The sequence below is a fragment of the Neopelma chrysocephalum genome, unplaced genomic scaffold (assembly GCF_003984885.1).
Source record: "Neopelma chrysocephalum unplaced genomic scaffold, ASM398488v2 Primary Assembly neopelma1_65c, whole genome shotgun sequence".
Taxonomy (NCBI): domain Eukaryota; kingdom Metazoa; phylum Chordata; class Aves; order Passeriformes; family Pipridae; genus Neopelma; species Neopelma chrysocephalum.
This window is the reverse complement of record NW_020897724.1, coordinates 2127220-2243585: the sequence shown is the minus strand read 5'-3', so window position 1 is coordinate 2243585 and position 116366 is coordinate 2127220. Positions and strand designations below refer to the sequence as shown.

Here is a 116366-nt window from a genome sequence, read left to right as displayed (position 1 = left end):
ACCAAGGCTGACAGAGCTCAAGGAGTGTTCAGATGATACCCTCAGGCACATGGTGTGACTCTTGGGGCTGTCCTGTGCAGGGCCAGGAGTTGAACTCGATGATCCCTCTGGGTCCCTTCCAACTCAGAGTATTCTATGATTCTGTGATAAAGATTTCTCCTGCTTTTTTTTTTCTTGAATTGCAGGTAAATTATGCAGCAGAGTTAGGGAAGTGAAACAAGACAACTGAATCTCAGGATAGGCGTAAGGATTTCACAATAATGGGGGGAAATGGTCTGGTCAGCTAAGCACAAAGTGGAGGGTCGAGGAAGATCTGATAAATTGCAGCCATGTGTAGATCTGACTAGCTGTTAACATTAAATAAACCTGCAAAATAATAACCTCCTAGTATTTTCTAAATGATCTAATTGAACCAGACTGTATCTGTTGAGTAACTACAGAAGTTACTGAGGTGAACATTCCAAGAACATTAATTGGAAAGTAGCTTTGTGCAAGACTTGCTATTGGAGCAAAGCAATACCTAATTTGTCAGAAAAAAAAAAGTAGAGCTGTTCTTAGTAGGGTTCTAACTGTAAGGGAGGAAAGGTGTATTTTAATGACTAATAATGTTACTGTCTTCATATTTGGCCTTGGTAGTGTTAAAACAACACTTTGAAGTGTGCTAGTAAGTATAGTAGACTTGCAATTTGTAATTTGGTGGGATGGGTCACCATAGCCTAAAATATTGAAATATTTGCAGAGACCTTTCACTCCCCAAGATGATACAAACTCTTTGAGAGCTATCATGAGGTACAATTATTAAATAATTATGTGCATACCTGGAGCTGACCTCTACTTCATTTACTGTATCAACATCCACTTCTGCTCACAAGCAATATATTAACAGTAACTCAAACAGAACCAGCTCTGACTCGGAAGCAGCTCCCGGAACTGCACTGACAGAAACCTTCAGCATCTTCCTGACTGCCAGATTATTCATCTCAGCTACTGTATCAGCTCCTCTTGCACCTCTCAGTGCAGTTCTGACAGCAAATCTGATGGTTTGAATTTAGTAATTCTGTAATGTTGCTGTATTGTCTGAGCCATTGCATTTTTGTTCTCACTGTAGGGATTATCTGTTTTCCTTAAAAAATCTATTAGATAATCCCACAGGAGACTATCACTGTACTATGCAAATGGTTTTAATAAATTCCCTAGAAAGCTATATCAAATTATGCTGTGTGATTATTCAAGGTATTTTATGGGTCATCATTGTCTTTTAGAGCAAATTAAGAGCTAGAAAGAATCCTTGGTCCCTAGAGGAGTCATTGGTCAAACCAAGAATTCCTTCATTTTGTGTTTACTAGAAAAGAATTCTTCCTCGTTTTAAAATAAGTACATCCGAGTGAAACCTCATTAGAAGTTTCCCATGTTTTCTAGGATTTCACAGAACAGACTGTCTTATTTTCAACACTTTTTCTGAGTTCTGGTTTAGCTACAAATTATTTGAACATCGGGAAAATTAGCAACACCCTAAAGGTGATGTGAGTTCTCAAATACTGCTTCAACAGCACCAAAGGTGAAGATGGTTACGCTGAATTTAAGAATTGTGCTTTGATTTTCAGGTTTGTACACAGGAAAACCTTGACCATTTATAAAATATATTAAGATTTCACTTAATTGCTGACAGAAATATATGGCATAAAATAGTTAAAAATATACCACTTGCTGCTGTGCACTTGCCATTACCTTGCAGGCAATCAATCCTCTCCCCAGACAAATAACAGCCTCTGTATGGTAGAGCACTTATCAGTGCCAAAGGCTTGATAGGAATAACTAAGAAATGCCTCTCATTCTCTGCTTCAACAATGAATAGAACCTCCTCTAAGATTAATATGCTGTTTTATGCACACAACTACCAAGAAGTCAGCTGATTTCTCCTTCTCTTTAGAGCACCACCCAGAATCTTGCAGGGTATGGCACCAGAGACTCTCCCTGTAAATTGCCCAAGGACATTGTGAATAACTTGACAGTTTAAGTGTCTCAGTGGTGTTTACAGTTGAGTATTCTGTTCCTCTGAATATGGGAAAATATTGTAAATCCAGTAATAACTCTTACCTCACTTTCATTAGATACATTTAAAGGGTTTGTTGGAGGTTCAGTAAAATGTTTACATTTTGAGGAGATAAGATAAATCAGAGAAGGTACTAAACAGACAACTTTCTAACAGCATCACTTCCTAATTAATTTGTAAAATACGATTTTCTGCTTTGGCCCAGAACAAACTCCTGTGGATTTTTTTGGCTGTACATACCTGAATTGCTGTAACTGGCAACTCTGTCTTATCAGGGGAGAAGCCACAGCATACACTTAACAGATCAGGACAGTGTCTCTTAGCTGGGTGATATGTAGCTATCAAGTTCTGCCATTAGTAAGAAATGGGTAACTGAAAGATATGTTATAGTTGAAGAGGTTTGGGTCCTAAATATAAACAGGGATTAAAAAAAAACAAAGCCTGTATTAAACCTTCATTTAGTTAAGCCTAAAAAGGTGGAAAATAATTTTTGAGTGTCTGAAAAAGGGAGTATAAATACCCATTATTGCACAGTAACTGGGTTTCATTCTAAAAAGTGCAGCAGTAGCTGTATTCCTTTCAGTTAGGAAAAAACCCCAAAGAAACATCACATATATTTATTAAATACCTTATTTTGTCTTCTATGTTTACTGTGTGGTTTTAGGCCTTATTTTAACCCATGTTGTAGGAATCTCTAGTGCAGTTACCCAGGAATCAAAAATCTTTAAAATTATTAATGAGTTTACTTCAGCAACTTTTTCTCTTCAGGCTGTGCAGTGGTCACTTAGAAACAGCCAAAACAAAGGCATAGCAAGGCAAAGTCATCAGCTCTCTGCCAGCCTGGGCTGCATTGCTTCCCAGCATTTGGATGCAGAATTCTTGGTGTGTTTATATCTCTCTTGTTATGTTCAAAGCTTTATTCATTCTCAGCTGCAGTTCTTGGTACCTGTTACTTTGGCAAATAATCTCTTCTTCCTCAAGTTTGGGAACTGTTTCGGCACCTGGAAGAAGTTTGTTTTAAGTAACGTCCCAGATCCACTGCAGTAGGTGGGGCTTATCCCTGTACTCCGGGATCCATTTCCCGGAATAGCAGCGATTTCATAGAAGAGGTGCTTGGAGTCCCTCCCTTCCTTTGTCATATAAATTTAAAATGCCTTTGCACTCTCACAAAAGTATCCAACACCTCTCCTGCCTTAGGCCAGTCCTGTATAGACTCGCTGAGGAAAAAAAAAAATAATAATAATCTTGACCTGTTAAATAAAAGACTCTAAGGGTTATTGAACAGCTGAGAAACTTAGTACAACAGCTGATAAGAAAAACTGAGTACTGTTGCTTCTACTGCTTTATCTGCAAAAATACAAGTTAATAAATAATAAAAGTTGAAGTCGCTTATAAAAGCTGTAAGCTGCTTATTCATTAGCTTTATTTCTTGTATTCTTTTTTTTTCCTCCCCCAGCTGCTGATAATACCCACATAGCCTTGTTCAGCTTTCTGAGATGCTTGTTGGACAGTTCTTCAACCACTTTCACTGGCAATTTCTACTTCATCTTTTGTTGTGGAGGCTGTGGCTAAGCAGCTTTGGCTATACTTGCTTACATTTGTTTTCCTTATTTATTCTAAATTGCTGTGTCTGTGAGGGGGTGGTAAAGGCAATAATTTTATCAGAAAAAAAAAGAAAAATACAGACAAAACACGAGGTAAGAAAGGGTTCCTAATCTGAGGATGCAATGAAATGAAAAACCTGTACCCACCATTCTTAAGTCTTTTGACTTGCAAATTTTTTGTTGAAGCAGCCTGTGGTTCCTACTTCTATAGCATTATTGTTTAATAGTATCTTTCCTTATTTTGTTAATACTTACTTTTCTAGTTCACCAAATATCTTCAGCTCTCTAACATTCCTTGTACTCAGTCACAGAGAACTTGAAAGGATATCTGAGGAATTAAAATTCACCAGATCCACACTATTTCTGTAGGTTTGAATCAGATAAAGAAGAAGAGGTGCTCAGGATTGGTCTTTAGATCACTAGATCCCCCATATAAGCCACAGGGACATTAAGTGCCTTGGAATGGGGTCTGACACATCCTTACAAGATCAACCAGGTGCTACGGGAGATAACTCCCTCTGTAAGGAGCACACAGCCCTGAACCTCTCCTGGAGGAAGGGACTCAACCTCTTCTGGGAAAAATGAAAGCAAGGTTCATGTCTGTGGCCTCTGAGCCCCTTTTACAACTGGGTCTGTGACTGAGAAGAGACCACAATTCCCTCTGTGGCCTGACAGGTAACAAGCCTCAACCTCCCAGCTTAGAAGAGGAGGGAGCTCCAGGCTGTACTGGATGTGTCCACAGCTGAAAGCTGTTCTGCCTGACTCCCCAGCTGGAGGGTGAAGCATTTGTCTCTCCTGTGAATGGGCCTGAGTTCATGAGCCACACATTTAAAATCTATAAATAATCACCAATTAAAAATGCTGAAATAAACCTTGGAAGAAGGGCAAGAACCCAAACCTGTTTGTTTCTCAGGGAATGCACTGACTGTCTTTCATCCTTCCTGCAGAAGGGTGTGAGAGTTCTTCTCCATGGCAGAGCAGACCAGGGACCACAGTGCAGGACTGCAGGAACATGGACCTGAAGCTCCTGGAAAAGAAGGTGGTGTGGCCTTGCCTGTGATCCCACAGTCACTGTGTGCAGTTACAAGAACAGCAGCACAGCTACCGGAGTGGAAGTCACAGTAAGTGATGGTTTGTTCAACTGACTTAATGCAGAGCTACTGTGTCTGATGTGGATTTTGATAGCTTTTGTAATCTGGTGCATGCTTTAGTTGACAAAGATCAGAAATGCTCCAGGGAAGCCCCTAAAATATGTGGTTTCTTCAACTGTCGGTTTAGTATTTTTGCCTCAATCTGAAACTTGCCACAGTCTGTGGTTTTACATGCATCCTTTTCTTTGTTTAGCTTGGGTTTGCATTTGCATTCCATTTTATTCTGCAAGAATAAAATTCTTCCTCTATTTTATTTCAGTGTGAGGGAAATTACGGGGGTTTTATGTCACATGCTCCAAAGTACCGGTGTGCTGGACTAGTTATATGAGTTCCAGTGGTGGTGACAGAGAAGATACAAATTTCTTGTATTTCCATCTTTTTTTTTTTCAATTATTCTTAGCTATAGATAAATTATAAGTTTGTTTGTAGCAAGATGAATACTGTTGTGCACTGTCTGTCCCAAAGCTACTGCTAAGAGATCTGTGTGTTTGTGATGCTCACAGACTTCTTGAAAACCAAGGGAGGGCATAAGAGGTTTTCTCACCTCTTCCTCTGTGTGTAGGCCAGGCAGCAGCCAACTTTTAGTGGAAATGCTTCACACTCCATCCTTGGCTTCCTGATGAAATACCTTGTGCTAATAAAAATAGTGTAATAAGAGAACAGCATGCTTATAAATCAGCAGTGCTTTGGCTAAGTATCACTAAATCAGCACTTTTGGGTGGTGGGGTGGGTTGTTTGGTTTGGGGTTTTTTGTTTGGTTTGTTTTGATTCTTTACTGGAAGGTTCTGGTATGTGCCAAAGCACCATCATTCTAGTGTCGGTGAAAGTAATGAATCACTGGTATTCAGGTGAGGAAGAAAGTGGTGGAATTCATAGTTTGAACATGGGCCTATCAACACAAAGGCAACATGGAAAATGTTTCACAGAATCACAGAATATTCTATGTTGGAAAAGACTCATGAGGATCATCCAGTCCAACTCCTGGCCCTGCACAGGACACTCCAACAATCCCACCATGAGCCTGAGAGCCTTGTCCAAACACTTCTTGAGCTCTGTCAGCCTTGGGGCCGTGACCACTGCTCTGAGGAGCCTGTTCAGTGCCCAACCACCCTCTGGGGGAAGATCCTTTTCCTGAGATCCAACCTAAACCTCCCCTGACACAACTTCAGACCCTTCTCTTGGTTGACGCTTTGCCTGATGCCCCCCAGGACATGGTTGACCCTTCTTGGCTGATACCTTGCTGCTAAAAACAGCTTCATGTCTTTGTCTTCGTACCTCTGCCTAATTCCCTACAGAGAGCTTAGTAGTAGCTGTGCCCTCTTGGCACAGCAGTGAAACCTGGGCTGCACCAGCTGTGCTGACAAATTGATGTTACCTTGCTACCATTATTTATGTTACTAAGCTAGAAAAGTGAGGCCAATGAGTTTTTAAACACTAATATTTTAGAGAAACAGAAGAATTTTATTCAATGTTTATGGCAGACTGGCAGCAAACTTGTAAATCTCAGACTAATAAAAATAGAAACCAAGGTCATTTCTGCAGGAATGCCTTTTGAAGTTAGTCAGGATTCTGCAAAACAGTCATTGCAGCCTTATCTTGGGAGTTCTGCCAAGAGTCCTTGTGGCCTGTAAATTCTGCATTCTTTGTGGTACCTCCTTCTCCCCAAGCTTTGTTAACCTCCCCCTAAGTCTGAGATCATTGAAGTATATCAAGTCCTAAACCTTAAGAAGGCAATTCTACCAACAAGGAATTTACCTTTCTGACACCTGAACATCACTTTGACAAGTAATGTCCAATACTGTATTTTAGAAAGAAAAAAGATTAGACCCCTCTCTAAATTGCAGCCCAAGGTCCTTCCATAAGTTTTACAGGTCTATACCAATATTCCACTAAGTATTCTTTTACTCTCTTTTTAAAGTCCCTTGGTTTTGTAAAAGTAATTCTGAATGCTATAATTTAAGCTGGGGTTCTGTTGTTCTACAAGGGTGGCCACTGTTAGAATTGCCCCAGAGCTACCCCTCTTCTCCAACATAAACAGTAATCCTCTGGTGTGTCAGACTAAGAAGTTTACTCCCTCAGACTAAGTTTACTCCCTCAGAATGTGTCTGCATTTTTATCTCTCCTGCTGCCCACCAAAAACCTCAAGTCTTGAATTCAGCCTCAAAAGTCATTAAATACTTCCCCTGTTTAAATCTGCAGCAGTTTCATGCAGGCAGTGCAATTTTGTTGCTTATAGACATCTGGAATTTCAAATGGAAAGCATTTCTACCACATATGATGGAGAAACATCAGAGATTTTCCCACGTGAGTTGCCATCATGTGCCATGAACAAGGGCTTCTCAGACTGTCAGTGGCTGCTATGCCAGTTGAGAAAAACTGCCCCTATTGTGGTCTCTTAAATCTACTTTGTGTGTCTGGATCTGCAAGAGGTGGCAAAGAACAACTTTTATTATGGCCCAGCTATAAAAATGGGTGTTTGGTAGTCACCCTGAAGGGGTAAATGTCTTTGTAGCTGCTGGTGCATTATATTCAGCTCTCTTCTCTTCCTTATCTAGTCTCCAGTTATGTACTTTGCACTGTGTATGCCACAAGGCATTCTCAAAATGCAATTAACAAAAGTAAATCTTTAACAAAGCAAAAAAGAAAAATAAAGCTAATTTACCAGAAATGTATTTCCTCTTGGCTCATTATCTGTCATTTTTTGAGGCTTGAAACACAGAGGTTTAAACAACAGAGGGGAACCACAGTGCCAAAGTACAGGTTTACCTTTTCTTCTAGATCCCTGATTGTTATAGCAGAACCTACAACCTTGAAATAAACACTGGGGCAAAATTTCTAGGCCTGGCTTACAGGTGGGATCTTTAAACTCCAGTGTGCTACATGGCTGCCTAAACAAACCTGAGGCTGAGTATGGGAGATGTATTCAAATATAATCTAAATATTTTCTCTTTATTTGCTACTAGATTTTACTGCCTTGAAAATTGCCACGATTTCCTTTCATCATCAGATACATTTGAAAGTGGAGCAGTAATTCCACCCAGGAAGAAACAATGCACTGGGAAGAACTTGCTAAATCTTTATAAAAATTTTAAGTAACCTACTGCAGATTCTCGTTCGGATCCAAAATACCTTTGCAGAATGAGAAGAATTTGGTTTTTCTTCCAAACACTTGTTTATGGTCAATATTGGGAAGTGCAACACTGGAAAAAGAAGTTCTCTCATTATCCAACAGCACAATTTTAACTTGCAGTGCAGGTGGGAACAGGGTTTGCTGTAACTGTGTAAGTGGCAACTGAGAAGAGCAGATTAATTTTCCTTATGGAGAAGTAAATCCCTTGGATATGTATTCTAATCTTCCTTTGAATCAGAATTTGCCTTTTAAAGGCATTTTCCTTTGAAGTTGCTGCCTACATCGATTCAAAACAGAAGAAACAGTTTTGTTGAAGTATGAGTAGAAATATGGTCCAATTCATTTAGGAGAGCATTGCTCCTGGGCTATTACATGAAAAAGACTGTTTCTCTTAGTTTTATCAGCATAAAACTACACTGAATAAGATGCCTTCAGTTTTACTTTGCCATCTTGTGGAGCAGAAGAAATGCTGAAGGCAGCTAAGGGTTTCCCTTCCAGAAAGTTGGGAATCACTTGCAGTGACAACAAATCTGAATGAATTTACCACAGCCTGGGGAAGAGGGAAGTTTCAGCTTCTTCTGCCATCACCGAGCTCTTGAATGGGTTCAACAGATTTAAAAACAAACAAACAAACAAGCAAAAAGCCAAAAGTATTGTCTCCATTATTTGGCCAGGGAAGTTTTCAGAAACCTTTCTCAGCAGCATCAGTCACATTCAAGACCCCTCTAGGCACCAGCTGTCCTGACTAAGTCTCCTTCTTGATGGGAGGTGCAGAGTTCAAGCCACATGAGAAACTCTGTATTAAGAGAAGAAACTCAATTGAAACTGTAATCCTTGGCCAGTCCCTGCAACTCATTGAGCTGCTGCACCTTAGTTATACAAAGCTCAGAGCTCCAGGGCAAAAGTGTGGTTGGCTGTGAGGGGATATACTGATGTGAGAATGACAGACTTCTTGTGGAGAAAGAACTCCCCTCCACGGGATAGTTCCAAGGGAGCAAATAGCCTGTGATACATCATCATGACTGCCACTTAAATATGAGAAAAGATTTTCTGCAAGTGTTTCACACCTTAAGCAGTGTCCATTTGCGAATGTGCCCAGGTGGTGTTCACCAGGAGCAGGAGATTAGAGACTTTTCAACCCAAATACGGTATGATTTCTTCTCTTATGTCTAGAGTGGAGACAGATCAAAAGTGGGATGGCCTTTGCATGGGTGTTAAGATATAAAGATTTCAACTTGGCTCCTGTTTTTCTCTTCCCAGAAGTTTTAAGAATTCCTGAGGAGTTTTCCAACAAGGTCTGCAAGATCATAATCTGGGAGGAAGCCTAGTTCCTATACAGCTGCCCCTGGCTTTTGCTAAGCTACAGGCAAACATACCAAGCAACAATGTGCTAAAAGTACTCTGCCTTTGACCTCAAAACTGATTATCTTGTAGCTAAGACCAAAATAAGAGAAAGGGGACTAGAGTGGCTTAAGCTTTGAAAACTTGATTCAAGTACTTTTGCTGCTACGGTCCTAATCTTAAATCAAATGTGATTTCTATTTCTGCTTTTGGTTTTGCATTTGTAGAAAGAAAAAAAATTTCTTACTGTCTTGACAGCAGATAAAATCTACTAAGGCTTATGTCATACCCAGATGCCATGAACTGAAGGACATAACTGGCCTACATTGGTACACTTTCAGCTGCCTCACTGTCCCTGGGAAAAGCAGTGAAATCAATTGCTGACATTTTACTAATATTATTTGGATTCCAAAATCAGCTGTAGACCTTTGGCCAGCATCATATTTACTTAGAAGTGAGACTTCCCCTCGATGCAGAGAAATCAAAAGCACAACTTCTGCTTTTCAACTCACTTTCCTCTTTAAAATGTATCATAGCACAAACAGTGTGTGTGAAAAAGAGAACTAAGTCAGGCCATAGATTTTTACTATTTGTTGCTTTTTATGCTGCTATTGCTTGGCACTTTCCATTGCTAAGGCAGGTCTTTTCTTTTGGATCTTGAGAGAACACTACCATGACAATCCCTAGAAGAGACACAGCTGTTATGAAACATCCCTCTTACCTATGAAAGCTGTGTGTGAGGTAGAGAGAATCCATAGAACAGGAAGGGAAGCTGAGCAGCAAAGCAAAGTAATGAACTGCTGATGCCTGTATATTTATGCAGGCTTGAGACATTATAATCAGAAAGTAGGGAAATTTGTTTTCGTAGACTTGAAGGTCTATTTAACTTGCTCAAGCAACAGTACCTCAAAGCTATTCAGCCTGGATAGAAGGAATCCCAAACAAAAATTCTGCTAGGGAAACAAATTTATGGCCAGAGAGGCCAAAGCCAGCAGCTGACTGGAAAACCAGAGCTCAAATATAGACCCAACAGCTCAGCCAACATGAAAGGAATTTTCAAGAAAGCACAGTTCCTTGATCATAACACAGTATGGAAATCTATAGGGACTTTGCAGCAATGCCCATGAGCAGGAGAGAACACTGCCCTCAGTGAATATGTAAGGACCAACCCATCCCCAGACTTTGTTACGCTTTGCAAAGCAGAACTGCAGGAATTTGTTTTGGATAAATCTCTGAATGAAGACTTTGGTTACCAGTGTTGTGCCTTCCATCATGAATGCACATTTACATGGGATTTCCTCATTAATTCCACCAGGGTTTGCAGCTCTCAGTGGAAACCTTTTAATGTATATTATGAACGTGACTTCCTGTAGGAAAGGAAAGCTGTGATATTACGGAAGATGATTTGAACATAAATGATCTGCCTTTTAGATTGCAGGGGTGTCTTACCTGCATGAATTGCTGCTCGTCATACCTGCAGCTTCCTCAGAAGGTAATTTTCTCAAGTGAGGTTAGGAACTCAGAAGGTTCAGAATTTCCAGTCTAGTGGGTACAAAGACAGATTATGGCCTCAAATATTTGTGGTCACTCAGAATCTCACAGAACTTTGGACAAGACTTCTCAGAAGGCTGACAGAGCAAGACCCAAAGACATAGATAAAAATACAAGAGGAAATGCTAAGGATACAAACTAAGATAGTTCATAAGAGGGCAAAATACTGACCTGGAAGATTCTAGCTCTGTTATTATGTGCATTCAAATTAATGACAAAAATTCTTTTTTTAAATGTAGAATACTATAGACAGTGGCCTAGTGCCACTTATACTGGGAGTATATACAGTCTGCTTTCTTCTTCTGATAAAATCCCTGATGTGCTTGAAGAGGTGTCTGCTTCTTCCCTTTTTTGTAATGTAGCACTTAAAATCTCCATTCAAAGATCTTGAAGATCTGAAGCATTAGTCTTCATACATCACATGCTCAACTATGGTCACTGTTCTTTAGATTTTACAGGTTCAAAGACATTAATTTACTAGGAAATTACTCAAATTTTATCAGGGACTTCAGCTTCCTTTGAAGCAAATTCTCTTCTGGATTTCTTGTTGAAATTTGGTCATTTGTCAGCCTTAAGTTCAATCATTGCTTCACTGTGAAGAAGCTTTGCAAATAAAACTTGAGTCAGGAACAGATTGATATAAGAAGGTTTCTCTTTATCTACAGATGTTTACAGTTTCTAGAAAAAAAAGTCCCAGATTTCTCTCTCCAGTAAAGTGCATTATTGACATCTGTTTAGCAGTGCTTCCAGTACTACTGAATATGTTCTGCCTCCTCTTTTTGCAGTAGGGCAGTCTCTCAGCAGACATTGAAGCTGATGAAAGAGGCTGATGGTTCTCTGAAAAGCTTCGGCACTTCTCAGCTGTCTCACACCCTCCTGTTTTCCAGTCTGCTTTTCCCTCTGTCTGTAAGACCACTTTCATAGAGTATTCCACTAGATGAACTATTATTTCCTCAAGCCATTCCTTTCTGCTGTTTCCAAGCAGCTTATGAGTGTTGTACAAGAAGTGGACAACCAGTCTTTGCTGCAGTCATGAACTGGAATCACAGCTGAGTAAACAGCTGAACTCCTGTTCCCCAGACTTTTGCTCTTGAAGTACAGAGGTTGCCTCCTGGGACTTCTGTCTCAGAAGCTGGTAAAAAAATCTGCCTTCAGGGCTGGTGAAGGAGATTGTCACTTGAGGGGTTGTGCTGCACAGCAGAATAGGGCTAAAAAATAACCCTCTTAAATTTTGTATGATTGTTTTATTGTCTCCAATCAAAACAGAGCACTAAAATACGGAACTTGTATTTGTGCATTATTTCCTACTCTGAGTGCTGTTATTCTGAGATGCTGCTTTTCTTCTAATGTGCACAGAGGAATTCCAGCACAGCCTGGATGTTTGGAGAGGCTGGTGTTTTGCACCACAGTTGGGCTCCATGTCTGTAAATACAGGGAACAGATCAGCTGTTCCTAGGGAGGAAACAGTTTTGTCCCTTCTCAGTGAGCACTTTCCCATGGAATCTGGTGGATCCCCTCTGCAAAGAGAAAAGGTTTACACAGGTCAGCAGCTGCTTTGCTCCCAGGAGCTGCTGCCTTGTGCAGAAACAAGTTGTTTTCAAGCAGCTGATCAAAATCTTGCCTTACTAAAGCAGGAAATCCTGGATGTCATTGTGTTTATCGGATCCTACTTCCCTCCTTTTCCCCTGGTGGAACTTTTCTTTAAAGCTATAGCCAATGGAATAATACTACAAACAGTATTTACTCACTTCAGAATATAGTCTCTTTTGTAACTAATTTCTAATTTGTATCAGTCTATGCAAGACAAAAGCAAGCAGATAAACTTGCAGAGCCACACAGAAGCAGCTACAGTCATCGTGATGGGAATGCTCATGAATGAACTTGGTTTTCAAAAGTTGTTTGTCTTACAGCAGGTAGGCACTGGCAGGGTAAGTGATGATTAGATGAATAATCATCTGTCGGATGCTGCTACGAGCAAACCGTGAACACCACGTGCAAGCCAGGCAAGATTTATGAGCTCCTGTTTCACAGAACATCCTACTTGTCATTTTAGACCAATGGCAAGAGACTCATGCTTGAGATACCAAACCAATTTTATACTGGTAGAGTCTGTGAACACGTGAAAGACACACTTTCACTTCTGTTACCCCAAGTGGAGCTGCAAGGTAAGTGCTTTGCTCTTCCTGATAACCAGCATGACTTTGGGACAGATTTAACCTGGAATGAAAAAGGAGAAGAAGAATTTTGGGGAGCAATGGAAATTGTCACTATCGGCTCTCACCCATTTACGAATTCCAACCAGATAATTCAGTCTGTTCCTAACTGGCGACAAGAGCAAGATCTTAGCGGTGGCAGTGACCAGTGAAGGTAACAGTGCTTGTGGTACTGGGGTTGCTAGAAGGGAGGTTCCTCTTAATTTTCCTCCTTGGAATTCCCCCTCTGAGTGTTCTGGTTTGCTTATTTCCTCCTTTCTGCTGTCACTTTCAATTTGCCCTGGGCAGGGCAGGCAGCTCTCCTCATTTTTTGGTACCGAATACAGAGGGAAAGAGCAGGAACTGTGCAATTTCCTAAGGTTAGTTTTTCCCTAACCCTTGAATGCATGCTTTTCCCATGGTAAATTCATCTTAGCTTACCTTTTGTAGGTATTGGTAACTGTAGTGTGTCGGTATCCGGACTTATGTTGCTTGGAATATTAGTAGGATGATGTCTGAATGCAGGTGAAATTTTGGATAGGGTTTTTGTGATTTTATTTTGTGCCTAGCCCTGTTACTTGCTCTAAAGGTTGCTGTAGTTTGTTTCAGACTTTGATAAGGACATTTTTTGGTTTATAAATGTTGCACCTATAGAAAGTGAAACTGAAAATCACTGAAAGAAACTGGCTCGTTTCCATCTTTTCCACAAATCTGGAAAAACAACCTCGAGCTTTACTTTCCCATTTCGGTGGGCTGGAATTCTGTCTTGAAGAAAATCACTGAGTTAAAATGTAGGCAAGGTGTCTGCAGTGATGCTTTACTTCATCTTGCTGCTGGGATGGAAGAGCTGGGCAATACTGGATAAGGCAAATTCTGCTCTAAATCACAACTCTGACACCTGCAGGTCAGTGTGTCATTGGTTTGCCTCAACTTGTCTGTCTCCAGCACCAGATGAGTAACATCTCTCTGTTGTGTTGATCACGGTACAGCTAAGCTCATTGAAAGGCAAAAACTCCTCTTTTCTTATCATTTATACTTTTTCTACCTTCTTTAAACTCATCTCTAAGGGAGACAAAGGCAAATGTGGCAGGATATGGATCAGCCGTTTTTCAGCATCATCTCTGTTCTTCTTTCATTTTAGACTATAAAGTTTGTGGAAAGCAACACTATTCCATTGGAAAGATAAATACTCTCAACAAAAGTAGTATCTCTTGTTCAGCTGGGTAATACAAAAGGAAAATTTAAACTGCCTTTCAGCTGTATAAGCTTTTCATAGATCAGAAATAGAAAGTAAAACCTTTAAAGCTAAATATAAGTTGAGCTCCATTACTTGCAGTTTACAAATAATCGGGCCATTTCTGAAAGGAAAATCTCTGTGGTGCCTGTGGAGCAGAGGAATTGCCAGGGATATATTTGGGGAGAGAAAAAGGAGACAGGTGATGGTAACATGGAGGGGATCTCTCCCTTCCTCAATGCTGGCTTGACCATCTTCCAGGAAACTGTCTCAAAACATTGCCTGGGGTGAAAGCCAGGAAACACTCCTGCCTTCAGGTGAGTGTGTTGTGCACCAGGACACAACCTTTGGGGGGTGCAGAAGAGAGAAAACTTTCCAAAGTTGTTGAAAAAAAAAAAAGCTTTAAAATTGTGACCAATGATACTGAGCTTTTCAATCAAAGCACTTCTAAATCAAAGTACCAATGTCTCACTGAACTCCTTATTTACAGTTTGATAGAACCTGCTTTTTGTCAGCTTGCTTCACCCAGGTTCATGTGTAGCACTTCATGGGTCTGGAGTGTTGCAGGAAAATAACATTTCTTCAGTATCTTTGTGTTTGATTTTTCAGCCTCCTGTCTTCACAGCAGTCTCATTCTCTAATTTTGTTGTAATCTAGACTTGGAATGTTGTGAAAGACTTCGATGTTATGTCATCCTCTTGTTGAAAAATGTGTGATATGAATGGCACTACTACTCTTTTCTATGAATTATCCTCAGCTTCCTAAACTGGTACAAAAATTAAATTGCAGGGGGATTTCCTCTGTTCCTAAAATTACTTTACAACTTTTCATTTTCTTAACCTCTATACTCAAGTGGGAGATTATTTTACTACCTGTCAGTTCACATGTCAGCAGAGGTTTGGGAAGGAAACCTCCTAACAAACCTCAAATCTCTTCTCCTTCTCCTTATTATTGGAGTAAATGTTACATTTTTGCCTTTATAATTCTTCTTTCCTCTCTTAAAGTAATTTGATTTAGTTAGTAGCAGACCCCATTGCCTGGAGTCTTTAACATGTTGATAATTTAAAATATGGTTAAATGAAATTATTAGGGCAAAATGATAAATCACAACAGCCTCCCTTACCTTTAGAAATCTAAAATGCCCCTTCTAACTTTTATGTGTGATTTAAGTGATTCCCTCATTTACTGGATTATTCATCCTGGTACAGTGATATTCACTATTTCTTTTGCTACTTTTCCAGCATGTTTAAATCATATGATAACACTTGGACTATGAAAGAGCATGAAAAAAGCAATTTGAATCTCAAAAGTGAACCATATAATCTTGCCAAATATGCAGAACATAGAGCTAAACCCAAAGCATCCTGAGAGGAAGCTTGGCTGTGCCAGGTGTCCCTGGGTCACTGCAGAGGTGACACAGAGGGGACACAGGTCTGCTCCGCGCAGCCGGAGCATGTCGGTTGCTGGAGAAAGGAGGTGTTATTTAAACATTTATAGAAAAATATTTGCTCTAACTAGTGTCCAAACCACAAAGGGTTGAACTTTCTGAATGGCATGGAAATATATTTGGAAGTACATCCTGCCTTGCCCCCGCCCAACTCATGCCCTTTGTGCGTGGAAGCCTCGCAGGAGCCCCTGGGCACTGCAGGGCCCTGCAGGTTCTGCCCTTCCCCTCTGAGGGCTCCAGCCCTCACAGCCCCAGCACAGAATCTTTATTCTTTACATTTTTCAGTCCTCTGGCATGGAACTGTGCTAAACACCCGTTTTGGCAACACTGGGTCCCATGGGACCCCAAAGGGAGTGTAATATCAGTAAACTAAGTTAAAATCATATCTGGAACAACAGAGGAAGTGCTGAGCAGTACTGAGCTCATTAATCCTCAGGCCCAGACAGGGGGCTGTTGGGATGCTGTGAGAAAAAAGGGGAAGCTCTGGAGAAAGGAGTTGCTGTGGTAAACAAGCTTGGTAAAGGTCTGGTTTCATTTTGTATGCTTCAGTTACAACACGCAGCAAAACACTTGCTGTCCCTGAGGTGGAATTCTCCTTGCCTGTGGCTCTCTCAGTGTAGAAATTTCCACTTTCAAAAAACTTGCTACTTTACTCCTGCACCCTTGGACAGAGTGCTTTCCGTGGTGGCACCATGATTTTAATGCAGCAAAGTACAGCTGCTGTTCAAAATATGTTGGTTCAGCTCCAGAAAGAAATCCCAGCATCCCAAATCCAGTGCAGTCTATAGAGAGAGAGCTGTGTAAAGATTCGTGTCAAAACCAAAACAAGGAAGAAAAGATACCAGAGTAAACTGAGGGCCATTCAGACTTGTGAAGAAAAAAAAAAAAAAAGGCAAGCAATCAAGTTTTTCATTCTTGAAAGAGTGTCAGTCTTGATTCTTGTTAAGGTAGAAGGGTCTGTGTCTCTCGCTCCTGTGCACCTGGGTTGTAGCATCTTGCATGTTCTAATTTTCAGCTCTCTAGCCAGACTTGGCACTGGCAAGACTTCCCCTTGTTTGCTTCCTGACTTCTTGACTGTTTTAGATTAAACATTTCACATTACTCCTGTATTTATCCACAGAGAAATGCCATTGAAAGAAAACTTCAAAATTAGATAAACTCTAATGACTATAAATTAATTAAAGCCTAGTATTTCCACGAGGATTAAGTAGGCCTATTTCGTCTCTTTCCATAGGATGTGCCTTTTTCTTTGTCTGCTGTAATCAAGCAGTTTGCTAATCACTGAACTTGGAGTGATACATTCATCTGTCTTGCATTCCCCTTGCACCTTCTGCCCAATTACTTCTCTAACCCCAAAATTATCTTGACTCAGAGGTAATTCTTCAACAGGTTTACTCACACAGTCCAATGTAACTTGGCGTTCTGAAAGGCCCTGTTCAGATTTTATGTTAATTCAACAAAAGGAAAGGGCAAAGCAAAGTGTTGCAACAAACTGAAAAAATTAATCTGGTGTGTTTATAACCTCATTCTTGGTTCTCATGCAGGTTTCTCAACTTCTGCTTTCCATTTATAGCATGCCAGGCAATAATATCAAATTTTTGTAATCTTGGTAGCCTAGTGAGGCCACAAAACATGAAAAAGGAGAACTACCTTAGTGCAGGTTATTCCTGCTCTTTGAACCTCACTGAGTTCACCCTTTTTTGAAGTTTTAGCTCTCAATTCTGGTGTTTTCTGCAGTATTTTTCTGGTGTTTTCAGAAGTATTCATTCCCAAGCTGTTCAGAGGGACAACCTCATGGAGCGGTAAGAAGAATGAGGATTAGTTTATAAAAAAAAGCAGCATGTGGTAGTGGATGACTGGGTCTGCTCTGCCTTCTCCCATCACAGCTGCAGTATTAGCTGTTTTTCTCCATGTTGCAGGTCAGCTTCATGGTACAGCTCTGTGTTTGCACACCTCAGGAAAGGAGACAAGTGCAACCAGGCATGGTAGTGGAATTCTGCTAAGGGCAGATTATCTGAGAGGCATTTGTTAGATATTCTTCATTGCAAAATATGGTGCTTGACACCAAGCTGAAACTTTTCATGGTTGTGATGTATGGATACCTATTTTAGCAGGATATGGTCTGGAAATTCTGCTGGTTGTTTCATGCTGGCATCTCAGTATTACAGTGGAGTAAATCATTTAGATTGCCAGCCCAGCTGGCATTCACATCAGTGTAAACACCGAAGAGCCAATATTTGGATTTGAAATAGTCTGATAAAGATGATGAATAACCAACATGTAGTGTTATTCTACACCTCTGGAATATCCAGAAGGAATGTTTGAACTTCTTTAAAACCTGCTGCAGTAACTGGAAGCAAATAGAAGAGATTTAAAATGTGGAGTTAAAAATAAGCTTTATCAAGAAATGTAGCTGCAGCAGTCTAAGCAGCTCTCACATACGGGGTGACTGGAGCAGGGATCACCTTAGGTCAGTCAGATTTGTCTGGGTATTGTCTGACACTCCACTTGGAAGGCCATAACAACTCCCAGCTCAGGAGTAGGTTTGTGCATGACTTTGGGACTAGAAAGAGAATTGATTAAAAAATAAATGTGATAGATTCCAAAATGTCAGAGAGTGCCATGTGTCCAGAAATTAATTCCCAAGGTGACCATGCCATTCTGTATCCAATCAACCATATTGTTTGGGAAAGAATTGTAGAAAATAAGTGTCTTCTCTTTACTGTTCCTTCTTGTGCTGTGGGGATGTCTCCTAGTGCCACCTCCAGGGCTTAGGAACTGAGTGTAGCATCCCAGCCAGAAGCTGCTTCCCCTGAGACAAAATTGTCCTGACAGTAAAGAATGGGCTTCTTCTTCCACCATCTTCTCTGCAGTCTTCTAATTTCCCCAACACCTGCTGGATCTGCGCTTGCTCCATTTATATCCTGATAAGATACAGGAGTTGCCACTTATTCAATACTTGGCATTTTTGGTCCAGGTGGTCAGACTGCAGCATCCCAGTGCCCTGACTGCAGTGAAAGATGGGTGAGTCTCACTGCAAGCTGTGGCTGGGTCTGTAAGTTTAAAGGTCTCAGGGTTATAACTCAATGCAGGTCTAAGCAGTAGCAGTTCCCCAGAAGATCTCAGTGTCTTGCCCACAGAAAGCCACAGTGCAGGGGTTGTGGTTTGGGTTGGCAGAAGCTGTGATTTTGTCAGAGCTAACGGTTTGGAATTTGATTTCAGCCAGCAAGAGACAAACCATGGATTTTGTGCCTGAGAATGGCTACCTTGATTTATTGCACAGTGACATCGACCCACTGCAGCTGTGTGCTCTCTTTGATCCTAAGCCATCTGGAGATGGAGAAGGTGACTTCACTACAGGTTAGTAAAACACTAAAAAATGCTTGGTTAGTTTAGTGCTCATGCTGTAAGTTATTGCCATCTCCTCTCAGACACAAAGCCATCTGATGGCACTTTATCTTGGTGACAGGGCTAAATTCAACAGGCACTTGCTGTTATGATATGGTAACTTGGTCTGCATCTGTATATGCAATAGTGACTGCTTCCAGAAACTGTTGTGTTTTTAAACTGTACATATTTACAGCATCCTGCTCAGTCAGTCTAACAAAACATACTGTACTGGAATCATCTCTGTGATTGATTATTTCCCAGGCTGAGCTGTTCTCTTTCAACTTGACTGTTAATAACAGCTGCAGGATTGTTTCTTCACCCCATGGCCTCACTTGCTCAGTGACTGAAAGTAGGATGAATTAGGGATCAAGGACTGACTCTTGTGCTATCAGAGATGTTTCACTTATTTGAATACTTTTGAGCCTTAGCAGTGTCTGAGGTGATGTAGGTAAATCAAACATCATCAGGACACGACACCAGTTATAGGAAGCTTAACATCTCTGCTGGGAGGGTCTTAGCACAGTCCCAGGCATGGGTTTGACCCTGGCCAACTAGAAGCTTCACAGGCAATTTGCAGTACATGGACACAGCATTGTTCTGAACAGGGAATTTCGATGGCACCACCATATCCTGCAGCAGAAGGTTTAATAGTGTTCATGAGTCTGGGCTTTAATGTCACAGAATGGATTTAGGAACTATTTTATTTACTAGAAGAGATGAGGTCTCAGAGTTTATCAAAAGAAAAGTGCTGATTTCCAGGTGACTGTGAATTACTGAGAGTTCAGTTCTGTTCCTCCTTAGCCAACTTACAATGCAGAGCCAAAGCCTTATGCTGAAGCAATGAATCTGCCTGTTCCGCATGTCATGCTATCTGGGTTTTTTGCTCCTTAGTTATGGTATTCATTAAGCAAATGCATATTCTTATTTAGATCTTGAAGTTGATGCCAGCAACTATGAACAGTTAAATAATATGGATTTCATGAGTACGATGGAAAATGGTGAAAATGGAGATGGGTCGTGTCTCTGTTCCAACACCACAGATGCTTATGCTAAAATGGGTATGGAAGTAATTTTGGGTGTTAAATCGTTATTTTACAATCACTTGCTGTAGCTGTTCCTTACAAATTCTATTTTCACTCTGAAGCAGTGGCACATACTCAAATGGTCTGTCCCTCATGCATGGTAGATCTAACCAGAGTACCTAAACCTGTGCATTGTGGGGAAACAGATGAACAGTAGCTTGTGGCTGTTGGGGGAAAATCTCTCTATTAATGTCATCTTCTGCTTAATACTTCCTGTCTCAACTTCTCCTTTCTTGTGATCTTTATTTCCTGAACAACAATTTACAAGAAAAACTTATTTTAACTCTTCAATTTTACTTAAACTGCAGATTTCTGTTAATAAGGGTAAGCTCACAAGAGTTTTACCAAGGAATTTATGATGCCATTGCTGTGTTCCTCTTTTTTTCTTTCCCATGTTGCCAGCTGAATTAGTAGAATATGTGCTCAAGGATCATCAGGAGAAGCAGGTGGAAGACATTTTTGGTAAGATTTATATGACAAAGACTGATTTTCTCCATAATAATGTTCTGGCTAACATGTGCTTCATGCTCACAGTTCAAACACTGGTAAAGTTTTATATATATGTGGTGTCTTCTTTCCACTTGTGAACAGTGTCCAAGGATTTTCTTGAAAAAACAAGGATTTTCTGCATTTTTGAAGGCTTTTCTCAAACATGGTAGATTTGTCTCTGACCAAGTTGCTGATGACATCACTATGGCTGTAACATGTTCACAACTTAACTGTCCAGTGCTGTAAATGCCCCCAAGTAGCATCACATTTACTCTGAGCACAACAGGGATGATATACATGAGTTGCCAGAAGACTTAACATGTTTATAAATGCAGCTCACACACACTTATTTCCATCCAGGATGCACGGAGCTGCCTCAGGGAGCAGGTCAAGTTTTACTTCTCACCCAGATCAATGCAATAATGCTACAATATACATATAATAAATTGTTCCTTCATTAAGTGCTTGACCAGAGACACTTGCTTGGCTTCTGGGACAAAATCATTGCTTAGGTAGAAGCAAAAATGCAGCTGTTTACTATTTCGGAATCTGTATATTAATGTGTGGCTGTTGAGAAATCCATAGAATCAGAAAGATTCACACAATACCTGTACATCCTGTTTTATGTTTGAGCAAAATAATTTGAACTAATTTACCAAAGGTCAGTCCTTCCCTAGAATAATTCTGGCTACAGTAAACTCACATGACTTTTCAAATGATTTATACTGCTCCCTGGTGTGTCTAGAATTTGGGGGATTTTGCACCTAATAACAATATTTATATTGGTTTTAGAAAAAAAAACCCAAGATACAGTATTAATACTTATGTATTTGCCAGTAGAAGAATGGTATGGATAACTTCACAGTTCTTGCAACACAAAGTATAAAATCATTTCAGAACCCTTTACTCTGTCTCCTAAAGGATCTAATCCCTTTTGTACATAAATTGAGTAATTTTACCTGTACTGAGATCACATGTGACATGGCTGTGATGTTTGATCCTTTGCTCATCACTAGAGCATTGAGAAGTATTTATGTTTTATTAGCCACTGAATTTATGGCAGCAGATTAATAGTTTGCAGTTCAGAAGCTAACACATGGTAAGAAAATCTGCATTCAGAGTTCTGTGGGCTTTCTAAATCATATGGATCTGGATACATGTTTTATTGCATGATTTGGTTTTTATCTTTTATTTGGAGCCTATTCCATCTTTGCTGCCTGTTGGTGCGTTTCTCTAGCTTTTACTTCTTTCTGTAATTTGTCTAGGAGAAAAAAGGTTGACATTTGACCATATTTCATATTTTTAGCAGGGAACCTCAATTTGGATGAAATGGCTGCTGAAAACACTGAGAAATTTCCTGACATAAAGAAGCAGAAGTGTCATAAACGAAGTAAGTGAAGAACATTAAGAATTTGGAAGGCTGTAGTGTTTGAATTCTAAACTTTCATGGTTTTAGCACAGCCCCAATGCACTTCTCATGCAGTTCTTCACTCATTCAACCAGATGTGTTTCCTCTGCCCCTGCTCGTGGTGCGTGGGCAGGAACTGAAAACAGCTCTTCCAAGCACAGGATTTACAATTCACAGAATTTGTTGCCCTGTGACATGACATTAAGCATGATCTATTTCTTCACATTTTTATCATCCATGTGACAGTGTTAACTTCTTTTTCATTGTATCTATAGCTTAGCAAGTATTGGCTGAAAAATTCCCTCTTTAATAGCGAGGACAACAGCAAAAATCTTTGAGTGTCACAAAAATCTGCAGCCTAATTAAAACTTCACAGTCAGACTGAAATAATAGTATGAGGCTTTTCACATTCTTGTTTATGCACTGGAGCTGCACAGTTCTGAAAGAGCTGAGTTGAAACTCATAACACCCCCTTCTGTTTAAAGGGTTAAAAGTTTCCATGGGGTAAACTTAAAATTACCAAACTGGTTCAATTTTTGTCACTTATTCTCACCTTTCTTTCTTTCAGCCTTCTTAGGCTCTGCAGAGAATTGGTTTGATGCTTCAGAACCAAAATACAGAAAAATTGGTAAGTAAGAATAGGAGAAGGTTATGGAACATATATTTTCTCGTGTTCCAAAGTGTTTTTCTGGAAATCCTCAGAATATTGTCAGCCTCTCTACCTTCCTTGATCCATTAAAGGTGCTGAGGAAGGAATATATACATAAGACAGTATAAGTACTGGGTACAAAAAATCTAATGGACAAAAAGATTGGCTACTTGACAAAATCAGGAATTTATTTACCCTGTCATGAATGAGTGTCACAGAGTGATCCTGCAAAGGTAAGTGCATCACCTCTTCAGAAGGGTACAGTAAAGAGGATAATGTGTGCTGAAGTTCAGAGTGGCAAGCAAAGGATGAGATTCTTTCAAAGGAATTGGATAAAAGTAAAGCTTGTTTGCCCAACTGTTTTGATAGCTGTAGCAGTACCTGTTCTCATCTGATCATAGCAATGCAACAGTCTCTGGGTAGGAAATTACAGGGGAATTTATCCCACTGATTTAAGCATGAGCTGAAAAACACTTTTTAAAATCTGGTTTTATACCTCCGTAGAAATGAAAGATTCTTTAACAAAATAATACATCAGTTCCTGATAGGCAAAGTGAACACATCCCACCCTAAAAGATTTGCATTGCAGACACAGTGCAATTTATAGTGGCACAAAACCCACTTAGGTCTGTAGCTCTAGATGAAAACATCAGACCACAGAAAGTGATGAAATATAGACTTACTTTTTGCTGCTAGACAGGAGAGGGAAGGAAAAAGCAAAAAAACTCTGAGAATAAGGATGTGGCACACCCAAGGAAACTAGCAGAATAATTCAAATTAACAAGTGTGTCTTACTTGATTTGTAAGAAACTTTCCATAAGCAGATGAAATTGTTCAATGCAAGAGTCTCTCTCCCCATTTGTCCCATTCTTGGAAGAAAAAAGAGTGCTGTGGGGAAGATGCATCTTTTAAAATTCAGGTGTTTGTGACTGTTCTTTGGGAAACCTCTTAGACTTGTCCTCACAAGCACTGTAGTGTCTCAGTAGAGAGTCAAGGTCCTCAGTTTACTGCACTTGGATCTCTCTGCTCTTATGCAATATTGAGATAACAAAGTGTGTTTGGGAAATTATCACAGCTAATGTCAGACCTTGCTATGTCTAATCTGTCAGCTGTCTATGTGTAAGATCATTTACGTATAGATACATCTGGAGATGTCTAGAAATAAGACAGGCCAGGAATGATGAAGAAAAAGAAAATTTAAAGGGTGAACTACTCAGAAGAAAAACAGATCCACTACAGAATTTAAAAAACACATTCTAGGCTTTGAGAGCTGGGTATATTCCAGAAGGCTATCGTGAATTGTTCTTACTGACTGGTGATTTATGATATCTGTTGACATCTCTTCTCTGGTCCCTTTAACTTCCAGCAATGAGATAACTTTCTCCTTTCATTTTGCTTTTTTATTTTGAAGTGGAAGTGCCTGCAGTGGCTGCAGAGAATGGCAGTTTCTTAGCTCTGCCTTTCAACAGCCTGCCAGTGAGCTGCACCTCACTGACTAACCAGCACTTGTCCTTTTCTGTTCCTGCTGCCTATGGGTTGGAAAGTTTCCTAATTCCTGGTACGTACACACAGCTACAGGTGTGCACCTGTACAGAGGTTCATTTATACAAGGGGAAACTCTCTTCTAAATCTTGACCCTGAACAATGGCAGGAAAACCAAGTATGGCAGCTGTCTCAATCAAACACTTAAACGTGTGGCACTCACTGAAAGAATGAAAACATTCAAGGGAATTAAAGGGCATTGCTGCCAATGAAATGGAAGGAATCCTTCTTTTAATTGATGAAGTGCAGGTTATAAGAGAACAGTTATTTACTCTATGCTAATCTAAGTAATTCTCTACTTGTTTTAAGAATAGAAGTCACAGAACTTCCATTAATAAACTCTGATTTAGTTCCAATTACTTTTTCACTCGGAGGTTTGTAAAGGATTGAGGGATAATTACATTTGCAGTAGTAGAGCAAAATCTAGGTTGTAATTGAGCTCATAAAAGCTGAGTAGCAATGGGCTGTGCAGCCACCTGGCCTTGGTCATGCTGTGTAGCAGAGGGTGCTCACAGTACACTGTGAAAAGCTAGTGACCAGGACACAGTTCAACACCTTTCACTGTTAAATCTATGCTGGAAAGGAACCAAAACAGTGTATAAGTTGGAAGTCTTGAAGTATGTGATGCTAGCTAAAGCAGCATAAAGCATCAGAGGAAATTCTGTCACACCTACAGAAACTCAGAGCTATGGGTGATTAAATTGCAAGCATTGAATCATCAGAAAAATTACCCAGAGTGGGTTGGGAGGGGGGATGCTGGCTGGCTGCTAGTACAACCTGCATGATGTTCACTTAGGTGGGATGTAGTGCAAAGGATGGTAAAATAATTGCACATACTATTTTCATGTCTTCTCTCTTCTGGATCACTGTCTATATGTTGATAGACTTTGCCTTAAGCACTTTTCCTTGTATTAATAGAATTTCTTTTTAGACTGTTGAAAACCAGTGGTCACTAAAAGCTGGGTAATCTCTTGTATTTCACTTTTAAGAGTGTTTTTTCTAATGGGTTCTATGGACCTCTTGTGATCCTAAGAATTCTCCACAATAAATATTTGCCTAGAAGCTGTATAAAGAATAAGTAACTTTTAGAAAGCTTTTTTTCTCTTAGAAACCTTTAGAAACCAGGAGTTTTAAAAACAGAATAGTAATTATTCTGCACTCATTTCAGGATCTTCAGAACCTTGGACTGCAGGGCTTCTACCTGTCAGTGTGAAAGGGAGCCAGGACAATCCAGGCTTTGCAGATCCTCCTCAGCAGTTACTTAACTTTGTTCTTGAAAATGGCATATCTGATTTTATAATATATCCAGGTAAGAGCAATAGCCGTTTGTCCACATAAATAGGCATAAAGTACTGAAAAATCAATGCTGCTAGCAAAGTACTAAGTTCAGTTACTGATAGCTGTGATATGCTAAAAGCTATTATCTGTTTCTTACCAGTGTTTACTTCTTCCATGGAAACTTTCATATCCCCAGATTTTCCAGTTAATTCATTTGGTAAGTAGAAAATTGATTTTTATATGTGTACAGCACTTTTAACGGATAGAGGGGCCATATTTCTTCTACTCAAAGCCAATTCTCCTCTCCAGGCTCTACTCATATTGATCTTATTGAGGAAACTAAAAATTGATGGCATTACCTTTTCTGTATTGATCATTGTCTGCTTAATCTAATCCAAAATAAAGTGCAGATAAGGGGTTGTAGAGCTACAGGTTCAACTGTATTTTAGCAGCCTCTGTGTTTGCTGTGAGGCTCCAGTTTCTGGAGTAAGTCTTGTCTGGTTAAGACAATGCTCAGTGCTGGAAGCCAGACTGCACCCAGCTCACATGGAAGCCTCAAAACCCAAACTGTGAGGACTTATTTAACTGAACAATACAGAAGCCTAATGTACAGAAAGGCTTATAAAGAAGTCAGAGCCTTGGTCAGGATATAACAGTCCGACCTACGGCATCAAACTTTCCTGAGACACTTTTTCCAGCCCTCGGAGCGGGGTTGGAAGCCGGAGTTTGATGTCCGTGTTCAGCTGCTGGTCCCTGCAGCTGCAGCAGCCCAGTGCAGGGGTTCTGTTGCCCTCTGGTGGCTTCCACCACCGCAAAAGCATAAAGTGCGGAATAAGAGGCAAACATCTCTAGGTTTGGGGCAGTCTTTGTAAATTATATGTACTGCCTATGTGAATACACAATGCTGATAATTCCAACTGATTTACAGCAGCACAACATATGCATGTTACAAGCCTCAGAATTCCAAATGCAGCAGAAAAATTAGCACAGAACATTCCAAGCCAGTGTCTTTTCCTTTTTGAAAAATTATTCACTCCTGACTGATTTGACCGGTTTCTCATCTAAATGTCTCATTACAGCTTTTTGGGTTTTCCATTCTGTTTTCTAATTTAATAAAATGAATAGTAAACCAAAACCAGACAGTTGCCTGAAAACGACCCTTCTTTATGTAATATTTTAGATTGATTTTTCTTCTACAGGGAGGAGAGCTATCTTTGTATCAAATGTATTCTTTCACTGAAGTAAGGACTTGCTTATTAGAAGTCTGTGGTGCTTCCCTGCTAGAAACAACTCTGAACTCAAACCATTCCAAAGGCATGCAGAGTAGGAATTAATTTTCAGATCTCTGAAACTCTAAGATTTGTATTTTTTTAAACCACATTCTACATCAAGATGATGATATAGTATGAAATGCATTTGTTCAAACTTAGGGAGATTAACCTGTTTTGACTTGGGGGATTTTTTGCAGATCTCTGCTGCATGTAGTTCCAAGACTAAGAGGTTGGGTTTGTTACAGTCTCTATCAATTTAAATTCTGTCTTGCATTTGCAAAGCTTTGCCTACCAAGAGTTTTGCAAAAACTGATAGTCTGTCATTACCAGCCTGTAGAAAATATGGTCTCTCTGAAAAACTCCCAATTTCATTGTGTAAAGCAGACACTGCTCATCTGACCCATGTGCAAAAGTTTGAAAGCAAACAGGCAAAATGAAAGAAAATAGGACAGCAACAGGACTTTGCCAGCAAAAGTAATGGGTAAATTCTGTTACCAATAGTCACTTCACTGTGACTTTCATCCTCAGTGCTTGGTTACAAGGTGTAGAATAACCAAAGGAAGCAATTGCTTTTGAAGACATAGAGAAGCACTGTGTGTGAATGTGAATTTATTCAAAACACTGACATTTAAAAGAACTCTGGATGTCACCTTGCAATGATAGATCTGCTTCATGCCACCGTCAGCTTGTTTGGTGCCACACTGTCTGCAACTGCTCATCAGCTGAATCCTACCTGTGTGAGGACTTCTTCCCTTTTCCTTGTAAAGTAAACCAAATATCTCTTCCTCTGGATATATGTTGCAATGAACTTAAAAATTTGCATCAGTCGTATTGTTAAAATTAGTAAGACTAACTCAATTACTATCTTGGTGTCTTCTTCAAGTATATGGTTTTGTTCCTCCAGATGTAGAAAGGTTTGAAGAAGTTCAAGATTCCATAATTCCTCCTGAAGACGATTTCAAAACACGAGGTGAGTTTAGAACTCTTGAACTTAAACCTTCCAGTATTTCTTGGAAAGAGACTCTGTGCCTCTTTTCATACAGAAAAGCTACTTGTTGTAGGAATCATCATTCCACAATTTGTGGAGCTCTTCTGAGGGTCTGGGCACAATTCCTGTTTTCATGATGTTAGACTTGACTACCTTTATATATCTAGATAGTTTTAGATAGTTGTAGTACCTATTTAGCAGGTCAGTGTGCTTAGCTTGTTTTATTATCTGTGTAGATAGCTCCAAAATTATTCAGCTCATAGTTTTAAAAGTGTTTGTTGTGCCTGCACTTCTAACCTGCGGCTGCATAGGATAAATTCAGACCTATGGGCTTCAGGGAGATGGATGTATTTTCACCATATTACCATAGTACTTAAAGAACTATGAAATGATGTTGTAATTTATGGACTGGTGTCTTCAGTTTGTGTGTGCTTTTCTATTTCTCTAGAGCTGGTGGAAACTTTCTGCACTTCACTTAAGGATTATTTCCGAGACATGTGCAAGTTTGTGACCCTGGAGCGTGAGGTAGCGCTGGATCACCTGTTTATTGATGGGACACTTGTTCAAAGCCAAACTGAAACCAGGACTGGGAGGAATAGTGCAAAAACAACAGAAAACCAGCTGGTGACTTGCAGTCTGCACGAGAAGGAAAAGACAGCCATCGACAGAAGCCAAATATTTCAAATCCCAAAACGTAAAGGCTTAGAGACCAAAGTGATTTTGGTGCTGGGAAAAGCAGGAATGGGCAAAAGCATTCTTGTTCAAAAGATCTGCCAGGACTGGTCCAATGGAGAGTTTTCTGAGTTTGAATTTGTGTTTTGGTTTGACTGTGAACAAATAAGCTTGCCTGAGAAGCGATACAGCCTGAAGGAACTGCTTCTTGAATTTTTTGTAAAACCTCAGGAGGGAAGCAAAGAGATATTTGAGTATATATTGCAAAATCCTGCTAAAGTCCTTCTGGTTTTTGATGGTTTTAAAGGATTGCATGACCATGAGAATTCTCCTCGTTGCTCAGCCAGCGAGCCTGACGAAGATCTGTACAGTATAAAGGAGCTGCTTTCAGGACTCATCCAAAGAAAAATACTCAATGGTTGTACCTTATTATTTACAGCAAGACCAAAAGACAAGGTGTACTACTACGTGTCCAAAGTGGATAAGACTATTGAAATAGTAGGATTTTCCCCTGAGCAGAGAGAACTGTACATAACCAAATACTTTGAAGGATTACCCCACTGTGACAGTGCACTGAAATTAGTCAAAGACCATGAGTACTTGTTCAGTCATTGTTACAGCCCTGGTATGTGTAGATTTGTTTGTTTTCTTTGTGATGTGGTACTTGAAATGGGAGAGGAAAGCCTTCCTTCAACTCTTTCTGCAGTCTTCCTGAAATTTTTTCAGCAGAAGATAATACCTGTGCAAACAGATGTTACAACCACACAAAATCAAGAGAATCTTGCTACCCTAGCCCATATAGCCTGGTGTCTTGGAGAAAAGCACCAAAGTGCCATGAAAAGTGATCTTTTTCCTTCTAAAGAAGTTAAAGAGTTTGCTCTGAAATATGGATTTTTCCTGCCATTCGCATTCCCCACACATTCAGATAGTGAAGAAGAGGAATTTGGGAGCACATTCTCTGATTTTGTCATTCAGAACTTCTTGTGTGCACTTCACCTTTCATTAGCAGAAGAGCTCAAGGATAAAAGTGTAATAAAGTACCTGTCTTTTCCATCCAAAAGGAAAAAACCCTATCACTGGTTAGATTTCGTGCCTCGATTTTTGGCTGGATTGTTGTTTCTCCAGGATGACCCTTACTTCTGCTCCCTTTCAAATCAGGATGAAATACAACCAGTGAAGAAGAAGAATAAACTCTTGAAATACATTAGAAGGCTGCAGATTAATGATCTCTGTCCAGAGAGGCTGTTGGAGCTTTTACGCTGTGTTTATGAAACGCAAAGCAGTTACCTCCTGCAGCACGTGGCCCTAAGACTCAAGTCAGACTTGTCTTTTCTGAACATAGTCCTTACCCCACCCGACGTCCATGTACTGCACTCTATTTTAAAAAGGTCAAGAAAGGAGTTTTCCTTGGATTTGAGAAACAGCAGCATTGACATGCAAGGGCTCAAAGACTTGGTGAGCCTAAAGAACGTGGCGTCGTTCAGGTTGGTCACTCTCTGTACGTAGTTCATAGCACTGTCTCTAGATGACATCTTCATGCAATGACAGCTGTCACATCTGTTGGTTTTGTATGTTTTGTCACCTCACAGGGCCTCCCTCAATGACACTGTCAGGCTCTGGAAGTCTTTAGAACAGTCAAAAGACTACGAGCTGCTGAAAGCATCAGCAGAGAAATTTGTTCTTGATCCCTTTAAGGCAAAGACAATGAAGGACATCCGTGACCTCTCCGACCTTGTAGAGATCCAAGAGAAGATGGTGAATTGGTAGGCTCAGTTATGATCAGAAATCCTGTTGTGCTAGCAATTTCAGAAAATGGGGTTTCACTGACAACACAGTTCTCTGAACAACAGTTGCTGGACAACAGAGTTCTCTGCTTCTCCAAAGGAGAAGTAACTCAGGCAGTGCAAGCTCTTGTATCACGTCAGGGTGTTCTTCTACCCTGGTGTGAGGTGGCTGTTGTGGCAGGGAGGAGCAATGACAGCACCACACCGAATATTCTTCAAAACTGCCAATAAAAAGGCCAGCTGTCATTTTTTCTTCAGATTTCTTTTCAATCTTCAAGTGGGCCATCTTTCAATTGCTTTCAGCTGCATAACTTGGGTTGATTCTTTCCCCTGGGCCATAAATGAAAGCCTGTTTTGCACTAGTCACATATGGCCTGAGTCAGTCTTTTAGCCCAGGAGGTGAAAGCTTGGGTCTATAAACCCTGGGTTTCATCCCTGCTCATACTGGGGCTAGGGGACTGGTTGCATTTAAAAGCACACAGAAATAAAGGTTTTGGTTTGTTTTTTAAATGATGACTCCCATTTAAAGATGTGCAGAGTATTTTGATTAAAATATATACAAAATAATTTCATGTCTTACAGAAAATAGTTGATAAAGAAAAATGTATTTTTAAGTTTTATTGGAAAAAGAGCAAATAACTGCACTATGAAAGGCAATTATCAGATTGAAATTACTCAATTGAAGAAAGGTTGGAGCGGAAGTTATTCTGAAGTTTCCTGGTTCCTCAGCTAATGCAGCAATTGTTTATTTCCTGTAAAAATTTACTAACAAATTATTTTAAAGCACTGTTTTTGTTGCTCAAATATTTATCATACCCTGGTTCTACTGTGATTTATTTAGTGAGCAAGATGCATCTGATTCCACCAGCTATGAAATTCCTGCCATCAAAAACCTCAGAAAACTCGAATTTGCGTAAGTGTTGTACCTCTCTGCTGATTGATAGGATTACATTGAAGAAGGAGAAGTCATGGATATTGGCTGCACTCCTTGCACTGATGTATAGTTAGTTTATGGTAAAGCATTAAGAAAACTTATTTTGCTTTTCTTAACTAGATTTATTAAATTATGGCCAAAACTCAGAAAGCATCATTTCTGGCTCCTGCAGTGATACAGATCAAGAAGGTTCTATCAATTTTGTTCAATTTTACTACAAGTTAGCTCCTTACCAACAGGTGTAGATCTTGTGCCATGGGGTATAAAATGTCTTGATCGTGATCCAGCTACCTGGGGAATATTTTTTCCCCCAGAAATGCTCAACTTTTCTATCTAGGTCTCCTGATGTAATTTTCTACCCTGACAGAGCTTGGGCCATGAGAGAATTATGTCAGAGAATGCCTCCCAAATAAATTATTTAGCACCCTTTTCCTAGAAGAAGGAAGGTTGACTTGGAAACACTTACTTTGAAATAAGTGTTCAGTAACATTTCTTTTTTCCCCACAAACTTCAAGCAGCCTCCAAGGCTGTTCTATTGCTTAAAATATCTTGCCATAGGCTGTGAATTAGTTTGGGCAGAAATTGCAGCAGTGCAATGGAGAACTCTCAGCAGGTCTTCATCTGTTTCCTGCTCTTCAGATCTAACCCAACCTAGCACTGCTATGCTTGGCCTCACTTCTGATTTTATGCTGCTTTCTCTTCTCCTTTCCTCTTCTTATTTACTTTTATTTAAATTTTGTCTAAAATTCTAATCCTTTTAATTAAACTTGTTCTGATACCAAAGAAACTCCAAATCAGAGGTTGGGATCTGAGGGACAAATGTTGCAAGCATGGATATCAAAGTGCAATTTATGCTTTAAGATGCAGTAAAAGGTTGATTTTTAGTTAGTCTGAATTGCCAACAGTTGAGGCAAAAAATATTTTTTTTAAATCTCAGTTATCAAGATTGTACTTGAAATTAAAAACCTGAGAAAGATAGAGAAAGAACAGAAATACAGGAATCTAAAAAAAGTGAGATGAATTTTGCAAAGAGGAACAAAAAAAGTGGCAAATGCAGGTACCACTGATTCTGTGATTTCTAAGGGCCTTAGCCTTGTGTGCTCCTCATCTGGAGGCTTCACAGCAGAATTCCTTGCTGCAGGTGGTAGGGAATAATTGCTTCTGAGGAGTGTAAACAGCTGGGGGCTGCAGGGAAAGAACTTAAGGATTCCTAAACTTTGCTGTTTGTGAGCATGTGAAAAAACTGCTGCATATCTGTATTTTCTTCCAGGCTGGGTCCAGCGTGTGGCCCTCAGGGATTGCTAAAACTCGTGAAAATTCTTGCAGCATTTCCATCACTTCAGCATTTAGAGTGAGTTCTGCTAAACATCAACTTTGCCACCATTGCTCCTCAGCAGCCCTTGATGATGGGGGAGCTCTTGTACCCGAGAAAGATTTTTTCTTTGCCAACAAGACTCCTTGCTTTGATGAACAAACTGAACAGCAGAAACATCCTGAGACTATAACAGCAGATGAAAAGCTCTTCAGCCTCCCTTGGGACACTTGGTGGTTGTTCATTCAGTACTCTCAGTCACTTCCCTGGGTGTTCCTTGGCTTGTGGGAAAAGTTTAGTCCAGACCCACTGGGTGCTCCCCTTTTCCTGCCACAGCACTGATCAACACTGCCTGAGGGTCACTTATTTCTTCCTTGAAGCTCCAGAACGTGCCCTTGTCCATGAAAAACCAACTGCCTCTTAATTTTAAGTTTCTTTACACTGAAACAATTGTACCAACAATAGCCAATACTCTGCCATGGTGTCTGGGGGAAGATTGCTGGGGTTTGAGAGGGCCTTTGGCCTCACTGGCTCAGCCCATTGGCCATTTGTCTGTACTGGAGCCGACCTTTTCATGATATTTTGGGAAAACAATAAAGCTTTAAGACTGAAATTAGTCCAATATATCCCAGCATTACCTGTCAGATTAGAAGGGGATCCAGTATCTAAAATTGTGACTAGATATGAAGAAAAACTTAATTTCTAATACTCCCACTCTGGAGAAGGATCTGTTTAGGCAGGGATTTACAGCCTCTGCTGGATTTTGTCAGTTCTGTATTTCTGTGTGCACAAGAAATCTCATTTCAGCTTAGCTGGAGCACAGCTATTTCATAACCATTTTAATAATCTTGCATATCAAAGGAAATGGGTCAAGCCATTCAACTAGTAAAAAAAAAATTGTTAGGCTGTAAATTCGGGCAGCAGAAAGCTGCTTATTAGAGAAGCTGTAATTTGTGTGATGCTTCATGCTGATTGAGGCTACTGCAGAGAAGGAGCTTTTCAAGATAGATAGAGTGGTCTCTGAGGTGAATAAACCACAGAAATTTAGATTAAAAGGGGAGCTAATTCTCTTTTTGTTGTCACCCAGCCTTGACGCTCTGAGTGAAAATGGCATAGGAGATGAAGGAGCAAAGAGTCTATCTGAAGTCTTTCCAACCCTGACATCTCTGGAAACATTAAAGTAAGTCCAAGTGTAACAGTTCTGGGAAATTTTGAAAAGAAATAAATTAAACCCAGAGCCTTAAGGGACTGTGTGTTAACAATTACGGGCACAACTACTCCATTGGCATGGAAGACCAAATGAGTCTATGGGGATAACTAATCTGTATATTCATTAGAGAAATAGGATAATCCTATGGCAATTCCTCACTGCCCTTCAAGGGCTGTATTTTGTCTTTTTCTCCTCCTTTGGTCTAAACAGACTGCCCAAATTATATTTTAAAAAATGAAAATTAATTTTCCCCACATTGGAATAAATTAGAATAAACGTGCTCAACTAACACAGTGATCTCACTTACTGTAGTTTATCACAGAATAAAATAACAGACATGGGTGCGGAGAAACTCGCGACAGCTCTTCCTTCCTTGTCTTCCTTAAAAACACTAAGGTAAGTGGTGTATCCTGTCCAGTTGTTTTATACAACATACCCTGCTGTCTCTGTCAGAAATTACTGAACATGGAACAAACATATACACTGTGCAGCACCCAAGCTTTTGACTTCATTCTTGCATAAAGTCTTTGGAAAGAAGAGGAGCAAAATTCTGACCCAGTGCAGACATATAGAAGGATATCTCGGGAATATGAAGTTGTGTTTTAAACTTTAAATGCAAATAAGCACAAACTGAAAGCTAAAATGCTCTAAAAGTATTTGAAAACCCTTGATCTAATATATAGTCTGTTTACATTATCCATTATTCAGTTTTGACTATACTGGTTTGGTTTTCTACAGCTTGTACAATAACAACATTAGTGATTTTGGAGCAGAAAATCTGGCGAAAGTTCTTCCTGCAATGACATCTTTAAGAGTGCTAGAGTGAGTATGAAACCTTTTGAAATAGCCCAGGAAAGCTTACTTCCTTGGAGACTGAAAATTCAAATGTCCCATGCTTGGCTTTAGAAGAGACAGAAATTGAGGAAGAAAACTTCAGGGAAATTTCACAGGGAAAATGTGCTCATGCAGAGTCCAAACAGTCAGTGACTAGAGAAGATTAAGGAGTAGTTTACCATAAAAGCAAAAATATTGCTGTTCAGATGGGGAGAATAGGGTCATGGGGAGTTGGAGAAGGACCTCAGGTACATAGAAAAAGGAATCCCTCAGATGAACTAACATAGTTAAGGTCCTGTTTGACCTTTTGAGTACATTATTACGGGGTTTTTGAATTAAGAATCTATTTTGGTTTTTTTTTCTTTCTTTCCCCATCTGCAGGTTAGCCTATACAGTATTTTTGATTTTGAATTGAATGTTGGATTGCACCACTACATGATGTGATCTGGATTAACAAAGTTGTTTTTATTCCTCAGTGTTCAGTACAACAAAATAACCGGTGTGGGAGCCCAGCAGTTGACCAACAGCCTACGAAAATGTCCCCACATAAAGAACTTGGTGTAAGTCTCTTGATAGGCTGTTTGCTGCACCTTCATTCTGTAAAACTGGGGTAGAAATCATGCTAAAGCTGTGTTCTGTATTTGTGAGATTGATGAGTCACAAAAAGAGACATCACCAAAACACAAAAGCAGCCACAGTGATGTTAAAAAGTTGTCTCTGGTTTCAGCTGAATTACTTCCCAATGGTCCCAGGCAAGTTTGTCCTGCCTTAAGCACAGTTTACATTAAGCCTCCCTTTGTTAATCTTCTACTCTCCGATAGACCTCAAACTACTCTGTGCTGCAGGACTTGTGTTTGGAGGATAAACAATGAGCAACCACCACTACAGGTTAAATAGACTGAAGTTGCCAATACACATTCAGAGGGAGTTTGATGGAAAATTAAAGAACACTTACAGAAAGAGGACTGTAGTGTGTCCTGTAACCAGACTCAGCAAGGTTATGGAGAACTGAGCTGCTTTTTTCTAAATCAAGATGCATTTTCCTTTGTTCCACAGCTTAAATACTTTTATAGCATGATAGTCAAAGGGAAAGGCAACTTTAAAAAAAAGCAAAACAAAACAAAACACAAACAACAGCAACAACAACAAAGCCACAAACATAACAAACACACCAAAAACACCATGAAGCAAATTACACTTCTTAAAATCTCTTTCCTTTCTGAATTTGCCCTTGCAGGATGTGGAATCCCGCCATTCCCCATGGAATTCTTGAATACCTTCAGCAGCTGGACTCTAGGATCAGTGTGTAGATTCAGAGGATCCCACAAAGGTAATAGAAACAGAAACATGGACAAGGACAGAGACGCTGCCCTAGAGTGGCACAGATCAGTGTCACATCAAGGTCCCTTTTACCCCACTCACCTTGCATCCCCCATCTCCCTGGCACCTGCACTAGCAGACTGCAAGTGCTACACTAAGAACAGTGGACTTCTCCCAGACCTCCCAGTTCAGCCCAGTTCAGTGACTGGCAGCTGCCTTGCTTACCCTCTCTTTTCTGTTGCGAAAAACTAAAGCTCTGTGTACTTCTCATGTTTAATAGATGAGTTCTGCGCTCTGCAGAGATTGTTTCGTGTTGATTTTCAGGAAGTCTTTTCAGTTTTCTTGTGTTTAATACAAATCCTCAACAGCTGCTTGTCTCACTATGAAACTGCACCTAGATTGTACTCAGAGCAAACCACTTGTTTCCACATTCCTTGTTCTCAGTCTCATAGTGTGGTTTAGCCACTGGCAGTCACTTCATTGATTCTGCCAACACAGTTTCGAAGATCCCTGAAATAATTGCATTGTTAATAATTGAATGAGTTTGCCAATGATCACCGGGATCTGACTGCCTTGATGCTCCTGGACTGAAGGAGCTGCAGCTGGCATGGGATGTTAGGGATTTGTGCAGGATTTCTGTTCCCAGCTTTCTGCCATATGCTTCCTCTTGCTCTTAAAAAAAATTTCTCAGGATGCATCAGTGAAATGATCCCAGTGAAGAATGACATGCCAGGGTCCAGCCAGATACCAGATGCCCTTCAGTTTTCTTTCAGATGGCAAGAAAACACATCACCATGAGATCACCAGCTGCATGAGCTGTGCTTTGAAAGGGCTGGCAATGGTTGCAGTGGCCAGTGGCTCCCTAAACTGTGCTGTGAGCTGAGCTCTTGCCTGACTTCTGCTCTCAGTGCACTAATCACCAGATGTAGACTGGGCTGTATATATGGCACTGACCAGGCTGCAGGTTGTGGAAGACTCAGGTGCCACAGCAGCTTCACAGGCTGGCTTTATACAGCAGCAGTGAAAAGTTGTTGTGGTCCTTAATAGCCTACAGTCAACTGACTCTTTGTCCTGTTGGATGACTGTACCTACTCGGGAAAGAAGGCATTAGGGATATGATCACTGTGAGGAGACTCTGCATTAGCACTGAGGAGAAGTAATGGCAGTGAGTCTGGGTCCTGTCTCCCAACCTTGAGACATGCAGCACCTACCAGTCACTGCTGTCTGTTTACAGAGCTCATCAAATATCTGATTTTGGTAACCTTAATGGTGCTTAGGCTGGGGGGTGTATATCTAATATTCTGTTTTCATCATTTCACAGGTATCATAAAGAAGAGGGGAAGGTGTCCTCTGTGCTTTCCTATCTTTTTGCTGCTTTAGGAATCGGTGGCAGATTTTCATGTTGCAAAAAAGGTCACATTTAAGTTTCTAAGTGATGCTTAAATTAGGTGAATTATAAAGTTCGAATTTTCAAAGGTCATTTAAAATGCTATTCAAAGACCCAGTCGTATTCCTACTGAAGTGATGAAGAGTTAAGCAACATCAAGTTTCATAGATGAAAAGAACATCTGGATATTGTGATCACCATTAAAGGAGACCAGGAACCACCAGGATGTTGACAGTGTAAAATTCCACCACTGATTCACCAAAGAGCAGCCTGAGAGCTGCTGAATCTGCAACACCTGAAGCAGTGATAGATCAAATCTGATTGTTTCAAGGTGCTAGTGGTAACTGATCAACTTTGGTCTGATGATTTTGGACTTTCAAAGCCCAGTGTTACAGATTCCACCTGTGTGTATGGGCTGATTTGAAGCATTAAGATAAGGAGCATAAAAAAGAATGATCAGTCCTAGAAAACGTGATATTGGAAGATTATCCACGAGAATCTAGAAGCAGTTCTTTTCTTGATGCTAATCATCAGTGCTGTCTTAAGGTATAGAAAGATATTTTCTATCACTTGTTTGTTACAGAATCCTTAAAAAAAACTGGGGGAAAAAGAAAGAATAAGAAGAAAGGAATTAAAACTGAAAAACTACTCAGGATTTTTCTGACATCACAAAAATCCAAATACATACAAATACCTTCAGTTTATTGCACAAAAATCCTCAAAGTGACAATCTTTGATGGTTTTTACTTTGTCTCAAATGAGAACTGTAAATTCATATACCTGGATTGAGATTTAATTTCTTAAATGCAGCTGGCAGCATAAATGTTTACAGGCATCGATTTTCTACTTGACAGTGATCTCACTACTGTATGTGGTTTATGTGGTGCTCTGGTACAGTCATGAATAACTGGGCAAAACCAGACAAAAATGCATTTCAAAGCATTATCATGTCTATGCTGCTGGTCTCAGTCACATGTGGGCCAAATACTCATCCTGTAGCTACAGCAGCAAACCAATTGTCTCGGGTTTTTTCCTTCATTTCTGCTCTGTGAACATGGAGAGAACTTACAATTGTACAGAGACAATTGTCAGGTCAGTACTAGAGTTCTGGCTTCCTGTCAGATACAGTCTGAAACAGAACAACAAAAAGGGATAGAAAAGAACAATAAAAAGGGATAGAAAAGGCTAGGAGTGTTTGATATGCCACAAATTGGGAAGTCTCTCCTTCACAGTTAGCTCAGGGTTAGCTCAGCCACTCCTTTGAAATCTCTTCTGCTAAAAAGCACTGACAATAGTGACCCAAGTATCTGTGCAAACTAGAATCTCTCAGCTAACCTCTCAAGTTTTAAAAGTCCCCAATTTAAACAGCTCAAACCCACAATCTTTATGTTCTTTCCAGCAAGTTACACTCCTCTGCTTGTTTCGGTGCCTGAAGGATCTTGACAGCAGGGATAGAAAGTGGACAAATTAAAGAAAGAAGGGAGGAAGGTCTGTTGGTTGTTTCTGAGAGCAGGGGATCAGACATAGTGCGTGAAAGAATAGAGAGTAAGGTGGAAAAACTCTGTGGAGAATATGAATGTAATTAGAATGTGGTATTTTTCTTGACTATCTGCGTGGTTCTTCTCTCTAGCCAGAGTCATGGATAAAAGATCTCATTTATACTCTCCTTTTTGAGCTGCTTGAATGGGAGGTAGTTTGAGCCAAATCTTGTGTGATGTTCCCATCAGCCTGCGGCGCTCCAGCCGCGCACATCGACGGTGAACCCTTGTCTTGGCTTCTCTTAACTAAGCTTGGGATGACAAATGCCCCTTCAGGCACATATTCTGCAGCTGCACTTTACTGTGACTGAATCTGAGAATGTGCTAAATATTAGCCAGGCAGATGAATGTTACAGGACCCTGTCTGGACTGATAAAGTCATGTTGTACATACTGCTGTTCTCTTTCTCCGAGTTAGCGAGAGATGTATTTTTATAATGTACAGATTGTAAATTGTGAGACCGTGTTTTGGTTGTCTTTACACATCTTTTTTAAAGTATTAATAAAACTGAGTATTATGTTTTACAGTACCTCGTAGTACCTGTTGAAAATTATTGTGATTTTTCTCTTGGAAACACTATGAAACCACTGCTGGCTTCTGTCATAATGACAAGCTCAGGGCTTCATGTTGCAGGTCAATGGGAAGCACTGTGTGTGAGGGAGACAGGTTGGTCCTGCTGGCACTTTGCAGTTCAGTGGTCTGGAAATGGAGAAATAATTCCTTCTTAACAGGCAACAGGGTCTTGCAATGCCAAGTGACAGACTGTGAGTTCAGGATCAGAAGGTGCAAAAGGGCTGACTGAGGCTGCCTGCTAATAAAAGCAAAAAGGTTTTTTCATCCTTTCTAAATCTTTGCAGTTAAAAGTTCTAAAATTAATCATGGTTCTAAGTCTGGATATTCTTGTGGCACAAAGGTCCTCCAAAATGCTTTTGTCAAATGAGTGTATTGCGTATAGAGACTGAATTCACTGGCTACCCTGAAAGAAGCTGTTCTGATCAAATCTGTGTTCTAAAAATCTTTTAGGACGAGAAAAATGCTGCTCCCTTTATGCCAATCTCTTTTTGTTGTTAAAGAAGCCTTGTTAAAATGCCAAGGATTGTGTTATGATGGAAGTCAAACCCTGTAACACTCTCCCCATCCTTTAAATGTATGAAGCTGAGCTTTTCTGAGAAATTGGAAATCTTGATCTAAGATTCAGAATCTCCAAAGTGACTTGCTGGGTGGAATTTGTATTGCCTTATCTGTGCACTGTGTGGCATAAACCCACTGCAGGGAAATTATTATAAAATAATAATAACAAACTGAACCATGTTCTTAAAATGACATACATGTGGCCCTGAAAAACTATTGAAGCCATCTCTGAAAAGTATGAATTTTTGATTATAAAGGCAGCAGGAATGCCCTCTTCAGTAGCAAAATTCAGCATTTCTTGTGTTAGTACCAAATGGGCACATGAACACAAGCTTGACAAGCTTTTAGACTTGGTTATTCTTTCTATAGTTACCTAAACGGGGATTTAGTTCCCTAAATGTATCTTTATGTGTTAGAATATTGTGCCCTAAGTGTCTTCATTCCTGAATTGCCAGCCAGGGATTATATGAAACAAAGCACTTAGTGTTTTAAGGCCCTAAACTGCATCTGGTGAAACCTATCTTGGAGAAAAGCTACTTGGCTCAATGCCAGTGCTTCCCCTCTTGCAGGAGCAGCTGAAAATTGTATTTGGGGCACAGAAATTTTGGGAACTGGCAGCTAGTTTATACTGCCTAGGGACTAAAAAATGCCATTCGAGTGCAACACACTGCGAGTATCAGGAAAAAAAAAATCTATATGCAAGTTTCTTTGTCATTGTTTCATGAGGGATCTAAACCACCACCCCGTTGTTCCCTCGTGCTGACTGTCGAGAGGCTCACGATGTGTCTGGAGTGGGAAGCCTGAGCTCGGAGCAGATGGTAAACACAGACCTCAGAGCACAGACATCATGCAGAGAGAGAAATCAGGAGAATTGTTTCCAATTCTGCTTTGTCTGAAATGGTCTTGATACATCAACTTGGCTAAACAACTACACAGTTACAAAATTCTCACTTTTCTAAAAAACCAAACCCAGCCCAATACCTGCCCTCAGTAATGTGGGTTCCTCCCACCACAGTTCCTGATGTTTCAGTTCAGGTCTGATTTCTTAAGCAGTTGTTCATGAGAAGGATTTCTACATGCTGGGCATCTCAGCAATCTGGAACTATGTGAGGTACCCGTAGGAAAACTAAGATTTCCTGGAAAGCATATTTAAATTATTTTCTATCCAAATAGAAAAATAACAACTCCAATATGACTGCTAATTTTTCATGGAAAAGATCAGTCTTTATTGTATTGCTTTCACATCTGTACATAGGAACATGAGCTTAAACAATCTGCCAAGTATTCTGTGTTAGATAATGAATCCATCTGACATATAAAATTCACTCTCTGATCTATTTCAAAACTCACAATTTAAATAAAATATCTTCCTAGCACAGTTCTTGCCGTTATACTCCCTGAACAGAACCTCCTTGCAGTCACTCCTGCATATTATCCCCTGAGAAAGCACTGCCTTTGAGCTACTGGCTGGTAGAGTTTTCAATGTGTGATTGTAAAACCCTCTTAAGCTATATGTAGAGCGTGTCCACTTGGGTGACATGGTATTTATTCAAAAGTTTATCAAATCTGAGTAACATCTTGATTTTCTGTTATAATGGAACGTAGTTTATCTTATTTTTGATACAGTCCATCCCAGAATTACCCATGGAAGCCCAGCATGGTGCACGAGTCACTGCAGTTAGTGCACCCTCAAGAGGCAAGACCTTGAAGAGAAGTCACAACTGACAAGGTCTGATGACAACTCTTCTTGTTCTTCTCTTGTCCTTATTTCCATCTCCCCATTTCAGAGTACAGTTTCTTTCCAGGACTTGATCCATTATCCTGGTCATAATCCATGTCAGGTGTTTAATGCATCTGTTTAAAAGAAAACACATAAATACAGAGTAACCTTCCACAGCTAAAATGAACAGAATAGTCACTGTGTATGTGAGATATAGCACCATGTCCTTGACTTATTAAATAAAAAAAAGTTTAAAAATCAAAGCCTTTTGTGACTATGGGTAATAATTCTTTGAGCAGTAAAGGCCTGAACAACCTTTCATAGAAATTAATGTCACAGTTCCTGTTAATGTCAGAGCACACAAGTCCTTAGTGGATTTTTAAGAGAGGCATGAAGATATCAGTGTGAGGGCTTTGAGAGGTATGAAAGTAAGTAGTAAACCACAGTCTATCATGCCAACTAGTAAGGGATGTTCTTAGGACAGTACAACAGCTGTGACATACAGTGGGGTAACCTATTTTATGCTGGGTTTGATATCATTAGACCTATTCATTAAAACTGATTTTTGAACTGGCTACTCTCTCTTAATGAGACACTGTTCATTAGAGTGTTGTTATTTTTTGTGTCTTTGTGCTAACCATGTATTGCCTACATTTGATGTAGCTCTGATTTTGGTCACCTTCTCTCTTAATTTAGAGTCATGTTGTTCAAACCATTTTGGATCCACTGGTAAGTAGCTACAGAGTTAAGTAACATTTTGGGGTAACTTCTTGGTCTTACTGGCAAGAATAAATTACTGTTATATTGCTTTATCCCAGTTCAACCAGCTTGCCTTGCCTAAGTCAAAGTATTTGACTGCTATGAGATGATCTTTTACTACCACCAGAGGTAAACACAAGAGCTGTGGATTATGACAGTGCTGGGCACTAGTGTCTGTATCCATTTGGTGTTGTGATCTTACAGATGACTAATTACTACAGTATAGAATGGTGCAGCTCTGAGAGGGGATGATTCTGTGAGGATGAATCTGTGTTGAGGATGATTTGAGGTACAGAAGGCCAAGAGCAGGTCCCCTGGCTGTCTGCAGCTCATCTGGGCTGTGTGGAGCAAGTCCCTGGAAGGACAGCTCTTCCCTCCTTCCCCTTTCTGGGTGTGAATGAGAACTATGATGATCACATGTTCTGCATGAGCTGGGACAGACAGAGGAATAGTGTCATTAACAAGGGTGTTAAAGGAAGCTGAAAGCAAACAGGTTGACACTGTATTGGGGGAAAGGTTCTTCTGTGGATTGAAAGCAGATTAAAAGATTGGAAGGAAAGAATAAGCCTTGGTAGGAAAGAACTCAGTATCAGAGTACACCAGGGACCAATTTTTATTCATCACCATTACTGACCCAGAGAAAAGAATGAATAGAGGAATCTTCCAGACTGCAGAAAACAAGCTGTTTCAGGTATTCAGAGGCTGAACAGGAAGCAAATCCAGAAGGATTTCATAACATGGAGCAGGCAAAAGGTGTCGGGTTTGGAAAACATTTGCAAAAAGGCTGAGCAGTAATGTGTCCTGTAACATCCCACATCCTAGCACTGTGGATTCTGGGAAGCACAAAGAGAACAGCCTGCAGATTTTGGTGTCCCAGAGAGCATCCCCTGCCCCTGTCAGAGGTGGAACACAGGGTTAGGGGATCGTGGTCTGACTCATCACGACATTTCACATGTTCCTGTGTGCCAGTGACTGCAGATGCTGGGTCAGAAACAGAAAGCTCTTGTGTCCAGAGAAGTATTTCTGTCCAATTTCTGTCAGCTACAGTACCTGCTAACAGTAAACATCGGCTCAAAATCCTGTCTCTTAAGCTAAGGTTACGAAAAGGGGAAACAGCAGCTCTACCAGCTAACTCATTTCATGTTTATTTGATTGCTTTCCAAGTGGAATTAAAACTGGTCTAGAGCAGACAGTTCAGGGAGAGATTGTTAGTATTCTGCACTGTAGATCAAATTCTAGGCTGACTTAAAAATAGCACAGTAAAATGTATTGGGCCTCCAAAGCAAAGTGTAAAGCCATCTAATGGAAGCTTCAAGTACTGCTGTAGGGCTGCCAGTCCAAGACTGTTAATTTGTTGTGGCAGATATTAAATGGGGTGTGAAGTATACAATTGACCAGGATATTCAATCTTGCCTTTCCCATTTTCTGATTAAAAGGCTCTCCCTCAAATTTCATGTGAACCTATTTTTTAACAGAAAATTTCAAAAATTTCAAAAACCAATGGAAAATTATAAGGTAGAAAATATTTTTAACATCTCAGAACCACAGTCTTCCAAAAGCCAACACACCTGCAAGCATTTAACAGTATGGCTGTAGTAGCATAACTCCAGCTTTAGAAGAAACTCACTCATGATATTTTTGTTAATTCTGCCTGTGAGGTTATTGCTCCTCACAATTCAGCCTGGACCAAAGGACACACAGTGACTTTATTTTACATCCTGTCTGCTTTCTGTTTTCTGACTTTCTGCAGGAGTGTGTTTCAGATCTCATAGCCTCTTTGGGCTCTGCTGCCTGAGCGAGCCTTTGGTCTATTTTTCCTGGCCCTTCAAAGAATATATTTGAACTTCAAAGAGTATATAACTGAACCAGAGTTTTACCCAGCAATCATATCATTCAGTGCACGTCATCATTTTCCATTATACCATTACTTTCCATATATGGCTGCTATTAGTCTTTGCCCTTTTTATCACATACATTAGAAACATGTTTGTGTCTTCAGAGAGCATCACTGAAATTATTCAGCTATTTTTTTCCAAGAGTGTGGCCAAAGTACTAAAACTCATCTGGGAAAAGACAGACAGTGTGATAATTTCCCCAAAGAAATGGAAAGATTTAGCAACTTGTGCATACTATTTAATCTCTTTTGACAGTTGCACTCCTTATAAACTAGAATCATTACGAGGGGACAAATATCATAGAGTTGGACTGGCCAAGTATACACACTAAATGTCTCTAAACAAATTATTCTTTTCTTCTATTTTAGGATTGTTAGTTATTAGCTGAACTAAAGTGGTACTTTGTCCTTCCTCCAGAGGAAACAAACACGAAGAATTAAATTGGATTCATTTCTTAATTCCTTTGACAGCTTAGAACTGGTAATTGGCTATTGCCACCTATTGAAGCAAGTTGATTACAGTAAGCTTCATTTTTATAGGAAAGAACTAGAGATTTTTTTTTAATTATTCTTTAAAATTACTTGTGGCTGAGGCTTTTAACACATGATGTACTCAGGCCTGAACTCTTTCCATCCAAAACTGAATGTCTCCCTATTTTCTGTGCCTTGTTTTAATTCACATTATCAACAGCAGCTTTTGGAAAACTTTTTGAAAAATCTGCCTACTCTCTTTGCATTATATAAATAATTGCATTTGGTAGAAAATCACTTAGGACTGCCCATGGTTGTGGCTAATGAGTCTGTATGGACAGTTCAATAGAACCGTGATTTTGTCTTCCTTCCATCTAGGATGAAATTCCTATTAAGTACAAAATTCTCTTTAAAGCAGAGTTATCAGGTGAGTTTGAACACTGAACTTCTATTAATTTTAATAACACCTAAGAATTCAAACCACATTTTTTTAATTGCTCTTAAGCCTCTTGTTCCTATAACTCATAAAATAGCCAACTGATCTGTATCATGGAGTCAACAAGCCACCTTGGAGATTTCTACAAAGAGGGAAAAAAACATAGTGAAAAATGGTAAGGTAAAATAAGTAACAGATTGCTGTTCTCACTATTTTTAATATTTAAAGTCTGAAAAGGAAGAAGTCAGGAATTGGATTCTGACGCATTTATGTGATGCATTTATCCTGACAATGCTAGTGATATCATTCTTCTGATCTGCCCTTCACAGGACATCTCTGTTTCAGAGAGACAAACAGAGGCACAGGTGAGTTAAGCTCACAGAAGACACCAGTGGCAGACACAGCAAGTAGTCCAGCGTGGTCATTTCCCTCTTCACTGGGCTATGTTCCCATAGACACTGAGCCTGCAGTTCTAATTGGCACTGTATTGATGAGCTGGTGAGTAAAGCTATTTCTCTGATTCAGAATTTAGATGTTGACATTCAGCAGAAGTGCTGAGTCATAAGTTCTTCAGTGTTGGGTTCTGCTCACTGAAGATATTCATCATATTTCACCTTATGAAAAAATACAGGTAATGATATATAATACTGTGATGTAACAACATATATACTGTATACATATATATACACAATATATATACAATGATATATAATATTGTAATAACGTAAGATTATATAAATTCAGTATTTCCTATTCAGTTTTGATTATTGATTACTTTTGCTCATCTTCTTTCTGATTAGAGTACTTTGTGATGAGTCACATCTGATTTTATGAAAGTATGAGAACAGTCATGTGACTTTAGTCCAGGGGACTTCGAATATAATAAAGAACCTGGCACACTCACTCTAAAACAGTAGATGACACAAACAAGCTCAATCCTGTTCAGTTTACACGGATTAATTTCTCCATTTGAATAGGCCAGGAAACTTCTTTCAGCTGCTTTAGTTAGCTGTCTGCCTTCAATCTCTGCCACCAATTATGCTCAGAAACTTGGACATGATTTTGCTCCTATTGAGTTTATTCAAGTGAGGGTTTTGCTGCAAGAGAGAACAGAACTTTTCTGATCCACATGTTCTTTTAATTTCACATCTAAATTAGCCTTTCCACATATTGCAGAATCACCTCTTGGGATTTCCCCCCTTTGTTTTCCTGTCACACATGCCACTCACCTCCAGGCTTTCTAAAGGCACGGAGGATGCCGCAAGGATTCAGCTGAGGCTAATCATAGCTCTTTGGTTGCTCTCAGAAACCACTGGTGAGTCACATGAAGAACACTCCTATTTAATGCAAAGAGGATTCCTATGTGTTTTTCATCACTGCTGGCAAAACTCAGACAAATTCCTCCTGCAGCGTCTCCTGAATCCTCAGCACTTCTGGGTGCGAGGCAACAGGGAGGGTGGGGATCCTTCCCAGGCTGTGGAGAGCACGGATTAACACTCATACTGACCTCGGGTCACTGCAGGCTAGGCACCAAAGGAATTTAAATCTTCCCTTTCAGTGCCTTACTGCTGCTCCCAAAGCAGAAAACACAGCCCCAAATTAGGGCCCTCCTCTGCCGCCTTGCTAAGGGACTGGTGAGGAGGAATGGCACAGAGCAGTGAAGAAACCTGTAACCAGAGTATTAACACAAATTCCTTTTCATGGTGACATGCTGAGTGTTTGCCTGGTAGCTAAATAATTATGCAATTTGTGGCTTGGCTGCTGCGTCTCTAAATATAATTAAATATATAAATATATGAAAGACAGTAATAGTATACTTTTTGCTGCCTAAGAATTGATCTAACTTTAGGGATTTGTGATTTGATTCTCAGTGGAAACCACCATCTAACAGGAGAGCTTCCAAATTAAAGGATCAAGGCTGGAGTTGGTACCTATGCAGGCAGAGCTCCATTAGCTCACAGGGGATGTAGACTGAGACTTCTGAGCTTTATGAAGACCTCTGCATTTTGATTTCTGGGCTTTATGTGACAGGGTTTTAGAGTCCAAATATCAAGAAGTTTTCAGATCTACTTATCTCATTAATATGAAGGAAAATTCTAAGAAGCCCATTTATCTGCACTGAACAGAATTGTGCTCAGACCTTATACTCTATCAAATTATATGTTCATACAACAGGAAAAATCCACTGAGGAAAAAATCATGTCTGCTGCTCTCCTTAGGTCTTCCCGAAACCTGATGCAACTCACCATGGTAAATTTTAGTCAGGAAAAACAGTGATTTTAAAAAAGTATTTTTAATCCCTTAAATGGCATTGAACCCATTAAATGGCATTGGAGTAATAAGATTTGGAGTTTGAGGAAAAGTATTTTGGGGGAGAAAATGGATAAGGGTTTTTGCACCAAATATTTTGCTTAGATTTCCATTAGTTTTTAGGAATTTCTTTCCTGTAATACAGAGTATGTATGTTATTTGCTCAGCTGAAAAAGGAGACAGCCACAAAAGCAGCCATCAGTGTTTTGTGGGGAGGTTTGTTCTGCTCCAAACCTTCTACTCTAGCAGAAGTGATTCTAATCCAGTTGCTTGGGATGAACCACCAAATATTGGCATGTTTCATTTTCAGTGACTCTATGCTGTGGGATTTCTCCAGTAGCAACAAAATCTGTTCACTCCCTCCTTATGCTCCCACGTGCCTTTGACCAAGTGTTGTTCAGCTGTGTTTGTGCAATCAGTGTTACTCCAACACCAATTTTTCCTTCTAAACTACTGACCAAAATCAGCCACTATTTCTTTATATGGAATCTGAATGGAAATACTTAAGAGATAATTTTTAACCTATATGAAAGACAGAACTACAGGAAAGGTTGGTTTGGGTTTTTTTCAAGATTAGAAGACTTTAAAATAGCTTGATGTTAACTGGTATTTGTACAGTGTGTTTTCCGAGGTTATGTTTGTAACCTTATAACTAAATTTCCTATTTTCATCATTTCAAACGAGGGGGGAGGTATCCTGAACTGGTTTTCAAATTTACAGACAGTATTTTGCTAAAAAATCCACTGGCAGATTTGCTAACACATTTAAATTTAAACTCTGAATGTTTTCATTAACATACATTTGGCACAGAAAGTCCTAGCCAGAAACAGTGATTTTCTTCCCAAATGCATGTTTTAAAATGCTAAATCCTTACATTTCCATTTAGAATCACTCAGAACTACAACAAATTGATAAGCAAACCCTCGTGCTACAATTAAAATGGGAAGAACCGTGAGCTGGGTAGTTTGTCATGATCCAACAGAGTGGTTTTAAAGGGCAGCTGACTAAGATGTATTTCTAGCTCGAGGATGGTCTCTGAGTTGTACTAAATATTAGCCGGGATGCTCATTTAGATTCAGAGCTGCTTGCAGGACGGGATGAGCCAAGTTGCTGCCCAGCTGTACAGGCAGCACAGCTGCAGTGGCTCGACGAGCCCTCGGGGGAAGGAAGGGACGCTGTCCCCGCCGGCCCCCGGGCACTGCCGGGCGGGGGGAGCGCCGGGGGTGGCCCCGGCCCCGTGCCCGCAGTGCCGGGAGCTGCGTTGGAGCGTGTCCCGGCGCCGTGCCCGCTGTGCCCGCCCGAAGCGCCCCGCAGGCCTGCCCAGGACGAGCCCCAGGAAATTACTTACTTCCCTGTCGAGGTCTCCGCGGGCCTGCCCGGTGGCAGCGGGTCCCGGCTGCCCCTCTGGCCCCTGCACCGGGCGGGAAGGGTGTCATTCGGAAGGGAAGATGCTGCGCAGGCAGAGCCGGGACGCAGCGAGGGCATCCCGGGGCCGCGGCGGCCCCCGAGCTACGGCCATGCCGGGACGCCCGGCCCCGGGCCAGGCGGCGGCACCGCTCGGTCGCTTCGGAGCGCCCCGGGGCGTCACTCCAAGTACCCGTCAAAGACATCCAGCTCGCTGTCCGTCTCGTAGAGCACGGAACCAGGGTCGGAGAGCATCCCCAGATCCACCAGAGCCTGGTCCATATCCTCGGGCAGGAAGACGATGCCTACATTGAGGACGATGTACTCCATCAGGAAGGCATAGTACAGGATCAGCACGTTGACAAAGAACAAGCCCACGTAAAACATATAGGGCAGCACCAGCAGCGCATGGAAGGCCCAGGACTCCACCGAATCCAGACGTGCCGAGACCGCGGCGGGCATGCAGCCGTGGGGGCTGCGGGGGCAGCGGGCACCGACCCGCCCGGCCGGCGCGGGGGGGCGGGCGGCAGCGGCGGGGCCGGGAGCGGGGCAGGGCTGCACGACCGCAGCCCCGGCGGCAGCGAAGGGCAGAACCCCCGAGGAGCCGGATCCGGACGCTGGGGAGAGGCGAACCCCCTCAGTGGCGCGGAGCGGCCGGCTCGGTCCCTTCCGTCCCCGGAGGACGAGGGGCCCCGGCGGCCAGCGCGGGTTCAGCGGCGCTGCCGCAGCCCCGCCACTGGCAGGAGGCTCCTCAGCGGCATCTCCAGCGCGGCTGCTGCAGTCCCGCCGCGGCTCCCTCCTCCTCCTCCTCCTCCTCCCGCCCGCAAACTTCGCGGCAGGAGCCCGCAGGCGCGCTGGGAGCACCTGCCGCCGGCTGCGGGCCCGGCCTGCGCGGCTGGACCGTGCTGCCCGCCCCGCTCCCCGCCCGCCGCCTCACCCGCCGCCGGGCACCGCCGGGATGGGGATGGTACCGGTACCGGCAGCCGGGTCCCGCTGCGGCTGCCCGAGGGCTGGAGGGGACAGGAGGCGGCTGACGGTGCCCGACCCTCGCCTTGCCCAGCCCTGCAGCGCCCCGCAGGTTTGCGCTGTTCCTCTGCCCCTGGAAGTTGTTCCCTGTCCCCTCCTGGCGCAGCGCTGCGGGCGCGGGCCCCTCTCGGCTGCGGTGCAGGTGTTTCGTTGCTGACCAAGGCTATGCCTCTATCAAAATATAACGAAGGCATGATGTTAAACTCGGTGCAGTTTTAAGACTGGCTGACAAACTCTTCAGCTTTTATTTAGTTTTAATTTATTTCCCTGGTTAAAGCAAAAAAAAAAAAAAAGAAATCCCAAACTAGGTCACGACAGTCACTAGTAGTCCTGTTCTCTTCATTCTTCTTTAATTTTTGAGCCGATTCAAAAGTAAAAGTGCAATCCTTATTGGAAGAACCTCAGCAAGGGTAATGTCAGCAGCTGAATTTCGCTGACCTGACCCCACACAGCTGCTCCCTTTGGGTTATGGAAGGTGAACAAGGAATGTCGGGGAACAAATTTGCATTAAGAAAAACATTGCCAGCAGGTCGAGGGAGGTGATCCTGCCTTTCTACTCTGCCCTGGTGAGGACACAGCTGGAGTGTTGTGTCCAGTTCTGGGCTCCTCAGGACAAGAGAGACAAGGAGCTCCTGGAGTGCGTCTAGCAGAGGGTGACAAAGATGATGAGGGGACTGGAGCATCTGCCTGACGAGGACAAGCTGAAGGAGTTGAGGATGTTCAGCTTCGAGAAGAGATGACTGAGAGAGGACCTCGTCAATGTCTATCGGTATCTGAATGGACGTGTCAGAGGATGGACCGGGCTCTGCTTGGGGGTGCCTAGCAATGGACAAGAGGCAAAGAGCAAGAACTGATGCTCAGGAAGTTCCACCTGAACAAGAGGAAGAACTTCTTCACTGTGCAGTGACCGAGAACTGGAACAGATTGCCCAGAGAGTGTGTGGAGTCTCCTCAGTGGAAACATCCCAGAACCGTCAGTCCTGTGCCGTGTGCTCTGGGATGACCCTGCTGGGACCAGATGACCCAGTGTGGTCCCTTCCAGCCTGCCCCATCCCACTATTCTGTGACACCTGCTCCCAAGGCCCAGCCCTCAGTGCCCCCAGCGCTCCCTGTGAGGGGCGGCCCCGGCCCGCGCGGTGCCCGCCGGGACTCGCAGTCCGGGGGCGGGGCCGGGCCGGCATTCCCGGCGTGCCCCGCCCGCGCGTGCGCCGTGCGCGCCGGTGCCGCCGCCGAGGCTCCGCCGCTGCCCGCCCGCCCCGCTCCGGGGCCATGAGCGCGTAGGGCCGCCGGGGCCGCGCTCACCGCCAGCATGTTCGGCCGCTCCCGCAGCTGGGTGGGCGGCGGGCACGGCAAGGCCGCCCGCAGCATCCACTCCTTGGACCACCTCAAGTGAGAGCGCGGGGCCGGGCGCGGGCTCGGGGTGCGGGGCCGGGGGTGCGGGCGGCGCTCCCGGGCTGTGAGGGGTCTCCGACCGCGGGGCTGCTCGGGCGGTTTCGCCGCCGTCTCCCGAGGGGAAGGGCGCTGAGCGGTCCCGGTGGCGGAGCAGCCGCTGCGGGCCGGTGTCTGCCCCGCGGAAATCGGCCTGTCCGACCCGGAGTGTCCTCAGGGCGGACTCAGCTCGTGGTGTGATGTCATGTCACACTCACTGTTTGATTTTTTAATAATTGCTACGGACTATTCGGCGGAGTGGAGTGCGAGGGGTGATAACTACGGGAAATGTCACATTCCTCTTGGGGGAGAACTTTGTTCGCTGGTAGTGGCGAGGTGGAAGCGAGGAGCCTTTCCCAGTGTAAGGAGGACAGACCTGGGATGTGCGGGCTGTCGGTGTGAGCAGTGAGTCACGCCACGTCCAGGGGATGTGCCCTGGATTGCAGGGCTCGGCAGCTGCTTGAAAACTGTAACGGTGGTCTCTGGAGCCCGATATAAATCCCTGTGTTACTGCTGTCTGCAGAAGATGGAATAGTTGTTTTTTCTTTCCTAGCTCTGCCGCTGGAGAGTTGGCAGGATGGCAAGGGATAAAAAAATTTAATTTCTCTGCTCCATTTTAAGTGTTGTGCTGTTGCGAGAAAAATTAGATCCTCCGTGATAACTAGTTTGTACTGGAAAAGAAAAGGAGGTCATTAAGAGAGGAAGCGTTTTCTAAATGAAATCACTGGGAATATGTAGCTCATTGAAAAAAAATGAGTGAGAGTTTTCAATGATTAGTGATATTACAAGGAGGACATGAATGGGGTCTGACAGTAACGAGCAGGATGCACTGTGCAAGATTTGGATCTTATAGTTACCTTATTGAGATGATTTATGGATTCTGGTCCTTGTCCCTAAACTGGAAAAATGTTCAAAATTAGCAAGACTAACTTAAATGCATTACTTTTTACCAAGGACAGGGAAATCAAGTGCATGAATACAAAACTGATGAGGCAGTAGCATTGCAGAAGTAATTTTTGCATGGTAGGTCAGACTAGTAAGTCAACATGATCTGGCATTGCAGGAAAAAGGGGAAAAGTCATGCTCAGATATAAACATAGGAATGTTCTATTTAACATATGAGGTAACATGATTAGGTACTCAGTGCTAGTGGAGCTTTAGAACTCTCTGGCTTTGATATTACACTTGAAGGTAGAGCAAGAATGCTGATACAGGATGAATTTTGAAGAAACTGAACTTAAAGTTTAGAAAAAAAATAGGCTGGTGAGAGGGAGACTTGAGAAGAAAATGTGTCCATATGTTCTCTTGGAGCTGCAGAGAATACAAAAACGACACACTGTTTGATTTGCAGCAAAAATTGGGCTAGAAGTGTTGTGGCTTGTGCTTGACTTCTTATCTGAGAATTGAAGAAAATAGTTCTCTGTTAAAATACTGGCTTTGGTCTGTTTGCTTTTTTGCATGTGACTTCTTTAATTATGAATCCGAAATGGTAATATGGAAAGGACAGACAAGACCTTTAATCTCTTTAGACTATGTATATTCTAGGTGTTTAGCCAGGCTGCATGAATTTCAACAGCAAAGGTAGTGGTAAGGTGAAATTTAGGGCTTTTCTGAGGTAGGAGCTGAAGTGGGTGAAGTAACAGAAGAGAAAAGGGCAGAGAGTCTTTGTTTTGGGTCATGAAAGAAAGTTGGTCTGTATAAGATCCCTTGATAAGCTGTCTGCATTCTCATCTTTTCAAATGTCGTGTTCCATGTGAAGGAGTTGAGTAGAACACCCCAGCCTTGCTATCACAGATAAGCTCAGCCTGTAAAAGGTATCTTATGCTGTGTTACATACAGGAGTGAAATCTGTCCAGGCCAGCCTTATGGGAATGGTTTTATTTTGAAGCTGGCATAGAGTTTAGTCAAAACTGTAAACAATGCACCTGTTTAGTGATACCAAGAGAGTCACTGCTTTTTGTCAGTAAATGTTGGACCTTTCCCATCAGCTTTAATGTAGTTTGTTTTGAAGCTTGCTTTTGAAATTTTACTCTTCAGTCTTTCTGCAAACATGTCATAGAATGGATTGGTTAAAGGAAAATTGTGAAGCTGGTTGTATTAAGTGTTTTATACAGTCTGTTGGTCTAGTGAAAACAGTTACAATTTAATTCAACTTCTGAAATGTGATCTAGAGAGGGATGAAACAGTACTATGCACTACCTGGGTGCTTCTGACCATTATTTTTCAGAGAACTTGGTATTTTTGTGCGTCTTTGTTTCTAGATGCAATTTTTCACCCTCCTTTTCTAAGATATTTTACATAGCCCTGTTGTTACCTTTAAGTACATTCCCCATTGTTGCTTCTGCACTTGGTATTTTAATTGCATAGTGATTGCACAACAGGTTTTGTGCCATTAAAGTTGGGTGCTGAACATTTCCCATGCCTTGGTCAGAAGCAGTGCCCATAAAGGTGTGTGCTTGAAGTCTCTTTTCACGGGTGATTCATTTCCTGAGGTCCTGCCTGTGCTATGCATTGAGTTTCCTCTGTAAGAACAATATGTAATTACATAGTTACAGCAGAGTGAAGAGACAAGCATGTTATGCTTAAATCTGGGGTTTTAAAATTTGACTGCTTGACTTCTAAACTCTTACCTGTTTTAGTGTATTTTTGTAAGTAATAAGTAGGAAAGTCATTAATACACACTGTCTGTATTCATGAGTTTTTATGTTACCCCTTTGAGCATGGTTTCTTACCAGAAAAATGTTCAGAATTTTGTTTGTTTTGTTAAGTTACTGGCAACATCTCCCACTGATCTTGGTTGTATTGAGTACTTTAACACTTCCTGTGTGATGGGTTTTTATTTGAACCCAGTCTTCAGATATAGCGATAACAAAGACCTCCTCTGAGGGATTTTGTGTTTTGAAGCACAAACTTGACCCCTCTGTAATCAGATTTTAGAGAGACTTTAAGGGTTTGTCTAAATATAAAAGTACTGGGTTTGTGTGATACTTTTGTTCTCATTGTATGTTATTTTACTTGTGTGGAAAGAGAAAGAAGTCTGTGCATGCTTTCTCATTCCTTTTCAAGTAAATAGATAAAGGAATAACTTGAAAGTGAAGCCCAGGTTTCCTCTAAGTGCATCAGTACCTCAACAAGTTAAGGAACTTTGCAGTAATGCTGATATTAAGTAAATCATCATGGCTAGGCTTCGCGAACGAAGATTTGGGAAGGACTCTACCCACGTTTCTTGCAAGCGCGTTGGTGGCTAAAAAGGCCAATACGAGATAGACACGTCCGGTTGCAAAAGACACAGCAGAAAGACTCCTTAGATGGTATATTCTGCAAGGCTCGATTCTTTCTGCGTTGTCTTTTCTCCTCAAGAGTGATCCTGCGTGCTTTCTCAAAAGCATCAGCAGCATTATAAATGGTCTGTCTCCAGGCCTCCCGATTAGAGGCCAGAGTAGACCAGTTATGGTGATCAATATGCCCAAGGCTGAGTTGTTGCTTCAAGGAGTCCTTGTATCTTTTCTTCGGAGCTCCTCTCTTGCGACAGCCAGTGGCAAGTTCACCATAGAGCAGGATCTTAGGGAGGCGGTGGTCCTTCATCCTGGAATTAAGTAAATAAATTTGGAGATAATGTGTTCCTCACTATTAAATGTTTCTTCCTTTTTGCATCTGTAATGCTCTATATTCCGTAGGCTCCCCAAGTGAGGTAATAGCATGTAATTCCTCCCACTGCATCCCATTCCCAGAGTTCTACTGCTGGAGTAAACTTTATTTCCAAGCTTGTATAATGTGACTGATTAAAGAGAAATACGTGTTCACAGATGCAATCATTTATATGTGACTTCAAATAAACAGTCTAAAATATGTGAAGTAATGTGGTATATAATTACTCTCTTTAACTCTGTCAGGAAAAGTACTTATTGTCCAGGGGTCTGTGGAATGAACTGATCTAATTGCCATCTCTGCTCCATTAACTGCTGCAAGCTCAGAGCAGGGACTGAGTTTGTGCTCTGTCTTTTGATTCACTGTCCTGATAATACACATAGTGCCACGATGGGAAGGTTTTGTGGGACTGCTGTGCCATGTGCTCCCTTAGAAACCCTGGGAATTCTCATACCTGGGCAGACTTAAGCTCTCACGTGTTCACTGTGAGCCATCACACTGTCAGTTGCCACAGAAGGGATCTTGAACCGTGATCCTTGGATTAGTGGAAGAGGATTTGCAGGTGCTCTTTGGCTTGCTATTTAGTGACTGTTATGGTACTGCACGTGACCAGCCAGTTATGACTGTAGGAGATAGCTGTGAATCAACTTTTCCTGAAGTGGTTTCAGTCTGAGCAGTTTCTGTTCTGGATTTGAAAATGAGTATTGATTTATGAGGGAAAAAAAACACCATCAAGAGGGAGAGATTTTTTTTTTACTTAGTATTTTACTTATATTTTTTTATTTATGAAAAAACAATTTTTTCCCTCCTCTCCTGCCACCTCTTCTCTTTTTTCTCCTCTTTCCTTTGCTGTCTGGTGATCCATGTGATATGATAATGGCTTTGGTAATATGATATAGGCTTTGTCACATTGCTGATTTTGGGGGTGAGGGAAGGTAATGTGGTGTATCAAGTTTGTTAAAGCTGTGAACTTCTGAGAGCTGTTTACCTCTGGGTGTCCTTGTGCTGTACTCAACACAATAAAATGTTGTGTGATGATGAAGTAATATCAAGATCAGCAAGCACACAGTGTTTACATCACAGCATAGAACATTTTACCCTATCAACTCCTCTGAAACAGGCCCTGCTCCCTGCATGGGTTGTGGGGATGGACTGTGTCTTGCAGCAGGTCCTGTGAAGCTCTGCCAAACTGAGTGGCAGCTCGACTGTTTGAGGAAGATTCCCCAAACAAAATTTTGCAAATTTTAAGTAAACTGTAAATATGGTCAAAGTTAACCCCCCCCTTTTTTTTTTATGGGACAGAAGGATGTAACCTTTGATGTAACAACTTATTGGGGGGGGGGAACGCTTAACCTTGATGAGTAAAATTTTCAGACTTAGAGTACAAGCCTTTCAGATTTTATTTAGCTTCCTGTTACCTGTGTGATACAGACATACCCTTTTTTTAAACTCTTGCCCTTTGTCATGGTAAAGCCAGAATTTACCTCCTTTTCAATCAGTATTTCTATGCTCGAGGGGCCAGAGACCTGGTGATGAAGCTTTGCCAAGATGATTAAATATTCTTTGACAGTCCTGATATTGAACATCAAATTGATGTGACTCTGTAAAGGATCTCTGCTGACAAGAGAAGGGATCTGATTTCTCCAGTTAAATCTGTATGCGCCTCTTTCCACAATTACACTTCTCCATACCAGCTACTGCTTCTTCTGTTTCTCCTCTTTCATGCTCATCACTCCTGTGACTTCAACATATTCCAGAGAAATTCACATAAGAAGCACAGTGGGACAAGTGTTACACAGTTTCTAGTCCCATGTTAACATATGCATAAACACTCATAACTGGCTAGTTAGGGATTTGTCTCCTTTGTCACATATTTTTTTTAACAACTGCTTTTCTTTCTGCATCAGTATTAAAAGGGAAGTTTAGGATTTTAAAACTGTACAATGATTAGACATAGTGTGTGCATATGTGTGGGTCTACATTAGGTTACAGTTACTAAAGACAAGGTGTCAGGACAGCATATTACTTGTACTTATTTTTTCTTTTAGGTACATGTATCATATTTTGACTAAAAACACAACAGTAACAGATCACAACCGAAACCTGCTGGTGGAGACAATTCGTTCCATAACAGAGATCCTCATATGGGGGGACCAGAATGACAGCTCAGTGTTCGAGTGAGTACTTCCCAGCAGCTGGGACTCTGCTTCTGTTTTTAAAGAATGCTTAGAGTTGTACAGAGTTCTAGTTCAAAAAGTTTACTCTTCCAAGACTGTATTTCCTGAATGTGTGTAGAAAGCCCTGTCCTGTAGCAGGATCATATTCATATCATACAAGAATTTATTTTAAAAAATGTTCAAAGTCCAGAGCTGCTTTCACTTACTGGTTTTCTTTTACTCTCCATTCTTTTGATATAAATACAAACTAACTGATTTTAGTGCCCAGATTTACTTAATACATCTATTAATATCATATTACTTCAATTTGTTCACTTCAGTGTACCTAAGATATCACAAATAAATGTCTTATTCTAGCTATGATATTTAGAGGTTTAGTCAGGTGTTGTTTTAATCCTTATAAAATAGGGTGATAGAAAAATGAACTTCAAAACAAATACAGTTGCAAATCTGGCAGTATTTAGTGCCTTTGATTTGCTGTTCACTTCAAAACACTTGCTCTTTTACAAAGGCAATTTGTGATTGAGATGAGAAAAGCTGAAGTGTTTGGTGGTTTTCGTTACCTATCTAGGGAGTGGTTGGTTTTCTGATTATAACATTATTTCATCATGAATTGGTTATGATGTGGACCAAGAAAATTATTCTGATTAGTCATATGTATACTGTAATTCTGTCACATTCCTCACTGTCTTCTCTGCTTGGGAGAATTTTAGGAATGAGGAGTTTTTTCTGAAAGCAATTTTCATAGATGTGTATTTGTGATATCCCAGTAGGAAAGAGTCCACATTGTTCTCTTATATTGCATTTCTGGTTTAAAAACACTGCAAATGTTTACTTCTATTTGAATTGTATAATAAACTATGAAATGCCTATTTGGGTGTGGGAAAAAGTAATTAAAGTGGATCAAAAATAAGCTCTGCAGTGTTGAAAAGAAAAAGTGCGTTAGCTAAAAAGGGGCATGTGAACAAAATGTAACCTTCATTTAGAGGCTTTCCCCTTCCAAATTATGATTGTAATGGAGGGAAGCTGCCTGATAAGTTGAGTATACTAAAATACAGTAAAAAAGGCCCTGGTTTCAAATTCGAAATTCTTCAAATTTGCATAATTTGAATTTTTAAGCTGCCTTGTTTAATACTTAAAGTTTTTGAAAGATATTCTTTTATCATACAGATATAACTTTGCAAAATAATTCTTTCATGATAAATGCAAAACATGCTGTTTGTTAAACTTGCCTTGAATCATCCCTGACCCTAGCCAAATTATGTCATTATGTTCCTTTACTTACAGCATGTGACTTAGTGACATCTCTATTTTATTTCAGCTTTTTCTTGGAGAAGAATATGTTTGTTTTCTTCTTGAACATCTTGCGCCAGAAGTCTGGTCGTTACGTGTGTGTGCAGCTGCTACAGACTCTCAACATCCTTTTTGAGAACATCAGTCATGAAACATCACTGTGTAAGGACACAACTTCTAAACTGTTTAGAATCAAGTGGTCAAGATTTGATTGAATCCCCTTTCATTCAATGAAATGTAGTATTAGTAGCTCTTTGCAGAACTATAGGTATTACTAACAATATTTTTAATTGAACGTTACCAAAATAGACTGTAAATTGACTCCAAAATCTCTTTTAATGTAAATTTTCAGTAGTACAGAAGTAGTTGTTTGGTACTGCTGAAGCACTCAGCATATTTCAAGGGGTACTTTAAGTCAGTTGTGATCTGAAATGTTCACTTGCTGCTGCAGATCATGTGGTGGAGCTGTGCTGCATAATTTGTACTGGCACTGTTCTGACATCACTGGTGCTGGCATTCAGCCATGGGCATTTACTTCAAGGTTTTTGGAAAAATATGAAGAGGATGGAGAATTAATAGTTAGTTTCATGTACTCCACAACTATCATGAAGAGAAAGTTGTATTCAAGCCTTGGAGAGTTAGGATTTGGGGAGGAAAGGAGAGTTAAGTGTTATTAGCTGCAGAGCCTACATAAATTGAGGAAGGTGAAGTATATTCTCAGTTGTCTTGTTCTTAGGAGCAAAGACCTTTGTAGGGAACAAAGCAACAATTCCTTTATATTACTGCTTGAAGCCATCACATGAGTTGTTTGGCTAAAAATTGGTGTCTTCAAGCATCAGGTAGTTTGTTGCTAGCTGATATCTTAAATACAGCCTGTTACCATAATGATTTTTTTCTGTTAACCTATCTCTTATTTTTCAGATTACCTGCTCTCTAATAACTATGTAAATTCTATTATTGTTCACAAATTTGACTTTTCTGATGAGGAGATCATGGCATATTACATATCGTTTTTGAAAACTCTTTCCCTCAAGCTCAACAATCATACTGTACATTTCTTTTATAACGAGGTAAGTGAAGAAAGTTGCAGTATAATTATAAGTGGACTTGAATTAGAAATCGATGGCAGTATGGCACATACTCTATTTAGTCTCTCGTCTCATAATGTCTTGCATTTATTTTTATAATGATAATACCAGTGATTTGAGGATTCATTTGTGGGGATCTCTGCAGAAGCATGGTAAAGAAGATCTTTGTCCTCATACAACTACAATAAAATAAAAATCTGAAAGTTAGTGTTATATTGAACCATTTCAGGAGTTCTGAATTTTACGGCCCTGAGAATTCGACTTGCTTATGCTTTGTTTTCTTGTGCTTTCGTAAGCAGGGTCTTTTCTATTGCATCACTTGGTTCTAAGATATTAAGTCAAAGTCCAAAAAAGCCTGAGTAATCCAAGGGCAAAGTTGAAATAGTTTTTTCCTTGCTCCACTCTACTTTTTGCCAGAAGAGGGCACAAAAGCACTGAGTATGTGCTCAGTTATCGTGGGAAACTCTGATGCTTAAAGGAGTTTATTTTAATGCAGAGCTACAAATGCAGCTGACTGTGCATTGTAAACTCAGATTACTTAAGTAGAAGGTAAAAATACCATATTAAACCACAGAAAACATTTTTCTTACAGAATCCCAACAAATATCCTGTACATGTTTAATAAATAAATGCTTTCTCTCCCCTTGTTACAGCACACTAATGACTTCGCTTTGTACACTGAAGCTATTAAATTTTTTAACCACCCCGAAAGCATGGTCAGGATTGCTGTTAGGACTATAACTTTAAATGTCTACAAAGGTATGCTTTTTATATATTAAAAAGGGCATGTGTACAGATCTTGTTTGATTGTAGTTTAATTTTCAGTTATTTACATTTGAGGGTTTTCTGTCTGTTTTATGAGATTGAGAAGCTTAGCATTTTGACATGCTTCAGATACACATTTTGACTTTTATGAAACATTATCCCAAACCTACAGTATGTACTTGTAAATGGCATTATTGCCTCACCATTTAAACTTGTTAAAAAAACCCCAAGGTATCAAGTATACACAAGGAACTTTGGCTTCCCTTCCAACAGAGATCAGAATGTGACTGCGTTTAAAAAATAAATAAACAGAAACCAACCCGAAAACCAAAGTGTTTTAAGAATGCAAACTATTTTTTTCTGATGAAATTGAGCTTTACAGTGTATGAAGCAGTAACCTGCATCCCTTCCTTTTGGATTTGAAGTGCATTAGAATCTGACTGTAGAACTCCTGGGTCCTGCAGTCACCCCAACCTAAAGAAGAGCCAGACCATTCCCAGAGGTGCTCAGTGAAGGCCAGGAGGACAGTTGCAAATTCCTGTCCTGGGCATTCCAGTAGGACATAAAGAAAAAATCTGAAACTTCACTGTCAGAGTAGTTAAGCACTGCAGCAAGTTTTCCAGAGAAAATGAGGCATCTGTATTGTTTGAGATCTTGAAAACTCAACAAGGCCCTTAGCAACCTGGTTAGAGTGTCTTTGAGAATGAGTTTTAGACTAGACAATGTCCAAAAGTCACTTCCCCCAAGTTTTCCTTGGGGTATATAAATTTTTTAATTAGCTGAAAATATCACAGTGATCTCTGTAGAAAAATGGTTGTTTATTCAAAACCTCTACCTGTGAAATCAGCATGCTGTAGGGTAGTATTATGCAATATGTTCATGTGGGACTTCTTGTTCTTTAATGCATTTTAAGTTAAATTACATGTTGAATTTACACAACTTTCTGTCATTTAAATAATGGTTTGATGACAGTCTTTACAGAAGAATGTAAGATCTTTTTTAAAACAATGAGCAATTTGCTTTGCAAATGACTGGGTAGTTTGCATAGCAGGGTCTTCACGTTGTTGGCTGCAAGGGACAAAATATTTTTGTTTTGTATGTTGAGAAATAGGCACTTGGTACTTGGTCTTCAAGGAATTGTAAATGCAAATGTGAGCTCACAAAAAGAGAAAATTATAGGCTTCATATCCTATTTGTGATATAGTTATGTACCTAAGTATTTTTGTGGAAAAAAATGTCTAGAATTTTCATTGAATGTTGTTGTAGTGATACAAAGGTTAGAGTTGAAAAAGCACAGCTCAGATGTTCAGGTTTGATAATTCTCAGACTATCCGTTTGCATATATTCTGCTCTAACACCTACCCTGTATCCTTTAGTTTAGATGCTTTGTGCTTTAGCTTTTTTAACCCTTTTAGAGGATGTCACTATCCCAGTTCCTAATCCTGTTAACTGTTGTCTGTTTCTTTTGCCCTTCCTTCACTGATGATTCCTGTGTTCCTTAATGCAGTGTCATGTAAGTCTAACTAGCTTGACTCTCAGCATTACTGCTTTATTCTTGTGCTTTTTTCTCTTCTTTTTAATAAATAATGTGCTAAAAGAACCTCTCTGAATTCCACTAGATTTGTTTATCTTCAGACATAAGTAAATATATCAATATTAGGCTCATTCAAGCCAGCTAAGAACTGATATGACGTTTGTATAGATTCCATTTCACGCATAAGATCGTGTCAGGTATATTCTCATATGGAAAGCCAGCATGTCATCAAAATTCAGAAGATACTTTGTTGATTTTCTTAAAGAACAATAAAAAATACTGGCAACTCATTATTCTTTTTAATGATTTCAGTGGACAACCAGCCTATGCTGCATTACATTCGAGATAAAACTGCAGTTCCTTATTTCTCCAACCTCGTCTGGTTTATTGGCAGCCACGTGATAGAACTGGATAACTGTGTGCAGACTGATGAAGAGTAAGCTTTTACAAATACTGGGTATTGAATGGAAATGCTTTTCCCAGATGCTAAAGCTCTCCTTATTTTGTCTGTATAGTCCAGTTTTTGAATATGTTCCCTTGTAGACTGTTCAGGCTTTTCATTCTTCAAAGCTTTTAGTGATTCTGTAAGTTAACAGCTAGTGCTGTGTGCCCAATCTGTGCTAATATCCTTCCAAGTAAATTAGTGTTTGGCAACATGCTTTTTCTTCATCTGTCTTTAATTCTGCTAAATTTAGTAGCTATCCAGAAGCCAAAAAAGGTATTTTGTGCTTCTCAATCTTATAATCTTTGTCTTTTTAATGTTCCTTTTCTATGTATCATCTCAGAAAAAGATTTTTCTGAAAAGATTCTAGGAAAAAAGTTTAAACTGGAAAGATGAAATTTATCAGACCAGACATAGCTGTGTAATATTCCACTATCAACTACAGAAATATTTTGTGATTCAGGTTATTTTTGGTTTGCCTTGCCACCCCCACCTTGGAGTGTGTGTCTGTTTCTTGCTTTCTTAAAGTGAAGAGGTAGATGTTAAATACAGCACAGAATTCCTCTTTCATTTTTGGGAACAAATCTTACCATTTTTTGTGGTTGGCTTGTGAAAAGCCTCTGTCAGTGAAGAAAAACTTGATATGTGCATCCTAAAGCACAAATAAATCTGAACTCTGCTTGCTGCTTGCATTAGTTGACTTTACTGAACCATCATCTCCAGGCAGTCTGTCTGCACAGGGTGATTTGTGGCAGGGATGCACATTAATTTTTTTTACCCAGGTTTTTATGACTTTCACAATTGCTAATGTATGATTCTTTCTTTCTTCTCTCTTTCAGGCACAGAAATAGGGGCAAACTGAGTGACCTGGTAGCAGAACATCTTGATCATCTGCATTACCTTAATGATATCCTCATCATTAATTGTGAATTTTTAAACGATGTGCTGACAGACCACCTACTTAATAGACTCTTTCTTCCCCTCTACGTGTATTCATTAGTAAATCAAGATAAGGTAAGCTAATGTCTGCAAACAGTTAATCCTCAAAGCAATTTCTTGCTTTCAGCATAGTGATTTGTTCAGGATGTGTCTGCTGTAGTAGGGTTAATACTGTTGCTATCTGTGTTTGTGTGTTTTACATGAAACAGCTTCAATAAGGTGACTGTCAGGGAAATACCCTGAAAATAAATTTAAGAGCACAATAGATTCGGTTTTATTCACCAAAGAAGTACTGCTTTGAATGATGTGGTGGTTAAAAGCTGCCAGTAGTGCAGACAAGAACAACTGTGAATTCAGAACAGGGTTTAAATTTCTCTGACACTGGGAGACGTGTGATTTCCTTTTCTGATAAGGTAACTTGTCTTCTGGCAAAAGCAGGTTATAATACCTTTTCACAGTATACATGCAAATTTTCCATGGTGTTAAAGTCTGTACCACATGGAAAATACAAACTTTTGATTTTGGTACTGGATCCTTCGACTTGCAGAGAAGCTGTGCTGGAATGTGATACAGCTGAATTTATTTTTGAGGCATAACCTTTAAATTTGGTGAAGCTACTTTTTATGAAATAGAAACTGTTCTTTCAAAACCTGCACAAGTTTCTGCATTCAGTTGTCTTTTAAAAAAATTAAATAATTCACTGCTCGGTTCATTTCCGGTTTTTCTTTTTTTTTTCTTTTTTTTTTTTCCCCCTCCCCTCTTCTTGTACTGTAGTGTTTTTTTTTTTTAAGATCACAATGCTTTGGAATTTCAGCATGCTTTCATTAAATCAGGTTTCTTGCAAGTTAGTAAATTCAGTATGTTGCATGTGCACTGAAGATTGAATTAACAATCAACCTCTTGTCTTGCCATTGATAAGACCATTCAAATAGAGTGCAGGAGCTTTCCTGACTTTTACTTTCATTTCAGCTACTTTGACTCATTCTATGTACAAAAATCTGCTTGTCCTCCTATTTTCAGGCAGGTGTCTGTTATCATGAGTCTGGAGATATTTGCAGTCATAAAATTGAGCTGCTCCTACCTTCTGATGAATTTATTTGGTGATTTTTCTAAAGAATCACTGATTTATTTTTAGAAACATTTTCAATACTAGTGGTCTATAAACTTAGTGTTATTGTGCTGAAGTTAACACTTCAAATATTTTTGCCCAATGTTATTTACTTGATTTAAGAAGTGTCTGCCAAGAACATGTTTTTATGATATGGGTAATGTTTCACTGTTTCTGAATTGCTGATTTTTAAAGCAGATTTTAATGAATGTTAACTGAGAAGTACTTTTTGAAAGAATAGTAGCGTAGTGGAAACCAGTGTACTTCTCATGTGCTCACCTCTTAAATTCCAGTTACTGAAGTGACCATGAAAGACAGTAATTAATAGCAATTTTTTAAACAATTGCAGTAAGGGATGTGCTTGTTCAGAGAGTCTCCATTTGAAATAGTTCACAAGCAGTGACTGTTAAAAGAACAATGCTTTCTGAATCTTTTGTAGCAGAATGTGGAATAATACAATATTAAACATTTTAAATGAATTATTAAACAGCGTAAATGGCTTTAACTTTGTATAAATAAATCAGCATTTTTCATAACCTTTTCCCATAGGGTGGAGAGCGTCCAAAAATAAGTCTCCAAGTTTCTCTCTATCTTCTGTCTCAAGTAAGTATTTTGAGTATTTGTTGTGTATCAGAATAAGTTTTTCAGTAGTGTTATGGTTTATAAATTACTGTATTTTTGGCAAGGCCATTAAAGACAGTTTGACAGAAGAAGTTTTTAACCTTTCAGTTTCTATTAAAAAAAAAAGCAAAATCTTTTGTGTTTTTATGGGCAGACAAAATAGATTCTTACGTGAGTTAATGTCATTCTTCTGAGGCTCCCATAGCACAGGGTAACCTCTAGATCATTCCATGACTACAGATTGTCACCACGTGACAAATGATGCATAACAGAGTTGTGCAACATGTTGGGACAGAACTTGGTACAATGGGAGGTGAAATTTAGATAGATGCTTTATTCCATTTTGAATCTGCCTAAGCTGTAGCAGATTTCAGGTCTGAATTTTCCTCTTTGAAAACTCAACCCCAAAAACCACTACTACCAAAATCTCACTCTCTCACAATTTGAATTTTCTTATGCCTGTAGCTTAAATCTGTAACTAAGTGCTTGTTATTTCTTATTCTTACCAGTCTCACCTCCTTTTCTATCTGGAACTTATTTTCAAATTAAGAGTTTTACAGTGGATTTTTTTACTGTACAGAAAATTAATCTTTTCTCTCTGTAAGCTTCAGTGCATTGCTATGAGACTGTTTTTTTTAAATTACACTCCCTGAAAATAATTCTGACTTGTATTCATAGAATTTATATTTCTTTTTCTTTGAACTTAAATAGTCCTTTTATTATTGTCTGGCCCATAATTTCATCTTTTTTTCAGAGCTTTACTAAAAGTGTGAGTTGTTTGTTTTTTTTTTTTTCTCCAGAATAATATAATTTGATGCTCCTTAATTTAAAGTTAAATAGGAGTTATTTACCACAGACAAAACTGTGGGAGCAACAGCTTCTTGTAACTAAAGGGATCTGCATTTTAGAGTTGTATGAGTTGACCTTTTTTAACCTTTTTGATTTCAGTGGAAGCATTGACTGGGTATCACTTCAAGATTTGTATCTATGTTCTTCATTCTTTTTAAAAAAGAAAATGGAACTAGTTATAAAGAATTGAGAACAAGTTCTGTGTATCAGAATGGGATGTGATATAGAAAATCAAGCTGCTGTTTCTGCAACTGGCAGAAACGCATCTTTTCCCACATTTTTTAACCCAGAGTCTGTCTTTGATGGAGTGGGATCTGAAAAACTGTGCACTGAGGATCTGACAAACCTTGCAAACTATTTCTGTTACTGACACCGGGGATACACTTTAGGCACTACTGATATATTAGAGACAAGTGCTTGAGAGACTCATGCTGGCAAATGAAAATCACTGCTGGGACTTCTCCTCCCCTGTTCCCAAAGTGAACATGTGATGTACTTACACCAAAACAGGCCTGGGTACAGTCAAGCAACACTTTCTGGATTGGCAGAAGCTCAAGTGATTTGGAGGTTCTTCAATGCATTTTGGAAGTGTGATGAGACTTTCCAAAGTTTACATGGGTCAGCACCACCTGCTAATAATCACTTCCCTTTTGAAGTTCTGGAATGGTGCTGGCTTTAATGAGAAAACCTGTGGAGAACATTGAGCTAAATATTGTCAAAACAATTATTAGATTTAATGACTTAGAAATTATTTGGGAAGTTTGCAGCTCTTCAGGGATCCAGCTTTGATACTCCTGTGAAGAGAAGGGATATAAGCTGGCAGAAGGTTATTGTGACTGGACCTGAGCTGGTTCTGTCCAGAAGCCGGTTGTTTGCTGGCCCACACTTTTGTAAGCCTTGGCTCAAAATAGAGGCATTGATGTAAACAGAGAGTTCTGTTAAAGCAAAGTTTCTGGGGAAGTGCTTTAATGTTCCCAGCAGTATGGCCCTTACTCCTGCCTTGTGTAGCCACTTTGTCACTAGACCTTAATTTGTTCCAATTTCAGAGCCAGAAAAGCTGCTTCTGATCCAGTTCAGCCAATTGCATGGCATTTACCCATGAATCACTGCACAGCAATTGTGGGCACAGCACAGGACTTCCTGGAATCCACCCAGTTGTTGTCATGGAAGATCCATGGATGCTGTGCACCATAATCAGTTTGTGTTGTTTCTGAAAAAGAAAATAATTTCTGGAGCAGTTTTGAGTTCCTTGCTGGAGTATCACACAACTTTCATCTCAAAGCTGATAAGGAGAGAGAATTTACATGTCTGAAAAGGAGGGAAGAATATGAACAATTTTTAAAACTGTGTGGCTTCAAAGGTAGAGAAAGTTCAAATAGCTGTAAAGAAGATTATGATCTCCTGTGTTTTAAAGTAGATTTAATGAACAATCAGTGCTACCAGTTATATTTACATATAAACCAAAGATAGCACTTAAAAAGGTCAAAGAAGTTTGTTCAGTGAATGAAATTGTGAAACTGTATGTATTCTGTAAATATGTCTGATATTTCTTTCCATTCTTCTTTTAATAGGTTTTTCTAATTATACATTATGCTCCTTTGGTGAACTCCTTGGCTGAGGTTATACTCAATGGGGACCTCTCGGTGTTTTCTTCTAAGGTTGAGCAAGATATACAGAAAAACTCAGTAAGTGGCCAATTGTCTTTAATTGTAATGTTTTCAAGGCAAAGAAAATCTTTGAAAAATGAAATCAGGTATCGGAAACTGGTAAGCCAAGGTGTGTGTGTGTTTAGAAGAGCAGCAACAGACTTCAGCTTTTGTTGTTGGATCATCATTTTGATGGGACGCTTCTGTAATCTGATCTTCTGTGCTTGGATGTAGAAGGAAATAAAGACTTTCCTCTGAACATTCTAAGTGTTTTAGCAGTAAAGCTGATCACCTCTGAAAAAGTGCACCCGTGTGCATGTGAGAGCAGAGACCAGCCTCAGACAGGTGGGAGGGCTGTCACTTAGTCACTGCCCTTTTACCTTCACATTCAGTCCTGTGTAGATGTTGCTGGATGCTGTTGTTACTGGTTTTCTAAGTGTCATGTATATATTTTCCCTTTTGTTGTGAGTTTCACAGTTTGTGAAATGTTTATTTGTTACTTTTTAAAAGCCCGTTTAGGGGAGAGTAGCAAGAAGAGGGTATGACCTTTAAAAGGCCTCTGACTGTAGTTCTGTCTAAAAATTGAACATGGCCCCTAATGACTTGCCAGCAGTTGCTGACCAAATGTTTAATTTATAACAAGCAGTAGATTGATTCTCATGCACGTTCTTTCCCAGCAGTGACTGTAGCTCAAGGGGCAGATGCTTCAACTCTTCAATCACACAAACCAACTTTTCCAAATTTCTTCCGTCTGTCCATTGGAAGCTGTGTAGGCAGATCTTATCCAGTAGCTTTTGGGTTCTGGTATTTTCTTCTGTTAACCTTAATATTTGGAATGTATTTTAGAAAAAACTATAGTAGAATGGTAGAGTTGACTGAATGCTTTAAGATAAAGCAATCCCTTACTTGTGTTGGGAAATGTCTGACCACCTGCTGGCTGCACACTGAATGTTGTGTGTGACTTGTGCAGAAGCAGCTTTGTTACAAGGAAATTTGTGGCAAGAGGGTGGAGCACTAGTGTTACAGAAGTGAGATTTTTTTCTTTTCCTGTCATAGTTACTGTACAAAGTTACAAAATACCTATAGCATGTGTTTGTGTGCTTGCACTAATGTCAGAAATATTGGGGCTTCCCTGTAAACTCCTGTTCATCTATTCTCTTATGTTTGTAATACTCTTTAGGTTGCTGCTTCTCACTGGACTTAAAGATGTGTCCTCACAGTATGTAAATGGGGAGTTCTGTCCTACCTGAACAGGTAGTAAATAGGAGGGCATTGGCTTTCTGCAGTGGCCCCTCAGAGAAACTGCTGGAGGTGGAGCTTTGTTACAGAGAGTGCAGAGAGATGGATGGGGGAAAAACTTCCAGGGGAGAAACTTTAATTTTTAGTAAATTAAACTGTATTCTTCAATGAAACCACAGAGGGGAGAACCTGTACTGTGAGAAAGCCCACTGGTGGAGGCTGGTTATGTGCAGAAAGAGTGGGGTGATCTTCACCAGAGGAGATCCATGCCCTGCTTCCAGGGAGAGGAGCTGTCATGTGAGCTGCTCTCTGTCAATGTGTATGAACAACTGCTGCATGTAGGGCTTGGTGTTTTCTGCTGATACACAGCTCAGTGCAGTGAGTCAGCTCTAGATATGGAGGCACAGTCAAGGTGAGGCAGTTTCTCGTTGCTCTATGATGAGACTTCATAGAGCAGAAAGTTGATTTTTGAGCATTGTGAACCATTTCAGGGGCTGTTCTTTGGACCATAAGGTGTATCAGTATCATTGCTAAGTTATTACTGTGGTGTTTTCTGTTGCAAGAAAATTGCAAATTTTTATTGAATACTGAAAGCTATATCAGAAGTTACTTTAGAATTACTTGTTTTGAGGTAGTAGAGAAAAGTGATGAGTAAGTTTTTTAATTTGCTTTTTGTCTGAGTACAGAATTGTGTTTATTCGTAAGTCAGACCCAAAGTTATCTTTTACTTCCTTTTTGCTCTAACTTCTCATGATAACCACTCTGATAATCTCCTAAGATCGTTGTTTTGGGGATGTAACTGAGATATCTTGATATGTTTAAGCTGAAGTGTAACTGACAGTTTCTAAAACACGAAGTAAGTAGAAGCTCATATCTTTGTTCATCTTCCTATTAAGGTGAATTAAAGTGGAAACACAGTAAGGACTGAGATTACGAGAAGCAGAGTCACATGTCCTCTTCCTAGGAGACAGAGTAAAGAACATGTAACAAAAACAAAAGCTGAGAAGGGTTGCAATTGCTGTGTATAAATGCAAAATATTCTGAGTGATTTAGGACAAAGAGCAGTGGTAGTTGTCACAACAGGAACAATTCATATCTTAGGAACTGACAATAACCTACCCATGGAGATCTGCTGAACATCATAGGGCACTAACAATTGCTTGACCTCCATTGAACAGGTTCTCCACCTCACCTCAAAGTATAGCAAATTAGGATACACTTTTATTTTTCCATATTTTTTCCCTGTATTTCTGGTTTTAGGTGTCATCGGAAGAAATACAAACCCTTATCTCACAATAAGAGTTGAATATGTGTAGCCAGCAGAATGTATTTAAACTTGTCAGACATCACAGCAAGGTTTACCTGACTTCCTGTGAGATCTCTTTTCCTGCATAATTCAAATGTGGGCCAGTTCTACCCAGTGCATGTTTCTTCTTTAACCTACTTTCCCCTTCCCGTAAAAAGGTGTTACTGGTACTGCCTTATCTTACAAGCACACATTGCACAAGGCAAACCATCATTGAAAATATGCTTGAAAGATATTTTAGAAGTGTAAATTAGCAGTACCTCAAACTGTATAGTCAACTTATATAATAAACCATATACTATTTACATGAATTTTAGGTCAGATTTTAGAATGGTTTAAATAAATAGCCTTGTTGTGTTTAGCAGAACAGAATATATGTGTAGAGGTTTTTTTTTCAGCATTCTTTATATGGAGCAGACCATGACTCAGTGCATATCACTGTCTACTGGGCTCTTAGTGTTACTTTGCTCATGTGGCCAACAGCATATTAGAAATGCAAGTTAAGTACATACATTCTGTGTAAAGAAAGTAGCTACAAGATTCTAGGAAACAATGCAGAAGTAAGAAGTGAATACAGAAAGGGGAAAATGCATTATGCAACTTGCATGCTACTTTTCTGTTATTTCCCTGAAGAACAGGACTTAAGGTGTTCTTCCCTTTTCTTACAACCTTTCTGACCAGAAGCCACCCATAAAAGGTAACCTGGTCATTTTATAACCTTCCTGTGTTTCAGTTGGATAAGACTAAAATTTATCAGAGAAGCTACTGGGGACATGTGTACTAGATTTCATATTATGGGGTTTTTTTGGTGTAGGAAGTTCTTCCTCCTATGTGGTTTGTTTCAGTGCCAAGTGTAAGGTGACTTATGCAAGATTTCTATAAAACCTTTGCAAAACATCACAAGACTCAAAGAATCATTTTGGCCTTTTAACTTGTAGACAGTTTCTTCCCTGATCTTTCCCTAATCTCTTGTTTTTTACATATAGATGTTCCTTATTAAGTGAAGGGAGGGATTTTTCCAAACTTCTTCCCTGAGGTCTCTTCAATGCTTGTTGTACTTGAGTCACCTGCGGCAAAGAAGGGAATCAGTTTGGTGTTTACTCTAGTCTTACTTCTTTTCTCTTGCCCTAAAATTTTAAACCCTTTAGGAAGTGTCAGCTAAATGTAATTGAAGTGTTAAGCTCTGAAAGGTAACGGAGTTTCTGTAGCAGTCTTTTTTAGCATCAACCTGTGCTGGCAGGATGCCCCCAATCCATGTGTTTCACTTCTCAGTAAGAGAGGTTTGGCTGATCAATGTTTATATTGTACTCTGGTAATCCAGCTGGCAGGCCTAGCAAGTGAGAAGGGAGCTTAAGCAACACAGCTCAGAAACAAGCTGCAAAATTGTAGAAAACCAAGTTTTGTTAGTCCTTCTAGTTGCAGAACTTCTTGCAGTGTCTTGATCTCTTTCTACAAAGTATACATTGTTCTGTGTTAGGATGGCACAGACTCCTGGAAATACTTAATTTCTTCTGGGAGAAATTTGTAATTTAAATTTATTTTCTGACTCTATAACTAAATAATCAGGAAAATCAGATATTGACTGTTTGTCATCTTGTCCAAAGCCAGTGATAACTTTGGGTAAAACACAAGTAAATTAAGTCTAACAAATGAAACTTGTTTTCTAGACTTGGGTAGGTCAACGTCTGGAGACCCAAAAAAGGTTATCGATGGTGTCATTTGTTCCTATTTGATACAAGGATTAGTTTGATGTTGAGGGAAGTGTAAGACTCAAAACAAAAAAACCAAAAAGCCCCAAACAAACAAACAAACAAAAAAGACTTGTGGCATAGAGCATTGGGTTTTGTCCTTGCTACTGCCGAAGACCTTTAAAGGGTGTATTTCATATTAATACACTACTGTCAACACACACTTAGGATTTTGCTGCCTTCATCCTTTTTACAAAAGGTATCTTAATTTTATGTGTACTGTCTATCTCACCTGTTCAAAGAAGGGGAAAGCAGTTTAATAAACTTCTATTGATGAAATAGGTAGTTCTGTATCTTCTTGTCTCAAGATGGCATACTTTTAATGATAAATCTTTGGGGTATGTTACTTTGGTAGTGTGTGCTAATGATGATTTGATACAACTTTCTTTTTTGTGTTTTAAAATGGATTTGAGATTTGTAAGTAGTATGCCAATTTACATTCTAAACCCCATCTTTTGTATGAACTGAAGTTTCTTTATGAATAGCAGTTAAAAATGCTTGCTGTAACTCAGTGTAAACTCTTCAAATTTACAGGCAAAGTCCAGTATCAGATGTTTCATCAAACCAACAGAAACACTTGAGAGGTCTCTTGAAATTAATAAACAGAAGGGGAAGAAGAGGATGCAAAAAAGACCCAACTATAAAAATGTTGGTGAAGAGGATGAAGAGGAGAGAGGATCTGAAGATAACCAAGATGACCTTGATAAAACTAAAGGTACAGAAGCAAGTTCAAAAGGCATAAGAACAAGCAGTGAAAATGAAGGTGAGTATACCAGCAAATAAAAACAATACTTATAATATAGGTACTTCTATTTACTGTATAGACCCAGTTGTGATTTGTTATGTGACTTGTTCTCCTGTTGCACGAGGTAAACACAGGACTATTACATTTGTTTAAGTCTTTGGCTGTATTTTTTTCTCATGTTAAATCATTCTGTGAGAACATGTACTTCTAATCTGATTAAAAACCATGAAAGCGTTTTCATATCTTCCTGTAGTCCTGAGCCCTTATCCCAAATGCATGCCTTGCACCAAGGTGTGGGTGGGTATGGGGCACTTGATGAGTAGACTTGACAACTTTGTATCTTCTCCTGTGTTGAGGCAGATGCTGGAGCCACTTCACCTATCCTGAGATGGTTTGGGAGTATTTTATGCATGTTTCAATGGTAGAATTTAACAGATGTGCTATAAGTGACAGTACGTGATAGCAGATGATATTAAATAGTTCAAAACTGAAAACATCTTTAACTCTTAGATTCTTTAATTGTACATTTTCAGGGTTTTTGATGTAATGCAAAGAAGAATTGGTTTTGTAGGATGAGTGATCTTCCAGTGCATTGTAACTGTTTATTATACTAGTTAGTAACTATTAGAAGGACAAACATCAGAAACTGGTATTTGTTAGACATAAATTGAAAAAAAAATTCTGTGGCAGAATGGCATGCAAGCAATTGAAAACAAGAGTGTTATGCTTAGACAGTCCTGTCCAAACATGGTTGAATTTAGGTTTAGGTAAGCAGTCTGTTTAAGAAGGCTTTCTTTAAATGGTGTCAAATAGCTGGTGGTGTATTGTCTGCCATGATTTGAGGAAAATCTGAAATGATCTACTGTTTAACCTGGTGCATTTAGTCATCATCTTTGTCCAAATTCTTAAGCAAAAGCTGGATTTGGTCCTAATGGTTCTACTGAAAGTCAGGTTTGAAGCTCTAGGGCCCAAGTGTTCTGTTTGCTGTAGTTGTAGAGGCCTCTTTGCACCCTCCTTGAAACTTGATGTCCACCCATGGCCCACTCTCACCAGCATCCTCACAGAGAAATCTTCTTAGCAGAAAGAGGTTCTGTGCTCTTTCTTCCTGTGGTTTGTGGGGGAGGGAGTTTACTGTTGCTTGTTTATTTGCCAAAATGATATGTTTGTTTTCTTTACATATTTTTTGTATATGTTTACATTTCTTATCGCATCAAACTCCTTAAAAAAATGTAAACAAAGTTCTTTATTGGGAAGAAAATTTGCCTACATCTATTCATTCATTAACCTTTCTGAGGTTGTGGTTATGCCTCTTATGTACAGTTGCATCAGTCGCTTCTAATGGCAAATAGAAAATACAAAAGAGCTTGTGATAACTTTAAAAATATCCAATTTTGGTGGTGTGTTTTGGTTTCTTTAGAAATAGAGATGGTAATCATGGAGAGGTGTAAGCTGTCAGAGCTGTCCATCTCTACTGTGACAGAACAGAATACAACAGATGAAGAAAAGAGTGCAGCTGCTTCTGGGAGTGAGATAACAAACTGGAACAGGTATAAAGGAACTGTAATATATTTTGCTGAATTGTTTCCTTCCTTGTCCTCCCCTTAACTCTTTCAGTTCTCTTACGGGATGTTTCAAATCTGCTTCCAGTTAAAATTACAGGGTTCTTCTGCATCACATATAAGGGAATAACAGAAAAGTGGGATGTAGCCTCTCTGCTCATCAGTTGCACAAATGACCCTGTTCCTTTGCAAAGTTTGTGCTTTCCTTTATGGCAATTGTGATACGTTAAGTTGGTAAAGTTAAATTACAGAATATTAACACAACAAAACCAGAATATAAATGTTTGCATTCCAGAACTTTCTAAACCTCTAAATTAAACCAGAAGAAGTTTTCTTAATTATATTTAAGGTCACATTTGTCAGTTTTGTGTGCACCTGTAGGGGAAAAAACAAGGAAAACTCCTCAGTTCAGGGCTGAATTTGGCAAAATTTTAGTGGTAGTAGTTACAGATAAACCCTTCTAACCTACAGTTTCCAGGGTCCATTAGTGTATCTTAAAGTTATTAAAGACTTCTATTGAAAATACAGTTTTTAAATGTTTCTGGGAGCAGAAATCACCCTGACTTAAAAATTTAAACTTGGATGTATTAAATACCTGTAAGACACCTTCCCAGTAAGAATTTTGTGTTCCTGTTAATAGGATGTTAGAGAAAAGAAACCAAACGTGCTGTATCTGACACAAAAGTAATTGCAGATGTGTCTGTTGGGGAAATGCACATGTTTAATAGCATTTTAAATTTATTTTTAAACTTGGGAAATGCTGCCTGGTATTCCCAGAATTTCATTCTGTCTCCATTATAGCTTTGATGTACCTTAGATTACATTCATTAATAAAGATAACATTTCATTTCATTGTAAAAGTGAAATTGAACCTTGACTTGAACTGGCTTTAAAATGCATTGTTCTAGATTATTGATAATTTGACTAAAATATGTGCCAAATGGCTTTTAGAAAGAAATTGACCATGACTGCATTGAATACTAAAATGACTGTGATGCTCAGGTCTCAAAAAGTGCAAAATCCTTAGATGTGATGCATTTGGCAAATGCCTGCAGTTCAGGACTCCCTTGTTCTGCAGATATGATCTCACAGCGTCCTGCATCTTTCCTAAAAATAAACAACATCAAAGAAGGTGCAGAGCTAAACATATTTTTAAAACCTCGTGTAGTGCAATTGGTAGTGGCCTTAGTTATGTATGTGAATTTTTGGAAATACCGGTGGATAAGCTGCTGTAGCTTAAGATCTTGTGTTATCTTCTATGCCAAATGTAGTATTAGAAACAGTAGCTAAATTTCTCAAGAGATTTGCTCAAGCGTGTACAGTTTCTGCCCTGCACTGATGGAAATCACTGAGTCTTGTGGATGAGGTGCCATGTGATAGTGAAAAATGCAGTGAACATCATGCCATGCCCAAAGTGAATCTTCCCTAACTGGAATAATCATTCATGACTGTGATGATTGTGATTCCCAGTGTGTTGCAGTCTTCAGTTGTGGACACACTCCACAAGAATAAATAATTCGAAGAACACTTGTAAGGTGTTTGATCTGCATCTTCTGTCAAGTTGGTAGTAAAAGCCTAGTAAAGGAAGAAAATGCTTACAGAGTTAAGAACTACTTATATTTGAAAATATTTACAATATAGACTTCACTATTAAAAGTGTTTTTTAAAAATAGTCCAATAGTTGTTGAAAAATGAATGGAAAACAGCACAGAAGGGAGTTTAAAGGCTTTAAAGGCTAAGTTAAGTTTTCAGTTTCCCTTAGCCCTTTTACTGCTGTGAAGAACATAAAAGAGACAGCTGAAGTATTTTAGGGTGTAATTTTATTTTGATAGGCCTCACTGCTGGAAAGTTTGAGCTTAAAACATGTTTTAAATTACCTTTCTTTTACAATATGCTGTACAGCAAAGCCTTTTTCCAGAATGTGAAATCTTTGTGCTATGTTGTGGCTTTGGTTGCTATTTTCTTACAGCTGAGTTTTTCTGGGTCTATCATGTATTTAGTCTATTTGAGGACTGTTGGTGAGTGGGGTTCTTGGAAGTTGTTTTGGCCTCAGGTTATTGTGACTGAGACTCTGGTAATGCAGACAGAGAGATGCTGTGAAGAAGCATCTGGAATGAGAACGATTTCTCTTGCTGCTGTAATTTTTTTCAAGTTATGTAATTTCACAAATCTAATAAGTATGCAGTGGTAAAACAATGAAAAATGCATTAGAAATTACAGAAATCATTTAATACCGTGTAATATTGGTGTTATATGAATAGCTACTGATGTTTCAGCAGCTTTGACCTGCTAAAACATTGGCTTTAACAAAATTATATTAAATATTACTTTTATATTATAGGTCACGTTTTAGGTTAGTTAGTGTTTGTTGGTCTGAAAGCAGACCTTATGTTATCTTGTATTTAAGTATTTTAATATCTTGAGCCTGGATGTCTTGGTCCTCTTTCTTTAGCCCTTGGAGCTGAACTCCCCCTGTGGTGTGAAAAACCCCTGGTTTGAGGGTGACATGAGGCTTTAGGGTTTGTTTAATGCTTAGGAAGCCTGAAGGCCCTCTTGCTTTGTTTTCGACATTGCTAATTATTTAGGTCAGTTTTCCTTGAATAGTTACATTGTTTTAAGCTCTACAATATGTGGGAAATTTGGCTTGGGCACAGCGGGGTGTTGACCTTGGGCAAAGAGGGATCATAACTCGGTGGCGTTTCCCGGAGAGGATGATTGTGATGCAGCTTCAGAAATGCACAACGTGCTGCAGTGTCAGGAACTGAGCAGGGGAACAACGTGGTCTGTGAATCTGATAACTGCCTTGTTTCAGTAAAAGAGAACATGGTGGTGAAATGTGTGTGGAGCTGACGGGAAGGTCAAGTCCCTTGTTATGACTTGGTGGCTTTACTGGGGCCCATTAAGTGCGGCCGTGATGGCGCCACAGGCCTGGAGGAGGCACTGAAGTATGTTGTGTTCTGGGCTCTGATAGCCCTGCTGACCCTCAGCTGACCACAACCATGAGTTTGTAGTGGATGCTTCTTGTCTGCTAGCTCTGAAGACAGGAAAATGACTTTGTTTTTATGACTTTGATGTTACCTTAATGTATTTTATTTGAATGTAATTTAGGTAATGTAAGGGTTTTTTTCCTTTCCCTGTTAAAAAATACTTCAAAAGGTAGGGAATTAACTCATTTCACTCAGGGTTCTAGACTGTCATCTTCTGGTGACCATGACACTTCCCTGATATATTGTTTGTTTGTCTGGACCAGTTGTGAAAATATATTGAATTTTCACTTATGCTCTGAACTGGTGCAACTGATTGGATGCAAGCCAGCCTAAGACAAGAAGCCAAGCTGCCTTACAGTCAGGCTTGTGCTCATATCAGCTAAATCTCAGCCATATCTGATCTGTCCAAACAGCTTCTGGATTACATTGACTTTTGTGGTCTCTTCAGGGTACAGGTAAAAGGTGAACTTGGCACTTTGTAAGTTCCTGCAGAAGTGTCATAGGTCACATGTGCTTAAACTCAGGAAAACAAGGTTTATCTGCAATCCAAAGCTTTCTTTTTTCATTCAGATGTTCCCTGCTTATTAATGTTTCTTTGCTATAACTGTTGCATGGTAAAGTTGTTCATTGTTTTAGAACAAAATGGCTTCCTCCAAACTTCTGATGAAAAATGCTTACTTGTAATAGAACTTTTCAACTCTGTTTGGTACGTGAGTTTGGAGGTATTCTGTTTCTTTTATGCAACAGTGAGAGCAGCTCCTTGAAGTTGCTTACTTATACACTTAAAACAAGCTTTCAATATGTATTAAATGTGCCACAAACAACCAGTAAATGTTTGAACAATCAATTCCTGGGAAAGTATTATGTAACCAATCCTGTTAAAGCATCAGAATTATTGGCAGAGTGTAAATGCAAGGCATGACTATAATCTGAGTACTCTGTAACAGAAATTCTTTTAATGCCTGAAAATGTGCATTACTGTAAATTTGCCTCTTCCATTAACTACATGTAGAATAAGATAGTTACCCATTTTTCTATAGATATGTTTCTTTCTTAACCATTTTTCTCTTTTTTAAATTACTCCTTTCCACAGACCTTTTCTAGATATGGTCTATAATGCACTGGACTGTCCTGAAGATGATTACTATGCCCTCTTTGTGCTCTGTCTTTTATATGCAATGTCACACAACAAAGGTAAGTGCTGTTATGCAGAATTAACTGTAAGGCCAGGGTTGGAAGAAACTGTAAACCTAAATATAATCATCTTCTGTTTTATGAGATCGTTTATTACCATTCTTTAGAACAGGACAGGGAGATTCCCAGCAGTCCATAATTATGTATTGTCCTAAGAGGTCTTACAGTAACCAGTCTATTCTGAGAAATATCTTGATATTTTAGAGGAATACGTTGAAGAAAAATGGGATTAATTTCCTTATATAACCATTCAGAGGGAATCTGATTTGCATGGAGGAGGGTACTCAATCAGAGGCTTCTAGTTACAAAATAAAATTCCTATTTTTTTAAACATATATGAACAGATCACTTACTAGCAGAGCAGAATTTAAAATCAAACTTTCATCTTTTCCCCTTTAGTCACTATGCTCTTCAGATATATGGCTTGACTTTGATTTGATTTAGATGCAAGCAAATAGGTGCAGAATTTCAGAAACAGCAAAATAGTTTGGATTTCACCAACCACTTTGGGATTTGAGTGCTCTGTTTAAGGCTGAGAATTTTCAGGGATTCATCAATGTCTTCAGTCTTTCTGTTGTTCCTCCTTGTAATATTAATTCAAAGCTAACTTGCCTAGTTTCATACTGCTAACTATTATGTTCTGAGAAAACTGCTGTGGTCTATTAAATACTTGCCTCAGGACATACTCCTGTTTTCTAATTTGCCTTTCTTCCTTCACCCCTGAAAAAGGAATTGACCCGGTCAAGCTGGAGAGAATTCAGCTTCCAGCTCAACATGCTGAAGAGAGGAACTCATATAATCATGTACTTGCAGAAAGGCTCATCAGGATAATGAATTATGCTGCACAACCAGGTATTGCTTTTCCAGTATTTGTTTTCCTTGCAAGCTGAAACTTTTAAAGCTGGAAAAAAGCCATCTGGTTACAATGCTCAGGGACCCATTCCATGGAAATATGACTTTTGTTCAAGCCACAGCTCTTCTCCCTGCACTTCCCCCTTTAAAACTTCAAATGAGTGGAACTGGTTTTCCCCTGAAACCGACACAGTATCAAATCCCTGATTGTTTGCAGAATAAAATCTAATGTTTGTTTGACTTGCAAGACTGATCTGAGAGCATTAACTAGTGCTGATGTGCCAGTCAGAGATTAAAAACACGTTTATATATGAAGAGTTTATACATGCAGCAACAGGGAAGAGTGCAAGATGAGGAAATGCATTTATTTAAGTAAAGGCTTGTCTGGGGAGGAGTGGAAATACTGGATTTTTATTATACTTGCTAAATGCTGTGTAGAACATCTTTTCTCTTTTTTGGGGGGGGGGTACTGACCTTTGTATCTTTAGTTTCTGACAGCATAGTGCTAATTTTTGAAGTGGTAGAACAGGAGTTGAAGTCAAAAGCTGAGATGTCAGTCTGTCTCTTGGATATATTGTCTTAGTGTAGATCACTGAGCTCAGACTGTACATAATTTCTAATATCATTTTTTAAAATCCTTCTGACACTAAGCTTAAAATCTCAGTGCATTCTTTCACTCTGACTTCCCTAGATTCTCAGATCCAGGCTGTATCTGAATCCTTTGGACTTCTTTTAAGGAAAAGCTATACCTTATTAGTATGCTACATACAAAGCTGCCTTTCCCCTTGTAACTTTATCCAGGCCAAATGTCTCTGATACTTTTGTAATTTTACTGTAATTCAACCTGTGGTTGCAGATTAATAAAGGCATGGGTTTGGCTTGCTTTTCAACAGTGTTAATCTTGGTTGCCTTCTTATTGCACTGTTCTGCTTTAAATTACTCTTCCAGTTCTTTCTCTTTTTTAGCCATCAGCGCTGTAAGCCAGCATCTGCAGTCATCCTTGTCAGATAGGGTGTGTGTGACAGAGGAGCCAAGTTTGACAACTGGGGGAAAAGTAAAAATATTAACATCAGATAATGAGAAGAACAATAATTAAACTGCTGCTGTTTTGTGTATTGAAATTTTCTTCTCATAGATGGAAAAATCCGTTTGGCAACTTTAGAACTTGGGTGCCTGTTGCTGAAGCAACTTGTGTTTTCTAAAAATGGCAGCATCATAAAAGATGTTCACCTTGCTTGTCTTGAGGTGAGTATTTTCTTTCAAATTTCCAGTCACAGCATTACTAGTCTTTGAGTCTTGTAGCATAGTTGAACAAATTTGTTTCATTTCTGATTGCAATAAGCCTAAATGTGAAATTCGAGCTTCTAGAACATCTTTGCGTTGGTGGCTCTGTGCAGAAGAATCAAAACCTCTGTTCTATCCCCAGCTTTGCTGTTATCATGCTGTTTAAACTCATAACTTCCCAAGCAGTGTTAGGTTTAATTTTCTCTCTGAAATTTATATGTCATCCACCTCAGTAATGAAAAGAAAACTTCTTTTGAAACTAATAAGCTCACATAAGCTGTATTTTCAGAAGTTCAAAATGTATTCTGTCAAATTCTGAGATGAAGACTGTGTGTGTGGGGGGAAATCAATAGACAGTCTCTTCTATATGAGTTTTTGGGTGGGTTTTTTAATGTGATTAATAAGTAAATTGTGTATGTACTCCCTGAAAAACATTTTATCTTTTCTAGGGTGCAAGGGAAGAAAGTGTTCATCTCCTTCGTCGTTTCTATAAGGTATATATGCAAAATGGTGTAAGAAAAAGTCTTTTACATCGTGTGGAATTAGAAGCAAGTCTGCAGCCCAGTCTTTACTGGTGCCCAAGGCAGCACTTTTTTTTAATATGAGAACTTCAAATTTGTGACAGAAAAGGAAGTGTTTTGTTGGGGGATTCCTCTCCTTTCCTGCCCTTCCCATGCCACACTGACATATGTCACTAAAGGGCTGTTAGAAGACTCAGGGTTTATATTGGAGGTCAAGTTAGCAGCCATGCCCCTTTCTTGCTTCTGTTATGTGTTTCATGGAACTGAGCCACACAATTAGAGCATGATTCCTGGGATTTTATCATTGGCACTAATATGGAATGTGTTTGTTTTTGATATTACTTTTTGTTTGTGTCTTATCTGAAATGCTGGTACTTAATCTTTTTTTCTTATTGGAGACCTTTGCAGCTTTTTGCCTTTTTTGTGTGTGTGTGTTGTAAACAGTGAAAGAATTAAAATGATAAGATCTAGGTGTTAGCTTCCATATCAGGAGCAGTAAATCCATTAGAGATCTCAAGTGTCTGAAATATCTTCCTGTTTTTGTCAGAATTCTTTTGAAGACTGTTTGCTCAATATGGCTTCCAAAAAATAAATCACCTTATGGGTGGCTGCTAGAGGTCCACTCAGCTGCTCTTCCACTGCCCCTCTCTCAACAGGATGGAGAGAGAAGAGAATATCTTGCTGTAAAGATAAAGAACAGAGAGGTCACTTGCCAATTACAGTCATGGGCGAAACAGAGCCAACTTGGCAAAAATGAATTTATTGCCAATAAAAATAAATTTAGATAGTGAGAAACAAAGACAAATTTAAAAATAAAAACAAACACCTTCCCCTCACCCCTCCTTTTTCCCAGGCTCTGCTCCTCTCCTTCATTCCTGACTCTTCTGCCCTCTCCCCCTGCTGAGTGGTGTATGGGCAATGGTGAAATAGGGGTTTGGTGTGAGGCCATGACAGTTCATCTCTTGCTGCCTCTTCTTCCTCACACTTTCCCTGCCCCAATGTGAGTCCCCTCCTCTATGGGCTGCAGTCCTTCGGGAAAATAATCTGTGGGTCCTGCACAGACTGCAGCTCTTTCAGGGCACATCTTCCTGCTGCACTGTGGGTATGTGCTCCACCATGGTCCTCCCCAGGGGCTGCAGAGGAATCCCTCTCCCTCTTAGTGTGTTTTCCCATCAGTGCCATCAGTGTTGCTGTGGTGCTCAGCAGTGTCCTGCAGAGGCCTCCCCTCACAGACACCCTGTACATAACCAAACCAAACAAACCCAGCTCCACAGCCTTCAGGTTTCATGGTGTGTCCATATTCTTGCTTTTGGAAGGGAGAAGAAATTTTTCTGGATATGTTTGAAGATGAATACCGGAGTATGACAGTAAGTGACACCCTTTCTGCCAAATCCTCAAACCCAGATCCAGCACAGGAGCAGGAACAGTTACTGATAGTTACTGAGAACACTGGGGTCTTTATTGCTGAGAGGAGAATAACAAAATGTGGTTTTATCTCTGAGGAGTTGTGTCTCTACTTGCATAAATTGTTTATGTGAGATTTCACAACTCTTTATTTAGTAAAGCCCATTACTTTCTGAGATGGAGTATACAAAAATTATCCTGTTAAATGGGACATTGGATTTATTTTTTCCCTAGTTACTAAACAATATGAAAATCTTTGTATATCTGTCCAAAGCCCAGCAAGGTCTCAGTTTTGATGGTGTCACTTTATTTACCAGTGGAAAACAGGGTTGGAGCAAGTAAACATTGGGCCCTTTGCTCTAGGAGAGGTACTGCCTGTGAAGGTGTTAATGGATTACTAAGATTGGTCTCAGTTCATATTTAACCTGTAAATGTGTTTTAAAAGTAATTATCTGTTTCAATTCTTAGGTTAGAGTTCAGATAAAAATGCTTTGGGTACTCAGTTACAGGGTTTTTTCCCCAGTGGTGAGGGATTTTATGAGCAGCTGCTAGCTGTCTCTTTGAAAAAGCACAGTCTACAGTTGGTGTGTTGTAATAAGTCTTTTAATATGGAAAGCATCTTACACATATCTTACCAGCCTAAATAATAGAAGTTTTTAGTGAAACATTTAACTTTGAAAGTTGCTGCATTATTAGAAACTAGAAAGTTGTTTCTGGAGAGAAAAAGTTATAGGAAACTCTTTATTGTGATGGAAGTAATCACAAATTTAAGTCAAAACTTAAAAGCAAACCTGACAAATTTGGGTTTTAGTATTAGGGAAGTACCTCTTCTTCAGTAATCTTTTGGAGCTTTCCCCCTGTTCTATCAGTATGGAAACTTCAACAGTGTGTGAGGGAATGATGAACAAATATAAAACAGAGATTGCTTCTAAGGAGCTTGAAGTAAGACAGATGGTATTAAAATTTCTCAGAACTCTAGAATATGGAACAATGAGTTATATTTGAAAGCAAAGAGGCAAATGCTTATTGTCCTGTATGGTAATCAATGTTAAAATACTTTTATAGATTAAACCCATGAATGTAGAATACTTGATGATGGATGCCTCAATCTTACTGCCTCCAACGGGGACACCACTGACTGGTATTGATTTTGTGAAAAGATTGCCTTGTGGAGATGTGGAAAGAACACGAAGAGTGAGTAAGACTATTTTTCTTATATTTGTTCATGGCAAAATGATGCCAAAGTCCTTGCACAAGTCTAGAAATACAAATAATATTTTTCCTTGAAAACTGCTCGGTTGGAAGCTTCATCCATAAAATGAGAACGACTTGGTGAAAATAGACCTGTGCAGAGTATAAAATAATTACCTGTCCCAGTGGAGAAAAACTTTTTCTCTATGATTTCCTGTGTCTGATCAACACAACATGTTCTTGCAGTGGGGTTTTAATTTTTCAGATCATATAGACGTCTACATACAAAGGCATTTGGATGACACTCATTAATATATTGTCAGATATCTCCATCTATCTTACAATTATATTCCTTTAGTGGGAATCTCCAGTGGAAGGCTGACTGGCTTCATATTGCTCATGTTTCTACACATAACACTCTACTCCAGAGTTCATCTTGCCAAAGTAATTAATGACAGAGATCTTGAGAATGAGGAGAAAATAGCAAAATATCTATTTTTGGGACTGACACAATCTGTAGAGGTAATACTGACCTGAATCATTATCACCATTCTTAGGTTAATCAGTTCTTGGCCCATATCTGGCAGTGTCCTGTAAGCCTTGCAGTGCCAGTGAGTCTAAGAGAGATATTATTGCACGACATTATTATTTGAAAAGTGCTGTTCTTTGGGTTTCTTTGCATTTACATAAGTGTATATGAAGGTATATTCAAGTACCCTTGAAGAAAAAACATTTTTCCAGGAATCTTCTGAAAAGGTTTGTTTTCATTACTTATTGTAAACCACACAGCTTTTGTTATCACCACAAGCTATCTGATAAAATACAGTGAATTATTTTGAAAAGTATTCTTAGAAAGCAAAAATGCTTCCTGGAATTCTCTCTGAGGCATTTAACAGAAGGTTACTTAGAAATGCACATTAATGGAAAGTGACTGTTCCATGGTTTTCATGAGCTAAATAAGGAATAGCTTAACTTCTGTTAGTGGAAATCAAAAAATCAATGCAAATATTCCTGTAGAGTGTTTGGGATGAAAGGGGCTTTGTCATCCACAAGAAGTCCCACAATGCTTCCTTGTTGATTGTCCCTCCTCAGTCACATTGCTCTACAAGTTTTAGCATTTTCTCAATTCCTGGGCTGCTTTCTTCCAGCTGGGCTCCCTTGCTTTGCTGAATTGCCATAACAATATGCTGAACTCGAGGTCTGTCTTGTGACATTGCTGCTGCCACTTCAGCTGCTGGGCTTTTGCTGACAGTTTCAAATGAACAGTCGATTCTGAGCATCCTGTGTCATGATTCTAAAAAAGTTCTTGAGTTTTGTTTCACTGGCAAGTGAAGAAGTCCCTTACTTCGATTATATTGTGAGTTCTTAGCTGTTAGAGATCAGATCTTTTTAGGCTCTGACTTCTTTCGCTATGGAAGATCTCTACGTGGCAATAAACTGTTCTAGGAAGGCCCAGCTCACATGCTTTTGGATTTTATTGATATTGCTAACAAACTGAAGGCTGTCAATATTGTAGGAAGCACAGTGTAATTCCCTTTTCATCTGATGTTCTTGCTTTTTAATTTTTTTTCTTGCAAAGGCTAAAGTTCTAATTTTGTTTCCTACTGCTGTACATTAATCTGCAGTAAATGTGATTACATGTTCGGAGATGAGAGATGTTTGTTTTATAGGGAATGTATGCAACAAAAATTAATGCTGTCTAGGAGGAAGAGGATTGAAGGGAAAAATAAGTGAAAGCAGGCTGAGTGATGCCTGCCCTCTAAATTAAAAAACAAACAAAAAAAACCCAAAACCAAAAAACACAGAACAAACAAAAAAACCCAAACACCTTGTTGGGTTTGACTTTTTGGGTTACCAAAAATAGTCCTGTTCTTGATTGAATTTGAAAAGTCTTAAACCCAGTATTGTGAATTTTTCTTGAGGCATCTGATAGTAAAAGTGCTTCATAGTAATAGTATATAATTTTGGTAAACCCAGAGTCCATTAGAGTGCAATCTACCTACAGGGGAGAGATCTCCCATTACAAAATGACTCTGTTCTTATGAATAAGCCAGTGTTAATATCATATTTTTTTAGATACCCTTGACATCCTTTGATTCACAGAATCGTATTGCCCTGTTACATTTCAACAGCATGCCAAATTCATCTGCTTAGTCATTTCATGGAAGAGATGGGTACATGACTTCCCTCTCTTCATCCCTGCTGTGTCAGAAGTTTCTGGAAGCACTGCCAGGATGATGATTGGCCAAGCACTCACATTGCTGGTTCACAGGAGCCACAGTTCTGTTGATTTTAAAAATAGAGGGGTGAAGAGTTTTCCCTTAAAGCACTTTAGATTTGTTTTTCCTGATACTTCCTGCAATCTGGGAGTTTCTGGGCATTGCAGCTGTTCATGAATTCAATGCTTTTACTGTAAGGCAGCAGTTAATTTACAGTATGCCACAGAATTACTGTGTAGGAAACTCTTAAAAAACAAAACACCAGAAGTAATAAAAAATGATTTTTTCATTTACTATACTGAAAATACAGTTCTTGTAGAGGAAGAGGATTATAAATGGTGCCTTTCAAAATGTGGCTAATAAAATGACGATTGTTCTTTGACACTTTTGGTCTTTGCATACCATATGTCATGAATTTATAAATCAAAACTAGCTTATTAATTTCACAGAGCAGCTGTTGAAAGTTTCTTGGGCCTAGTGCAGCTTTCAGAATGCTTTGCCCTGGTACGGACCTTCTGAGAATATGAATCAAGTGCTCCAAGAATGTTGTATTATATGTGGCTAGTTCTGATGAACACAGCAAATTAAAATGCAAAAATCCCCACTGTTTTCTCTCTAACTTGCAGACATCTTAGCTAGGCTTGGCCAGAAAAGCTATCACTGCTTTAAGTTCAAAATGTGACAGTCTCTGAAGGCTGGTTGTGGAGGTGTTTGTAGCATATAGGTATTGCAAATACAATCAGTCTTAAAATAATTATTAAAGAAAAAATTACCTGTCAGTCACAATCTGTGTAAGTGTGCCAGTGCTAAAAAAGCTCTGCTGCTTCTACTTCATTGAAAATTGCACATTTCAACTTCTTCCATATATTTTTCTAGCCAAGTTTGAAATGACATTCTACTTTATCAATTTAAAATGTAGATTTACTGTATGAGAACAAACTTGGGGGTTGTAAAAGCCAGGATACGTTTGTAAGATTCTGTTAAAATATGTAGTACTGGGTGTAGCAATATTTTAATATTCTTTTCTTTAATTTCTCAAGGCCATCAGAGTTTTCTTTATGCTCCGTTCGCTGTCACTGCACCTGCGAGATGAGCCAGAAACTCAGTTACCACTCACGAGAGAGGGAGATCTGATAAAGACAGATGATGTTCTTGATTTGAGTAAGTAGTCCCTCAATTTCCCAAATAGTCTGACATGGAGAAGTTACTGGCTTATTTTTTTCCCCTCCAAACTGCTTATTACTGCTGTTGTTATCTAAACTACCTGAATTGAGGTAGTACAGTGGTGAAGTTCCAATAGATGTTGTAATATAAAAATGTATTTTCCAGTTCAAGTCTTCTGTGTTGCCCAAGAGAGAGAAACAGGAGAATATCAGCATTTTGGCATAAAGCATACAGGATACACATCATTGCTATATCTTGGCAGGAGTCTTAGCAGTGGGCAAAATGAGACCTAAAAAATTCTGGTTGTTTGCCTTTTTTAATTATCACTTTGTAGATATTGTTGATGTAACAGATTTTCCTCAATCTATATTATCACAAGTCTTTAAAAATTCTTCTGAACATTAAGATGCCTCCAGTGGTTATGGTTGTTTGTATACAAATAGTGTCAAGTAGAGGTTAACATGATCCAGTAATGGTTTCAGCTACTGTTTGGATTTTGAAAAATCCTGCAAAACTGACTTTATCAAAATGACTTTTTTCCTTGTGCCTGAATGCAATGCTGGTGTTTTATGGGAGCTGGATAAGATTAAAGTGTCTTGCAAAGAAACATTTTAATGTTTTGATGGGCATATGTTCATTGTAAACCTCTAGGTGTAGTTGCAAGGTTGTCAGCACTATATATGAATGTATGTGTTGAGAGTCAGGGAATTCCACAGAAGGTTCATTCCATATTGCTGGGTATGCTGCCACCAGAATGGTATCTATTACTTTTCAGTGTTGTTTTTCTACTGTGAATAGTTTTGAATCACTCACATGTTGTGTGATAACTGCCTGCTTCAGACTGCATGTGAGGCTGTAGGTGTCTCATGCAGGTGTCTTTTTAATCTTAGTCAGCAGCTCACTGTGTGAAGTTCACTGACAGCTCAAATTAACAGCCTCAGTGCTTGGTTTCAAGCTGGTAACAGCGTTCTGTTCGTGGCAATGTTTTAAATACCATGGCCAAGAGGGAAATGATGGTACATTTAAAGCTGTTATTTCTTTGCTGAAACTGAAAATGAATCACATTATACTTAAATCTCCTTGTTCACTCTGTCTCTACCAAATAACCAGGCTTTAGAAAAGCAGCCAATATTTCTAAAAAAATGTTTGAGAAAAGTTTATGATGGAATAATTGAGGTTGGAAGGAACATCAGGAGATCACCTAGTCTAACTCCCCTGCTCAAAACAGTCAGGTAGAGAAAGTTGCCCAGTGCAACTTGTCATATTTGAAGAAAAGAGAGGAAGCCAAAATGTGGTGCAGGTGTATGACCAGGGACACATCCTCTAATCTCGACTAGGTGTCCGTTGTGGGAACATCTGGGTGGGTCCTTGATTTGTTGCATTCTTAGTAAGCAGTAAAGCAGAATGTCATACCTAATGGGCTCTGTGTGTTGGGAAAGGTTCTTCTTGTCAAGTGGGAGGGGGTGCATTAACTTTCTGCAGCCTGATGCTTATCTTGGGCCACCAGCTGTGCGTCCCAAGGGCTAAAAGTTTTCTGTAAGAGCTTTTAATGCCTGCAGATGATTTCTGGAATTGTGATGACAGTAAATTATAAAATCATTAAAGATCAAGCCCTGAGGCAGATCAGGTACATTTAGACCATCTCCTCAAGTAGCTGTTATATTAGTAAAGAATTCATGTAATGCAATCTTTTCAGGTAAGTATTACATGAACACAGTCACCTGTTTTCACCTAATGTACATCTGTGCTGCAAGCAGCTGAGGTCTTTGAACTCTCCTTCCTTGGTTGTTTCCTAAGACTTGTATTTTTCTTTGAGAAAGTCCACAGAACTCTTGAATCCATGTCTTGGAGGTGTAGTGTCCAAACTGGCTACAGGCTTCCTTTTGCATGAGGAAAAATTAGGCACTGCAGTTACCCTCAGGAAGGGCAGCACATTTCTTTGCAGCAGTGTCACATTGGTATTGAGTGGCCTTTCAGCCTGGGATTCACTTTAATCCCCAGATCAAATTTTCAGTTTCAAACTGAATTTTACTGGGCTTGGTGTTTTCATCTAAATGTGTTAGCTATGTGTTGTGTAACTGTTTCATAGTATAGCTGTGGGTATTCTCAGATCAGTTCACTGGAAATGTGTTTAACTACACTTTCTCTTCTGTTTTTGTCATCAGAGATGATGTAGCTTTTGACCTTTAAGCAGCTGTGAGCTAGAAACAGTCATGTAAATGGCCTTCACTCCGTTATATAAACTCAAAGGATTCCTGAAACGGTTGCCTAATAAATGAGTAATTTTCCCTTCTGTTCTTTGATAAACTTTTACAGTTTTACTTCAAGTTTTTGTCAGATCTAAAATGAAAACTTTCGGCTCTGGAAAGCAACTTCTGCCCCTTAAGTTCTTTACCTGAAGTACATTTTTGTAGTCAGGCAGCTGAATTTGTACAGCAATAATTCCAAGTATTTTAATCTGCTTGCTGTTGCACTAAAAACTTTATAAATATTGACATGGATTTCTTGTTTTATTCTGTTTCTGTGTGGCTTGTCTTTTATTGTTCAGATTATTAGAATGCCAGTGGTGCAATAATATTCAGTAGGATTCAATTGCCTACTTTGCCATTTTAGATCTCCTCTATGATTCTCTGCCTGGTGTCTCAGCTCCTTCTCTAAACAGGAATAAGTTTTCCACAGGCTCCTCTAGTAATATTTGCCAATCCTGTATGGATTTCTTGAGCCTTCTAGGGCTGTGAGAAGGTAATAGCAATCAATCCTCGTGTAACTCAATCACGTCCTGTATGTATTGCATTTATTGATTAAACTTGTTTTCTCAAATTTCAAAAGCTCACAGTAAATTCACACTGGATTAGCATTAATTATCCTCTTTTAATTGTGTTAGGGTTCCATTTTTCATCTCCTATCACCCAATCAATTTTGAATGGATCCTGCTGGTAAAGGGTAATTTGTAGATTCAGAGAAATGTTGGTTGGAAGGGACCTCGCGCTTGTGGTGTGAGGGGTTTTCTGGGGGGAAGAGGAAGTTGCTTTGGGGAGGATTGTTGGGTTTGTTTTTTTGAAACTTGAAAACCTTTGGTGATATAAATTCCACAGCCTCTCTGGGTGACATGCTGTGCTGTGTTATGCACAAAGGAATTTCTTCCACCTCCCAACCATAATTTATGGCTGTTGCCTGTAGCTGTATGACCTGCCACTGTGAAAAGCTGTGTGCTTCCACTTGTAGCTTTTGTATCTATCCTGCAAATGTTTGTAGTATGAAATATGGTGTTAAATACTTGGTTAGATGTTTGGATGAGTAAATTTAAGTTCTACTGTTTTGTATAATGTTCAGAATATTTTACTTGCTATAAATTGTACTAGATGAGAGAGTGGAAAAAGACCTGTGTGTATCAAGTATAGGAATGAAAGTATCAGTTTGAAGCAAAGGAAAAAGCAAATCTAGTTAAGATTAGCAAAGATCTGCTAGAAATTGTGCCAGTTTAAGGGGTGCTTGGTAGATTCCAGGTGGTGTAAAGAAGGTGATTGAATCCTTTTTCAAGAACAATGGGTTTGAACTGGAACAAGGGCAGTGAGGAGATACAGAAGGATTTGTTTGGGGGCTTGTTGGAGGGGTCCTGGAGTAATGGTAAAGAAAGAGTATATTTGTTCAGTATAAGTGAATAAAATGCATGGGTAAAGGAAAAAATGTCACCTCATTTAACAAATATTGGCAAAAGCCTGCTACAGTTTGCCTGGAGAGTCCGTGTAATCTTGAAGGGCTTCCAACAGTCAGAATATCAGGTTTCAGAACTGTGCAAATGTCACTTGTGTCAGGAGCCAAAGTTTCTAACAAGGTAGAAATAATTGCCTGCAGTGGTGCAGGACTGTCTATGGTCTTCCAACAAAACTTTTTGAGACTTCCACTTAGTGAGACACATCAGCACTGTTGCAATTTCACTCCTGAGATGAGGGGACCCTTGTTACTGAAAGATAACAAAGTGGTAAGAGAAAGCAAGGTGTGTATAATACCCATCTTATATGTAACTTGTCAGATGTCTGAACCACTGTTGTTAAAATCTAACTTGCCCTTTCTATGTAGATATAAATATTATGGGGAAACTTGAATATTTATTAAAAAAGCAAACAAAAGCTTTAACCATGTGTTGTCAAGATGCTTTTATATGTTAACATTTTATGTTATGTAAAACATCCAAACCCCAGAATCCTTGACTTCAGTGATTAAATAACCTTTTTCCTTCCTTTCTTCCTTCAGATAACAGTGATCTAATTGCTTGTACAGTGATAACAAAGGATGGGGGTCAAGTTCAAAGATTCCTGGCTGTGGATATTTACCAGATGAGTTTAGTTGAACCAGATATTGCCAGACTTGGATGGGGAGTAGTCAAGTTTGCAGGCCTTTTGCAGGTAAGAGAAGTTGTAATCTAGGTGGTTACTTTTTCTCACCTGAAAATCTACATTTTGTGTCGGATAAATAATAATACCAATATTAGCTTTCATATTTAAGCTCTGTACAATGCTTACTTGCTTCTTCAGTTACTAATCTTTTTTCTGCTTCCTGCCTTTTAAAACATTTTTGATTTTCTGAGGAAGTTTGCACAGCTAAGTAGAAACATACTTGAAGATGAGGTGACTTTCCTAGTATATTTTGGGCTGTGTTCATTTGAACACTGAAGTCATTTCCAGCTAGGACTGAGTCCCAAGCACTTTGCTCAAGTAGCAGAGTAATGAACTTTTCAAGAGTTCTGATCTTCCTCCATGAGTAGGGAAGATGACAAGTTTGCAACTTCAAAATGATCTGTGCTTATCTAATTGATTTCAAAAGCTTTAGGAAGTTTCTCTCATTTGTGTCTCCTTGCCTTGTTTTTACCTCCTGAAAATTTGCTATGTTCAGATAGTTTAATTGAATTCTAAACTGACTAAATCTGAATACCAATTTCTGAAGGAGTAAATCCAAGGTTGTACACACTGCAGAGTCTGTTTTGGTTTTATTTTGTTGGGGTTTTTACCATGGAAACTGTCTTTGTAAGACCTTTAATGGAACATTCATAGCGTTTTCTTTTAATTTTGATACTTAACCTATAGTTCTAAAAAAGCTTACTTTTTCATTAACTACTTGCCTTATGTTTCTCTTTAGGACATGCAGGTGACGGGGGTAGAGGATGACAGCAGAGCTCTGAACATAATCATCCACAAGCCTGCCTCAAGCCCTCATTCCAAGCCCTTCCCCATCCTTCAGGCCACGTTCATTTTTTCGGATCACATCCGCTGCATTATCGCGAAGCAGCGCCTGGCAAAGGGCCGCATCCAGGCCCGGCGCATGAAAATGCAGAGGATAGCAGGTGAGTGCTCACTGGGAAATGGGTCTGGAAACAAGGCTTGTGTGGCATCACTCTGTAACACAAGGATGAGGTACAGAAACCTTAAAAAGTGGTGGCCACAGAAAGCCGTAAAGCAGTGTCGAGTTTCCAAGTGATAGATGTTATTGGAGTGAAATATGTGGTTTCATAGTTATGACAGACAGTTCAGGAAAGGATGAAAAAGGAATCCTGTCTTGTTGCCACTTGCTGCCAATTATTGTACAAAACACAGCGTTTCTCTTCAAGTGTGGTTCAGTGGTTCAGAATTCCAATAGAAAGCAGATGTCCTGCTGCCCCAGGACTGAATCAGAGCTCAGTTTGCTTGAGTTGGATGGTGTCCTGATGGTCTTGATGATAATGCTTGGATGTGGTGATGATGAACAATCCAAAATGTTGAGTGACACATCAGCACTAGATTCCTGTGTTTGGGGGAAATGCTTGTGAAGACATGAAGGAAAGAGTGAATTTGAGGAAATAGCAGTGATTCAAATATTACTTGGATATTAAGTGAGTGAAGAGTAAATTGAAGCTCACCAGTAAACTGAGTAAACTGTTGAGTATAGAAAAAGAAACTCTGAGATATGAGAAGGAAAATAAGTGTGCAAATCAAAAGGAGCCCAGTTATCTAAGTTACGTGGATAGTCCAAGAGCAATAATGAACTAGTCAGAGCTGTGAAAAACAGAGTAATAGCTGGTATTAAAATTACTGAGTTGGCCAGAGAATTATTCTGATTATAGATGCTTTAAGATTATTATGGGTGTGTAGGAAGCTAATAAAGAATTTTATACTTTGAGTTTATAAAGTGGATATGTCATACTTTTATGGCTTGCTTCATATAAAAAAATTTAAAGCAAGTCTGAGGGTGGTACGGATCTACTTGACATTAAAAATTTGAAGTTCAATGGTAATGCAAAGGTATTTTTTTGCCAATTTAAAGGAGTTTGTCTCTTTCAATGGCTTTCTGCAGTGTTCAGTTGTAACTTTATTTGTACAGGGAAAAACAAAAGGATTTTTTTATTTTTAATAACTCCTATGGCTTGTTTAGTGCAAGGAGCTTCCTGCGATCCTGGTTTTTTTAGCCTTCCACTGTTTATTCTGGAGTTTCCTTAGTGTGAATGTGATGTGGACAGCAATGGTAGAACAGGTTGCCAGAAGTGTTGTCTCTCTTGTTTTCCAATGCAATTGTAACCATAATCAACAGGCAAATGCAGACAAGTCACATTAAAAATCTGGTCTGGTCTTAAAATCCTGAACAAACTAATAATTTTATTTTCACCTCCTCTTCCTTTTATGTATTTTTGAGTAACAAAAATTATCAATTGTGATTAAACATAGCTCTCCTGGATCTTCCTGTTCAGCCTTCAACTGAAGTTATGGGTTTTGGACACAGCTCTGGAGCTACAGCCCAACACCTTCCCTTTAGATTCTACGACCAGTCCCGCCGTGGGAGCAGTGACCCCACAGTGCAGCGCTCTGTCTTTGCTTCTGTTGACAAAGTCCCAGGTGAGAGCAGCAGTCATTGACAAAAACTGTATTGTAATAAGCAGTGAAAAGCTTGCTGTAATATGTTCCTGAACACACAAGTCCAACATGAGGCTTATGAAAAAAGTTACTCCTCGAGAAACAAGTAATAGCTGGGGATGTGTTCGGGGTGTGTCGTGAGCAATGCTTCATGGCAGTTTCCCCAAATGTGCTGGGAATATCTTAGTACTTTGCCTTCCTTTACAAACTGAGTTAGTTTAAATCCTGTTTTGCATACTCAGTATTTATGCAACACATCTGTCAGTTGTATTTCCTCCTCTAATCTGGTTATGATGGTTTTTGTGCCAGATTGTAAGAATAACCAGGATACTGTGAACTGCTTCATTTACCTTAAAGCCAGCAAGAGAGAGCAGGGCCACAGCTTCTCCTAAAACATTAGTTTGGAACTGGGATTAAAGGAATGATTCTAAAACAATGGGCTCTTTGCTTTTTGTCTCTTATTGTCTGTTTCACAAACTGACTTCTCCACAGAATTTCTTTTCCAGATGGTGAAATTTTCTCATTTTGTCTTGAGTCATTTTAAAGTTGATTTTCATGCTGCTCGAAAGTACTTATTTGTGCTGTATTATACAAAAAGATACAATGTCCTTACCCCACTTGTTGCCAATCCTTTCACAGAAGTCAGCATTTCTCTTTAAATGTGATTCAGTGGTTTAAAATTCAAATGCCCTACTTACACCACAGATGTTTAACTGCTTTGATACTGCATTGGAGCTCAGTTTTCCTGAGTCCTGACTGAGGAACAGAAATTATAAACCCATAGATATTGCCAGTCAGGTTTTTCAAAAGACAAGTGTATGTTGTATAATGGGAGTGTATTTCCTTATTTGACATGACTTCCAGGGAAAAGGTGTGGTTGGAAAGGTGCCTCAGGGTTACTGTTTCAGCTTTCTCTAAGACACGTGCCCTTGTGTTCCTAACAAGTGACTTCATCTACTAATTTCGGGGGGGCTATTGGAGATGGTGCAATATGGTAATTTGTTCAAACAAGCACATACTTCCTTTGAATTCCAGGAAATGGAGACTTGCACTTGCAAATCCAGAGGAAAAAGTATTCTGAAGCTTTTATTTGGTACAAAGTACAAGAAATGAGGGACAGAATATGAAGTGTCTCAAGTGTAGCATCTTTGAAGTGCATTTTATGACAGCCAGTAATATAATAAAAAATGGATTCATATCCTGGTTTACATCTGATTACAGAACAAATATCAAATGCCTCTTTCTTGCTCATGAATGAATGAGGTTTCCTAGTTCTGAGTGATTTTCATAGGAGTCTGTTTGTGCTTATCCCTTAATCAGGCCCACAGCGATTTTTACTTCAAGAGGAAGATTTTTTTGCCTTTTAAAACAATGACTGAAGAAGTTGCAGTTAAATTACTGGCTTCATGTATTCATTTCTTAATGCTACAGCTTCATCTGGTGCTTAAGAGTTGTGCAAAGCTCGTACAGTCAGTTAATTTGATTGTACTTTTAAGAAACAAATTATACTTTCTCTTGGTGATGATGTCCTTTTTAGATTTAAAGGAGAACTATGCGTTTTGGCAATATTTTTAGAAGCTTATTTATTGCTTTTAGTAGGACCATGTTAGCTGTCAGTGCTGTACACCCAGTGTGGTTTTTAAGACATTAACAATCATATAAATGTTTTCAGCTCTCCTGTAAATTTTGGTCTGTGGAGGATTTTAATACAGCTGTTGAATCAGTTCCCTAATCCATCTTGTCAATGAATTCAGAATTTCCAAGAACACTTACTTCAGTCTGGTCTGGTTCAGTTTCTGTCATAGTGCATAAATAGAACTCTCCATATTTCATTAGAGAGTGTGCAGTTACCTTGTTGTAGGCAAACTGTGCTTTGTTTGTCTTTATTGTTTCATGGTCTAGAGTTAAAATGTTTTTTAAAGTGCTTCTTGATATCTGGGGGGAAGAGCGTGGGGATTGTTGTAGCTTAAAACCAGATTTTGTGCAAGACACATGAAAGGTGATGAGAATGTAACAGACCATGCTCCAGAACATCCCTGTTAACCTCTGTGTTTTATTGAGTGTTATCCAAAGGCAGTGAAATGCTGGAATCATCCCAGCCAACTGCCTCATGAAGTGGGCAGTTCTTATCAGAGAACAGCATAAGCAAAAGCCTTCACTTGATCAATTTTATCATCATGAAGTCATGGCTATTAATATACTTCAGGGTCTATTTTAAGTTAATGGCCTTTGCTAGAATGTTAGAGTGTTCTAGGGATAGTTTAGCTGGCTGGACTGTTCACCATCTGTGTATGAATATGATACTTTTGAAGCACTCTATGAAAATAATTATATTGTTTTCAAAGAAACCAGCAGATTTGGTAGGGGCCCTGTGAACATAGGTCTTCTACTGAAAGTAAATAAATAATGACTTCCTCTCCAAGCAAACTCAAGTATTAGTTTCAAGTATCAGCTCTATTCTGAGATTTATGTTCCCAGTGTGTCTTAAGGGAAATCTTAATGATTTCCAGCAAAAGGTACATCTAAATATTTTAACAAGTGTGGTAGCTTACCTACTGAGTAAATTTATTTTGAAAAGCAAAAGGAATCAATAGATATCTCTTACTATTTTATCCATTGTTAATACCTTAGTATATAGTGATGATGATATGATTTGGAGGGGAAAAGCTGAAAAAACCTCTCGCTAACATTGGCCATGGCAAGCAAAGTATAACCATCTTCATTTTAAAATCTGAAGGAAAAAAATCATCTTTTATAGCTTTGTAACCCTTTGAATGAAAAAGAAAATAAGGCAAGAATTCTATATAAAGTTTGGTCCACAAGCTACTGTAGGAACATCAGATTGGAATAGTTTACTGTATGATATGAGAATTTGTAATGAGATAACAATGCATAGAAGAACAGAATAGAAAGAAATTGCCCCAGAAGACATTGGGGCAACAAGGTTATGGTTTGCAATGAGAAAACATTTACTACTTTCTCGACCAAGATTTTATTTCTACTTCTCAGGCTTTTTTTTTTTTTTTGGTCTTCCTGTTTTCTGCCACCCTTTCCCCTTTTCCTCACCTACGTTTTTATTCTTAGGAGAATTTATGGTTAAGACTGTCTTTCACTTGAAAACTTTTACAAGACAGTAGTTAAGCTTTTCCCAATTTAGGAGGAAGATTTGCATTAATAGCTTAAGAAAAAGTTCCTTTAAAGAAAAGCCAAGAAGCTATATCAGGTTTTGGCATGAAATTTTGCTGCTGTTGTGTAAAATGCAGCAGGAAGATAGCTGTTGATACATGTTTTAGGAAAGAAAACACAGCCCTATGAAACATTGTGATTATGAAAATAAGATCTCCAAGGAATTGGGAAGGCATATCTTTACAGTAATATCTTACTGAGTCTTCAACAGAAAAGTATGTTGAAGCAGAATCATGACTACTGGAAAGGAAATATTTTTGTTCATTAGCAACCACAATCACAACTTGAGAGTCATAAAGTAATGAAAAAGACACCTCTAGAACCTTCTAAGTTAATTTTACTTCCTGCAGCTATGATTAATTCTGCTCCCCTTCTCTTTGCAAGTATTTCCTGAAGGTTTCCTGATTAGCAAATTTGTTCTTGGTCAGTGGTTTCCCAGTTACAGTATTTTGAATGATTTAGGCTTACCTTTCCCTCCTATCTAAATTAACTTCCTGTTAACTTCAAATTCTTCCTCTGCAGTTGTATTGGGAGAGAAACTGTGTTAAGATCATTTTGAAGCAAATGCTCCCTTGTAAGGACACGAATCCCTGAGTGCTGTTCTGCAGAAGTTTGGGCAGGCAAATCCTGCTGAATCAGGCCAGCTTTCCCTGGGATAGTCAGGGCAGACCTTGTTTACTGTTTTCTGCTATTTCGGTGAGGATGGAAGATTTCTCCTCCCTTGAAGTGCAAACCTTTTGTGGATATAGAATGCCTTGGGTAGGTACAGCTTTTTCCAGCACTGTAAGGGAAGAAAAATATCTTGATATCACTTGAGATCACCAGTGGCTTTAGCAGCTGTTCTTAAAACAAATTTAGTTCACTTTAGCAGTTGACTTTGCCTCACTTCTGTGGTCAGGAGTCCACTGATTATGCCTTGTTTCCCAGTTCTAACTGGTATTTCAAAATATGAAGTGTGTATGAGAAATCTAATGTACATTTTCTGTGATTAAAAACTACAGCACTCAGGGCCAGTGATATAGAAGTCTTTCACGTTTGAGGTAGGTCAGTTTGTGGTTAACTTTTTGCAGACTGTCAGGCGTCACTGTGTGTGACCTCAGTTTAACTTATCTAAGTGATTGTAGAAGATCAATCAGGTTGGTTTCTGAAATAAAATACATGAATTTATTTACATTTATGGGATAGTTAGCTCCTCACCAAACTGTTTTGCTTTTCACCAAAATAGATGGCTCCTGCCATGATGGTTATTTAATTCTTTCAAGTGGTGTTCATCTTGGACGTAATGAGTTGTAACTTAAATAAGAGAAAAGCTCAGTAAAAGTGGCATTCACCCATCTAGAACTATGATGCAAGTACGACAGAAATCCAGATAGCACTGTGTTTGTGCAAGTGGCTTTGAGTCTAGTTCTAGACTGTTAACATGGGGTGTAGGAGGTGGGAGTGCAGATCAAGTCAGATTATTAAGAGGACTGATATTTGTTAGCTTTTTTCTGTGCTTTCTTCACTGTGTTTTTTTGTAGCACAACCTGTCAGTGTGTGTTGCTGCTCACAGCATTTTCCTGACTTGTCATTTCCATGTTTTAAAGCTTTCAGTGGGGTCCTCTGGGTCACTACATGAAATCGGCACCACTCTGATACAGTATTTGCTCCTACCTTTCCCCAGTTTCTTAAACAGGTTAACTCTTTCAAGGTAATAATTAACTTGTAAGCTTCACTGTGCTATTTTGCAGGCTTTGCTGTAGCCCAGTGTATAAATCAGCACCATCCCTCCCCGCTCTCATCACCATCACCTTCCAGTGGCAGTGGGAGCACAGGGCGCTGTGATTCGGTGACTGCGAGCTCGACATCCACTCCTTCTGCTGCACAGAGCCCCTCAGGTATTCAATCACCATTTTCAGCCCAGGCACTAAGGGATATAGGGTAGTTTATTGTAAAATTAAGTTACTGTGTTATTGGATTAAAAACAATGGGGCTTTATGGTTTTAGATCACTTGATCATTCAACTAAGCCAATTAAAAGTAAATTGTGGTGCAAATTTTAATGATCTCTTCAACTTTCTGGAACTCTAATAAATACTTGGCATCTTTCAGTAGTGATTTTAAGTACTGGTGAATCAATGTCCTGCTTGTCTGTCTTCTCTCCTAGCACATACAGTTTAGAATGTTGTAGGGGTTTTTTTGTTGATGGCTTGTGTTAACTGAAGTATTGCTTTGCATGAATTTGTAATCTGAACTGTTAGCCTTTCACCTTAGTGGATAAGTTGATCTCCATCTTTTTTGAACTGGATGACATTTGCTTTTGTATGTTTTTCTGATACTCATGTTAATTTGTAACAGTGGCCCAAATATGAAATATTTGAAAAATAGTTATTTAGGATGTTAATATTGTAAAGCTTTTGCAATAACACTCTTGTGGCTGAACACCACCAGTCAGGAGATGTTCCATTGGTTCAGAAGAGGCTGCAATATAAATAGTGACAGTGTAACTTTCACAAATGTGGCCCCCATTTGTTTGCACTGGTCAATATATTTAGTAGGTATATTTAAACTGGAACTTCCTGTTGCATTAGAACACCTCCTAATTAGAACACCATTCCTCCTTTTTGGATAGTAATTGTAGAGAATCTTGTAATAGTGTCTGTTCTGAGTGCAAATTATGTGAGGTAAAGCCTCAGACTTGAGACTAAACAAGAAGTAAATGCTGAAGGGTGCATGCTGAGCTGCTTTCATGCTAGCACTGATCTCCTCTGCCTCATTTGGTTGTAAAACAACAGAGGGAACCTTATTCTCAAGACCTTTTCAAGTAACTCCCTCATTTTACTGGTCACTTCCAATGTTGATCACTCCTTGAGAGGGATGTTCTGGTTACCCCTTCTAAGACATACCATTTTGGAAGCCCCAGCTAGATCTAAACTTTGTTGCAGTCCTACAGGAAATGATGCAACCTTTGTTAGGCATCTGTAGCCTTCACTGGAACAGTGTCAGCAGATCAGCTGCATTATATGTTTAAAGTGACTATCCCTGCAAGAAATACTGCTGAAGAGAGTGAGGAGAGGGTGCTTATGAAGTTTATGAACAATAAATATGTAAAGCATTCAGCACCTAGACTCTAGAGGTGCTATCATTTATTTGTCAGAACTCTCAGTATGGATTGGCACTACAAGAAAACATTTGTTTGATGACCTGTTTCTCCTTAGCAGTGTAAAAAGGCTCATGTGCAATATCCTTACTGTATTTAAATCATCTGTGATCAGAGAAATGTAACCACAAGTTCTTGCCAATAGCGGCTAAGAGAAAACTGTGGTAAAGGAAATGAAAATAAAGAATCTAAATTATTTTTGTTGTTGTAAGCAACGTGCCAGTTCACAGAAATATCAAGCAAGACTGTACTACATTTTAAACTGAGGTCTTTCAAGTGCATATAATCTGGCTTCTATGAAAAAATGCCTAGATCCAGAACACATAATTACTCATCAACCATAAAAAGATAGTGCCTTATCGAAGAATAATCACAGACTGTAGTTACCAAAATTACAGTCTACTTACACACTATGTTAGCATTTGTATAACATAAAATTCTTGTTTTTCCTGCAGTTTAAAAAGCCTGATGACAGAAGGCTGGTTTTTGTTTTCAAAAAAAAAAATAAAAACAATAACCAAAAACTCAAAACAAACACTTCCCTACCCTCCCCAAAAACAAACAAACAAAAAACAGAACAAAACAAAAAACAGAGGGAAGGTTTTCTTAAAAGCCTGTTTTCAGTGAGCACTTACTGGTTACATTGCATGAACTGCCCACCTTGACCTTCCCTGTGAATTAATCATAAAGCACGTGCAAAACGCCACGTGCCGTGCAAGAAAACAGTCGTTGGGTGGGGTTTGATTTTTTTGCCCAGGAGCTGGGCACACTGATGCAGGTGATTTAACAAATGTAGCTGTGAGGATACAGTTCTGTGCCCCACCACCATGAGCACAGTGACCTTCAGTAAAGTCGGAGGAATGAATACGAGAATGTGCATCAGCTCCTTCAGTCCGGGGTCAGCAGCTTCACTAACCTGCTGCAGGGATGACTTTGGAGCTCAACTCCTGGTTTTGTTCTGCTCAGGGGACAGTAACAAAGAGGAAGACAGTGACTGTAGGTGCCTGAGCAGGTAGTTTGTTGCAGTAGGACAATGCACAGGTGGTACTGAGATGGCTCAGGGATTTTGCTGTGGACCATATTTACCCTGACCTTTAGGACCAAGAATTCCTGCCATGTATGGGATTGTCTGAAGGACCAGTTATTAGTTCAGGCATACATAGCTATTAATATTTGAAGTGTATTTGGTGCATAGTTGTAGCATATGTTATAGTTTGGTTTACTTGTAAAAGAATGTCATTAATGCACAGAAACTGTTCCTAAAATCAGACAAAGCAGTAAGTGTGCATGATTCTTCAAAAGTCTGTACCAAACTGCTGGTGTAGTTGCAACCAATAATGAATAATGTTTTAAATAGCTGTAGCTGAGGGGGTGATGGTGTCTCAAGGTCCTCAGTATAGACTAGAGAGAATTCTGAAATCCGTGGAGGTAGGTCTTTTGGGGGTTGGGATATGGGGAGGGTTTTCCCCAACCCCGGGAGCTCTGTTGACACTTTTTGCTAATCTTCGGTGTCAGATCAATACTGTTGTCTATTCTTGGGAACAATGTTTCTGCATTCACTGATTTGACTGGTTTACTGCAAGTTTGTAATTAATGTTCTCCCTTTTATACCATTAATATGTAATTGAGATCTGTACTGGAAACTTGCCAGGAACACAGTCATGACAGAGATGACCCCTTTGGCATGTCCAGATAGGCTTCTGTGTGAACAGAAGTACTCTGCTGAAATAAGTGACAGTGTCATCACTGTGTGTTGTATCAGGTCTTACTGACCACTCAGCTGGGATATGGAAACAATTGTTGGTATTCACCCACTTCAGTGCAAAACACAGTGATTTTCCCTTAACCATTTGAGGACAGTTGGAACTAGCCTGCCTTACTTGGCTGTAAGCAGAAGAGGCTTGCATGATGTGAAGTGGCCCCTTAGAGGAGCAAGTAACAAGTAGGTGATGAGCAGCAAGCAGTTACCAAGAACTGTTTTATGTCCCAAGGTAGCACTTGAATGCTGTGCCATCTGTCACATTTGAATCTCCCGTCTCATTTCCCATTCCATTTTAAACACACTCACACAAGCACATGTATGAGCTCTCTGTCCCTCCCTCCTTCCCTGCTCCCCTGTTTGTTCTGGCAACTGCTGGGGTTGTTGAGCACGAAGAACATGCTGAGCTGCTCAGGAACTTCAGTCAAGAAGGCCAGACAAGATAAAGGGCAGATGAGCATGTGGACTTCAAGGAAACTACCTCAACTACCTTCCTTAAGAGCAACATTTTAAACCACAGAGCTTTTTATACTGTAAACTTGTGATCATAGTGTCCTGAACTATTGTCTATTGACAGTTGCTATTGATTTAAACTGTTTGGGGTTTGATATGTTTGAGATGGTACTTGTAAAGCTTCAGGAAATAAGATTTGGAACGTGCCAACTTTAACATAAAACAGTGATAGATGAGAAAAAAATGAAGACAAATTGCATGTCAGTTAAGAGAAAACAATGTTACAACATAGAGTATATGTTAAAGATTAAACAGCAAAAGGGCTTTCAAAAATGCCTGACAGGGAAAAAATGTTAATTTGGTGTTTTGTAAAAATAGTTTACTTGTATCACTCCTACCTGCATCAAGCAATTCCACAGTGTTGCATTAACTGCCTTGTCATGAGCAAAATATGATTTTTATCAGCTATCCTACCTAATAATTGTCACACTGCTTTATGGCACAGGTATTTAAAACCTAGCAGCTCCCACCTTTGTAGTATTTGGGAATTAAGCTTAGCCCCTTCTAAGATCACAGTTCTTTAAAATTGGAAAGGCAGAAGTCATCCCTTAAAGAAAGCAGAATCCCTAATGACAGAAAAGGTAGTATCAGGTTCTGCAAATGCTGCTGTTGGTTTGGGTTTTTTCTTTGTATTTACATGATTTTTTTTTTTAATGAACGTGTCCTTTTGAAGTGTTGCTGTGCATAAAGTAGAAATGTTTTCTTTCTAGGCAGATTTTAGTCATCAAGTTTCAGAGGTTAGAATACAGTCATGTCTTGGCTAACCTTGCTGGAACCGAGCACTCCTTTAAAGTGCTTATTTTTATATATGTCAAAGATTAGATATAGAAGCTCTCTTACTGTAAGTTAGCAGCCTTCCAGAATTACAAATGTGTTAATGTCATCTACACTGTATTTTATTACTGTTTAAGTTATCTTAACTTTAAAAAGCAATTGGCTTCAGTACTTAAGAAAATGTTTACATTGGAGCAATGGATATTGAGGACTTCACAAGGCACTGATCTTCTGTGCCACTTACGCTGTATTTCACACTTCTGGCAGATATTGATGATAAAAGACCTAAAATAAGTACTAAGACTGTCCCTTGTTGCAGAGAATATATTGGAATCCAATCTGTAAAATTAATTTTTTATTCCAAGGAGAGGATGATTAATGAAGCATGGAAAGCCTGTAAGAGAAGTGCCTCCCATCTTATTGAAACCATCCCTGTCTCTTCCCTCTATAATCAGTGATGTAAATGTGGTTTGATCTCCTGTTCTATGATGCTAGTAATTTTTCAACTAGCTGAGGAAGTACTTTTGTTCTTAGAAAGTTTCTTTTCTAGGAACTTTCTATGCACCAAGCATCATCATCTGAACTGCTGCTATCTTTTAAAACACTGTGTTTGGCTTTATTATAATCATTATAATTCATTATAATGTAGATGATAGAATTGTAGGGCTTGAATGGTCTGCAGTGTTGTCACCTGCACAATACTGCACCTCATATAATTTATGACCAGGGAAAAGGAGAATAATTCTGTGTCACCAGAACTTGTGATAAATAACTTCTCTTGAGATTTCTAAAGCATGTGAGGAGGTTGGAATGCAAATAAATGCCTGCCAGTCCCTCTCTGCTGTAAGTGCTGCTGGTATTGCCAGACACAGCCAAAACTGCATTATGAACCTTTTCAGATAGGGGAGCAAAAATTAAATTCATTTAAACTCATTTATTCCTAAAGAATGAATACTTCCAGCTCCAGAAGTATTTCCCAAACTTACAAAGCTCTTGGTGCGCTGTCAGATTGGATCCAAGATACCAGCAGTTCCGGATGCGTCCTTGTCACTTATTCTTGTTGCTGCTCTAACATTTATCCTTTGTCTTCATTCCAGTTTCCCTTCCTTGTGTCCCTGTTCAAGCCTGTGTATGATATATCGCTGTGTTTTCCTCTAGTAAGGTCTGGCAGGAAAGGACGCCGGCGGGTGTTTAGTCTGTCGGAGGCTGACAGTCACGGCGGACACTGGGTTTAGGCCTTCGAGCAGCAGCTGCAGCAGAAACTCCCGCAATACCCACTCAGGCAGGTTCCTCCATAAGCTTTCACGAGCCCGTAACACTTAATAGAACATACTTGGTTTCCATGCTGACACCAGTGCCAGTGAGGTAGGAAACTGAAGAAAGCGAGCATGGTGATTTTTGTCTCTGCATTTCGGTTTGGGAGAATTGTAAAGCAATGTTGAGCCATTTCTGAAAGCCTTATCTGCAGTTTCTCCCACGTCTCTTGGCTCTGTTGCCAAAGGTGGAAATTGTGCTATCAAGCCTCCAGCTTCAAAGCAACCATGTCTTCATTTGCACAGGGCAGCCCTGGCTGTAGTGACACTGAGTAAGCACAGGCTCTGAATGGACAGTGATGCAGGTACTTGGCCGGAGCAGGGAGTCTATTTATAGCTCAGGTAAAATGGACAGGCTTTCAGCATAGCTGAGTGGCCAACTGCCCTGGGACTCTGATGGCACAAGCTTAATACTTCTGTGATCATCAAACTCGGGCAGATGACTTTATGGACTGTTTAATTGCCTGAGGAGGGGAAGCACATGCAAAAAGGATGGAAATACACTTCAGATGACCTGCTTTTTTATATAACCTGCTTTAACTTGTATCTAATTAATTTCTTTTTTTTACTGTCATGGCACGAAGATACTTTACTCTGTTCATATTATGTAAACACCCTTTTTCATCTTTATAGATTTAATTTGCATCTTTTCCCTTAATGTCTGGTAATTTCTGTTTTCATTATCCTTTCTTATTATGTTGCTGTACAGATTAGAACACTTCTCTGTAGATGATATTCATTCTTTCCTTCTTCTGTTCTAGTCTGTCTTTTTTCACTGATAGTTCTTCTAAACATAAGTTAATATAACAGAAATTGAGTGATTTGGTGGGGATTTTTTTGCTGTAATGATAATCTTTGTAGCATTACAGAAGTGCTGAAAAACATCTAAGGCTGTTGAAGCCACTGGATCCACAGAGAGCTAATAATACCCCAAAACTTGCAAAATGACACCCTATTTTCAAATCTTGTTTGGTGCTTAAGTTTGGAGGTATGTGGGAGGGGTTTGTTAGAACTAAATGTCAACATCACAGCGTGTGAAGAAACTGGCTGAACTCTCCTTGGTATTGTTTCAGAACTGGCTTACATTTTTTGCCAGAACACTCTTGCTTGGGAAAAGCTAAATATAAATGTTCTCCAGTATTAGATGATAACTTTTTGATATTTAAGAGTAGGGCATATCTTAATGATCAGTGGTTTTATCCAGGTAAAAATTACAATTACTTTTTTTCTTTCTATCCAAAAGTCAGACTGGAACCAAGTGTTAGGAGTTTGAGGGTTTTTTTGAAAGCCAGTTATATGCTGTATCAACAGAAGTTCCAGATAATGGGTAGAGAAATGAGTCTGTAAACATACTGGGTACACGATAGTCTCTAGAAGCAAGAGCTTGGTGTACCTGTCTTGGTACCTACCTAGAGGCAGATGTTCCTGTAAGCCCATTCTTTAGGGTTTTTTTTCACCCAGGGCACATCTTTTTGCCAATTGTTTATTCCAGTTTCAGAGACTTTCATAGTTCAGATCATACATAAATGTATATTTATCTACTTACATCCTTCTCTGAGTTAAGCATGACTTCAAAAGGCTTTCAAATTTTGAGCCTCAAAGATTTTCTCAGTAGTAATTATTGTCCTGAAGCCAGGTGTTCAATTAAAAAAGTTCTTCCATCATGAGGATTGTGTGATGTTTTTTTCATTATAATGTCTCATATACCAAATTTTCATTCCAAGATGCTGGATCTCTGTATTCCTTTGTCTGTAGTCTAGGATTGTTTTCCTCTAGGCTTATATACAAAATATATGAGAGATAATCACGGTGAAAAATGTACTAGCACAAGCTTATAGTTGCATTTTCAAGCCAAGTGTACACCTCAAGTAGCCTGTGGGCTTGAGAGCATTTTTTGATATTTTTATCTTTTTTTCCTGAATGTTTTTTGAGACTTCTGTATGGAAAGTTTGGGCTTGTTAACTCCAGATACTTTTTTTTTTTTTTGATGGGGACTTTTTTCAAATACTCTTTGTGACATTAAGAAGAGAGTCACTTCAGCATTAATTTAGAACCTACATGGTAGGATCTGGGGACAATACAGCATAACAAAAGAACATGTATGTCTTTCGTGATTTCAGTAAATGAAAGTATTGAGAAAATATATTGATATTTTATTGGGAAAGGAGGAGGAATGATATAAGAAATGAAGTGCAAAATCAGAAGTGAAATAGCAGAACCACAGTAGAGATGTGCTGTATATAACATTCCTGAGCAGAATGCCACTGATTGAGAATCCTTTATTTGCCAGAATGCCTCAAGTTTCTGAATCCTGAATTTTGGTGAATATTCACATTGTAGTAGAAGTAAAATAAAAAATAGTCTTGGCAAAGAACATTTGATATCCTTTTAAGATTTTATAAATTCAGAAAGTAAAATCACCACAAAGAGACTCACTGTTTTGTGCATCCTGAAATGGTAGCATTTAGCTTGGAATTCAGGGAACTGAGGCTGTATTTCATTGTTTTAGCAGTTCATTTTCCATGCAAGTCTTGCATCACTTCCTCTGTTATCAGTTGCTACATTCTCCCTAAAGCTTCTTGACAGCTGAAAAGAATCTGCAGAGTTACTTTGAATCTGTCCTTATATTTCAAAAATAACCAGTCATGTCCCTTTGATTTAAAAGGAGACTTTTTTACGGTCTGTAAATTTTGTTTTTATTAAAGCGAGAAGCTTTAGCCACCGATTCAACACAAAGTAAATTTGAGTGGTTTCTGAAGTGAGAGTACACCACTGTTTGGGTTTATCTTTCCAGCAAGGTAAAAAAATCAATAACCTTACTGTTATCCCACTGATCCCTTACTGATATCCATTCCTTTCTCAGCTTTGTTTGTCTTTTTTTTTTTTTTGTCTTATGTCCATGCTTTCTGTTCTTTTCCAGGATTAATTGGAATCATATTGAAACGGAAATATTTTTAAGGTCACTGTGTATTAAAACCAGAACCTAATTCTTAGCTTCTGTATTCACTACATTGCCTTGTAGACTTTGTGCAGATGCCTGTACACTTGAACACATGCTGTTTCTTACAAAAGCTCTAAAACTGGTCTGTCTTGAAGCTGGATACCTGTTACTTTAATGGCATCTATTGTTGTAGTCTGAAAAGAAAAAGAAAAAAATGACTTTTCTGGGCATACTTGCTCATGTAAGGCTGTATCACCTCATCTCCTCCATCCTTCTCCATCCTGAGCCAAATGAACAGTTTACTGAATAGTTCACTTGGATTTTTAGGGGGAAAAGGACACTACAAATAGTTGTTAATGCTGGAGTTGTTTTCATAGTGTGGAAAGATGTAGTAGCATATCAGTTTTCTGTGGTATGTTATGCTTATTCTCAATTTTGTGTTGTATGCTCCATGCTTAGGAGGACTAAAAAATCCTATAACAGTAGCCTGTATAAACCAGGCCTATTTTGCAGCACCCTTCAGTTGCAGTGAGCACATTATCCTCCTTCCTGTGCTTCCAGAGTTCTTCTTTCTGTGGTTGAGGTGTCACTTCAATGTGAATCTGGAGAATGAATTGAGAGAATAACTTCCAAATTTTTGTAAGAAACAAGCCACCTTTTGGGAAAGCTAGCTATACAGTGGTTCTTTTTTGGTTTCTCTTTTATTTCTAATGATCTTCCTGGCATGGGGTAGCTGTTCATTTTATTGGGTACTAAATACTGGAGAGGTTTTCTTATTCTTCCCCTCAATTTCCTCTCTCTAGGAATATTTCTAATATTGCTGCATATTCTAATACTAAATGTCTAAAACTGTCTGGTTTTGAACAGAATCCTGCTGGCATTTTAGGTTATGCCTCCATAATATCTTGTTTTATTTCTAATTACTAGAAAGTGAATGTGTAAGCATAGTGCTTCACAGAACTGCATTTCCCACCCAATTATTCTTGAACACTCATGAATAATAGTATATTGTTTGGCTTAATGTACATACTAAATTGAATATTGATTGTTCTTGGTGTTTTCTTTTATTAGATGACCCTTCAGCTCCAGAGCATCCTCAGACGGCCATTTCCGGTCAGACCATGTTGACTGATGAAACTCCTTCAGCTGTCTCAAAGTCCAGCAAAAATGCTGGGAAAACCAGTGACATAGAAACAGCAAACCTGTCTCCCAGCCTGATTCCTGCCCAGCAGCCCACAATATCCCTAATTACAGATGACAACACGGATACACTGAGCGTGGAGTCGCTGACCCTGGTGCCTCCGGTGGATCCACACAGCATCCGGACATTCCCCTGCATTCCTCAGCCCTCTTTGCAGTCTGAAGATGAAGTTTGCAAGGTAAAGGAGGTTGAGGAAGAATGTTCTGACTAAAGCCAACATGCAGACTGTAATAAACAGTGAAGAAAACGCAACCAAATTCTGAACTGTTTTTTCTCTGGGAGTGCAGATACTTCTTGAGGCCTGAGAGGCCGTGGGGTCCACAAGGGGCCCACTGGTGAGTGAGAATGTCAGCAGCTTTTAGAGGAAACATTGGATACTCAGCATATCTAAACTGGAGAAGAGGGAAAAAAACAAACTTTTGAATCTGGACTGGTTCTTTCCTACCAGTTTCTGTTATACAAGAACATGAAAGTGTTTCAGAGGACCTACTGTCTTTCTAACAGGAACTAATTAATTGTAAAAGGTCTACAGTATTATGGGGAAGAGCAGAAATTTTTGGATACCCAGCTTCATGATGCTATATTATTACGTCTCTCAAACTGGAGACATGCCATTGACCAGAAAAAATGATATATTGTAGTACAGAGGCAAAATTTCCGTTTGAGTCAGGGTGTGTTTTTCAGTTTGGTGTTTGGTTTGGGTTTTTTGGGGGGGGAGGGATTTTTGATTTTTGGTTGGTTGGTTTTTGTTTGGTTGGTTTTGTTTTTTAATCCTGCTCTTGTTCATCTTTTGGAGGTCTGCATGATACCAGCAGGCTTGGCCACTTTCAGTGTTGTCTTCATAGGACTCCAGACTTCAATATTGTTTTTTCCATCTGAAATATTTATTTCAAGGTTTGATTCAAAGCAAGATACAATTTTCTAGAAGGTAAAAGTCTGAAGTTAATGACAAATGCTTATTCAAATTAACCTGAGGGATTTTTGAGACTACTTTAGTCTTTGCTTAGCCATCTACAGAGGAATGTGAAACATTTTAAGATATTGCTATAGCTTGTTTGTTTGCTTCTGAGAGTCAGATTGCTACACCTCTGAGGAATGGTGATATCCTTGCTACTGAAAGACAACTTCAAGAAGCAGACAGAAGCAGTTTTACTCCAAAGAGGGTTTTCAAATTTTTCATAGTCATATAGGAAGAAGGTCACCATATCTAACTGTGAATTCCTTTGCAAGTCTGAAACAAAAAAAGAAAGGGATTGTGTAATTTTTTTTCCTATCTGGGATGGTATCCCAGTAAAACAACATTGCTACATAACAGTGATTCTGAGTTTGTGCTTGGCATGCTTTGCTTCCTAGATCCTGACAGAGGCAGTGGAAAAGTATTGATTAAAGTCTGGAATGTTCTCTGCTGATTTGATACATAATTTAACATGAATGGAATTTAAGATTTTTTCATCAATTTCCAAGTATGTTAATTTAAATTAATGTAAAATGAGCAGATTGTCATTGTGGATCTGTTCATACCCGAGTGCTTTCTGGCTCTCAGAGGAGGAAGTCTGCTGTTTACTGCTATTGATTTCAGTCATCAGTGCAATCTGTTTCCTCATTCTGTCTCCACTACTATTGATTTCTTATCAAAGGGGTGAATCTGAAAAGTTTTTACCTACTTCCCAGTCGTTTATTGTACCTCTTCCTGGCTGTCATATGGAATACTTGGAGTGATTTTCAATGTTATATTTATATATGAGATTGACTAATCCACAAGTATAACTTTTTTCACTTTTTCCATCTTCTCCTTCACATAATAACTTAACCTTTCCCAACTATGTATACCAGGTGTCTGCTACTGAATGCCAATAATTTTTCTCCCCCCCTTATTAACTTTTGCATGCAGTTTTGTTGATTTCTATTTTCCTGTGACTTCTACTTCATCTCAAATTGAATTAACTGATAATTCTGACCATTCCAGAGTGGCCCCAACTCTAAATGAATTCTGAGAGTTGGGTGTCCTCAGCACAGCTGTGCATATTGGATGAGAATTTGGCATGGCTGGAGTAAGGGCTTACTTTTTGGGTTTGTTTGTCACATGCTTAGGGTGAGTTTGCACTCATTCAGTCACTGTTGCAGGTAGTGAGCATGTACCTGAACAAGTCTAGACATCAACAATTTGGGCACAAGGACCACATAAATTATTAGCTGAACTCATTGCAATCTAGACTTCCTCTAGAATTTTGCAACATTGCACTGTAGCCCCAGTAATATTCTGAAGATCATTATAAAAAAATGCTTTCATTTGAAAGCATTTTGTGTTAGTTGTTAACCTTGGACTTCTGACCTAGATTACACAAAATGCCACTGTGCAGAATGAGTTCCCTTAAATAGAATTGCTTTTAGACAGGAAAACCTTGATCTTTATTTATCTCCTTTCAAATTCAGTTCTAGAAAGATCAGAGCCATGCACGAGGAGTCTCTCTGATGGGTGTTCATTGTCTCACCCGTGGTCCACACTGCACAAGAAATGGGACAAAGGAGTAGAAAGCTGACTTTGTGCTTTCATTGCCTTTGAGTGGCTTTTAAATCTCATGACCAGTTGTCTACTGAGAACTTCAGAGGAAGTGACTGAGGTGGATACTATTATTAGGAAAATAGAAGCCTAGGTCTGCTGTCTAGTCTGCTGCTGGCAGAGCCTTGCTGGTTGAGGGATAGGTGGGATATCTTCTAGCAGTTCTATCAAAAGCTCTCTGCAGAGGTGGAATTACACCAGGAAAGGTCTGACTGCAGCAGCTTTACCGATGTTGAGGTGTTACACTTCAGCTGGGTCTGGATGGTTCTCCCACAGAAGCAATTGATTTTTGAGTTTGCTTCTGATATTAAGAGGCACGTGTGTTACAATTTTCTGTGCTTTGTGCTGCATTAGGAGACTTCAGAATGTAGAAACTCTGGAGATGCCAAAATAAACTACCACCGGCCATTTTTAAGCTCTGCAAGTATAATACTCATCTACAGTTCCTTGAAGAGTATCATATCTATCTATCATCAGAATCTGTTTCCTTAGGCTGTTTCCTTGCCCTCCTTTCACTGTAAAAAGGAAACTCAACCAGGAAGGCATTAGCACATCAACCACAAATGTAATTTTTTTCTTAAAAAAAAAAAGTTTATTTGTGTAACATCACTTTCTGACCAAACCCAAATACCAAACTGCAGGTGAGAGCAGCAGCTAAACAACTAGTCATTCAACAGCTCCATTCTTTCAGTGCAATACTGCAGAGGGAGATAGAATCACTCTAAATATAGCAATGTTCCAGAGCAAAATACCAAAAATCTGGAGATATGCTAAATTCTCAGTGTATGTTTGTAGGGGCTGTGCCTCTTCAGCCATATTCTGTCAACATAACACAATTCTGTTATTCTCTTCCTTTGAGAAGCCAAAGAAGCCAGGGCATAATGAATGTTCCTTTTCTATTTTATGGTCTGTGTGTCTTATTTTATTAAATTTTACCAAGCTATTACTTGTTTAACAGAATTATGTGTTGCCTTCACTGCTTTCTCCTGGTCCCCTTTGCTTTTTTGTCACCCAGTGTACAGCAGTGACCCAGACTTGAGCTTTGCATTTGTGAAGGGAGTAGTGGCAGCAGACCCTTGGTAATTTGGTGAGGAAAGGGAGGGAGGAAGCACCATGGAAGTAATGCTTGCAGTGTGAAACTTGGGTGTGGAAACTAATTGTTTTGCTGAAATTCTTTGATATAGAACAAACCCAAAGGTTAAGCTTCCTGCACTTCATTTCACAAGCTGTGTGGATTAAACCAAGTTCATTAGAAATGTGGTCACATATATTACTACAAAAAGCTGTATTTTGTCTGTGAAGTCATGAATTATGTGCACTGAAGGGCTGAACTCATTTGTATTCTCCACTGCTAATCATGATAAACTAAAATTCTGACTACACTTCCTTAAATTAAGCTGAGCTTAAAAAAAAGAAATATATAAAATTACACCTGTTAAAGAAGCTCCTCAATTTTCTTCTCTTTACACCACAGCTGGAATTTTACTTGCAGTTACTTGGTGAGGAAAAATTGGGAATATCTTCCAGAGTTCATGTATTCTTTTGCAGTATTGTTGCTAAAGGACAAACTGGTATGTGACATTTAAAAAAAAAAATCATCTTTCAGATCCAGAATTTAAGGCTCAGATACAGATCTATATTCAGAGTTTAAGTCACTGTCAAGTGATTCATATAAAAGCTTTACCCAATAGAGACAGAATACAGGGGGAAATAATGTTCCTTTCTGAATTTGAAGTCTTTTGGTTTGTAGAATTTGAGAAATGATAGTTGAAATAGTTTGTTCATGGCAAAATTTACGATCTTCAGGATCAAAATTACTGTGATTTTATTTTCTAATTAAGCAGTAAGGTGTGAGTGACTGTAATTTGCACTTACTGAAAGTGGCTTGGGGTGATTAAGCAATCCAGGAATTCAATAATTGCTCTGTAATTGAGTGTCACTTCAGTAGTAGTAAAATGAATTTAAATATGCTTGAAGACATAGGTAATGTATCAGACAAGCAGGTCAAACTGTGTGTGTGAGTAGGAAGCCACTTCATAAAAGTAAACACTTTGTTGACGTGGTGCTGTCAGTGCTCTGGTGTGACCGGTCACTCTCCACTGCACATTCCAGGGAACTCCAGAACAGCCTCAGGAGTAGTCAAGGTTGTAGTGGTCAAAAAGCCCCACCAGCCTGAAAATTCTGACCGTGTCTCCACTACCCAGCTAAAGTTGAACGGGGAGTTGCTTTCAAAAGCACAAAGTGAGGGGTTTAGTGCAAATCAGAGGTTTGCAGAGACATCAGCTGGGGGCAGGGAGGTCGAGGGCTTTTGCCTCTGAAGATAATGAGTCGAAGATAGTGAGTCTCCTTGATGAGTCTCCTACTTCCTGACAGTCTAACATTAGCCATCTAAATATACGTTGAGAATTCTCTTCCTAACTGCTACTGTCATTCTTCTTGAAAAAGTTTTTTGGTATGTCACTGGTTAACCATCCCTGGGGTACCACTAACTGGGCACTGCTCTTCTATTATCTAGAAACCTTTGGAGTAGTTCTGCTGTGCTGGCCTGCTCTGTTGCTCTTGACCTTTCCCAGCATTTGCAGCATGAATTAGAAACAAATATAATAACTCTTACTGTCTCCTAGTGGATTCTGAAAAGCAGATCGTGGTCCAAGCAGGGCTTGCTAGGGTGGGATGTTTGTAGGGGCTGGGAGGGGGGAAGTGCTTGGGGTTTTTTCCTGCTGCTCAGGGTTTTTTGAGCAGCAACAAAGACATAGGAGATGCAGTTCTTGGCTGAGTCTCAAACAGAAGGTTCTTTCATATGGAAACATATTTTTATATTACATTTGTACAGAATTTTCCCTATTTTGATCTCCCACCGTTTTTAGATTTGCGCGCTGCTCGGATTTGATTTCTTTTGCAAGGTGTTATAAAATGTATATTTTGTGTTTATTAATGTATTATAAATGTAAAGGTAAATTTTGGTTGTCTAATAAATGTGCACTGTGGTGGTATCTGGTTTATTGTTTTGCTAACTTGAATTCATTGGTTCTTAAAAAGAAAAGGAAAAACTTGAGTCATTGTTGGGACTGTCTTGTCATAAAAAAATGTGTGGAGTGCATTTATTTTAAAAGAGGGCTTAAGCAGGTAATGACTAACAATACTTGATAACAGAAGTTAGAGTTAAGGTTCAGATTAATATATAGTGTTCACAGGAGTCTTTTAATAATCTGAAGATACACTAGACTTTTTATCTTGTTCCCCATTACTTTTGGTTATGGGTGCTCATACTAAACTGAATTTAATACACATAGTAATTGCCATCTGATAACTTCAGTATATATGAGGAGATGGGAGGGTGTGGGGTTTTGTGTTTAGAGACCATGGCAGAAATATTTACAATGAACACAAAGATAATTTTTGAAAAGATTGAGAATAGATTCAAGTGTGCAAATTTATAGACTATTAGAATTTCTAGAAGCTTTGTTTTGCCCAGGGATATCACTGAATGACACATTGTCACAGTTCTAGGGAACCTGCTGGAAGCATTATAAACTTCAGAAGATAACTTTAGGCATCTCCACTTGTGAATAGCTCTGTTGATATTTCTGTAGCAAACTTTTTATTTCATTTTGAGCTGTTTTGTAAGTTTGATTGTTTTAAGTGCAAAGAGGGAGAAATGTATTTTTCTAGAAGAATGAATGTACCTGGGATTTAAACACCACATAAAACATTTCATGAACATGGACTGTCCTCCTATGAAATATGTTTCAATAAAGTTGTGTCTGAAATGTACTTCGTTTAAGAAAAAAAAACAAACAAGTCCTGAACATGCACTTACATTTACAGGGAAAAAAGCCCAAAAATGGGGTGAACTGAATTCTGAAATGTCTTTCTACAGGCAATAAGTATTAATTATTTAATATAAGTTATGTTAGACAGTTGGAGTATATGTGACAATATCTTATGTTAATTTAAAGAAGAGTGTAAATAAGTGTCTGGAAAGGGAGTGGAATTAGAAAATATTGTGTATGTTTCTGAAATGCAGATTTCTATAGCTGAGTCTGTATTTGCTGGCATTGGTCATGTGTCGTGGCTATTGAAAACCTGGACAAGGATGAAGAATAGACCTTTCTTTGTAAATGGAACTTGGCAATAAAAATGGTGTTACTAAGGAAACTTTTTCTTTCCCTTTCATGCTCTCTTGCTGCATTTGATACTCGAGGACATTCAATAACACTGAAAGGCAAAGTTTGCAGAATCTTGTGTTTGTTAGAAGAATGTTGTGCATGTGTGAAGGGGGGGGCAATTTAATCTTTGAGCTGAAAACTGGAATAGCCAAAGTAATTTGCATTGTGTGTGCAGGACAGGCACTGCATGAGAGGGAGCAGAAAAGAAGCCTGGAAAGTAGATGAGCCCAGAGGTTAAGGATAGCTGGGCAACATCTAAAATACCTGTGAACCACTTTGAAAGTGCCTGTCGTGTGATTTCTTTTTGCTCTCTCTGCCTCTTTTCTCTGGTGTATGTTGCCAGTTCACTACATGGATTAAACCCAACCAAGTTATTAATTAGATTCTTGTTAATTAGCGTCTGCATCGGCAGGAATTAGTTGCAGTCAATTTACATTCCTTGTGAAATGTTATTTCTCAAACTAATCTTTACTCCAGAAGCGTCTTGAGGAAGAAATTTGGTTACATTGTACGTTGAAATAAGCAAGGAAGGTATCAGAGGTAGGAGACAACACTGGGATTTACTACAAGATGCAAGTATTAAAGTATGGTGAATAGTGGAAAATAAGTTTAAACCTGCTCCTGGCATTTGAACTTTCTAAATTGTGCTTTAAGGATGCCAGTTTTATAATCTGTGGGCAGGAAGTTCCCTTCCTTCCCTTCCTTCAAGTTTGAACCTGGTTTGTGGTTCCATATCCTGATGCTTCAGAACTTTTTCAGCCTTTTGTGTTGTCATTTTTCCTGTGTTTTTACGCAAAGTCTTTCTAGACTCAGACATTGAGTCGGATTCAGCATCTTGCCCTGTGTCACTGATGATCAGAAATGGAATGGAAGCCCAGCCTGCAACCCTCTCCTCGTGCTGACTGGGTTGAAAATGAGCTGGACAGAAATGCAGTGCTGTAATAGCCCCCATGAATATGTAAGTGCAGCAACTTGAACAGTCCTGTAATAGGTAAATCCACAGATAATTCCAGCATAGTTCTATAAATACAAAAGTGAA

The 116366-nt window shown here is 39.4% G+C and overlaps 3 protein-coding genes across 10 annotated transcripts; 2 read left to right on the top strand and 1 right to left on the bottom strand.

Moving 5' to 3' along the window:
• The first annotated feature begins 4756 nt into the window (after positions 1 to 4756).
• Positions 4757 to 39297, top strand: CIITA (class II major histocompatibility complex transactivator). Of its 2 annotated transcripts, none has more exons than XM_027684315.1 (20): positions 4757 to 4778; positions 18926 to 19063; positions 20023 to 20151; positions 20578 to 20637; positions 21971 to 22054; positions 22641 to 22700; positions 24133 to 24279; positions 25432 to 25572; positions 25702 to 25758; positions 27717 to 27782; positions 28249 to 29956; positions 30062 to 30235; positions 31098 to 31169; positions 32461 to 32541; positions 33590 to 33682; positions 34025 to 34108; positions 34451 to 34534; positions 35023 to 35106; positions 35784 to 35876; positions 37188 to 39297. In XM_027684315.1, the coding sequence occupies exons 2-19, from the start codon at positions 18943 to 18945 to the stop codon at positions 35854 to 35856; spliced, it is 3318 nt and encodes a 1105-aa protein (XP_027540116.1). In that variant the 5' UTR covers positions 4757 to 4778; positions 18926 to 18942; the 3' UTR covers positions 35857 to 35876; positions 37188 to 39297. The 2 variants fall into 2 exon arrangements, with proteins under 2 accessions (XP_027540116.1, XP_027540115.1); XM_027684314.1 differs by lacking the exon at positions 4757 to 4778 and adding an exon at positions 13331 to 13402.
• DEXI (Dexi homolog) lies at positions 31820 to 49765 on the bottom strand. 2 transcript variants are annotated; one of them, XM_027684323.1, is made up of 3 exons: positions 49096 to 49437; positions 48930 to 49005; positions 31820 to 31831 (listed from the first exon to the last, which is right to left on the bottom strand). In XM_027684323.1, exon 1 carries the CDS (start codon positions 49376 to 49378, stop codon positions 49097 to 49099), a length of 282 nt encoding a protein of 93 aa, XP_027540124.1. In that variant the 5' UTR covers positions 49379 to 49437; the 3' UTR covers positions 31820 to 31831; positions 48930 to 49005; position 49096. The 2 variants fall into 2 exon arrangements, with proteins under 2 accessions (XP_027540124.1, XP_027540125.1); XM_027684324.1 differs by lacking the exon at positions 31820 to 31831 and adding an exon at positions 41122 to 41776 and having other exon boundaries at positions 48861 to 49005; positions 49096 to 49765.
• A 1438-nt stretch (positions 49766 to 51203) lies between these two features.
• On the top strand, positions 51204 to 115316 carry CLEC16A (C-type lectin domain containing 16A). 6 transcript variants are annotated; one of them, XM_027684316.1, is made up of 25 exons: positions 51204 to 51330; positions 57066 to 57194; positions 58516 to 58649; positions 59409 to 59557; positions 60229 to 60334; positions 61848 to 61853; positions 62187 to 62310; positions 63156 to 63330; positions 64913 to 64966; positions 67405 to 67518; positions 72307 to 72535; positions 73935 to 74064; positions 78157 to 78257; positions 78987 to 79109; positions 80245 to 80354; positions 80843 to 80887; positions 82231 to 82281; positions 83384 to 83512; positions 86769 to 86889; positions 91147 to 91298; positions 92029 to 92233; positions 93588 to 93755; positions 98690 to 98836; positions 104306 to 104425; positions 108469 to 115316. In XM_027684316.1, the coding sequence occupies exons 1-25, from the start codon at positions 51251 to 51253 to the stop codon at positions 108807 to 108809; spliced, it is 3243 nt and encodes a 1080-aa protein (XP_027540117.1). In that variant the 5' UTR covers positions 51204 to 51250; the 3' UTR covers positions 108810 to 115316. The 6 variants fall into 6 exon arrangements, with proteins under 6 accessions (XP_027540117.1, XP_027540122.1, XP_027540118.1 ...); XM_027684321.1 differs by having other exon boundaries at positions 104302 to 104425; positions 108469 to 108656; XM_027684317.1 differs by lacking the exon at positions 61848 to 61853.
• The last annotated feature ends 1050 nt before the right edge of the window (positions 115317 to 116366 follow it).

What these genes read in the sequence shown, in the direction of transcription:
- CIITA (XM_027684315.1), top strand. Translation starts at nt 18,943, where the DNA reads ATGGATTTTGTGCCTGAGAATGGCTACCTTGATTTATTGCACAGTGAC. An exon ending in AAGAACGTGGCGTCGTTCAG is followed by an intron (nt 29,957 to 30,061) that starts GTTGGTCACTCT and finishes GTCACCTCACAG; the next exon opens with GGCCTCCCTCAATGACACTG. An exon ending in CTCAGAAAACTCGAATTTGC is followed by an intron (nt 31,170 to 32,460) that starts GTAAGTGTTGTA and finishes ATTTTCTTCCAG; the next exon opens with GCTGGGTCCAGCGTGTGGCC.
- DEXI (XM_027684324.1), bottom strand. Translation starts at nt 49,378, where the DNA reads ATGCCCGCCGCGGTCTCGGCACGTCTGGATTCGGTGGAGTCCTGGGCC.
- CLEC16A (XM_027684316.1), top strand. Translation starts at nt 51,251, where the DNA reads ATGTTCGGCCGCTCCCGCAGCTGGGTGGGCGGCGGGCACGGCAAGGCC. An exon ending in AGATGATGTTCTTGATTTGA is followed by an intron (nt 86,890 to 91,146) that starts GTAAGTAGTCCC and finishes TTCTTCCTTCAG; the next exon opens with ATAACAGTGATCTAATTGCT. An exon ending in AGTTTGCAGGCCTTTTGCAG is followed by an intron (nt 91,299 to 92,028) that starts GTAAGAGAAGTT and finishes GTTTCTCTTTAG; the next exon opens with GACATGCAGGTGACGGGGGT.